Here is a 141,636-nt window from a genome sequence, read left to right on the forward strand (position 1 = left end):
TGTCTTACTGTTTTGTTTTACTGTTTTCTGGTCTTATTATTGTGTTTTTATGTCTTAATGTTTCTTTTTTTTTTTTTTTTTTACTATTTTCTGGTTTTATTTCAACTATTTTACTCTTGTGAAGCACTATTTGTGTTGATTGTAATGTTTAATGTATGTTTTTAAATGTGGACCCCAGGAAGACTAGCTGTGCTTTAGGGCAAAGCTAATGGGGATCCTAACAAATAAACAAATAAACAAATAACTTTGTGAGTTTGCGCTGTGAAAAGTGCTCTATAAATAAATAAACTTTACTCACTTACATCTTCTTTAGGCAAAGTAAATTAAACAAACATACTAATATGAAAGCATACAAAAATCTTTCATTAGTATAACAATACTGGAGATATTATTTGAGATTGAATGTCTTGGTGTAGCCTTAATATTCAGTCTGTTGATAGAAATAAAAGTAAATAAGGCATTCCTTGTGTTAAAGCCCAACACCAGAGGTGATTTGAGAGTTTTATGAGCAGAAATTATAAAATGCCTCCCGTAATTGAGAAAAGTCATGGGAAATTATGATTTCCAGGCATTCCACTTGTTAAATTTAAACTAATCATTAATTTCTCCACACATTTGCAACACGCGGCACATTCACACGCAACACGACCAAATAATTTGTCCAATCTGAATTAAGCCTCCATGGTGTTTTTCTGTCCTGTAGGATTATTCCTTCTCTGCTGCCGAAGTTCATCAGAGGTCCCAAAGGCCCGGAGTCCAAGATGGCAACCAGGATGAAAGTTGGTTCGTTACCTTTTATTGATGTTTAGATTGATCACAAATACCAGATGATTGTTTAATTAATGATAACTGCATTGTACCTGTAATATCTGAAGGGATCTATCTTGCCAATGACAAATAGTATTTTCCCCATGTAGAATTGGTATAAAATTGCCATATCTAAACGCTGCAGCTTAGTTGTATGTGTGATCTTGTGTAAATCAAAACCTATGGCGTATTTTCTCGTTCTTTATCTGCGTGTATCAGGACTAGTTTGGGGGCAGCGGGGAGAGCCGGGTCAGGAAGAATGATGCTCAACCAGCTGATCAGAACGATCAATCCCTTTAGATGTAGTAGCAGCATTCCTTCAGTGTTTCAAAATGTGCAGCGACTGAGTTGAAGTCCGTGCAAAAAAGCAGTGAGTCTGAATAAAGTGAATAAACCTCCAGAGACCAGCAACTCCATTTAGAACATTTAGTGAAAAACAAAATAACAAGATTCATCAATTGCCAATCATTTGTCTCGATCGAAAAACTGTGCTGCTCCATGGACTTTCTCACTCCAACTGAGTCTGATGACAGTGACGTCAAGGGTAAACATAAAGGAGCATTTCAACTAAATGGAATGTATTATACATAAGGAACAATAGGAAATCTCATGTTCGATAATAATCAACAAATGTGGCTATAGCACAAATTAACTATTCAATATCGCTAGTATTTCGATGAGCACTATTTTCATTATTTCAAATATACAAATCCATATTTCAAAACATTGAACTTAGAGGAGTAGTAAATTCAAGTACTCTGCTACACTACTTTTATTTTTGGATGTGCTACTTTTTCCTCTAAGTTCAGTGTTTTGGTTAAGCAAGTCTTCAATCAAGTCTATTTTGGTTGATGTGTACTTCTACCTCCACTCTTAATATCTCAAAACGCCCCCCCCCCCCCCCCCCCCCCCCCCATGCAGAGGATGTCCAGGAGCTGGCTCTCTTCAGGCACTTGTCAGTCAAACTTCAGCAGACCAATGGGGAGCGAGAGGAAGACACGGACCAGTGGTGGGTGGTGGAGGAGTGTCCCCCGGGTCCCGCCCTCCCCGACCGCAGCTGCCACAGTATAGAGATGGTGGTGTTCAACGATAAAGTCAGTCCCTCCAGCCTGGGGTTCCTGGCTGGACACGGGTGGGTCACATTTTGACTGTCAGGGAATTCTCCTGAATATAAACTTGGTTTCTCTGAGGCCGCTCTTTGTATTAAAATTTACTACCACCAGAGGTGGAAAGTAACTAAGTACATTTACTCGAATACTGTACTTAAGTACAATTTTGAGGTACTTGTACTTTACTTGAGTATTACCATTTTATGCTACTTTATACTTCTACTCCACTATATTTCAGAGGGAAATATTGCACTTTTTACTCCACTACCTTTATTTGATAACTTAAGTTAGTAGTTACTTTGCAGATTCAGATTATTAATACAAAATATAATCAACTAATAGTGGAATAATAGTGGAAATCAGCCCCACCTTTCCAGATGCAACATTAAAGTGATGCTTACACATTAATGCATCAATAATTATAGGTCAATAATATAATATATACTGTATTATTCTGAAATGGGCCATTCTGCATAATGAGTATTTTAGTTTTGTTGCTTTAAGTACATTTTGATGCTAATACTTTTGTACTTTTACTTAAGTAACATTTTGAATGCAGGACTTTTACTTGTAACAGAGTATTTTTATACTGTGGTATTTGTACTTTTACTTAAGTAAAAGATCTGAGTACTTCTTCCACCACTGACTACCACACATACCAGGTTCCTTTAATTGACTATTTAACAAATATGCTCACCGGCCACTTTATTAGGGACATCTGTTGCTATGGCCTTTATCATAAGAGACAACAACTTGTGTGTGGTGAGATGCCGTTCTGCACACCACTGTTGTAAAGAGTCTGCCCACTCTCCTCTGGCCTCTCTCATTAACAAGGTGTTTTCAGCCACAGAACGGCTGCTCACTGGATGTTTTTTGTTCATCGCACCTTTCTGTGTAAACTCTAGAGACTGTAGTGTGAGAAAACCCCAGGAGGGCAGCTGTTTCTGAGATGCTGAACAAAGACGCTTAGATCACACATCTTGCCCATTCTAATGTTTGGTCAAACAAAAACACTAAATCACTTCACCATGTCTGCATGCTTTATTGAGTTTGGAGGAGCGGGCTATTTGGGTTAACGAGTAGGTGTACCCCATAAAGTGGCCGGTGAGTGTATTGTCATGATGTAAGGTGATTTTTGGGAAAACCTTGCCATGATGTTTTAGGTAACAGTTTACAATAAGGGTCACTAAGTTAAGGGTTAGTTAATGCTTAATAAGTTAATCAACAGTTAACTAATGTGTAATTTACTAATGGTGTTCATGTTAACTAAGGTATTAATTTATACATTATTTAATAGTTTATAAAGATGACTCTTAGATAATGTATAAATTAATACCTTAGTTAACATGAACACCATTAGTAAATGATTACCAGACACATTAGTTAACTGTTAATTAAGGGTTAGTTAACTACACCTTAACTTAGTGACCCTTATTGTAAAGCGTTACCATGTTTTATCTGAAAGTTAATGTCTAACTGCATTCTCTTATTTACTTTCTGTGTTGTTTTTTTAATTTGTCCTTTAATGTACATTTCCTTGACTCTAAGAAAACACACACACACGCGTGTACCAGTGACCCTCCCCACCTATTCAGTGGTAGGGGAAACTAATTCTCTCTCTCTCTCTCTCTCTCTCTCTCTCTCTCTCTCTCTCTCTCACACACACACGTTTTAACCCCTCCGTGCTCCACCGCAGCATCGTGGGCCTGTACATGTCGGTGGTGCTGGTCATAGGGAAGTTCGTGCGGGAGTTCTTCAACGGGATCTCCAGGTCCATCATGTTCGAGGAGCTGCCGTGCGTCGACCGCGTCCTGAAGCTCTGCACCGACATCTTCGTCGTCCGGGAGACGGGAGAGATGGAGCTGGAGGAGACGCTGTTCGAGAAACTCATCTTCCTCTACCGCTCGCCGGAGACCATGATCAAGATGACCAGAGAGAAGAAGGACAGCTAGGGTCGGGCTGCGGACCGCATCTCTCCCAATGAGAACTGAACGATGAACTCAACATGGGAGTATTAAATCAAATAGAATTCACTGCAGTAGAGTCGGGGGCATCTTTTAAATCACTTCTTGAAAACATAATTTTGTCGAAAAGCTTACCTTTAATCCTGGTCTGATTTTAGCCCAGTTGCCTCATTCATTATAGAATTTTTAATTTTCTATAAGATTGTGATTTATTTATTGTCATTTATTATTATTATTGTTTGTCTTTTTGTCTCTTTACCTTCAGTTTTTAATTTTGCACTATGTTTTATTCCTTGGTTTTGAAAAGTGCTCTATAAATAAAGTTTATTATATTATTATTATTACAATAATTCACTTTTAGTTCCGTCATTTCAAATTGAAAACTGCAATTGAAACTTTAACTGCAGTTCTGAAAGGCAAATGGGGTAGCAGGTTGGTCTAGTGGTTTTTCATCTAGGTGGCGCTGTCTACACAGTAGCTGACCTCTGACCTCCCTGGACAGGGCAGGCAGAAAGAGAATATCCTTAAGGGGATCAATAAATCATCTCATTCATTCACATTTCTTTCAGTTTTCAATCTTAACTTGACAACGCTCATCTAAAGTTCATTTTACAGTTGATTTGCTCACTCTCCATGCTCTGTTTAATTTCTTACTAAAAACAAAATGAATGTCAGTTTCCTGCAAGGACTCTCCCTCATATTTGCTGAATATATGATGGACAGAGAAGAAGTATTTTACAATAATTAAGAACGCAATTAATCAATACCCACCAAAAAAATCTACAGACTGCAGTTTAAAGAATGAAGTGCCTGTAGTTCTCCTTCACTAAACATTATGCAATTTTCTCTTCACTGTACAACGCATGCATTTCTAATTATGGTTTTTGATTCAGGTTTTTACAAATGTATATTATACACAAAATACCCCTCTGTCTTATTTGGATTCTTGAAAGAAACCTCCCATTACATTTCTAGAAACCCTTGATATTACTCATGGATCCACACACATTTACCTCTGTAAATACCATTTTTCTGTACGTGTGTATGTAGCCTAGTGAACGGTTTAATTTATATCAAAATAAAAATCCTTAATGACCAACTAAGCTTTAAAGTGTCTTACTCTGCAATGCTGTAAATAAATAAAAATAAGGCAAGTATACCATCAAACACAATGTAGTTCCAATTTCCATATCTTTAATACAGTTTTAATTACAAATGAAAAGGGAAAAAACAGCAATTCATTTATAGGTCCCCAGTCTCTTAACAGATCTTCTTGATGTCATCCATTCTTCCTTTTCATCCAATCACAACACGGTGTGCCGGGCGGGACGGTGACAGGACCTCGTAACTCCGGGAAACAAACTATCTACACCATGGGTTCACATCCTGGAAGGAGAACAGAGGGGCAGAAAGTATTAATAGTATTCTCATTACCATGGATTTTACATGTTTGATTACACAACCATTGATCTTCCAATATGTGGTGTGCCATGGCGAGGTGATGTCATTTAATCCTGTGAATACAGAGCAACCTCACTGATCTGATCATTTTGACTTGCAATATGTTTGGGTGACAAATACAGACTTCATGCTGAATCTTAGGACATATGAGCAAATTATTATGAATAAAACAAAATCTAGATTTACTATGTAGAGTACTGTACTAATTCTATAAAAAGGGGAGGGCTTCCTGTAAGGGCGCCTGCATCACACAAAAATGTACTTAAAGTAGTTTTCTTTCCAACCAAACGCTACTCAGGCCAATTTCACCAATTAGTTCCTCCTATCTAGTTGAAGCTGTTAATCAATGATATCAGCTGCTGTAGTGTTTGGTTGGAATGGAAACCTGTAGACTGCTCCATGGCACAGGACTGGACAGCACAGGCTTAGAGGGAACATATTATTAACATCAGTAAATTCAGGTCTACTGTGGCTCCTTGCACCAGTTTGTCAGCAACTGTTCCTTGATCCCAGGTTAATGTTGCAGATGGCTGTAGTATGTTACAACTTTTAGTCTGCATGTGACAGCTCAAAGATATGATCTAACAACCGACTTGCTAAAATGCATGTTTTATCTTCACCAGCTAGGATTAACATTGCCCAAGTTCACCGACGAAGCGACCTTGTCCGGACAGACAAACTGTATGGATCCGTAATGATGTGAATAATGCGTTCATGACGACAGACCATGTTATTAACATTAACTAGATGGTAACTACGCTTCTCATTCATTTAACTTACATGCGGCTGGTTTGGGTTTGAGGACTTTGACGCTGCTCTCTGCGGCCCGCACTGCCTCGGCTTTGAACTGCGGCTTCATCGCAGCGCGCACCGCGCTGGCGCAGATAGCGGAGAAGCGGATGTAGCTGCGGAGAGGACAGACAAGAGCACCGAGTCGTTAGCGACATGCTAAAGGACAGAAACGAACTAACACAAAAAACACTGAAATCTGCTGTGAAAAACACCACTACTCCTTCGCTTACAAATGAAGGACACCCTATCCTTACAGCCTGTCACATTAAATGTCGGTTAGTTATTAGCGCCATACACGCATGGACTGGAAAGCTAACTAATGCTAGCATGCTTGGTGCAGAGCTTTCTGGAGGATTTAATGAATTGCATGACAGCAAAGCTCTTTAAAAGCCATTCAGTCCAAATGATAACTCGTTCAAATCAAAGATATTACGATCAATATAGACCACAAAGGTACTTATATAGATATTTTTTACCTTAGGCCTGCCTGTCTCCAGTATGCGACCATCTTGGCTGTGTTGTGGCTTCAAGGACAGGTCGGATATGTGCGCGATTACGTCATAAGAGCTACGCTCGGTAACGCTGGGGCTTTTTCCAGCCAGTAAGAATAGTTCTGGTTCATGATTGACAGTCAGTTGTCCTGCCTCTCTTCGTTGACAGCTCACACCCACCTTTCTACTTTTCATAATAGTCATCAGTTATTATCATAATTCGAGTGTGTGTATGTCCTGTACGTGCACAATGTCTGTCTTTTATTTTCGGGATTATTTTATAACTCAGAAAAAAACACAGATGCTTTTAGTCCCCGTCCTGATCTATACTGCACGCATTTCATATTTCTGCCACCAGGAGGAGTTTAGCTGTCGAGGCATCACTGAAAGCTTTTCTCCTTCACTCCCTCCTTCCTTCCAAGCCGCGGTCACGCTGTCATAAGTCGCCGGCTCCCAAGCCCTGACAGAAAGGCCTGTAAAACATGAAGATCTGGGCGTCAGAGCACATATTCAAGTGAGTGGTTTACAGTCTGTGGTGTAAGGAAATGTCTCATTCTTATGTATCTTTGACATAACTGAGAGCGTTTGTTTGGACCAGTTTTTGTTCTAAAACGGTTTGGCGTAGCTAACTAGCCTTCTTCCGTAGCTTACAGTTAGGTAACGGTACTGTTAGCACAAAGAGTTAGGTAACAATGTCACCTGACGCTTCATCGTTAACGTCAGACTAAATTTAGAAAATGTTAATTATAGTGCCAGTTATTTTTCTTGGACTTCTTTAATTTTTTTTTATTAAACGCACCCAACAGTCTCTTTATGTACAACGAGCATTGACAGTAAACTGTTTTAGTTAACGTTAGCTAACTTTAGCTTGCCGCTAGCCAAAGAAGGCTAACAGCGGCTATCAGAAGCTACAGTTGCTAACATTAGCCCAGTACTCAATTATTTTAATAAGTAATAAGATGTTTTTATCGTGTTACATGGCAACAGAAAGTAACGGAATTCACGTGAATTCACGTGTCCCGTGTCTGAATCACGGGAGGAACCTCCTTCATTGAATTTCACATTATATACCGTGATCATTACGTAACGGCCCGTCGGCTGTCAGGCACGGTCTGTGTAGGATTACAATGATCCCGCTTTACTTCTGTATTAGATATTTGTTTAACAGTAAATCATAAGTATTCAGCAGCACTGATAGTAACATGTAGCGTCCAGCCGCTGTGGTCACAGCTGTGTTTTTGGTGAAGTTAAGCTAGTAGATAAATCCCTGTTTACACTCAGCACTGTGCCGAAGGGGCGTCCAGTATAGAAAATAGACTGGATGGACATAAACACCCTGATGTCCAGAGCTTTCCATGTTACACAATGGTCAAAAGTTTAAACGATACATTTTGTCTTATTGGTAGGTTCAGAAAACCTGATACAATAATCTTACAAGGCATTGACACTAGAACATACCGTCAAGGTCAGGTTGAAGCACCTTCTGGTTTACTGAACTGGTGAGCCCAGCATAGGATCAGTTACTGAAGCAATTAATAATGTCCATGCTAATTGAACATAGCCTAAACATTAAAGACAGCGTATATGTCAGGTTATGGAAAGCAAAATCCAGAACCGTCTTTAAATTGGGCCATGTATTACACATTTGTGTACGAATAGCAATGCATCACCACTCACAGCAACTCATAGCCTACATGGGCCAAATTTGGCTAGTAAGCAGAGCGAGGGTTGTGCCTAAAGAGACTGTCCCGTGCCTGGAAGGTCATAGGTTTGTTTCTTGTGTCCATGTTGTGATCATCCATTTAAAATCTCAGTGTCCATGTTTCTTGATGATATTGTTGGTAAACAAGACTATTATTGTTGAAGACTAAGTGGGAAGATATGAGTGTATAATATGCTAATACAGGCATTTTTACACGCATCATTTATGGTTGTTGTCATTGTTGATGACGAAGACATTCATGTTCAATATACTGTACAGCTCCTACCAATGGTTTTATCAATAGCTAGACAAGACACCTGTTTTAGGTTACAGTTGATGTCTGATGTTACATGATCATAGGCCTGCTCCTCCTAACGCCAATATTGGTTTTAACAGCCATCCATGGGAGACGGTGACCAATGCGGCAATGCAGAAGTACCCCAACCCCATGAACCCCAGTGTGTTTGGCGTGGATGTGCTGAACAGAAGCGTGGACACGGCCGGACGGTTACACAGCACCAGACTGCTCAGCACAGAGTGGGGGCTGCCCTCCATGGCCAAGTCTGTAAGTTAGATGATGAAAGACGTTGCTGAACTGCAGGGAGGATATTTTTGTTGTTGTCGGTTTTTTTTGGACCAAACCTGAGTTCTCTCCTTTTCCCCACAGATCATTGGCGCAACAAGAACATGCACTTATGTCCAGGAACATTCAGTGGTCGACCCCAAAGAGAAGACCTTCGAGTTGAAATCTACAAATGTGAGTTGGACTGACTTTGATCATTGCTATTAAGCACAATATCTTTAAGGGCCATAACTGATTGATGCTGACATGAAGTGACATCCCTCTTCAGTCTTCAGTCTGAACAGCAGAGTCGTCCTCCTTCTAATTTTGTGTAGATACACTTTCAGCCCATGCCAAAGGGTCTAGTTGTAACAAAACAGGTGGAAATGCTGTGAGCTATTGTCAAAATTCAAACCAGTCAGATTTTGCTTGGGTGGAGCTCTGCACTGGTGCTCACTTGTTTACTTAGTAGGAACAACCAAGGAAGTGAACTCTGAATTTCAAAATTGCAACCTTCAGCTCCGCCCCTAAGATTTTTTCCAGACCTCTTAGTGTGAACCAGAGATGTGCCGAAGATTATTATCCATCTTCTGTCGTATGATGAAAACTCATCTCTTCAAGAAGTACTGCACATCTCCCTCTCTTCCCGAATCACATCCCCTTTCTCATATCTTCCTTGTCTACTTGATCTAATGTACTTTTATCTTGAAGTTACCTCCCTGCTTGGGTTTATTTCTTTTCCTAGTACTTGTTCTCTTACATGACCATCTAGGTTCACAGGATTATTGTCAGGGCAGAATGGCTCTGACCCTGCAGTCCTTACTAGTTGCTTGTAACATTGGTGATTTAGGAATTGAAGCTTATTTTTCCATTGCATTCATTGTAAATGCTAAATGCCTAAAATGTGATGTCAAAACACTAATTCATACCTTATTTTGTTCTTCCAGATCTCCTTCACTAACATGGTATCTGTAGACGAGAAGTTGACGTACAAGCCGCACCCGCAGGATCCTGAAAAGTAACTGATATACTTGATTTTTTTTTCTTCTTAAATACCAACGGTCATTCACAGTGTTGAATATCTATTTTCTTGAACTAGGGGTTTGCACATACTTTTTTATGAAACCATTCATCATTGCTCAAGTGTTCACTAGCTAATACAATAGATACCAAGACTTTTATAATGGTTTTGATTGTAAAAGGATATCATTGTGGGGGAACAAAGAGGGAAGAAAAGCTTGAAACTGAACAATAAAATGTGATAGACTATCAAACTTGTTAAAATATCTTTCTATCAAATAGCCATTGATGGTAATTGACTAGGGAGGGGATTAAAACTACAAAAAATGTTTCCCATAGGTCATATATTTCTAGTTATTTTCATAGGATTTGTTGACAGTAAGCAATGCATTAAAAAACACCAGCCTTATCCTTTAAGCATGGTCTTCTATTTTTCAACAAGTTCTCACAAGGATTTATGTTTAGTAGTGTCAAATTTATGCAAACTGATGATAGATTAGATTACATGATTAGTTGAAACTTTAATGATCCTCTCATTTAATCGTATGATGATAGGGTAACAATGTGAGATGCTACAATATAAAGTACTGGTTCTAGAACAACTCTAGCGTAGTTAGCTGTTAAGTGACTTTTATTTATGATGTGTGATTTTTGTTTGGTCAGGACGGTGCTGACCCAGGAGGCTTTGATCACTGTAAAAGGCATCAGTCTGAGCAGCTACCTCGAGGGCCTCATGGCCAAGACCATCTCTGTCAACGCCAGCAAGGTAACATGACCTTAAATTTACATTTCCTCTCCCCTGGCATCTGTCACTTGTCATCTTTTCGTTTTTGTTTTATGTTTTGTTTTTAACTCTGTAGCACTCGTGAGATTCACTGTGAATGAAAAGTGCAGTACAAATTATTATTATTATCATAGCATTACGCCTGTTACTCGTTCAGTGTGGAGTAATATTGTGTTATGCTACAAACAGGCATATAAGTAACACTGGACTCCTTCTCCTCCTCTGTCTGTCTCAGGGTCGCGAGGCGATGGAGTGGGTCATCAGAAGATTAAACACAGAAATCGAGGAGTTGGCGGCGACGGCTCGCGGCACCATGCGCGTTCCCATGGCAGCAGCTGTGGCAGACAAATGATCGCCCTCCCTCCTTCCTACTTCTACTTCCGCCATCTTGAAACGATGGATCTTTCAGACATTTTCCCCTCAAAGGGGAACCCATCTCATCCGCCAGCACAGCCTAATGCCACCCCCGTATTTTGGCCCTACTTATGTTTTTTTTTTTGTGTCACAAGAACTGGCTTTCCCCCTTCCTCAGCTGCCTGCCCCCTGGTGGCGACACTCAGCACCGGGTTACAGCGCTGGAGGCAGAGACAGGGAGTGTTGAGCTGATGACAGTTTAAAAAAAAAAAAATCTAACAGGGTTGAATTGGACTGCACTTGAAGCTCACGAGAATTAGTCTTGTGATGTTAACGCTCTTTTCTTTTTTTTAAAATCACACTGTGCCTCCACATAATGTCATCTAGTTTTTCTTTTTCCTTCTCTTACCCCTCCTCATCTGTGACTTATATTTCTGTAATGTTCTCTTTTCATCAGTTCCTAGTCTGCAGTGAGCTATTGAACAAGTGAAATATGAGACAGTGTTACATAGACCGCAGTCTAAAGGTGGAACAGTTGGGTCAAATCATCATCTGAAATCATGGATTCAGTTAATTTTTCTGGATTGGCTGATCTCACTTTACACAGTAGAACCGACCAGAATATCGTTAAAGTCCAAACCCCACCCACCTTTCACTCCAGACAAGCTGTAAGAAATGCAAATGAAAGTATATCTATGACTATTTGACCCAGATGTATTGCTCCACTATCTAGTAAGGCCAATTACCGAGCAACCTGTATTTGAAGGAACAGTTCCCTCATTGGGAAGATGGATGTTTTGTCTGTTCCCTTACACTTGTGATGCGGTGTATAGAATGTGCATACTTGAATGTTACTTTAACTCATTGTCAATACGCGTACTTACAATACACTTACGTGACAGAAAGGACTCCTCTTTGAATGGCGCAGAACTGCAAACCGCGAATACGAGCTCTGAGCGGCGTGTTGGCGTTCACCACAGTACGGATGTGTTGTGAATGTTCAACATCGTCATAGGAAGAGCTCCACAACCGGGGTTGTTCAGGATCTCAAAATGAAATGCCCGTTTCAAGATGGCCAGGAAGCAAGAATAGAAATAACAATTTATTACCCAAAGCACTTTTCAAACTTGTCCATTTGTGATCCTGAACATACCCTCCTTGTATGCTCTGCCCATTTTGTTTTTGTTTCATACTGTCAGTAGATGGTATTTATATGGTAGAACAGTTACAAAGGTTGTTAGTTCATCTTTACTCCTTTTTAAAAAGTTTTTAGCTTGTGACGTTTTACAAGCAGCAGTGCAGTTTTTATACTACATTTCCCTTGCTTATCCCATAGATGCCATCCAGGTACTACAGTTTTGACCTTGGTTCACTCCCCCTGTTGCCCACTTTCACAAAAATCATATTGAGCTGTAGGCTAGAGAATATACTGCAGTCTTTTTTTTCTTCCTTCCCTTCTCCGTCATAGAAGCTTTAATAAGGAGTTCAACAAAGTTCAACAAGTTTACAAGAAGGGGATTTCTGGTACAACAAAAGCCATTTTTCAGTGTTAGAAGACCCAGACTGGAGCTCGGCAACACAAAAGACTTGTAAGATACTGTACAGTTAGTGACTTGCTTGGCTGTCATGGATCTGCTGAAGTTCATTACTTTGCAAAGTCCTCATTAACATCTTGGCAGATGCCTGTATGTCCATGTCCGATAATCAGTCTTTTACAAACCTGCTTCCAATTCAACTAAGCTCCTTTTTTAAAGCTTGTTCATAAGTAACTGTTGTTCCAGCACATCATGCGTTGCCGGGGTTCGGCTGATGTTGTGGGACATATTCTGGTCTGCCACCCAGCCGCCCGCTCAGCCGGCCAGTAACCAAGCAGTCTCTTGTTTCATGAATGAAGTGTGGTGCTTTTCTATGCGGAACAATTTGAAAACAGTGGCTGTACATAGCTATATATTTATATTTTGGTGGCGTTACACACATTCCAAGAATGTCATAATGTAACGGAATAAAAAAAAAAAAGAGTGCACACACTGAAATGATTTCAAAATAAAGAGATGTCATTGTTTCATGAATCTGGTGTGTTGGAGTGTTGTGTGAAGAAGTTCTGCTGAGGTCGAAGCCCGAGTGACTTTTGCCATTTGGATGAAAGTCCAAATGCGGATGAGGAATGTCCATCTCATTCCATGTGTTCAGTGTCCAAACAGTGTTGTTTGTCTATGTTCACATAGACAAGTGTTAATATTTTAAAAAACATTTTCATTAGTTCAAGTTTCAAGTTCAAACTATACATTTGTTTTACAGTGTTTCCTAAATTTGGCATAGCCTCAGTCGTGTCATTAGACTTGACACATGATACATGTTCCTGAAACGGCTCATTCATCTCTTTCTCTGTGTTTGCAAGTCAATAGAAGTCGTGAACTTCAGTCCTCATGCGATATTACCTCCTACACAAGAGTAAAACTGAAACATACACATTTTCTTGTGCAACAAAATATAGGTTTATTTTCCATCAAAATGGAGTAGAAATTCAAGACATTTTTGTAAAGGCAGAAAATTCTGTTAACAGACTAATGAAGTTAATACAAGTATTCATTCATCATACAAGTATGCTCACTGAGGCTAATCATATTTCATCTTAAGGCTATTATGAGATTTTAATATATTATTTAATATATATATATTTTTTTTAAGTACTTTTACTTTCCTTGGTATCTTCACTTTGATATCCCAGGTTCTGTCAGTAAATCTTGATGATTTTGGGGTGTAGGGTGTGTTATTAGGGTAATATTACTATATATATAATAACCTATATATCACATCTTCACTTGTTAAGCAGCATGTAGTTGCAGTGCAGGTTTTACCACTCACTCTATTGATTCGATGTAAGGTAGTTGCTAGGTAAATTAGGTGTATATAGGTTTGATCAAACATGGTTAATAGCAACGGTTCTTAATCTTTTACAGCCCAGGACCCAAACTGGGTAGATTGAGCTTCATCTTCCAACCAAAACTCACAGAGACACACTAGTATGTTTGACAAATTGAAAAATGTTTGAGAAATTGCCACAAATTATAGCAAGGATAGGATATGTGATACAATATGTGGTAATTTCTTCCACATTTTGTCATGTGGGCTCCAAGCAGAAACATAATCCCTAATCCAGTTTGGTTTCCGGCCCAAAGTTTAAGAAACGCTGCTGCATAGGAATCTGAACTGGGCTGAATAGCAAGCATCCATGTTGAGTGATGAACCGGAGTGGGAGAGAAGAGTCCAGTGAGCCTGTCAGTTGAAGCCGCTCTCTGTCGGCCAAACCTCCGCGTCCGACCAGACAGCTACAAATCCCTGTTAGGAATAATGAAGACAGTGAGGCTGCAGAAAATTCCCTACCGTTAATTCAAATTTCCAAGGGTGGAAGTAACTAATTACATTTACTCACATTACTCTAATTGAGTAGATTTTCTGTGTACTTGTACTTTTTTTGAGTAAGGTCATAAGTCAGTAATTTTACTTTTACTTAAGTATTGTACTTCACTACTACTCTAATTAGGGCACTTTAGTTTGTAATTTCCAATTTTTCCAATTAAAAGAATCTAGTTTTAAGGCTGTCCTCTTTTCCTTGTAGAATTGCATGGGAAAGATCATATCTTTTCTAAAAAGTAACTCAGTAATTTTTACTCTGAGGGCATTTTAAATGAGCTACTTTTTACTTTCACTTAAGTAGATTTTTACACCAGTACTTAAGTAAAATATCAGCAAAGTAACAGTACTTCTACCTGAGTAGGACATCCTAGTACTCTTTCCACCACTGCAAATTTCCCCCCTAAAGCCTAACATTAGTGTGTGTTGTCTCTTGAGCACTCCATTCTTTCTGCTGAATGTACAGTTTTCTGTGTGTATTCAAAACAGAGCTGTTCTTGTTGTCTTTGAACAGGAGTAGATACAGTATGTGCACAGTTGTAAAATCAGAATTTCAAAATGGCCGTGCCTTCTTTCAGAGCTGTAGGCTTAGAAAAAACACGCACAATAAAATCACATATGTATGTAAGAGAGAGAGAGAGAGAGAGAGGGAGGGAGACTCAGAAAGAGAGATACAGACCTCCTCCACCTTCAGTACAGCGTTGACCAGCTGTGCGTAGTGCATTCTGGGTAAAACAAAGCCCTCGGCCAGTTTTTCTACAACAGACAAGTACAGGTCAGGTGAAGGACAGGGTACACAAAGCACAGAGACCATACACCCTGTTTATATATCCACAGTATGTTAGTTCAGTACAGTATATTACGCTTCGATTGTGAAGGAAATAATATTTTGTCTGCTGCTGGTTTGAACGATGAGGATACTGGGCAGGTTTGTATTTCGGTAAAACAGGAAACATTTTAAATTTCAGACATTCAGCTCTTATCCAGAGCAACTTCCGATGAGTGCAGCAGTAAAATAAACTAAAATTCCTACATCACCAATAGTAAGGAGTCCAAATATATATACTATAGAATGATCATGTAAGAGCAAAGTGCCAAGAAAACAAATGGAATAAGAGTGAAGGAGATAAAAGGGATTTATTTTAGAGCAATCAATAAATAGAGAGGTACTGATTGACGAGATGAGTTTTCAGCCTGTGACAGAAAGATGGTGAGAGACTCTGCTCTTCTGACTGAAGTATAGAAACCGGTTCATGTGAAGCGAAAACTTCACATGAACGAACCAGACAGACAACATGACTAAGACTCACCGTTCAGTTTTGACAAGACTCCCATCTTTATCCCCGTCTTCACAAGGTTTTCCAAAGCAGCGGTCTGAAACGTTCCCACTTCACTTGATGCCAGTGTCAAGGTGAAACTGTGTTTGAGGGAAAGCGGTACCATTACTTTGACTTTGACCTTTGACCTCGTGAACTCAAGCTTGGTTCATTTGAATTGGACCGAAAACCTGATAATGCTGGCTTAAGATATGCTGAGCTGAAATCCCCAATGATTGTAAGGTACTAAACCTTGGTGCAATATCAGAGGATGTGGTATTAAAATGTGACTGGTACCTTTGTAAGATTTTTTTTTAAAAAGCAATCAGGGGAAACTGATACAAAGCTGAAGCCTCTGGTCTTGAACAATGGATGGAGATTGTAGGGGAAATATTTGCTTTGGGAAAAATGTACATTTATCCTAAGGACGAAGGAGGATGTATTCCATATAAAATGGGACAAATGAACTATCTACATCGCAAACAAAGAGGACTCTCCAACTCTTGATATGAATTTAAAAAATGGTTGAAATGTAGAACAGTGCATTAGATATCTATGAAATTTATAGGCCTACCCCACGCTGTTCAGTGTTCATTGTTAACATTTGTACGATACAATTCCCAGTAAAAACATAAGTGACAAAACAGAAAACCTGATGATGCTCACTTGTCCATTGCCACGGAGCCCTTGAGTCGTCCACTGTCAACCAACACCTTCCCACTGAATGCAGAGTCCTGTAAGAGGGAAGAGAGAGGGACTTGCACTGTTTGATCCAGTCTGCTGTCCTCTCTGTATGATCACATGAACCATTACAGCAGAGCTACTCAGTGTTGTTGCACTGGCTGTACTGGGCAACTACATGGTGTGAATGTATTTATATACATTTATATAAATCTCCTTCCTCCTACAAATACTCTCAAACTCCAGCTGCTGTTGTGGACAACTTGCTTAGTTAAACAGAGTTTTAAAAACAACACAGGGTTGGGGGTCAATTCATGAATGAATATGAATTGGAATTGAATTGGAATTTCAGTAAGTTGAATTTAATTCAATGAAATTCTGTGAAATTCCATGTTTTTTTTGTTTTTTTCTTACCACATATCTGAGATTACACACAGTGTTATATATTATCAATACTGAATATCATAAAATGTTAAAGGTTCCTTTCAGGTGGTATTTGATGCATAACATGTAATCATAATACATACATTATGATTGAATGTATTTGGTTTGTTTATCTGTCTTTTATTTGATTCATAATGTTTGAATGTTTCCACTCTTAGAAGTGGAATTTCATGGAATTTCATGGAATTCAATTCTGTTTGCTTCCATTCCAATTCCATTCCAGTTCTGTTTCCTTACAGCTGGGTCACATTCACATTCACACCCCAGCTCCAGGAATTGAATTGGAATTTATCATGCATTCTCAGGTCAATTCATGAATGGCCCCAACCCTGCTTCACTGTGGGCTTTTACCCCGAAAACACAGGTACTCACAGCATTGAGTTTGAACAGTGGGGTCAGAGTAGCGTTGGGCTGGACGGCGAAGGCCTTGACGGTGGCCAGGAAGCCCAGTTTAACAGCACCAGGCTGGAAGGAGAACACCGGAGCCTCCCTGGCATAAACCTGCAGTTTCATCAGCAGATCTGGGAACAGCTTGGGAAGCTGCAGAGGAACATTTGAAAGTGAGATTTTGTCCATGTGATTTATGACATTCAGAGCATGTGTTTATAGACAGTATACAATGAAGAGGGATAGCAAAACTGGGGGCAAGAGAGAGGGGAAGACATCTAACAAAGGTTATAAGATGGCCTTACCCGACTAAACAGAAACAGTTGTTTCAGTAAATTCAGTAGTTTTAGTAAGCTGGTTGGTTCCCAAATTTGGAATAGCCTATTATGAGAACATCAATGTGAATACATATTGGTGTATTCATAGATTCTCAAATACTTCTAATAATGCAAAATTCCAATCCCATGTTTTGTAATCTGTTGAACAGCAGGTAGTTACTGGGTTTAAGTATACAGGTGCTTTGTGAATATATCATCATTTCTTAGCTAAGATAGTTTATAGCTTAATGAGCCTAATAGCGGCGCAGTGAGTAGACTGACTGCCCTTCAGCTGAAGATGAAGCATAAAGTTCATGTTCAAGCCTCGGTGACAGTGAACCTCTGCCCCGAATAAAATACTGAGTCCACACCAGGAAGACAGGCGAAAAGACACGTTTCAGTGGAACCAGTTAAGTAGCCTGTGTTAAATAGAAAGAACCGAGTTGCACGTTGGACTTAAACTACACGATGACAGATTGGCAGAGCCCCCCAATCCAGATTTTGGTACCTCCGAAGGTGGCCAAACATTAGTGGTACCAGAATGTTAATAGGGTCAATATGAAAACGTGAATATATGATAACCTCTCCAGCCTTGTAGTGTAATGACTTTTGTAAAGGAAAATTCAGTTCAATTAAATTAGTCCAGGGGCCAATACTGATATTTTCACAAATGCATTGATTTTCCAAGGCATGGGCAGTCTGGTAATTTGCATGATCGTACACATGAGCAGGATAGCAGGTCCAACACAGCCTCTGGTGCAGGTGTACCTCGCATCCACTCAATGGCCAGATCCCCATGAATCTTCCATCCATGATCCATTGGATGTGGTACACTGGGATTGTACTCCAAACGCCTCCGCCGAGTGATAACTATCATTAAGCTACAAGATAGGCAGGGTTATCATACCAAAATATAAACTAGAGACAAAAATACCAAAATTGTTCGGCCACCTTGGGTGGTACCAATTTGTGAAAATATCACTGTTGGCCCCTGGACTACAAGCAGCGACAGGTGAGTTTGATTTGTGTCCCGGCATGTACCTCCATGCACCCAAAGCCGGTCTTCAAAGCTGGCTCACGTAAAATAACTGGCCCGCTCTGACTACTAACTCGAATTTATCCCACACTCTGTGCAGGCAGATCTCTGTAGACAGGCTCACGATGGAGCGTGGATGGTGAGAGGCGACAGAAACACAGACAGAGCGCACAGGGTGAATTTTATGAATGGAAGTGTGAATGGAGGAGATGCCTTCCCCTGCAAAACTTATTTTATTGCAGTTAAACCCATAATACATAAATCACATTGGTATTCTGCTGCACTGAGAATTCTCTGGATTTATATATTCTTATTTTGCAGTTTTCATTTTTCTTTAATTTTGTAGAGTGATAAAAAAAAAGAAAAATACCTGCTGTGTTTGTGTGTGAAATGCAACAATCATGCCAAGACTGTGATACAGTTCAGAAGAGTCAGTTTTCCTTTGCCCTTTTCTCTCTGGGTTTCCAACTGCCCATTTTAGTTTGAAAAAAACATTTCCAAAGGATTGTATTATAAGTCGAAATGAAATCCAACAAGAGCTAGAGATAATAATTAACTATTTTGAATTTGGGACTTTTATAAGGGTTGAAAGGGATACTTTCACACCATGTGGTTGGGGTCTGGAGTGAGCAAGCCCAGCCCAGGTAATGTTTCACATTTCTGCTGTCTAGAGTGTCTGACACTGAGTGCAGCTGTAGAATAAGCATTTTTTATATGAATACATAACTAAAAGTTGTCATCGAGTTAACTGTTTAAAATCAACCAAAAACTAGATTTTAAATGCAGTTTTCCAAAATGTTTTTCCTGGGGAGAATATATGGACCCTAAGATTCAATCCTTTTTTTAGTTTGAGGAGCTGATGTAATGCATCTCATGTAATGAGTCAAATGTTTTCCAAGTCTGAACCTGAAAGATAGAGAAGGTCTTACCTGAGGAATGAAAGGTCCCATTGAGGTGGTGTTGAGGTGGACAGGAGAGCTGGGAGGTATCTGACATGGATGAAAACAAAATTACATTTCTTTTACACAGATACCTGCAGTGTGTTGGGAGAAATGGATTGATACCTAGACTGAAGGAATGGGTGGATGGATTTTTCTGATGAAAAGGCTGTCAAAGACCTTAATCAAACCACACTTGAATGTTCTTTTTTCTTGCTTTCTTTCTGTCTTTCTCTACCTCTGTCCTTTCAGCCACACTTACCATGCTGTCGTCGATGAGGGCCTGAAGCAGTCCAGCGGAGAAGTATGCGTAGGAGGCAGAGTTCGCTGTGAATTCAGACAGGCCCAGTGACAGCATGTAGCCTGGCTGCTCAGGCAGTGTGAAATTCTGGGCCTTAAAGGGAGGGTCCGCATGACTTTTGATACTGTAGAATTCTCCCTTTAATGGAACAGTTACAAATTAACAATCACAATCAAGTCTGAGTGCAATCAATCACAGAACCCCCAAACTTTTGTTTGTTGTTATTCCTATTTGCTGGTTCTGGCAGGACCCTTCATTCAAAATTTGTTTTACTGTCTGGTTTGGCAAACTAGGAATCACAATAGAATTTGGTTTTCTCATCAGCTATCCTTTCTGTACATATTCCCATGTATGTCACATGGATTGACAGAGTATGTTGCAGACAGATGATGCAAATATTTGTGTGCATTTCTGTTAATTTTATCCACAGAGATGGAAAGAAGTCTGAAATGGGCTCACGCCCTAGAGTCAAAGCAGCTCCAGAAATCTGTGTGAAGAAAATGCATTTTCACCTTAAGGCCCAGACTCAGACTTGAAGCAGCCACTAAAGGCAAGTTGGTGAGAGGGATGTCCACAGCCACAGCCTGATTCACCGGGAAAGAAACTGTAGAATATAACAGAATCAAGAATAGAAGAGAAATCTGTAGACTGAGTTTGTTTTATGTATATGGTCTATTTACTGCTGCAATACCGTTCATGGCCTGTAGCTGGTGCTCGAATTCTCCAATATACTGCTCTACAGCTGGGCAGATCTAGAGAGGAAACATACTGTGAACAGGCTGATATCAGGAAGTTGAACATACTGCATACTTTACACTGAGCATTTTCCATCTGAGAATAATCTGAAGGTCATAAAGGATAGATCTGAGACCAATGATATATGTGACAAACACAACGAGGAAAACTCACTTTGTCTTCTATTTGTCCTCTGATACGCCCCTTGAAATGGTCCACAAAAGGCTGGAAGATCCAACTAGTGACAAGAGAGAGTGCAGGGTCTGTATGTTGACATCAATGTGATTTCTATGGAAAGAAATTCTCTCTCTCTCTCTCTCTCTCTCTCTCTCTCTCCTACTGTACCTGGCCCCACCATGGAAGTCTATCCTAACGTCTCCAACTTCAGCAGTGCAGCTGGCGCTGGTGACGGACAGACGCCCATCAGCATCCTTCCCCAGCTCAACTGCAGAGGTCACATCCACATTAAATATCGCCAGGTTGAATGATCCCCCATCATGTCTGCAAATAGAAATACAAATCAACGCACATATCATTAGGCTGGTGAAATCTAATTTGGCAATATATGTGCAATATCTTCTGTAAGTAACACTAACACTGTATTTATAGTAGCCTACTACAGCAGTCAGGTAACATTAAATATAATTGGTGGCTTTATTTCCCTCTCCTTTACAGGTTTCTAAATATTTAGAAACCATGCATTTACATTCTCTACTTAGAAGCTGTATTACTATTATATCTAATGCTTAACAAATTCTAAATGCATTTCAATCACGTAAGTAGTAGGCTATTTTATCTTATCCCTAGATACACTTCCTTGTTTACATTCCTACGGTTGTCAAGGTAGTCAAGGTAGTTTCAATGTAATCTACTAACACTAGCTCATTCATTTGGCAGCTAATGGGGATCCTAATAAAACAAAACACAATAAATGCTGACTTAGCTAATCAGAGCCGAAGCATTAGCGAAAAAAATGTAAATATATAAAGTTAGATAGAAACTGAATGACCAGGGTAAATATAAACCTGAGTCCAGTGTTTGCTAATGTTAGCTAGCTAACTAACCTAATTGAAAGCAGTTGGTTCAGGAGGCTATATGGCAAGTTGCAGTTCACAGTTCATTTTACAGCAATTAAAATTAATTTAAATTTACTTAGGCCTAGCAGTTATATGATGTATGAGCTAATGTGATTTATCACTTGCAAAGTATAGATTAAAAACACAGTTCTGCCTTGTGAACTGTTGCCCAAATTAGAGTTTTAATGGGTGGTACCTTATAATACCGTTTCAGTGTAGACTAATAGTGTGCATATATCCAAAAATAACATATCACATGTGCAATATTATTAAATCAACAGCATGGCCAATGCTGAAATTCCATATAAGAGTATAGGCTACAGGTAGAGTTACAGCTATGTGGACACACGTCTAGGAACCATTTCCCTATCTAACAGACCCTAGATCAGCTGAGAACACAAATGCCCTTGTGGCCTCTGAATGTCACTTCCTCATAATGTAAAGAGTACCGTCTGCACCCTAGGCACTCCATTTACATACCTTTAATTTTCAACATTTCCAGCCAATGTGTGTATCTCTGTTAGGTCAAAGTCACCATCACATCACCATCATGTGCAGGCTTTAGGTCTATTCTAAGTACAGCCAATAAGTTCTAATATCATACAGTAGTAGCACAATGAATGCTAGATGCCATGAAGATTTGTCTTCAGCCAAAATGGAAAAAGCTGATTTGACACTGGTTTCAAGAACAAGGAGCTCAAATTTAGGGCAGAATTTCAGATAATTTTTTGAACTCACATAAACCCATAGTCTGTCCTCCACTTGCCAGTTAGTGCAATGCTAAGGCCTGAGACAGAAGTCTTGAATCCTGTGACGTCCGTATAGAACTGAACAGACGGCTCTGGGAGATCACACTGGACTATGGTGACGCTTGAAAGAAAAATTGGGGAGAGCAAAGACAGGTGCAGATACATGTAAGCACTCTAAATATATCAAAACACTGACACAGATAAAGTCTGAAAGAGCAGGAATCAATGAAACTATCAGGACCTGAGCTTGAAAGGTACTTTTACTTCTCCATATGACACCCAAGCAGTGTATAAAGGGCAGGTGAAACTTGAGCTTAAACTGGAATAGGAACTTAAAAAGTTTTAGTTTAGATGCTAAAATCAAACCTATAGATCTATGAGTGTCTCTCTAGTGATTAAGTGATTAGTGATTAGTGATTAGTGAGTAAGTGTAATCCTACCCAGTAAATGTGTAGTGTATGGTGCCGAAGATGCTGATGTGGATTCCACCGCTGATGTCAGGGAATGTTATATTCCCCAACTTGTCTTGAATCCATCCTGCACCTAAATGCTTCCCTGGGATTCACAGCACACGGAGAGAATGAATGATGTCTTTCTGGTTCGGCTCTGCATTCAGAATTTGTTATGTATGCTACAAAGAGACACACCTCTTTAACCCCTTGAACCCCCATTTCCCCCTTAAAGTAGCTTCAAACCATTTTACGACAATGTCACATACATTTTCTGTATCTGCTTGCTCCAACGCTTCATTGAAGCTATATCACATTTATATTGAGTGAAATATTAAAACCCAAGATGCCTTTTTAATGCCTGCACCATTAAATCAAATGGAAAAAATCTGGACCAAGAGGAGAATCTATGATTCTCGTCTGCCTTAGGCAATGAGATCTGATGTAAATATCAGATCAAGAGTAGAATCAGGAAGGACAGGGGATAAGATTCAAGAAAAACATATGGGTTCACTCACAATGTGCATCTAAAAGTGGTAATATTTGTTGTGTTCTTTTTATCTTTCTATTTCACTTGATTTGAACTGCACTAGTTTACTTTTTAAATCTTTTATCTTTTGTTTTTTTATTACTCTGTAAAGCACTTTGAATTGCCCCAGTGTATGAAATGTGCTATACAAATAAAGCTGCCTTGCCTTGCCATGCATTGACTTGCTTTGCCTTGCCTTGCCTTGACTTGCCTAGATGTCTTGTGCATAATTCTATACACATTTCCATATAATTAGGCATTACATATTTGGTAACTTTGGTTTTAATAGAAGTATTCTGCTCCAAACCAATCTAATATCCCACAAGGTAATTATTACTGGACTTACATTTGACCACACTTGCATCTTAGAGAATTTCATATTGCCTTACCGTACTGAAGTCCTTTGTTGGTCAGCATGACTTGTATTGCAGGGTTTTCTCCACAAGTAAAGGTGGTGAGGATGAGCACTATTACCAGGGATGGAAGCATTCTGCAGGGTTTCCTGTGGTAGAAGCAGCTGCTTTCACATCTGTTTCATATTCAGTACATTTCAGCATGAATACAGCCATAATCAGTGAACTAAACTTCTGTGGCTTTTTCATTTAGATTTTAGTATGAAAAAGTGATTTGATTTGTTTAATAAGCCTCTTCAGTAACATTATTTAATATATCTGAGATAGGATGAAGTCTATTTACCAAGTTGACAGTCAGGTCCTGTAGTTTGTTCGTTGTGAGTCCCTGGTGTGAGAGCAGGCTGCTCGTCTGGCAATGATTTATATGGGTTTGGCTTCCTGTGTCATTGAGAAGTGAAACTCACTAGCATCAAACACTAGTGCCTGAGAGATTGGTATGTTTCTGTGTGTGTGTGTGTGTGTTAAGAACAGGAAACAATGCTCTGCTTTGTCTGTTAAAAGTTGTTGTTGGCTCTTCTTCATGAGCGACTGAAGTGATTGACAATAACTGTCAAGATAAACCGGTCCTCCAGTAGGAAAGACTTTGATCAATGTGCTGTGTGGTGAGAGGTGAGTCTTGTGGAAAGCACCTTTGTAGTCGGTTGGCAACACCTGGAAGCACATTGTTCACTTAACTTACCCAGCGTTTGGCAACAAACTATCCACATGCCATTTCTTGTTTAACTAGCCTGGTAAGACCATCCTGATCACGTGACCTCACATTCTGTTTCACTTCACAGATCAGTCTCACTTCTAGCCGCCCACATCGATTTCAGTGGGCGGGAGTACTTGCCTTGACAGACAAACTCCTTCAGCCAATCAGCAGAACAAAACGTCTTTTCCACCGAGAAACGCTGCTAGTGCATACTCTTGTTCTTGTTTAATTGTTGTTATTGATTGTTGCTATTTCTGCAATAACTGCACTTATGGCTGTGTTTACTCTGCTAACATTAACGTTACCACTCGTTGCTTCGGGAGACGCCATTACTGTTTTGCCAGCGGCGGCCTGTATTTCACGTCATCAACTACGACGCAGTCCCTGATTGGCCCGGTTACATTGTAATTTCAGGAAATCGATGTGGGCGGCTAGAAGTCCAGACTGATCCGTGGAGCGAAACAGAATGTGAGGTCATGTGATCAGGATGGTCTTACCAGGCTAATGTTTAAGCGCCTTTATGTGTAAACAAAATCACATCATATTTTATATATAGATAAAAATCAATATGTTTGAGGCTCTTGTGCACCAAAGTGTCAAATAACCATACATTGTTGTAGGCTACTGAATGTAAGTACAGCCCTCTGCAGTGTTTTTGATGGTGAAGTTTCATCTTATTCATTTCCATCTTGAACACAAAGGCGTTATTTAAACAACATCCTCTTTCTAAGAAGCAAAACCTATCATGGCCAACCAGCCTGTGGAAGTGAAAATTATCTCAATTGCTGGGGTGTGTGTGTGAGTTTACAGAAAGTCTGTAATTTAAGTGTAATCTGCATCATGTTGTCTCTATGTTCACTGCTGAACTGGCATGGATATCAGATCAAGACAGAATTTGAAGGGGAAATGTTGCTGCATGACTTAACACATAGCGTCACAGTAGCAACTCACACAGTGTACAAAAGGTTAAGTAGAAGCTTCCCCATTCTAAAAACAATGTGAGTAAAAATGAAAGAGAAAGACAAATGAGCAAGACTTCTCACTCATCACACTTCATTGGGCAAAGACACATGAGAATCACCAGCCATAAAATATTTGATTTATTTACCTCTTAATTCAACAAATACTCTTTTTTCTCACACACCATGATTAGTTCCATTAAAGCACAATAAACAAGTTCAACAGGAATAGAATATTATCAGACAAACAGTTTTCATAGAACACATTTAGGACCCACTTGCTTGCACTTTGAATTCACTTCATCCAGAATGACACTTGAAACACCAAGAAAACAAATATGCCAACGAGGACTACTATAGGCATACAACTGAAAAAAATAAATAAATAAATAAAAACAAATTGAAATTTTCTGTTTAAACAACTACACATAAGTTATTCATGGTTTATAATCCATAGAGCACCATCTGATCTGATGAATGCCTTGGTCTTATATTTTCTCTGGAGTGGGATTAATGATATATCTAGCAGCTCAAAAACCAATAATGAAATATTCACTCCATTATTTTCCACATATTTCATTCCCCAGATATAAACACGTACACACTCACAGTTAGACCCATGGCGGACATTTTCACAGGAACTGTGATGACATTGCATGATGACTGAGACCTGGACCGGCCTGTTAATGCCCGCGTATTTAATGATTCCCCTCATGAGGAGGTTGTGTTCCGCTCATGTCCAATTAATAAAACATGTTTTCTGGAATGAGTAGACTACTGTACACTATGATTGTAGAGTTTATTATTGCACATTATCACGAAGGCATAATAAAAAGATATACATTTAACACAGGTAATCCTCCTCATGAGCTTGTATGTCAAGTGGTCAACATGATGTTTTGATATGCGCAGTGGTCTGCGTCATCACACCCCATGTGAGAGTGGCATTTCAGGACATCACCATTCAATACTAAGGTTATCTGTCAAGCTCTCAGTCGTGGATATTGTACCTGAATGCCTCTATGAGCCCTTCAATCGAGTGAATGAAGCCGGATATGGCGCATATGCCCCCAATAACGAAAATGGCGACGTCGAAGAACACATGGTGCCATAGGAGATTCCTCCACTGGAGCTTCAGGTGGAAGAGGCTTGGCAGGAGGAAGCACAGACCAGCGCCGGTAAGACTCCCAGTTAAGCCCATCAGGAGGGCGAAGTGGGGGACAAAGATGGCCATGAGCAAAGTGAAGACCACCAGGGCGACACGAAGGCCCAGACCCCACGATTTTAACCGTCCACCGGGGCCGTAGCAGTCAGGGAAGATGGCTCTCCCGCCATCCTGGAAGAATGATTTCTCCAGAACCTCAACGGCTGCGAAGAACGGCAGCGGGTAGGACAGCAGCGCCTTGGAGACCAGGAAGAGGTTCACCACAGCTCGGATGGTCGACGGCAGGTTATCCGTGATGACCTCTTTGGTGGCGTCTGCCCACGTGAGGTAGGCCACCAGGGCGAACAGGCCCTTCAGGACGCAGGCTGCAATGTGAGTCCAGTCCATCATGCAGTGGAACTCGCTGGGCTTCTGCATGTTCCCCTCCAGGGAGGGCAGGAAGATCTGGGAGGTGTAGCTGAACACGATGATGCCAATCGAAATGGGGAATTTCTTGACATCGATGTAGAACTTGACCTTCTCCCAGGCCCAGTCACGCGCCCTGGAGAGGCAGTAGGCTATCACGAGTATGTTGATGATGAAGTGCGCCAGCGTGCAGAGCAAGCTGAACTTGGACACGGCCTTGAGGTTCTTCAGGAACGCGCACGGCAGGAGCGCGGCCGTGGCCACCACCGACCAGGCCTTCTGGGAGACGGGAAACCCCGGGAAACTGTTGTACATCAGGTTGCCGCTGACCACCACGTAAAGAATACAGGTCATCACCAGCTCGATAATCTGAGCCACGTTCACAATGTGTCCGCCGAGCGACGGGAAGCGGGGCGCGCAGCAGGCGTTGGCGATGTCCACGTAGGAGTCCCTCACGCGCACCAGTATGCCGTCTTCGTTCTCCTCGTAAAGACACGCGATGAGAATTTTTCCGGTGTAGCAGCACACCACCGCGGCGAAGATGATGAGGAAGAGGCCGAGGTAGCCGCCGTGCAGGATGGCGTACGGCAAGCCAAGGACGAACATGCCCTGCGGACAGAGAGGCGCAGTTGAGTGGTAATGGACGAGGCCCACATCGCAGTGACAGGCCGAGCCAGCACAGGCATGCAAGGAGTGAATCACACAGCCGAAGTTGCATAATAACAGGCTAATGACAATAAAATCATTAGTTTTGCAGAATAAAATCATGCAAAAATGTAAGATTCATTACAGTTGTTTTCTTTTCCGACATCAGCATCACCGAAATAATTATTTTCCCCTAAGCCTCGCCCTTGCAAAGATTATTTTTCGTTTGCTTATAGGCTGAATCGAATTAAGGTATCAAAAAGACAAATTAAAACACGATTTTTGAATTTATTTGATAAAATCCCTGTTAAATTTGATGGTATGGTTGATAAGCACAAGCATGCCTTTCAGCCTCGGGGCTATCAAAGGCGTACAGGGCCTGCATGCGGAGAGGAGAGTGGGAACTGTTCTCCACTGATAAAAAGATTTGAATAAATAAATCTAAAGGCCTTTAAGCTGCAGTAAATTCACTATCAAGACGCGGATAAAAACGTTCAGCTGCAGCATGTATACAAATAAAACGTTTTGAATAAATTTATAGACACTAACATTTTATTCGTTCATTGTTCTTTATTCTAATCTAAAATTATGTGACATTAGACGCATTCGGCAGAGCTATACTCCTTTCTCCTTGCATATGAATTATCTTGACAATTAAATAAAATATTTCAAGGTGACTTATGTTCCATTTGTGTGCAGCCTATAGGCCTCAAATGCAGCATGGTGTAATTGTGTAATCGCACATGCAATATTAAAATATTTCCCCAAAAAATTCCAGTGTACCTGAATGGCATTGGTGACGTTCCAGCCTGCTTCCCAAGAGGTGATTTTTGGTTTATCCTCGTCCAGCGAGCCTCCCGCTTTGAGGGCGGGAGGCCTCGGCCCGGTGCCGTCTCTTTGGTAGTGGCTGTCCCCCTCCATCTCCCCCTCTCCCTCCATTTGTCCCCCATCCTCGTCTCCCTGAAGGACGTCCATTTGCATCCCTTGCCTGTAGTCATAATCCAAGTCATCGCACTCAGCAAAACCCAAACCCTCTTCGTCCGTCGCGGCCTGGAAGCCCAGACGGGCGAACACCCCGCTGACCTTGGCCTGAGATTTGTTGGACACCGTGTGGGCCGCGTTGGTCAGCTTGTTGGTCAGTTTGTGTCGGATTAGGTGAGCCATCTTTTTTTCCGAATTAAAAGAGGTTCTTCGACGGAGAAACGAGATTACCGAGTAAAGAGAAGAGTGACAGATGCATGCAGGGTGGTTTCTTTGATTTTTTCCTGCCGCTATAAAGTCATGCCTGTTGCCTCGACGTCGCGAATTTAGCTAACCTACCGACACAGCCCTCTAACGGCTGCCTAACCGTTTTATCCAAACCGTTAAAACCCCTCAGCTGCTCCTCTTGCCTCGATAATCCATATCACTCCCCAAAAAACTCCTTGGCATCCGACTGAACCAAGAACAAGCAAGAAAATATTTCCTCATCTGTCGTGAAAAAGAGAGTTTTTAGGATTTTTTTTTTTTTTTTTTTTTTTTAGATTTCTCCTACACCAAGCGGTTGACGGTTGGTGGTCCTGCTATGTCACTGTGCGGTGACAGGCGCAAACCGCGAGCGGTGGAATCTGCGCGTCACGGAGTTGGGGGACCGTGCACGTGTCCGCATAGACTGCCAGTGCAGCGGCTCTCGCGCAGAACCCTCACGGATGGCATGAGAGAGAGAGAGAGAGGGAGAGAGAGAGAGAAAGAGAGAGAGAGAGAGAGAGAGAGAGGGTTGACCCTCTTCAACTCTATTTTCACCGGTAGAGTGATCAAGGATAAAATGGTCAATTCAGAAAACGATAGCAGTATTTCCCCTGACATTATGAATGAATGAAGGGATCACACGTTTCATCTGAGGCTCGTGCTGCAGTCTGTCAGGCACTGCCATCAACACACACCTCTGCCCGCTGGTTACTGTTCAATCAATATCACATAGGCTTTTATTTTATTTTGTAAACATATTTTTAATTCATATTTGGATGAGATAGGCTATATAGCCTACTTTATCCTGAATACGACAAATTAGATGAACGCAGCATGAAGGCTGTTGAATAAACCTAAGTTTAGCCTATAGCCTATAGGTGAGATAAATATATTTTTTTTCGTTATGAAATATTTCAATTATTCCACCTGACCGCTTCGCCTTTATTGTAATGCGTGAAATCAATCCTAAATTTGTGAAATGAAGCACGCAGGCTATAACCTACTTTAAGACTGCACGCTCTCGTACTCACAGGCACGCGCTCATACACACTGTTCATATGTGTTTTTTTGTTTTTTTTCCTTTTTATCAAAATATAATGTAAAGACAATAGACGCATGCTCTATCCCCAGGTAATTTTATAAGAATTGCATAGGTTAATATTTTATATTTATACGCAATAATAGAAATAATATTACAATCTATCATCCAATGATATATTTGCCATAAAAAATTTTTTTAAATGGGTGTTCTCTCCCATTTTCATTAGGCAATAATAAAAAAAAACAATGGAATCTAAAAAAAAAAACATGTACAATTTCTGATAATTAATAATCATATTAAGCAGAAAATATTAATTTCTATATAATACGCTACTCCACACCCCACATACTGAAAAATATCCCAAATCTAAATTACCACTGACTGCCTCAATTTGAGCGATAGCCTATAGCCTGACTTTACATTTGGCATATGGCTGCAGATGTTGAGTTTCCTGTTCATTTAGCTGCTTAATTACAGATAAGCACGTGTTTATCTGGCTGTGGAGGAATGCAACTCGTTATTTATATGAGGAAGTTAAACGCTTTCCTGCAGCTGGCCTGCTGCAGAGCCAGCAGCACCATGGACAGCGCCTCAACTCCTGCTGTCTAGTTTCTCCACTCGTTAAATCTCTTCCTCAGCCACATGCAAAATGTGACGTGGTGGCGAGTTACACACCGTTTGCCACAGAAAAAAAAAACCATTCCCCACACTGTACACACCGTCACGTCATTTTATCAGTCCATTAACACCTAACATTCACACTGAGGCGCGGCAGAGCTGCACAGAGGGAATAAAAAAAATCTCGGGGGAAGAGTTTTTTTTTTTTTCCCTCCTCCATCTCAGCTAATCCTCGGGAAAACGAAGCACCTCGTCTTTGGCTTCATAATCTGCGGTGACAGCCTCGACACTGAGCAAAAACTGTCATCAATTTTTTTTGCAGCCTGCTTGCAGAAATGTACCGTGCAGAGGGGGGAGGGGGGAGGGGGGGGTTGGCAACCGGGGATCAAAGCATTTCTCACAAAATCACGATTATTGAGCTTTTTTTTTATTCTGTTAATTATTAATATAAATCAACGAAATATGAGGATATAACAACTGTAATTCCCCTTTGCTGAAGGCTAATTAGGCTACATTAAAATGATCAGGGTGCAGACAGAGTAAAGCATCAAGAAACTGCGTAGCAATATTTTAAGAGCTGCACAGGAAGACAAAAAAGAGACAAAAACGCGAAAGACGACGAGATCTAAATTTAGAAACAAGCCAGCGGACAGAGAAAGTTCCGCATATTTTCATGCTTGGCTTGGGCTGCTTTGCCAGCTGCCATTTGTGTTCAGGCACACACAGTGTGTGTTGGTGAGTGTCACCCATGTCTGGGGGTGGGCACGCACGTGTGTGTATGTGGGCGCATGTGTGTGTGTGTGTGTGTGTGTGTGTGTGTGTGTGTAGGACGGTGAGGGAGAGTCCTTGAGGCATCTCAGTGACTAAGCCTCTCCCTCCCCCATCATGTGCAAAACCCCGGGCTAACGCTGGGACGGAGGATCGGCTGCAAATGTCACACACACACACACACACACACACACACACACACACAAAATACACACACGCGCACGCACGCAGGCACACAATATACAAGCAGCCTCACCCCAAATCTGCAAAAACTGCTTTCTACTTTCATATTTTAGGGAGCAAATTATAATAGCCTTGCACACACAAACAATACTGAAAAAATATTAAATACAAATCTGAAATATTCCAAATTTAAAAATTATGCTATACTTGCAATACTTTTTCAATATATCTTCCAACATGGTAGCTGTATTTCTAAGCTACTTCTTCGTGCCAACATGGATTTTCAGGCTGCCTTTTTTATTCTTTATCTGAAATGGCTTTAAGATTGGTTGCTGGGGCGACCAATTTAGCTTCTAGGGCTACAAAGAGAAGGATTAATTCAGGCAAGATGTGTGTGTGTGTGCGTGAGAGAGAAAGAGAGACAGAGAGAGTGTATGTGTGTGTGTGTGTGTGTGTGTATGAGCGAGAGACAGCGAGAGAGACACTCAGAGAGAGAAAGAGTGTATGCTTGCAAGCCTGTGTGCAAACCCCATGGTTCAGTGTGTGTGTGTGTGTGTGTGTGTGTGGAGGGCTGAGATATGGAGGGGCTTATAGCCTCGTCTAACAGCCGTGCAGCGCTGACTGGGAGCAATAATCTCTGATAGTTGCCATGGCCACAGTAATTGGACGGTGTGTGTAGCTGAGATTTTGGAGGGAAGGAGGAGGATTTTTTTTTTTTTTTTTCGGCGCAGGTTTTCTTTTCTGTCTTATTTGAAAGCCTTGACTGCCTGGATGGAGGGAGAATTAAAGGCGTTTGAGCCAATATTTCTAACAATAGTGAGGGAGATTTGAGGGTGAGGAAAGAAAATATAAAGGCAAAAACACTGAGAAGCCATTGGTTTACAGTGAATTATTTCTTAAAGGGGAGAAAATGAGCGATGGAGGAGACAAGTTGTTTACAAAAATGTTACTGGATCAAAATTTTAGTCTAAAGACAGACAGACAGACAGATATTCTTATGCAAATCTTTCCTTCATCCACTAAACAAGGCCAAGCATACCACACGACAGCAAACACACATAAACACAAATAAATTTGAATACTTGGATATTCAGATACACCTCTCCGCCCACACACACACACACACACACACACACACACACACACACACACACACACTCACACACACGGGGATGCATGCATAGTGACAGGTGCACAAACACATTAATCACTCTATGGCCCAAAAAGATCTGCTAGGCTTACAGGGCCAGAGACTGAAGCGAGCGGTAGTGACAGTCTCTGTGTGTGGGGGCGAGTGTGTGTGTGTGTGTGTGTGAGAGAGAGAGAGAGAGAGGGAGAGAGAGAGAGAGAGAGAGACAGACAGAGAGAAAGAAAGAAAGGGGAAGAGAGAGAGACAAAGAGAAAGATAAAGAGGATATGTCTCTGAAAGAGAGAGAATGTGTGTGAGAGAGAGAAAGACAGTTTGTGTGTGTGTGTGTGTGTGTGTGTGTGTGTGTGTGTGTGCAGGCGTGACAGGGTGCGGAGCAGAGTTGGGGAGGTTGCGGGGGGTTTTGTCCGCTGCGTGGCTCTGATCCATCAGAAGCGGTCAGACTCAGAGGCGTTATGTAAACTGGACTCTCTTCCTGCCTGCCATTCCTTTCTGTCACACAGAGACGCAGCTTTTCCTTTTATTCTCCTTTTATTTTCCCCTTTTTTTTAACCAGTGCTGAATTTGGAAATGGACGTTTTACCTTCCTGTCTACTGATGTGAGCAGAGAGAGAGAGAGAGAGAGAGGAGAGAGACAGTGAAACAGCAAGAAAGAGGGAGAACGGAAAGAGAAAAACAGAGAGACAGAGAGAGAGGAAAAGGAGACAGAGAGAGAAAGGGAGAGAGAGGTGGATGATGTGAAGGATAATGTGTGTGTATGTGTGTGAGAGAGAGAGAGAGTGAGAGACAACAAGTGATAGAGACGGAAAGTGAGAGAGAGTGAAACAGGAAGAAAGAGAGAGGGGAAAGGAGAGAGAAAAAAGAGAGAGAAAAAAAAGAGAGAGATAGTAGAGAGATACTTGCAATTAATAACACAATTACAATTACAGTAACGGTCGTATTGTGACATCATATGATCAATTATTAGAATGTTATACACATTATGAGACACTTTCAGTCCTGCATTCACATATTTGGAAATGGATGTTTTACCCTTCTGTCTACTGATATGAGCAGAGAGAGAGAGAGAGAGAGAGAGAGAGAGAGAGAGAGAGACAGAGAGAGAGAGACAGAGACAGAGAGAGAGAGGGGGGGGGGGAAGGAGAGAGAGATGGTAGAAACATGATTGCAGATGTTCTAACATTAACTAAATATAATTAACCAATAATTAAATACACATTTAAAGAGACTCCACCACAAAGTAAATAACACTCACAATCATATTGTGACATCATAAGATCAAATATTAGAATGTTCTACACATAATGAGACACTTAATGCTGCACTATGACTGACAAAGGAAGATTTTTATTTTGCTGATTACAGTAGATCGTGACCTCTGATAAAGGAAGTGGCCTGTTATTATTCAGTATCAACAACAAAAAGGAAATGATTGCAGCACGTTGTGATTCATAATCATGAGACTTATCATGAGAGATTTTTTCCCCCCAATACTCGATTGCTGCATTCTCCAGTAGCAGCGTCTTGTCACCGGGAAAGAACAGTCTCCACAAAATGGCGTTTGCAGGGGAGGTGGCAGCCGAAAAATGTTTAAGAAGGGGGCCTGTGTGTGGAGGGTCGCTGGTTCTAATCCCTGGGCCATTGACTGACTCTCTCCCATCCTGCTATAATTACTACTGAGCTGCCCTTGAGCAAGGCACGTAACCCCCGACTGCTACGTGATAGGCAAGGCAAGGCAAGTTCATTTATATAGAACATTTCATACACAAAATTCAAACTGCTCTGCACAAGGTATGTAGGACATTAGATTAAGAAATACAGAATAAGATGAACAAGAAACACATAAAAAGCAAAATGCATAAAAAGAATAAAGGTCATAAAGAGATCCTCAACAAAAATCTTACTATGAACAAATAATATAATACAATATAAATACAGCAATGAATTATAACTTATAACAAAATAAATGATTTAATCAGTGTATTATCAGTCACGAATCCTAAATACATTCCTAAATAAATATAACCCTGAACATATTTTGCTGTAATACACATGTTCCCCTCCATCCCTCCCTGTCGGTGGGAACTGACAGTCTGTTCCTTCCTCCACAAAATGGAGGCTGGCTGGCGTCCTGCGTGGCCGTCAGTCCCACAGTGCTTGTAGCCTGTTAGTTCCCCCGCCGCCTGGATGACAAGCACAACAAGCAGAGAGCTCCCTGCGCACGGACACGCACAATGTCATGGCTTGCCTTCTGGGAGTGTGTGTGTGTGTGTGTGTGTGTGTGTGTGTGTGTGTTTGAGAGGAGAGAGAGAAAGTATGTGGGGGGGCGTATTTGGATGAGTTTGCGACCATGTGTGCTTGTGTGCATATGTGACTGTGTGTGGGTGGGTGTGTGAATAGTGAGGATGTGACTGTGTATGTGTGTGTGTGTGTGTGTGTGTGTGTTTCTTATCAGTGTGTGTGTGTGTGTGTGTGTGTTTGAGAGACAGAGTGAGCTGACCCAGATCTGCTTATTAGCATCAGGAGGAGGGGGACGGCAGTCACTTAGAGCTTTGTGCCTGAGCAGTGAACTGTGCTCGTGATTCACTGACACACCATCAAACCACATACAGTAGCCCCCTTCCTTCCTTCCTTCCTTCCTTCCCTCTCTCCCTCCTTCCTTCCTTCCTTCTTTCCTTCCTTCCTTCCCTCCTGCTATACCAAATATCTGGGCTATCCAGGAAATAAACCCACACCATCCAGAATCTCCACTTACTCTACTGCTTACCGTAAGTTATTCTGGATAAGAGAGCCTGCTGCCCCAAAGGTAAAATATTGACAATACTGAAGATACACAAATGAAGTCAGGAATAAATAAAACACATTGTTGAATCATAATAGCAGAAATGATCCTGTATCCAAGTGTATAGGACAGGAATGTTGCCATGTTTGCTGTCTAAATTTCTAAAACAAGGCAAGAACAAATTCTGTTTGGTATTTGATACATGGACATAAGTACACCGTAATAATTAAAATGGCTATAAACAAACTTGTAAAACATCATTTTGTAAGAATGAAATGAAATTCCTTTCTCCACATAAACATGCATTTACGTTTTAACATTTTAACAACAAAGTAGATTTTTTTGAATGAATAAAAAGAACAATAATATCTAGTTTCTCTCTTGCTTCATGATCCATGATGCATGAATGAATGTGAATGAATAAACAAATGAAAGAATTAACAAATGAATGAATGAATTAATGAACGAATGAACGAATGAAAGAATTAACAAATGAATGAACGAATGAATGAATGAATGAATGAATGGCTGTGTCATGGTGATGATGGCAATGATCATGAAAAGTTGAAAGCTCTCTGTATTGCTGATTCAGATATAGGGGCAGACAGAGTCATCCATCCATCCATCCATCCATCCATCCATCCATCCATCCATCCATCCATCCATTTTCATAGGTCTCCCTTTTATTGAAATAGAAGAATGCAGACTCTAGGATACACAGACAGCATTATGAAGCAATCTAGATGGGAAACAGTTGTTACCAGCAGTATTTCTTCATGGTATATTTGTTCTTTACAGCCCACTATGTCTCTCCCATTGACAGTGTCCCATTTGTCAATCCCTGTTCCTTTTAAGTCGTATTGCTTATGGGCATTGCCTTAAAATATTACCCTGCATCGTGGCCTATATGGGTGTCGGGACTGGGTTCAATTCACTTTCAATTCAAACAATTCAGGATGTGTGTGTTGAACATTTTCTGCACCGAAACAGAAATCACAGAGTAGAAAAGGAAACCACAGTGTTGTGTGTGAGCTCGCTCCACCAGGAACAGCTGAATTGAGTTTTTTTTTAGTTACATCAATTGAATTGATTGAATTGAAAATGACTGGGCTGTAGCCCTGATGGGCATGAGGCCGTCTTTGCTGCTGGTTGGAGGAGGTGGAGAGCTGAAGGTGTCCCGTGTCACCAGCTGAGGCCGGCGCTCGCTTCACCCAGTCAGCTGAGAATAACACGATGCCAGACAGGAGGGAATCAGAGATATTTCAATTCAGCTCAGACTGAGCCTGGGGGAAACGTCTCTTCACATGGTTTCACTGCAGGTTCAATGTGGACTCACATGTAGCAAATGAAGCAAGTAGATCCTAAATTTGTAAGGTAATGATGGACAATATGGAGATTTCCTTTCGTTTGAGATGGGTCTGGAAACTGCTCTATGGACAACACACACAGGCTATATGGAAATAAGTGTAATGAAAAAAAACATTGCCTGAAACCTACCCATACATCATAATCTGTATACATAATCTATCCATATTCTGAATAGTGTACATCATAAACTGTGACAGGTCTACTGAGCCAATAAATTGTCTTGATTGTGGCAATAAAGGACAGTAGCATTTTAAGTGAAATTTAACAAGTGACTTGTACTGTGTAAATATCAGTTGTGTTTTCTATGTTCCAGTTCCAGTTTAGAAATCTTAATTCCTAAAATGTGTTGTCAATAGGAGAAACACAGTTAATGATTTATTTTTAATAAAATAGATCTATTAAATAAAATTAGATCTATTTAATTGTTCCCCATAATCTTTCTCATCTGGACCACTAATCTAAAAAAAACCCAGCAAAGGCAAATGAATGAGTGATTTGGAGTGATAAGGATTTATGCAGAAATGCTCTATTGCTGCAGAGAGAGAGAGAGAGAGAGAGAGAGAGAGAGAGAGAGAGAGAGAGAGAGAGAGAGCGAGAGAGATCCCTGCGCCCTCTGTTGGTGAAAATAGATGTTCATTTACTGAAACTGCTAGTTGCTCTAATCCCATGCAGTTGTAGATGAGGATTAACGAAAAATATAGATCAGGATCGACATGGTGTCTATAAATTGTTAATAAACTGATTATAAATACACACATTTATATTAGTCAGACCACTGACTAATATGGAGAATTATGGTTTCATTATTTATATTTACTTGAGAAGCTATCACACCCAAGGTCCATTCTCTTACACCGTCTCTTTGCTACTGTTTAGAAAAGTTTTTTGTAGTTATTGTTATGTAGCCTGACATTGTCTAATCTCGTTTTACTGTCTATATAAACCCTGTTTGGGATTCTCACCTAACCTGCACACTTCAATTTCTTTTATATATATATTTTTTTCTTTTGAATATACTATTTTCAACGTGTACAAATAAAAAAACAGTAAAATAAAATCGATATGAGATTAAGAGTCCTATTAAAAAATTGTACGGTTTGTCTTTCATAACCTGCTTGAGAAATGTTTTTTCTTTATTATTTCTGCGAAACAATCATAAAAACCGAAGTGTCCCACCAAAAGTGTCCCCCTCTGTCTCCAGTCGGAACTGAAAATCGGCGACACCAGGCCTCCACTCGGTCGTATTTTGCAGCGACACTCATTCAAAATGGCTTCCAAGGCAGACGCGGTCTGTCAAATCTTCACGTTTCAGGACTGCAAAACGTCTCCCGACCCGATTTACGAGCTCCCCGCCCGGTGTCTGAGCTCTTCCCCGGTCCCGATAGTGATCGACAACGGCTCCTTCCAGACCCGGGCCGGCTGGGCGTGCGAGGCGGCGGAGTACCGGTCGCCGAAGCTGCTGTTCAAGTCCGTGGCGGCGCGGAGCAGAGGGGCCGCGCGCAGCGAGACCCAGATCGGTAACGACATCTCGAACCTGGAGCCGCTGCGGTGGCTGCTGAAGAGCCAGTTCGACAGAAACGTGGTGGTGAACTTCGAGATCCAGGAGCTGATCTTCGACTATGTGTTTACACACCTGGGCATGGCGTCAGAGGTGGGTGCTGCGGGGTCAGGTGGTCCTAAAGTGGGTTACAGGACAGGTGTTATGCCAAACTATGTATCCCCTATAACCATGGGCCAGTTGCATAAAGATAGACCTAGTTCCTACAACTTCTTGATTGTTGTAGATCTCTAATGTGTTGTTTCGGTCTCTAAAGACTCTCTCTCTCTTCTTCAGGTCTTTCCAAAAACAAGAGATTTGCCGTCTTTTATGAAACTGCTTCATTATTTAAACTCCCACTCTGACAGTTAGGCCGACTCGTTGCCATAACAACAAAGTTCTTAACTCAAGATTAGCCGGGGGGAAGGTGGCTATCTTTCCTACCTCAAAATAAGTCAGTTGTAATATTTATGTAACAGACCGTCTTAATTAGTCTAGTCCAACCTGAGAATGTAAGACCAGTCTAAGGCTTGGACTAGTCTTAAACTAGCTTTATGCAACTGGCCCCATGTGTCCCCCTGTCTTCTCCTTGATTTCACGCCAGAGGAGGATGTGTTTTTGTGCGCAATATCATACTCAAGTAGAAGTACTGTTACTTTGCTGATATGAAAATATCAGAAAATATGATGAATGAGCTACGATAAACCGTAGCTCATTTAAAATGTAGCCAGAGTAAAAGGTACTGAGTTACTTTTTTGAATTTTGTTACATGTGATGTTTGCAATTCTCATGTCATGCAATTATAAAAGGACAAGAGGAGTTCAAACTAGATTCTTTTAATTGAAAAATGTGGAAATGTGTTTACCCACCTTTTTATATGCAGAATAGAGATTACCCACCATTTTAGTCTGACATACATTTGTGCACCAATAACATGACACACACACACACTAGGGCTGCAACTAACGATTATTTTCATTGTTGATTAATCTGTTGATTATTTTCTCGATTAATCGATTAGTTGTTTGGTCTATAAAATGTCAGAAAATGGTGAAAAATGTGGATCAGTGTTTCCCAAAGCCCAAGATGACGTCCTCAAATGTCTTGTTTTGTCCACAACCCAAAGATATTCAGTTTACTGTCATAGACGAGTAAAGAAACCAGAAAATATTCACATTTAAGAAGCTGGAATCAGAGAATTTTGACTTATTTTTCATAAAAAATTACTCAAACCGATTAATCGATTATCAAAATAGTTGGCGATTAATTTAATAGTTGACAACTAATCGATTAATTGATTAATCGTTGCAGCTCTAACACGCACACACCTCTCCCTCCAGGGCAGTGTGGATCACCCCATGGTGCTGACCGAGGCGCCCTGCAACCCGCTGCACTGTCGTCAGATGATGTCAGAGTTGCTGTTCGAGTGTTACCGCGTCCCGCACGTCTCCTACGGCGTCGACGGCCTGTACAGCTTCTGCCACAACAACGCTCAGAGAAACGTCCCGCCGCCGCGCACCGGCATCGTCCTCTCCTCGGGATACCACTGCTCCCACATCCTGCCCGTCATCAACGGCAGGTGAGGCGTCCGCAGATTGCTTTTAACGTCGTATTCCTCCCATTGAGTATGGCAGTGATTCTCAAACTTTTTCCATATCAAATGTAGCACACATTAAGGCCACAGACCCCCATTTGATGAGATTTTGTCTCTCTGACCTAAATCTGAGAATATTTCTATTGTTATATGATTTTGTCCAGAATTCCATGAATATCTGTATTGTAGGTTGAGAGATAACAGTGAAACTATGATCAAAATAGTCATTCTTCCACATTCACTAAATTACAATTACAATTTCACATTTGGCAGACGCTTTTATCCAAAGCGACGTACACATGAGATTTTCATACAACACAAGCAAGGTTCTAGTTAGGAGAGAACAATGAGAGTAAGTGCTATAAAGCTGAGTTCTGGTCCAACAGGACATAGGTGCTACAAGGCAGTGCTATGAGGCAATGCATAGAGTGCATAGAGGCAATTTTTTTTTTTGGTTTGGTTTGGTTTGGTTACCTGGGCCATTAGGTGAGAAGGTATTCGCTAAAGAGCTGGGTCTTTGGCCTTTTCTTAAGGATTGAGAGGGACTCTGCGGATCGAATGGAGTTTGGTAACTCGTTCCACCACAGGAGAACCACAGAAGAGAAGAGTCTGGCTAGAGACTTAGGGCCTTGTTGTGGTGGCAGCATCAGGCGCTGCTCCTTGGCAGAGCGTAGTGAGCGGGAGGGAGCGTGTAAATGTGTTAACTTCTTGTAAATGAAATGATGGTGAAGTTTAACAATTCATCAATTTGCTGGGGACCCCCTGGAATCCCACCAAGGACCCCTGGTGGTCCCCGGACCCCACACTGAGAACCAATGATATGTTGGATAGGAAAAAAACATATTTCTGCTGTACAAATTTATTATCATGTCTATTTTTTCTGATTTTTATCTAATTTTTGCTTTTTTTTGTGAAATACTAACTAGTTTTCACCCTCTAGGCCTGATAATGAATCAAATGAAACGACCTGACAAGGGGGAAATCTTTCTTGTTTGAAATCTGCACACTTGTACCAGGGGTAGCAAGTAGACATTCCTTTGTTTTAAGGGGTCACGAGCCAAAAAAGGAGAACCACTGGATTATAGATTCTAATTTTCTTTAATGCGGTGTGTGTGTGTTTGTGTCCCCAGGTTGGATGCGGTGAACTGTAAGCGTGTGAACGTGGGCGGGAGCCAGGCGGCGTCCTACCTGCAGCGTCTCCTCCAGCTCAAATACCCCGGTCACCTCGCCGCCATCACACTCAGCCGCATGGAGGAGCTGCTGCACGAACACAGCTACACTGCTGCGGATTACCATGAAGGTCCGCATGTCTCCATACAGACAAACATACACACATATGCATACATTCATGGGCTCATTTCAAGCTGCATTAGGCAGGCGATAACTATCTGAATTTCTGAAAGTTTGAAGGACTTCATTACCCCAAAAAACATGACATCAATAAACTGCGCACTCCGCAGACCCAAATTTCTTCTATGTGGCTGAAGGATTGAAGGTGCTGGAAAAAATCAATTCGCAGCAGGTTCAGCAATTGTTGATGAGTCCAGTTTTCTCTTGATGGAGGATTCACCCGCTGCTGTTCAGGAGAAAGTTTTGTATTTTGCTCTTAAGTTTCGATTCGTCACTTCCTGTGTGCTGAGAAGATTTCCCGCCAGTGACCACACCTGACGCCTGAAATTAATTTGGGCAAATAGTTATGGGGAATTGAACACTCTTTTCTGCTGCAGCCACACTTTGTGATTTAGGCTGACAAGATGGGTATTTTTACATAAAATTCTTGCCTAGGGCAGCTTTAATAAAGATGGAATTAAAACTTTTACCACACCTGGGAGTTACATACAGTATGTGCACAATTTGCAGAATAAATGCACACAAACAAATACCCCACTATGACTGAAATGAAAATGAAAAGAAAAAATTCCAAGGCGCTCAAGATGTGAGGTATAAAGTTTAGGGCTGATTATTTTTTTTGTCGATTAATCTGTTGATTATTTTCTCGATTAATCGATTAGTTGTTTGGTCTATAAAATGTCAGAAAATAGTGAAAAATGTGGATCAGTGTTTCCCAAAGCCCAAGATGACATCCTCAAATGTCTTGTTTTGTCCACAACCCAAAGATATTCAGTTTACTGTCATAGAGGAGGAAAGAAACCAGAAAATATTCACATTTAAGAAGCTGGAATCAGAATTTTGACTTATTTTTCTTAAAAAATTACTCAAACCGATTAATTGATTATCAAAATAGTTGGTGATTAATTTAATAGTTGACAAATAATCGATTAATCGATTAATTGTTGCAGCTCTAATAAAGTTAAAAACCCTTATATTCTTGGATATATCATAATAGAAAAAAACAGGATACGAGGCCCGCTATCACTGTTGAATTAACAAGCTAGAAGGCTAAACCACAGAGGCCATGATGAATATATGCATATACTTCCATTTCCCACAGAGCTGGAGAAGTGGCGCAGCCCGGAGTTTTATGAGCGGGAGGTTCACCGCATGCAGCTTCCCTTCTCGGCCAAGGTGCTGGGCGGCTGTGTGAGCGTGGAGGAGCGGCAGGAGAGACGAGCGCAGCAGCTCCGCCGCCTGCAGGAGATCAACGCCCGCCGCCGGGAGGAGAAGCTGCAGCAGGACCAGGAGAGGCTGGACAAACTGCTGGCTGTGCAGGCAAGGAACTGTTTATCATAGATTGATTGATTGATTGATTGATTGATTGATTAATTTTATTAATGGATATAGAAGACAATGAATCCAAGGGATAACATGTAAAAGTGAGAACACTTATTTCCAACATGGTCCCTGATGTCAGAAAACAGGACAGACAGTAACACATAACATCCATAGAATCCTCTAAAACAACAAGCAACAAAAATCCAATGACAACCTTAATATAAAAACAACAGACATGAAACTTCAATCCCTGTCCTAGTATCTTTCCATCATATTGTTTGTTAGAATGCTCATTAGCTGTTACAAATGCTAATATACAGTACATGAAGCATAAGTCTTTTCATAAGACTACATTAAATATTACTACATAAAATCCATAGCATTGGTCATAAATGGGAAAAACGGTCTATATGCACTGTTTTTTGTATGTGTGTTTGCATGTCTGTCTTTGTTTTATTTGATTTAATCTTATTTAACCAGGTAGTGCCATTTAAAGTGAACATCTCTCTTTCAAGAAAGTCCTAGAGAAAGAAAGCAACTTCATGACAGACATAAAAATAACACAGAAGAATGTACACACAGTCTTACTTATGTCACTTTTGGGGTATTTACAAAGACTTACATTCATTCCCTGGAGACTTACCCTAACCATAACCATAACCACTACTTGCCTAAACCTAACCCTTAGGTTAGGTTAACCTTAACCACTGACCCAAAAATCAGCTTTTTACCAATTGGGGACACGGCTTTTGTCCCCAATTGCACAAGCCGTCCCCAATCAACTGGTCTTAAGTCTGGTGTGTGTCCCTGAAAGTGACTTAAGTCATACCCATGTCTTTCTGTGTGTGTGTGTGTGTGTGTGTGTGTGTGTGTCTCCTTGTCTGTATGTCTCCGCCTGTTTGTCTGTCTCCACCACAACAATAGAAAATACCATCTTAAAATCAGAATGAGAATAGGCAACAACGAAATTTCCATGTTAGTAGAAACCAGAGTTATTGGACAGAACATGTGCACTTAATTAGTTTGCGTGCACCTGCGTTGCTACTATGACAACCAATGTCATATTGTAATGACAGCAAATGATTACGCTGTCTAAACACACAAATCCGATCTGGTCATTTGTAAATTATAATGTGCACAGTCAGCCTCAAGGCCCATTCACATCTAGAACGATAACTGTAAAGATAATATTAACTATAAAAATGTTTAAATCGTAAGTAAATAGTATGTCTGTGTTTCCACTACAACGATAACTATAAAAACATCCAAAACGACAACTGTAACTATATTCCTGGTTCAAATTTTCAACCAATCAAATTAAAGTTCTAAGAAAGAAGGGGGCGGAGCATTTGCCAGCTCACTGCAGTGATAACTTGGTTTGCTGAGGAACTGATCACAGATACCGTTGCAGTGTAAATGCTTGAGCAACAAGGGTATCTTTATAGTTTATAGTTATCGTTCTAGATGTGAATGGGCCTTCAGGGATCAGATTTGAAAAACAAATTGGGGTTTTCTGTGAGCAGGAGCTGCTGGATGACGGCCTGCTGGATCAGTTTCATAAGAACCTGGTGGAGCTGAACATGGACTCAGCTGAGGAGCTTCAGTCCTACATCAACAAGCTGCACCTGGCTGTGGAGCAGGGCCGCCAGAAACTGCTGCACAGCGACGGGCCGGAGGGGAAGACTGAGGTGCGTCTTACTAAAACAAATTAGGGCAAAATAGCAAGAGAAATACTTAATTTATCTAATCTTTTAGCTGCTGGGTCCACATTTGAGGCTGTTTAAGTGTCGGGCAAAATAATCCAATAGTTCAAGAAAAGTCTAAAATGGCTGCGTGTTTAACATGAAACACAAATGTACAAATCAAGTCTGTTCTTTTTTGAGTAGTATATATTTAATAAAACAAAGCAAAAGTTGTATTACTGTGAACATGTAACTTAAGATATTAAATCTTCACACTTTAGCTTAATCTCCCATAATCTTTGATAATCATCTGAGTTGTGATGGCAAAACAAGATCGGAGAATTGACTTCTGGGTTCTTCAACTATTAGTTTGCATGAATTATTATTTTTATTTTATTTTATTTTTTTATATATTTTTTTAATTACAGGCAAATAATACACATAACACACACGACAATATGATGACATGACAATATATCCTCACAAAAAAGAAGAGAGAAAAAAATGCACTAATTATTGCGATACAGTGATATATATATATATATATATATATAATCCTTTTATGATTGCAATACAGAACATACTCTAGCATTTTATAATAAAGCGCATTGATGTATAAGTAGTAATTCTATGTATTTATATCATATACTTTAAGCTAAGTTTGCCAATGCTTCAGTTGCATTAACTAGCAAGCCGAGTAGGCAAAAGTTACTGTATTCTCCGTAGAAGAGATGAAGGCAGATATCAGATTCAGATAAAGTGATAATTAATCAGGTCTGTGTGTCGAGGCTGTGAACGCGCCGTGGGGCTCGACAGAATCTGTCCTGGTTTCCTGCAGTAAGTGTTGTGCGGCTGACATGTGGCCTGAGGCTTTCTGTCGCTCTGAGCCAGGTGTCGGAGCTCGAGACGCCGATGGACGAGGGAGACGGAGTGGCGCTGATGGAGCCTGACTTCCCCGAGGACACGCTGCCAGACAAACCCGCTAATGTGGTCCAGGTAACAGCATAGGAAGTCTATTTAATAACTAGAAAGTTGGCACTCAGTAGAGCGCAGTCCTCCGCCAACGCCAGCAGTTGTCAAGATATGCCATTTCCACATGTCAGATAGTTGACCAAATTAAACTTCTGTTAATTCTTTCTATGCTGTATATTTGGCAAAGAAAGTGCATTAAACTTCAACTTTTAAATTTGCCACATTTTCAAATGAGCAACAGTTCTAGAGTAAAATTATTTCTATATATTTTTGGCAAAGAAAGTGCATTAAACTTCAGCTTCATAATGTGCCACCTTTTCAAACGAGCAGCAGTTGTAGACCAGCAGTTTCAGATGGTGCACAAGGACTCAGGCAGCCGTTCACAACCAAACTTTCCATACATACCTTTTTATGAAAAGCCACGCCCCATTTGGCCAATCGGTGTGAAAAGTTAATCAGTTGTTCCTTGCCCCATGGCAAAAGTTTCCACAAAGTGTCATGCAAATCCGTTCATAACTTTTGGAGTTATCCTGCTAACAGACAAACAAGCAAACAGATGGAACGGGGCGAAAACATAACATAACATACATATGATATTTATATCCTCATTAAGGCTGTGTAGGTAATTATCTGGCAGTTTACGATGTGACAGAATATATGAGAAGAAAAAACAAAATCTGGGTTTGCACTTTGTAAGCATAAGTAGGATAGAAATAATAATCAGTTTGAGGGGTTTTACCCAAATGTTTCCGTATCTGAACTTAGGAACTGGAAGTGTTTGTGTGCCAAACCACAAGTGAAACCACATACATTTTCTTATGCATGAAAAAAGTTGAGGCAATATTTCACTGTTGTTCTGTAAAAACCTTGTAACTCCAATCTTGGTGATTTTTATGCTTTAACTCCAATTGAAGGATTCAATGCTCCTCTGTGGGTTGAGAGTTTTCTTAGTTCCTGACAAGTTCCTGACAAGTTCCTGACATTTGGGAGATAAACGGTTTTCACTGGACAGCGACGATTTGCAAGAGTGTAGTTTTACACTCTGGTGCACTTTCTAACATTTGCTGTCAGTGTTTGTCTTGTGTTCACCTTGGCGTAGTATAATTTTATCCCGTCTGCAGCCAGTGTTCAACATGGCGGAGTACCACCAGCTGTTTGTGGGGACGGAGCGCCTCAGGTGTCCAGAGATCCTGTTCCAGCCCTCGCTCACTGGAGAGGACCAGATGGGACTGATGGAGACGCTGCAGTACGTCTTGGCCAGGTAATAAACAGTTACAGTCAAGCTAGCACACACAAAAGAAAAATATACACATACACACACACGCATACGCACAGGGTTCCTACGCAGGTCTGGAAAGTCTGGAAAAGTATTAAAAATGAATTTGATCATTTCCAGGTCTTGAATAGTTTGGGAATTTGAAAAAATGTCTGGAAAAGTATGGAAAATGTTGTGGTTCAGATCCGATACACACATAATTCTAGCTTTTATGTTTTTGTAGACCAACTTTGAGTCCACAGTTTTTGTTGATGTGAAAAATAATGTTCAGATAGAGGGACGCTCTTATTACCCAGCCGCTGTCAGCATGCATTATATCAAATCCCGACCAAAATCAAATCCAGTCAAGAACATAGGGTCTGGGAAAAATATGGAATTTTTTAAATGGAAACTGTGTAGGAACCTGCCAATCATCTCACATATTCTGATATTTGTCGCTGTGAAGAACAATCTTCATCTATACAGTGATATGACCTAGTTAGCAGGGGCAAGATGTCTATCTGCGGAAATCATATTGAACACCAGACAAAATCTTCAAAACAAATCAAGGTCTGGAAAAAGTATGGAAAATGTGTAGGAACCCTGTACACATATGCACACACAACCACACACCCATGAAAATGTGAAGCAAACAGTATTTTCTATTATTAATTTCACTTTTTAAATTATTTCCTTGTTAGAAAGTGGCACGTAAAGAGTTACAACTGTGACGTTTTAACATTTTTCTTGCTTCTTCTGTACCGTGTGCAGGTACACTCCTGAGCAGCAGGAGGCGCTGGTGAGCAACGTGTTCCTGACCGGAGGGAACATGCAGTATCCAGGCATGAAGGAGAGGGTGGAGAGAGAGCTGCTGGCCATGAGGCCCTTCCAGTCTCACTTCCAGGTACAGCTTTTACCCTTTTTAAGCACATTGACATTTAAACCCAATTAATCCTTTATACCCTCATGACCAAAGTACAAAACCCTGTTCCTCTGAAGCAGATCCCTCCTTACTTTCCCTGAATGCAGACATTTCAGAATTTGATTATTAAAGAAAGAGGATTTTTGTTGGTGTCATGAGAAATGAAACCGTCAATTAATCATTTTTATTTGAGAAAAAAAGATTAATTTTCAGGTGATGGCGATATATATTTTAAGATTTGAATAAGTCATTAGGCCACAAAACTTGTTCTACTACTATTATAGTAAAATATCATAATTTATATTGTAGCTGTTACCTCAAACATTTTACTAAATACAGCAAAATTGAAAATGGGACGATTTTCCAAGGCAGAAATGACTTGAACAGTGAATTGATCACTATTTTGCATACATTAGAGCCTAATAATCCATTAATATGACTAAATCACTGATGTTCCCCATTGATTAACCCATTCAAACACAATCAGACTAGAGTTACCTAACTGGCCCTTGTCTAACTGAAACTTCAGAGATTGTTATTTTCTTGTGTATAACAGTTACTCCAATTTAGTTACTTTTCAGTCCGGTAGAGTAGATAATCCAGTGGTAAAGTGTCTCTAACTCTGTCCCATTCGTCCCCAGGTGAACATGGCGTCGCGTCCGGCCCTGGACGCCTGGTACGGGGCCAGATCCTGGGCCTTGGAGCATCTTCCTGCAGGAGGAGGAGGAGGAGGAGGGGAGGCGGAGGGCTGGATCAGCAGGCAGGAGTACGAGGAGAAGGGAGGAGAATACCTGAGCGAACACGGCTCCTCTAATGTCTTTGTTCCCTTGAAGATCGTCAAACCCGCCCCTGCTCGCCCCGCAGAACTCACCGTTCCCACTTCCACATCGTCGGCGGCGTCTCCAGCTGCCGGCGGCGTCTCATCCGTTCTGCCTGCTTCCTGTCCTGCTGCTGCAGCTGAGGTTCCCGTGGTTACGTGCTAGCTGGGCGTCTCGGAGAACTGGTGCTTTAAATACTTAAAGGAAAAATCCACCTAATCTTACTGTTAGATGTCATTATGTGATGTTTAGTGCATTCCGGGAGTTATTTTCTGATGAAGTTGTAATTTACTTTTTTGTTGTATCCACTTTCCTTCAACCTGCCTCGTCTACTTCTACTTCAATTAGTGATTTCCTACGTTTCCCAGAATGCCTTTCTACAACCCCCAAAGAATGGGTGTGAACTCTTTCAATCAGTGGTGGGTGTATGGACATATAAACAGCTTGAAAGTGTGATCACTCAGCGGTGGGTTATATGTGTCGATGATTGCGGCCGCACCCCTTACTCAGAACACAGCATGTCTTGTGGCTGCATTGCATTCTGGTCTATTGAGGCTACTGTGGGTGGAGAAATTGGTCTCTCTCCTCTTCTACGATGGATTTCTTCCTGTATGATTGTTGAACGTCTCTTGGTGCAAAATGGCAGCTCCAGAAAGAAGCCCTTGCTCTTTGATTCTGGGGGACTGACACCAAAACCTGACGCTGGAAATAACTTGACATGAGGAGGACTAAGAAAAACACACCACCAAACAAAAGAATGGGCTCAGAAAGTCAGCATATGTCGCCATTAGCTGGTTTAACAATGTTAGAGTGTGGATTTTTCCTTTAATTATACCGAGCAAATCACTATTCAAGACGGTTGATTTGAATGGGAATGCTCTTCCTGTCCTCTGTGGTGCTGCAGGGACCGGTCTTGTGTCTGTTCTGGGTCTCCTGAGACTTGTGTGACTTCCCGTCCAAGAAAGAAATGTTTTGGATTTTTTTTTTGACTATCTGTAAGACCAGATCTGTAAGACCAGATCACCAGAGGCCGTTCATATTGAATGGTCATTATTTGAGTGGTGTGAAAGGTATAGTGGGAACATTTTATATGTTATGTAAATAAACATTTTTTTTTACATATATATTTTCAAGACTGATTGAAAACTGTGTTTAGAACAGCTGCTTTTGAAAGAGCAACAGACTAACATTTCTGAGAAGTGCTTTAAACATTTGGAATAAAATAATGTTAAAATAATGTGTTTGGATGCTGTCTGGTGTCACTGTGATAAACTATACAGATGAATTGATATCAAGTATTACAATTTATTTAGTATAACAGCTGTTTCTGAGAGGTTATTCTTCTTCATTCTCTCCCAGCTGTATTTCCTTTCACTATTGTTCACTGTCAATTACAGAAAATTCGACATGTTTTAATGTTTAAAAAAAGGAGATTAGGTGATGATGAGGTGTTGCAGTTCAGTATCACACCACTTGATGTCGGAGGTCTACAACATAAAGTCAGATTCTCCTGTCTGCAGCTTCAACACAGCGCCTCCTCTGGGCAGCATGAGGTATTTTTTACCTTTTGTTACCAGCCTACTCTGAAAAGCAAATCCACAGTGTGCCATACTGCAGTCTCATGCTGCCGGATTACCTAACACATAATAGATACAGGTTTACTCAAGGCCAGTGGTTTTCAAACTGAGGAGACTCTATGTACAATATTTTTTGTATAATTCTCATACATGGCAAAATTGATTGTTAGATTTTGTGGCCTTCTTTGAAAGCAAGTTGAACGAAGTGTACTTTGATAAATTTTGTTTAATCTACAAACCCACAGTGTTAATGAGAAGCCTTTGACAGGTTCAGGCTTTCACAAAGCCTTAAGTCATGATTTGGTTTTACTGTTGATTTTATGTCCTCTTTTATATCTTTTCCTTATATTTTACTTTTTTATTATGTTTTCTGATCCTTCTTTGTGTTATTTTATTCTGTTTTACTGCTGGATTTTGTACTTGTTTTGTGAAGCACTTTGTAACACTGTTACTGAAAGGTGCTATACAGATAAAGTTTATTATTGTTACTATTTGCCTTTAGATGCTGGTTACTCCACAGTAATGCGAAACAGATTTTTAATCTTCAGTCTCAGATGACCCACCTATGGGTGCTGACCCACTTGAAACTGTGTTGCAAGTGTCTGTGTTGTCCACTTAGTGCTGTGCTGTTCCCTGTCAGTCCACATTATTAACCCAGCAGACCTCTGCGGTCTAATAGTATTATGTGGTGTTAAACGGAGCCACAGCTCAAGGTTCAAACCCTCGGCAGCTTGTTCTGCTTCACATCAAGCAGCAGCAGCAGTCTGGTTTCTGCAGCAGGGCAGAGCGGGGCTAATCAGAGCCAGAGCTCGGTGCTGACTGGTGGGTGATTTGTTCAGATTTAGCAAAAGAGAGAAAATGGGAAAGACAGGGGATTCTAGGCTGTTTCTAATTTGTAATTTCCCTACAATCTATGATCAGCTTGTTCTGTTACTGTGAATGCTACATCCTCTAAACTGATCAGTGGCACTATTGGTAACACAGCTGATGAATAATCTCTGAAGGCAATAAGATCAGGCAGACCGATTTAGATTTTTGAGTCATGAAATTACATTATTGATATTTATAGTATGCGTGAGTAAACTGTGGTTCGGTGTTGAGAGTGGAGTGGCTCCTACTGTTGGGTTTTCTGCAGGTGTCATTAAAATTCAGTCATGGAAATTTGAAAAGGGGTCGTGGAGAAGTCATGGAAAAGTTTTTGGAATTTCATCAGTGACAAGCTGTGGGAAACCTGCAACTCCACTGACACACCAGCTGTCTTACCTCTACCATCCAAACTAGGTTTCTACATAAATTACATAAAACAGCACAAGGGATAGTTACAGCAAATCCTGTCTATTGTTAACCAAGCCTGCACTGTTTTAGACTCCATTTGGCCCTGTAGTGGAAACGTGGCTTTAGTGTTGGCCAGTGTCCAATTAGGTGATTTAACTGTGAGCTACAGTGCTGCAGGTCAGCAGGAACACCAGGCAGAGCTAAACTGAGAAACACAGTCTGCTGTTGGGTTGCTTCATAACATATAGATGAAAGAAAAGACGGAGTGAACATTTTCATTATAGGAGCCAGACTTGGGACTATAAAAGACTGGAGAATCTTATTTTATTGTTACTGGGTAAAACACATCTGTCATACAAAAATGTCCCAAATTCTGACCAAATTCTGGTTGTAATGACGATTTCTTGTCCTTTTCTTCTTTTTCCCTGTATGGAGAGGTCTGGGACGGTGACGGCGTTGAAAATAGCCTGCAGTTGGTGTGTCCCGTTGGCTTGGTTGGGTAAGGTGTGTACCATGTACCCACAACGTCCCAGGTTCAAGTCGCAGGACCTTTGACGCATGCCTTTCTTCTTGTCTCTCTTCACTGTGACTGTCCAATGGTGCAGAAATGCCATAAAAATACTCTTTAAAAAACAGCCTGAGTTCCCCACTTGACAATCCCTCTGCTGTTACATTGCACAAACAGTCTTTCTTTTCTAGAATTTAGCAAAACAACCTTTTTTCTGTGTTTCTGAAGTGATGCAGTGGGCTCTGAATGGATTTCATAGACCCGTGGATTATGAAACATACCAAGCACATAAAGGATCTCATAAACCTTCAATAAAAGCAAAAAGATGACAACTATTATATCTGGTGTTGCAAGGCCATCGCATCCTTAGCAGAGAATTTTTGGCTGCTGTCCAACCAGAGGGACTTAGCTCTTAGTAGTTGGAGGCTCAGATCAACAGGAACCGCAACAACACTAAGCTGAACGACCTAAACGGCCTCGCATTCCCTGAGTGGATATAGGACCTGTGTTGGTTATTGTGAAAAAATTTACTTCTTCTATGGATCATCATTTACCATTAATAGACCTTTTTCACAAACATGGCTGACGTACTTCTGCAGGGTAAAGATCAGTTCTGTTCTATCAGTTCTATAGCCTGTATGGCAGGTTAATGGAAGACAGATTCCAGTTAAAGGTTTGGCTCTGAATGTGTCCCTGTTATTGTTATTATCAGTCCAATCAGTAGTCTAGCCAGCTACAGGCTCTTGAATGAGGCACTTGACTCCATACACACACACACATACACACACACACACACACACACACACACACACACACACTATGGTCTAAGCAGCTCAGCTCAGTCCTTTCTTCTAAACTAAACGCTTTTTGGCTCCTTTCATTTTTCTTTGTAAAGCAAATTAGAGCAAAACACTCCAGAATTTTCACCTATTCACTTTATTATTAAAGCAATCAGCTGGCCATTATGAAATAATACTGGACTCTTATGCAAGGAACAGACACACACACATACGCACACAGGCACACACCCACACACACACACACACACACACACACACACACACACACACACACAAATACATGCACTCTCACTGCCTCTCTCTCTCTCCCTCTCTTTCTCTATCTCTCTCCACATTAATAGGCACTGTTCAGATTTATCCGAACCTTGGAGGTCTGTAATAATAATGCTGGGCTATTGAGCAAGGAAGACACACACACACACACACACCCACGCACACACACCCACACACACATACTGTACACACACACACACACACACACACACACACACACATCTCTCCACATTAATGGGCACTGTTCAGGCTTATTCAAATCTTTGAGGTCTGTAATAATAGTGTGCTGGACTCTTGAGAAAGGAGCACACACACACACACACACATAATACACGCGCACACACACGCACACACACACACACACACACACACAATGTCTCTGCACTTAAGTAGGCCCCGGTCAGATTTATCCAGATCTTTGAGGTTTGTACAGACGTGGTGTGGGCTGATTTGGGACTAACAAGACACTTCCAGGAGCTCATTTGCAAAGAATCTGACTGCCACACACACACACACACACACACACACACATTCATGTATGCACTCTCTGCTTTGACAGGTTGGGAGAACTATGGCCCTTTCTCACACAGGGATTTATTACTGTCTGCAGACGCCCCGTCTGAGGCTGATGAAGTCTGCATAATAAATCGCTGCTGTTACGGAAAAACCTTGTAGCTCCAGAGTTTGGGAAATGATCATGTTTTCCCTTGAATTGAAGGCTCACAAGTTAAGTTCAAGTTTGAGTAAGTTTCAAGACCATTAGGGTGCATGAAACCCATTTCAAACCTAGACCGGAATGTCGAAAATCCATAGGTGTCAATCTGGACGGAGGGCTGTTTTTCTAAAATCCTGAGAAGTTGACTTTGTGAAGATACAAGGTTTTTGTCCGACATCCGGTGAAATAGTGTTCTGCACAAGACAACCATCACGGGCCTTAATGTGCTGCTTTATTGTCTGAGGACAGAGATCTATGGAGTCAGGAGGTAATGAAACCTCTGTGGGTTTCAAAGTGAATGGGGTCGTAGTTGTTTTAACTTCTAATTAAAGTCGGGCATAATGAATTGGAGAGGCGGCTCCATAAAATAGATTGTGTAGGCTTTATTTGATAAGCAATACACTGTGTCTGTGTGTGTGTGTGTGTGTGGTATGACTTTCAGAGACACAAACCAGACGTAAGACCAGTTGATTGGGGACGGCTTGTGCAATTGGGGACAAAAGCCGTGTCCCCAATTGGTAAAAAGCTGATTTTTGGGTCAGTGGTTAAGGTTAGGGTTAGGTTTAGGTTTAGGCAAGTAGTGGTTATGGTTATGGTTAGGGTAAGTCTCCAGGAAATGAATGTAAGTCTATGTAAATACCCCAAAAGTGACAAAGTTTCAGATGTCTCTACATAAGAATTATTTAATAAGTATACACAATAATTTTACACTCTCCATGTGTTCTTATGGACTCAGGACAATGCCAGCTGTTAAAAACGAGTTACCCTCCTCTATAAAACACCTAAACAACACAAAGGAAATGCATATAAAGCAGCAGCTTATTGAGAAACTCACACAGCTAACATACTGTTTTATTGACAATCCTTATTCTGCCTGTGCAGGCTTTATATGCATGTTTTCATTTGGTTTTCAGCCTTTTTCCATCAGATTTCATCCCATAAAGGACTGTGTTGGCTTGTGTGTGGTCAGTTGCCAGGTTATACTGAGTCATTTTTTGGTGAAGAGAGCCTTTCATAACCAGAGTTTAACCAGGTTGTTCTTGCAGCAATTGCCAAACTCTGTCAGTTTATGGCTCATGGCACCAGCTTTCTGCTCTTCACTGTGTTGATTGACCATTTGATGGGTCTTTAAAGGTACAAACAAGGTGACTGTGGTCTATAATTGTATTATGTGTATCATGGAGCTCCAACAAGGAGGTTTGCTATTTGCTAGAGGAAAAAGGGTCACTTTCTGTCAGTGTTTTTGGAGAAGAGGCTCCATGGATGCATCATGAAACAACAAGGTCGTGTTTTTTTTCAAAGTGCATCTTGAGCATTCTGCAACTTTTTTCACCATTTCATTATTTTCTCCACTGTTTTTTTCAACTAATCTTAAACATGTAGCTACTGCTCATGCTGTGAGCTTGGCTCTGAAAAGTCTAACAGCTCCCAAATGTTCCCATGAAAAGATTATGAACGTGACATTTTTATTAATTTTACTGTTGCAGTTCTTGTCATTGAAGAAGTCCACATGCACAGATGTCCCCCAACTCCCAGTGTCAAACAAATGTCCGTCCCTATGATGGCCTTTAAAAGGACACAGTGTTTGTATGCTTTTCCATTTCCTCCAGTCATCTCCCTGAGGACTGAAAACTCTTCAGGCTGACTGAAGGAAATGAGAGAAATGAGCCTGTGAATTTCTGCAGGAGTTTACACAACTTCTTGTGATTGAACACTCTGATATGAAGCGAAAATGATTCTGGCAGGGATAATCCCATGAAATTTACAAGCAAGAAAAAAATTATTATATGAATTGTGACCAACAAGCCTGCTACCAGTGGTGGAAAGAGCACTAGAATGTCCTACTCAAGTATTAGTATTGTTACTTTGCTGATATTCTACTTAAGTAGAAATAAAGTAGGTACTGGTGTAAAAATCTACTGTAAAAGTAAAAAGTAGCTCATTTAAAATGTACTCAGTAAAAGTTAGAGTGAGCGTCACTTTTGAGAAAAGAGAACATTGTTATCTGTGAGATTTCCCATGCAACTCAAGAGGACAGAGTTCAAACGATTATTTTAATTGGAAAATTTGGAAATTCCAAAATAAAGTGCTTAAACAAAGTAAAGACAAATTACTTTTCTGTGACCTTTCACTGCAAATGGCTTCACAATTGGCCAATTCATGTTGGTCCAGTTTCTGATGCTTACAGAGAGCTACAAAAACTGTACTTTGTAATGGATGTGATTTAAAATATAGCTAAGTACAATACTTAATTAAAAATGTAGTTAAGTAAAAGTAAAATTATTGACTTAAAAAAAAAAAAAAAACTTCCACCCTTGCCTATTACAGTGTCCAGTACAGTAATAATAACCCCAAGGGACCAGAAGGAGCAGCAAGGATCAGATGTAAATGACCCCCCCTCCCCCCCCTCCCCTCCTCCTCCTCCTCCTCCTCCTCCTCCTCCTCCTCCCTTCCTCTCCTCCCTCCTCCCTCCTCCCTCCACAGAGAAAGCAACAGGTCTAAATCCTCTGCCTGCTTCAACGTTTTGACTGTTGATAAAACAGTCCTGAAAAACTTGTTGCTAAAATTAAGCAATTTCCATTCATGCATTGTTTATAAAGTTATAGAAATTGGAGCAATGATATTTCGGACAGCAGTAGAGCATGCTAAGAAGCATCCCGGCGTAAGTAATCAATATTTCTGCTGATTATCTTCCTACTTTCCTTTCTTTCACATCTTTGACAAAGTGGCAACAACCTGTTTTTCTGATTGGAAAATGTTTTATATGTCGCTTAAGTTTGAATAGAAACGGCAAAAGAACAATTTAGACTGATCTTTGAGTGTGAGTACCGTAACCGTCAAGAATTAATTGAACTGATTGAGTTCTCCGGTTCACTTTTTTGAATTTTGCGATGAAAATAATGACATAATGGCTTTAAATCACTGATCATCAGCAACTTTAATGTTGTAACATTTGGAAGGGCGGCCCGTGGCAGAATCAGCATTTGGACAGCTCCAGTGTGCTGTATAGCAACCTAAAGGAAAAATACTAGAATATTCCTATTCCTAAAGGGATTTAAAGTGAGTTTGCGGTATTCTATAGTGAGTTTACAGTAACCTCAGTTTATCCCTTATGCTATCACTATAATATTACTAGGGACTAAAAGTATCTGAGGTATTCTATAGTGAATTTATGGTATTTCTATCTCTTATGGTAATATAAACAAAAATCCTATAGGGACTAAAAGTAAGTATTCTGTAGTGAGTTTATAGTAACCTCACTTTATGGTATTTCTATATATCCTATATCACTATAGTATTTCTATAGGAACTTATACTGCCTTACAAACAGCAGTAACCACTTTTTTAAATTTTCAAACTGTTTTAAACTGCATATACCTTTTAAAGGTCATATCTAATGGTCAGATTTCATATCAGCATAAATTAAACCCAGAAATACTATTAAATGATGCACAGTTCACCTCTGTAACAGCAATACTTTTGTCAGGACAGAAGATGAACTTTTAAGTAATTTCTCTCAGTTTGGTGGTATTTCTATTTCTTATAATACTCCAATAGGGACTGACATTGCTGTGATTTTTGTGTAGTATTCTAAAATATTATAGGTTTATTGTAGTTATTTTTCCTTGGTTGGGAACATAATGAATGTAGTACCATATGTTGAAATATGACTCTTAATTCATAATATAACAGACAAACTTGATGACTGAGTATTGATGAATGAATTGGTCCCAGTTGGCGAGCTGATAGGAAGTCTAATTTAGTCTCATCTAATCTTCTTTTCCCTCTAATTCAGTTAGTTAGTTTGCTCCAGTAACTCATTTGAAATAAAGCCAAACTAACGTGTCAGAGTCTTAAGACTGTAAAAAAAAAACCCTCATGACCTTTACACCCTCCGAATCTAAAACGACAAAATCTAAGCATTTAAGAAACAAGTGCCTGGATTGGAATTTATTTAAAAAAAATGTGAGTTTAAGGGATTATTTCTGTGTTTTCAACAAGCTTGCCTGACAGGGAGTCGAGCTGAGTGACAGAGTTTCCCCTCCTTGTCATCAGCCTCCCAGGAGAGAGAGAGAGAGAGAGAGAGAGAGAGAGAGAGAGAGAGAGTGAGAGAGAGAGAGTGAGAGAGAAAGAGAGCGAGAGAGAGAGTGAGAGAGAGAGCTGCAGGAGGGAATCCCTATGAGACTCTACCAGCCGCCTTGATCTGGTCTATCATCCTGACAGTCAGACAGACAGAGAGAGAGACAGACAGGCAGTGAGGCAGGCAGGCAGGCAGGCAGGCAGGCAGAGAGAGAGACAGAGAGAGAGAGAGAGAGAGAGAGAGAGAGAGAGAGAGAGAGAATCCTTATGATTCCCTGCCTGCTTGATCTAGTGCTGACAGAGAGAGAGAGACTTTCTGTTTGAGAGAGAGGCAGACAGGCAGAGAGAGAGAGAGAGAGAGAGAGAGAGAGAGAGACAGATAGATAGAGAATCAGTCAGACAGGCAGGTAATCAGCCAGCCAGACAGATAGACATGCAGAGAGACAGATAGAGAATCAGTCAGACAGGCAGAGAGAGACAGGGTGACAGAGTCAGACAGGCGGCTAGAGAGTCAGGCAGATAGACAGACAGATAGATAGAGAATCAGTCAGACAGTCAGACAGACAGAGTCAGACTGACAGATAGAGAATCAGACAGACATGCAGATAGTCAGTCAGAGAGTTAGACATGCAGATAGACAGTCAGAGAGTTAGACATGCAGATAGTCAGAGAGTTAGACATGCAGATAGACAGTCAGAGAGTTAGACATGCAGATAGTCAGAGAGTTAGACATGCAGATAGACAGTCAGAGAGTTAGACATGCAGATAGACAGTCAGAGAGACAGACAGAGAGAGAACAGATGATTGTTCCGTCATGCTGCTCTAAATCTTCAACTGTAATTTCACCTGACAGAACAGACTGTTCTGCTAATTGACATTTACACCCGTCTATTACAGATCAATGGCCTATTCTATCTCTCTCACACAACACACACACACACACACACACAAACACCGAAAGACACACACAAACACACACACACATGCACACACACATGCACACAACGTGTCTATGTGTCAGCAGGTTCATTGGGATGACGGAGGATGACGCAGCAGAACCAGGCCAGTGGCTAATCCCCAGACTGCCCTGTTACAGTAATCTGTACAGTACAGTAGAGTACAGTACAGTCCACTACAGTCCACTACAGTACAGTACAGTACAGTACAGTACAGTAATCCAGGAAGAATCAAACAGTTGGGTTGTAGTTGGCTTATAATACAATACAACAGAATACAACTTTATTTACCCAACATGGAGCAGTTTAAAAGACAACAATAATGAAAAATAAACATTACATGACAAAAAAAGAGATGAATGGTTAACAGTCAGACTAACTGCCTCATACAGCACAGTCTTTGTTGGCTTTTCTTTATTATGCTGTCTGTGTTTCCTGTGAGCTTGTCATCAAAGACTGTGACATGGTATTAATAAATATGGATAATGTCTGCCGAAAGATAAACTTGGGAGCATCTTGGCGTATTGAGTCCAGTTTATTTATGGTGTTTTGTAATAAAACTCACTGGCTTTACTTGAATTAGCATGTGGGTGGATATAGACAAGGATGAAACACAGGGTTGGGCTTGTGTGGTTGGTCAAAAGTAATACACAGACACATTAATTTGACATCACATTAACATTAATTATTAGATTAAACATGTTTCATAATGGACCTCGATTAAATAGTAGTTTCAAATAACTCCTTGCTGTTTGTAGTGCAAGATGTTTGGGGTTTGTCAAATTGGACAAAACATGAGTGTCACAAAGTTTAGATCAACAAAGGAGTCAGTTTAGTGTATTTATCTGTAACTGACTTCTTACTTGAAATTTACCAACATTGTCTTGATGCAGTAAACTATGGAAGTCCATTCCCGCCACTCAATAAAATAAAAAACAAACTAAATTGTGACTTTTTATCTCACAATTCTGACTTTTTTTTTCTCACAATTCTGACTTTATTTCTCACAATTCTGACTTTATTTCTCACAATTCTGACTATCTTGGAATTCTGACTTCATTTCTTCCACTTCTGATTTTATTTCTCACAATTCTGACTTTATATCTCAGAATTCTGAAGTCAGAATTGTGAGATATAAAGTCAGAATTGTGAGATATAAAATCAGAATTCCGAGATATAAAGTCAGAATTGTGAGATATAAAGTCAGAATTGTGAGATATAAAATCAGAATTGTGAGATATAAAGTCAGAATTGTGAGATATAAAATCAGAATTGTGAGATATAAAGTCAGAATTGTGAGATATAACATCAGAATTGTGAGATATAAAATCAGAATTGGGAGATATAAAGTCAGAATTGTTAGATATAAAATCAGAGTTGTGAGATATAAAGTCAGAATTCCGAGATATAAAGTCAGAATTGTGAGATATAAAGTCAGAATTGTGAGATATAAAATCAGAATTCCAAGATATAAAGTCAGAATTGTGAGATATAAAGTCAGAATTGTGAGATATAAAGTCAGAATTGTGAGATATAAAATCAGAATTGTGAAATATAAAGTCAGAATTGTGAGATATAACGTCAGAATTGTGAGATATAAAATCAGAATTGTGAAATATAAAGTCAGAATTGTGAGATATAACGTCAGAATTGTGAGATATAAAATCAGAATTGTAAGATATAAAGTCAGAATTGTGAGATATAACGTCAGAATTGTGATATATAAAGTCAGAATTGGGAGATATAAAGTCAGAATTGTTAGATATAAAATCAGAGTTGTGAGATATAAAGTCAGAATTGTGAGATATAAAGTCAGAATTGTGAGATATAAAGTCAGAATTGTGAGATATAAAATCAGAATTCCAAGATATAAAGTCAGAATTGTGAGATATAAAGTCAGAATTGTGAGATATAAAATCAGAATTCCAAGATATAAAGTCAGAATTGTGAGATATAAAATCAGAATTCCAAGATATAACGTCAGAATTGTGAGATATAAAATCAGAATTGGGAGATATAAAGTCAGAATTGTTAGATATAAAATCAGAGTTGTGAGATATAAAGTCAGAATTGTGAGATATAAAGTCAGAATTGTGAGATATAAAATCAGAATTCCGAGATATAAAATCAGAATTCCGAGATATAAAGTCAGAATTGTGAGATATAAAGTCAGAATTGTGAGATATAAAGTCAGAATTGTGAGATATAAAATCAGAATTCCGAGATATAACGTCAGAATTGTGAGATATAAAATCAGAATTGTGAGATATAAAGTCAGAATTGTGAGATATAAAATCAGAATTCCGAGATATAACGTCAGAATTGTGAGATATAAAATCAGAATTGGGAGATATAAAGTCAGAATTGTGAGATATAAAGTCAGAATTGTGAGATATAAAATCAGAATTCCGAGATATAAAATCAGAATTGTGAGATATAAAATCAGAATTCCGAGATATAACGTCAGAATTGTGAGATATAAAATCAGAATTCCGAGATATAACGTCAGAATTGTTAGATATAAAATCAGAGTTGTGAGATATAAAGTCAGAATTGTGAGATATAAAGTCAGAATTGTGAGATATAAAGTCAGAATTGTGAGATATAAAGTCAGAATTGTGAGATATAAAGTCAGAATTGAGTCGTTTTTTATTTTATTGAGTGACAAACAAATGTCACAAACAAATGCTCCTTGCTGTGGTGTTTCTGCACTGCACCTGTCAATCAAACAGTGTGGGCGGGACTGTGATGTCTTTTTTCCTTGGATTTTCTGTTGATTCAGTTTGAGTTTCTGTAGGTGGCGCTCTCTTCTTTGTCTGTTCTGCCATGGTGGCTATCGATGCTCATGCTAACTACCCAGTTCTTCTTATTCCAAACAAACGGATGTTTCTGCTGCTGGGAACATGAAACGCATCACTTCCTGTGTGACGGAGGATCTTTCCCAGCACCACCCAACACCGGGAGTTTAGAACCGCAAATGAAGAAGAAAAGCTTTCATGAATTGGCTATAGGTTGAATCAATATTGTGTTATATCAACCAGGGAGCCGCAAAATGGACCTTTATATGAAAATGTCACCGATTATTACTTAATTTCATAGGACTTCATGACGTTTTTGTCATTTTATCCCCTTCGATTTAACCACATTGTTGATAGTTTCCAGAGGGGAAGCAGGTTTACCAATAAGCAGGTGTTGTGTGTCAGAGTTGAAGAAGTTGGTTGAATTCTCTCCTCAGTCAGAAATACTGTGCTTGCTGTTGTTTAATTCAAGAGTGTGCTTTGGCATTAGCATATTCAGTGAGGCAGTCAGCTATCATAATGTCAGGCACAGGACTCACAGGGTTTAAACTGACTGAGGCTCCTGCCAAGAGGAGTATGACTGCAGGAGAGGAGCCGGTGACAAACGCACCCTCAGTTTGTAAAATGAACCCTCACCTATCAGAATATCGGCCCAGCAGGAATGTAGTTTCACTCCGAGGCAGACGAAGCTCCTTTTTTACATCCAGTAGACCATGATTTGCTCAGTTTTAACAAGTGGGCATGTGGGGCCGTTTTCCCCTCATCTTTTTATTAAAGTTATTCCCACAGGTTGGATGCATTTAATGTTTTCCTTGATATTGTTCTGCAGCAGGTCCTGCCTGCTTCACCATAGCACTAAATAAGTTTATCTTTGCAGTGTGTTTCAGGGTGTTTCCATGTTTATCCCTCTCTCTTCGAAAACCTGGAACAATTCTCGTTATGTTTTTAAACAATAGAGCGTCTCATGTCCAGCCATGCTGGAGGATGTGGCTGTAGCCGTAGCTGTCAGTCATAGCTGTGAGCCGGTCTATTTCTGCTGCTCCTTAATCAGTCAAGCAAGTGTCACATGAGGAGATGTGTTGCTTCTGACAGCTGTTACTTATCCATGAACAATGTCTGCATATATATTCACTTGTGTGCTGGAAAATACAATGCCTATAGCTTCAAATCAAATTTAATGAGTATATTTATGTCTTTGTATGGTCACATCAAGTTGGGTTTCAATCAGCCATGTCAGTCACACTCACAAGGAGAAGTGTTGCCTCAGAGCCATATAGGCAATACTGTCATTTAAATGTTAAATGTTAAAAGAACCAATGTGAAATACAGTGTTACCAATACAAATACATTGTTAAATACCAAATTAAAAATCATTGAATTAGATAATATGCACATTTGGGTAACAACCAAATAAGACATAAAGAGCAATAGATTTGTGTCTTAATTAACTGACTCTCTCTCTCTCTCTCTCTCTCTCTCTCTCTCTCTCTCTCTCTCCTGCAGCTCATCCCCCAGTTCTTCTTCATCTGTTTGGGGATGGGCGGGGCGAGTCTGTACCTGATCCGGCTGGCTAGAGGACCGCACGTCACGTAAGGCTGCACACTCTTCTATCCCCCCCAGGCTGCTATCTCAATGTGACACCTGATCCAATAATACACAATCACCTGATGCTGCCATTGAATAACCTGACTGACATGGAAGTAAAAGTCAAGTAAAACTCACTGTTGAATAGTTTTGAAATGGCCATGGCCATCTAGAGCTCTTTACTGACAAAATAGCAACATTGTAGAGGATGTAATCTATCCTCTACAATGAAAAATCTATTATTTTCTAAATATTGAGCAGTGAGCGTCAGGTAACATGAATATATAGTATTTTGGAATGAAGTGCTTCACTTGGCACAAGGAATGGGCAAATCAGCTAGTTAGTTAAGACGTGTTTTATACACTGCACAAAATGACAAGTTATCCGGTGATTTTAACTTGTTTCCAGACCTATCAAGCTTATTTCATGATATTTTTAGTCAAATTATCTCACTGCACTGGCTGATAATTTCACTTGATACATGCCAATATGACTTCTTTCAAGAAATCATCATAAAACAATGAAGAAAATCCTGAAACAAGAAACTTTTTCCAAGACAATTTCACCTTTACCGAGTAAATGTCCTGAAACAAGTTACATTATCCTGAAAAAAAGTCAAATTTGTTGAAACCGGTAAATTTATCTGCCAGCGCAGTAAGAAGATTTCACTAAAAAACTCCTAAAATAAGCTTGATAAGTCTGGATACAAGATAAAATAACTACACAACTCTGTCAGGTTTTGCTGTGTATCTGTTTTCACATTGTTTTTTGAGGGACAATTAGACCGCAACTGACAATGCTACCAGTGGAGGATGGATGCCACCCTGCAGGATAGATGCAGGATGGATCATTACTTGGATTTGGATTGTATAAAACCGTTGCGGCTCTTTCATAGCCCACTGTTAGCAAGGTCAAAGACAACAAGGAAACGCTGGATTTTAGACTAATTAAACTCATCCTTCCTCTCATCCTAATAGGCAGTGATTTCACTCTGAAATGCAAATTTGCTCAAAAAATTAATAAGGTGTGTGGTGGCCAGATGAATTGTTTTTTTTCACTATAGTTAACAAGAGGGATATTTTTCATGATTTGTACTAACAACAGGGATGCCATTCCCCTTCATCTCCATCTCAAACCGCCTCTGGCTTGGATTTCCTCCCCCTGCTGCTACACAAACTGTTGACTTGCACTAATGATCCACTAATAACGGCAGTCGCTTTTAACAAGAACTCACAGGATGTTGTATTTTCTGGTAAAAGTACTTCATCATTTGATTGCAACAACAACTGTTTACATGCTTGCTGAAACTATTAGAGAGGGAGTCCTGGTGGAGGCACAGCGGGCCGAAGGCACGTACTGTGTGCTGAGTTTGAATCCGACTCAACTTTTGTTTGCCTTTGCTTGAGACTTGACTTAATTGATGCATGAAGAGAAGACTTAAGACTTGACTTGGGTTCTGCTGACTTGCGACTTGACTTTGATGACTTGAAAAGGTTTCTAAAGTCTTGACAAAAGATCTTGTGTTTGTATAAATGACTTAGATTGAAAGTGATGAGATTTGTTCCACCAGACGACTGAATTTAAATTCTGTTTTCTGAATTTGTATGGAATGATTGAATTTATTGAAGTTGAAAGTGATTATAGAAATCAAACTTTTGATGCTCTTACCAAGTTTTTATCCTTTTAAAACCATATTGCATTGAAAAGTCCTTGATATTTTGTTAAATTGATACTGGACTCTTGATTTGTTCTGACTTGACTTGCTGTTTTACATTTAGACTTGGGACTTGACTAGAGACTTGTGCCTCAAGACTTGAGACTGACTTGGGCCTCGAGCAAATTTGTCATTTGTCTTTTTTATTGAAGCTTACCTAGCGAGTTTCAGGAGCAGGACCACACCTCAACCGCGCCTCTTCCGGCATCCCTTAAATACCACCCTAACCCTCTCTTCCCCTTTCGCTCTCGTATTCTGCGCCCCTCCCCCCCGCCCTATTCTTTCTTCCTGTTCTCCCTCTCCTTCCTCCCCCTTGGGGGTCCGTCGTGGCCCGGATGCCGCGGCGGATTCCCTACGAAGCCTCCCCACAACGCATTCAGCTACCAGAAACCATGCTCATCAATCTTCCTTCAATAAATCATTTAAACACATCTTGTTGATGGTGTGGTCCTTGCTAGTGAATTGTACATTATCTGACAAAGCAGGAAAGATCACTTTTGACTAGTGGCACTACAGTGACTGTTTGGAAATTAGGGCTTGGGTTGTGTCATTTAGATCTCCAAAGGGACTAATGCTATGCCCACTTATCCCATTTGTGTGTGTGTGTGTGTGTGTGTGTGTGTGTGTGTGTGTGTGTGTGTGTGTGTTTAGCTGGAACAAGACCAACAACCCGGAGCCCTGGAATAACCTTGACCCCACCTACCAGTACAAGGTACTGTAACACACACACACACACACACACACACATGCACTACACACATGCTAATAGTACAAGGTAAAGTAAAGCAGTACAGTAAATACTCTTAACGATAGCCGTACATATACCGTTCAGTCAGAAAGCTGCAAAAAATATTCACATCGCAAGATATCAGTATTGATTCATACAAGAAGCTAACTGCAAATTCTAACTTCAATTTGATATCTGATATGTAAATCTGTATTCTGTATTTACATGTGGAATTGGATGCAAAGATGATTTAATTAACCTATTATCATTACTTGATTGACTTAACAATCATTATCATTTCTTTTTAAAGACTATTATCTTTACCCACAATTACTTTTCTACTTTTCTACTTTTCTTCTCCCCAGTTTGTGGCGATCACCACAGACTACAAAAACCTGAAGAAGGAAGGTCCAGACTTCTGAACGTCCTGCTGCCACCGCTCACACACCACAGTGGAATTATCCATAAGTGCTGGTCTAGGGTCAGATTTGCCTTTCTACTGGGGAAAGGCAAAATGCATTCCTAGATCAGCGACTTGAATGATGTGAATGTATGTAAAGCTGTAGCCTGTAGTGTTCCTGTGCCTCAAAGCAGCTGGTGACAGGTCAATGTGAATGGGATTGGAGATGATTGCATATGCATATTGAAAAAGTTAAATATGTATTTCTAAATGTCACACTTTTTGGCTGCTGTACTGTTGCTCCTGCATCAAGAGGAGTTGTTTGGATCATACTTACTACATACTTATTACATACATGTGCAGGACAGATGCAGGATGGGACCTAAACTTTCCTTGCCTATCTCATTCATATATTATGGATAGAGAAGTCAGTAAAATAATTTGATGACATTTTACTTGCTGTTTGTTAAGGTTTCGTCTCAATGTCTCAAAATGATATTTAGGTTAAAAATATGATTGAAATGCTCATAATTTCTTCTTCTGCAGTCGAAAGCTTGTCGTTTCTTGTGTTTTGTGCATGTTTGAAGTGTTAACCATACCGACTTTTGAATTCTGTCAAATCGGCACACTGCACAGCATTGATGGTCAATGAATGATAATGAGCATGCATGTTTTTCTTCATAACTAACACATAACTGTAAGTTTAGCAGCCACTAAATTCAACAATGATTGTGTGAGTTATGAAAAAGGCGGAGATGCATAAACTTGGCCAAATCTCTTTTTCGAACTAATAAACTGTCTGCTTCATGTACATGGATGAGAGTGGTTTCTACCAAGCTACTCCTCACACACACACACACACACCCACCCTCTAACACCTGTGTGGACGTGTGTCAGATACAGATCTTTTTCCACAGCCAGTGAAAAAAAACTATCCGATCATTATTCCCCACTATGGCTGAATGGATCCATCTGTCACCAATACAGCTGTCACTTTGTAGCATGGGTGGTGTTTCTAGGACCAGATACAGTCGAAATGTGTTTGTGTGTATGTGTGTCTGCATGTGTGTGTGTGTTCACATTTCTGTGTGTGTGTGTGTGTGTGTGCATACGTGTTTGTGTGCATGCAGCCATCTGTCTTTGATCATTGAGGACAGGTCCTGCCTGGATGCCAAACAGTCATGGCGTTGACGCATGACAGCAGAGCACACTGTGTACCACCAGAGTACACACACACACACACACACACACACACACACACACACAGACACACACACACACACACACACACACACACAGCATCAGTCCACATCTCTCAACCATTCAGACACATATGTATTGTTGAGGAATAAATGGAAAAGTACCAATACGAAACATGTATTTTGGTGCTCATAAACATGTTAACAGCTACTTAAGCTACTTAATCTTATAATGATGATAATGGTGAAGCAGACTTAGTATACCTGAGTTTATTTAGTTAGTTTTAAGGTGTTTATACACAAAATATCAGGTGAATCCGGGTCAAAACGATGATTTCTTATTGATTTCACGTATCAAATCCATGTCTGTCACTAAAGGGAGATGCAGATGAAGAGGGTAACAGGTTAAAGATCTTTGTTTTTTTAAGCCTGGAGACTGTTGAGACATGGTGTGAACAAAGCTGGGTGCAATATTAGCAAAGCATCATTTAGTGCAGTTTGTATTCAGGGGATGAAGCGGGACGGATCCGCCTCTTTTTAGCCTCACTAAAAGAGTCTAGGCAAAGTTAGTGGAAAGACAAACTGAGCTCCAGTGACAGCCAGCATCAGAAGACAGAGGCAGCTTGTGCAATGCTGCCGAACTTAGTTGAACTTGTATTTGTTGTTCTGTGTGCATGATGTAAACAGTTCAGTGCAGCTTGGTCCCTTTTTTTTTATTCCACCCTTATTTCTGCATATTTATTAATGCTTTCCCCTTTCTCTAAGTGTACATTTCAAGGGACTTGTGAGGGAAATAATAGCTTTTCCAGCTACCATGCCTCTTGTTAAAAACAAACTCCCACTGTTCACATCACACAGTAAAGTGTGTGTGAAGACACCACACTGTGTATTTCACTGACATCTGACAGGAAAGCACAAACTGTGCAGTGCAAACACCTACTGGTCCAAACAGGAAAAAAAATACCCACTGTCAGGTTTGGCAGACAGATGCAGATACCTTCATGCTCACACACTTTACTATTACTGTATACTGTATTACTGTGTATTACTATATAATACATGTTTACTATATACTGCACTCATGCACCTGCTTAATTTATGTGCCATGGTTTTGCATTAGACCTTTATTACTTGTTACTTACTTACTTTCTTACTTACATATTTACTTACTTTCTTTGTTGCATACCTACTTAGTTACTCTTTTTTTACTCATTCTTAGATCAGATACTTAGTACTATATTTTTCTTTCTTTCTTTCTTTCTGTCTTTCTTTCTTTCTTTCTTTCTTTCTTTCTTTCTTTCTTTCTTTCTTTCTTTCATACTTAACTCATTTCCTTTGCTTACACTCTTTTGTCTTTCTTTCTTTCTTTCTTTCTTTCTTTGTTTTGTGTGAGGTTTTAACTCTGTCTTTGAATTAGATGTTTCATTAAACATCAAAAGGCTTTCTTTCTTTCTTTCTTTCTTTCTTTCTTTCATACTTAACTTATTTTCTTTGCTTACATTCTTTTGTCTTTCTTTCTTTCTTTCTTTCTTTTGTGTGAGGTCTTTGAATTAGATGTTTCATTAAACATATCAAAAGTCTTTCTTTCTTTCTTTCTTTCTTTCTTTCTTTCTTTCTTTCTCTCTCTCTTTCTTTCATATTAGCTTTTTTCTTTGCTTCCTTACTCTTCCTTACTTATCTTTACAGGATCTCTGTGGCTGTGTAATACAATGCGCTGTGAGCCGACATTCATCTCAGTGTCTCATTGTATTTTCCTCCCTGGCAAAACAGAGAGGGAGTGAAGAAAGAAGAAAGAATAGCAGAGATCAAAAAATTATTGTGCTTTTGAACACAACAGGGATTGTTGTGGGAAACCGCAAAAAAGAGAGGGTTAGTGACCGAGAATGATAGAGCATGAGGGATCAAATGATTTCCCAGAAGGATTTTTAAAGGCCCCAAAATTCACACACACACACACACATACACACATACACACACACACACACACACAAACACACACACAAACACACACACACACACTGCGTCAAAGGAGTTGTCAGGTCGTGAGAAACAGACTCAGAGATGCAACCGAGGAGAAGTTATTTGTTTTTCTGATGCAGTGAGTGTATATGTGTCCGTGTATGTGTGGGTGTGTGTGTGTATGTGTGTGTGTGTGTGTGTGTGTGTGTGTATGTGTGTGTGTGTGTGTGTGTGCTTTCTGACGACAGAGTTGATAGCTTTCCTGACCTTTGAACTCAGCTGGCCAGTCTTTATGGAAGGAACACATTTCTCAAACAGAAAGACAGAAACATACAGTCAAACGTAACATACACATGTACATAGAACAAGAATAACACACACACACACACACACACACACACACACACACACATTTTACACAGACAAAGTAAGCACTTAAGGGTCTCTAAATGAAACAAAGGTCCATTCAGTTCTTCAATTAAATTCTAAGCACTGTAATCGGCAGCAGCAGCTTTTCATGTTGCAAAGCTCTTTCAACGCTGCTTCATAAAGGAGTTTTTTGGCCTCAGAGGAGCTTTTTTTTACTGTTAGACTTAGAAATAAATAAATCTAAATAAAACAGCAACAGAATTTAAAGCAGGCCAAATCTGGTTGGGAGTCAGACCTGAGTGCAGCAACTTGAGAAACAGAGGGAGAGGAACTCTCAAACAAAATAAATACATAGAAATGCAAGTTCTGAAGGTTTTGTGGGGACAGTGAAGGACTTCTTCACTGTTACTCTAGTTCTATAATGTTCCCATATGCTCATGTATACAATGAACTGCCCATGATTATCAGCATTATGTAACATAGCAGAAAGAGGCCATGAATAGAGCATCACAAAAAATACAAAACGAAAAATATGAGTGACAGCGCTCTCACTCACCTCATCCTCCTGATTATCTGTGTTTCGTGTTTGTTTACAACTGAGAAATCTCTAATCTCCCAAGGACAAGGACAGTCATTTTTTTTTAGCTAACATTAGGCTTTGCTCAAAGAAAAGAAAATCCAACCCCTTAGCAGAAAACCTGGCTCGGACCCAAGGCCACGCAACATTTTGTTCACATGGGAGAGAACGCCAGCTGTCCATTACTATTGAAAACAAGAAGCTGGAGATATAAGGTTTCTGCAGGACACTGAAATTATATTAAAGTGTTCACTACTTTATAATGGCTATGGTTTCCCTAGAGAAGCTCTGGATCTGCAGCATCTTCCTTTCAGATTGCTGTGATTGTCTGCAGATCAGCTGGACTGTTTTCTTTTTCTGGACAGATTCCCTGAAGTTCACAGTGAGCGGAAATTACTAGAGGAAATGCCAGCAGCTTAACACTGCTTAATGTTTATGAACTCAGATCAGTCCCTTCCCTCCTTCTACTGTACTGTAAACATCATCATCTGCCTCTGTGTGACGTGCACATGCTGTACCCAAACAGGTATTTATTTATAGGACAGTGAGACCAATGCAAGTTACAATAAATGGCTTAAAAGAGTATATTAGATTATAAAACATACAAAACATACAGACAAACTTATAAACAGTGACAATCAATTTTTTTTATTTATTGTGATGATCTATTTACAACATACAATCTTCACAAATGTCGGATGATAACATCAAATCATAACACAAATCAAAGTGTCGAGGATAACAATTCATTTTGCAAGAAAAAGCTTTTTAAAAAAAAACCTTTTGGTTAATGGTTTAGTGAGTGTAACTGAATGTGTGTTTGAGTTTCCACTGTAAGTTTCCCAGAGCCTGCCGGGGACAAAGCCTGACATCAAGGGCCCTGCAGACGACTGAGGGATTAAAAAAAAAAAAAGCCACATAACTGAAACACTTTGGGTCCTTCTTGGCCTTGGGGCATGAGACAACTGTCCTGTTAGGAAAGTGAAAATGTAGAAGACTCAGTGTAGCAACTGGTGATGTAATAACTGCTGGATAATGTAGTCAGCTTACTTGTCAGAATGTCATAAAAAGTCCCTCTGAATGGGTTGAAAACCTGGTAATGGAATAAATTGCAGGATGGTGTAATAAAATCACATTATTACATTAACCGGTGATTATTACTTCATAAGGAGTGTGACATATTTTTAACTGATGATTGTATGATAATACTGACTAATAATGTAATCTCTTGTAAGAGTAAGAGCAATGAAATAGCTCAAGTTATTATATTGTTAATCAAAATGATTACACCATCAGTTAAAAATATGTTACAGACCTTAAAAAGTGATTGTCTGTTAATGTAATGATGTGATGTTACTATATTATGTTGCATTACACAGATATAGTTTTAATCCATTTAGAGCAACATCTATATTACAATTTGACAAGTTTTTACATTGTCCTGCAGTTATTACTCATCAGTTGCTACATGTTGTTCACAGATTCTCCATCTGTGTTGAAGTCAGTCAGTCAGGAAACAAGGGAGGGAGGGAGCGGTTTAACAGAATAGGACGTGGCCACAGAACTGGAATAGATAGAACAGGCTTTCCTGCTGCATCAAATCAACATTCAGGAATGATGGGAGTGGTTAATTTAAAATGGATGTTTGGTCATTTATGTTTGGTAAGGTTGCTGTGGAAATGATCACTGCTGCTGTACAGAGCGCTCAGGTTTCACTGAATGCTCCAGCAGCAACTGACATGAACTTGACAACATTCTGAAACAATGCTCGTTTCCATGGCAACATTATAAAAATTCTATGGCGGCCATTTCAGGCGTTCCAAAGGATGTTACCACGATACACTTCAGGAAATTCCCATTCTATCTGGCCTAATTCTGTAATAAACGTGGCGGTGTCAGTGGTCGGTGAAGCCGGGCATGGGGAAGGGCCTGGCGAACAGCTCCACCCGCTGGCGCAGGTCTGCGATGCGAGACGCTGTCTCTGAGTCCTGCAGCAGGAAGGACTTGAAGCTGGCCAGGTTGCCTGCAGGAAACAGAGGGAGCACAGCAGCATGGTTAGGGGTTTGATTTCTAAATCTGCCTTGGTAAGGCATCCTTCCATGCTGTTAAAATCTGGCTTTCATACTGTGAATCTCTCCTGAGGGGGGCTGTTGCATATACTCAACTCTGTTTAGCTACTAAGTAAAATAATGAATGCATTATCATGTTTGCAAAAAGAACAATGACATTTAGCAAAAACACTATGACTTTTTAATTGTTACAAATATATAACAGATTCGTACAACAGATGTCAATTTCAGTGAATGTAAATGATGTTTGGGAATAAAAGGTTCCAGATCCAAGATCTTAGTCACTCCTTTTTATACTGTAATTTCCAAACATTTCATGTTTCATTTCAAGTTTGTACCTGTAAAAGCATGAGCTTCTAAAGAACTGACAAAAATGAATGATTTTGCCTATTTTTATAATTTTACAATACATTATCAATGGTTCATCTTGGTCATAAAACATTTTCTACATTTGTGGCACTGAGTAAGACAGTGAATCCTAACCTCCCTACTTATTCTATAAGTCACACTGGATAAGAGTGTCAGCTATAGCAAAGCTGGATGTTTCCACAAAACACAAAAAAACACAAAAATATGTCTCTTTTCTCACCAGTCTTCTTCTTCACATCCAGTGCGATGTGGATCCCTTCATCAATAAACTCCACAACCTTCTCAAAGTGGGCCTCCTTGAACTGTCTGGAAGTCAGAGCTGGAGCTCCTGTAAGCAGATGGAAACACAGAAGAAAGAAAGATGAGAACATTTTTTTTTTTTAAAAGTGACGAAATGAGGCCAATCAATGTCATTAAACATAAGAAAGAGGCTGAGATTGTTATGAAATAGAGCTTTGTGTGCATAGTGAGACTCAGGCAGGGTGAGTGACGGGCGGACTGACACAGACAGACAAATATACAGACAGACAGAGGAAAGGGAGCAACATCATAGACACTGACAGAGAGAGAGAGAGAGGGAGAGAGGGAGAGAGAGAGAGAGAGTGAGAGAGAGAGAGAGAGAGAGTGAGAGAGAGAGAGAAGAAAGGCACCAGTATCATGCAGACAGGCAGTCAGGCAGATTGACTGGCTGACAGATTTCACCCGTGCTTCCTTCCTTCCTTCCTTCCTTCCTTCTTGAAGTTCCTGACTAAAAATCATCCATTTACCAACACACAGGATCTGTAAATTCACTAAGCTGAATACCGAGCCTGAGTCCTCCGGGCGTCAGGGCGCTCTTGTCCCCGGGACAGGTGTTCTTGTTGGCGGTGATGGACACCAGCTCCAGCACCCGCTCGGCCCGAGCCCCGTCCATCCCGCGGGGTCGAAGGTCAACCAGGACCAGGTGGTTGTCTGTTCCGCCTGGGAGGAGAGAGAGGGATTTGGTGTTTGTGTTGCGTTGGCAATTCAGTTCAGTTCAGTTCAGTTCAGTTCAGTTCAGTTCAGTTCAGTTCAGTTCAGTTCAATTCAGCCCAGCCCAGCCCAATTCAATTGAATTCAATTCATTTAATTTCAACTCAGTTCAATTAAATTCAGCTCAACTCAACTCAACTCAACTCAACTCAACTCAACTCAACTCAACTCAACCCAACCCAACTCAACTCAACTCAACTCAACTCAACCCAACCCAACCCAACCCAACTCAACTCAACTCAACTCAACTCAACTCAACTCAGCTCAGTTCAGCTCAGTTAAATTCAATTCAACTCAACTCAACTCAACTCAACTCAACTCAACTCAACTCAACTCAACTCAGCTCAGTTCAGCTCAGTTAAATTCAATTCAACTCAACTCAACCCAACCCAACCCAACTCAACTCAACTCAACTCAACTCAACTCAGCTCAGTTCAGCTCAGTTAAATTCAATTCAACTCAACTCAACCCAACCCAACCCAACTCAACTCAACCCAACTCAACTCAACTCAACTCAACTCAACTCAACTCAGCTCAGTTCAGCTCAGTTAAATTCAATTCAACTCAACTCAACTCAACTCAACTCAACTCAACTCAACTCAACTCAACTCAACTCAACTCAACTCAACTCAACTCAACTCAACTCAGTTCAGTTCAGTTCAGTTCAGTTCAGTTCAGTTCAGTTAAATTCAATTCTGTTCTAGTTGTTGGTGAAAGCAGTGGGGAATTTGTTGCTGTTAACAAGGGATAAGTGGGGGATAAATTGCTATTCCCCTTCACTTTCCATTATACTCTTGAGGAAACAACATTGTGCTATGATTTACGTTAACAAAAGTAACGTCAGCATCACACTTTCATTCCTCTTCACATTGTCCCCTGAGTGGAGTGAGTGGAAGACATATTTACATTTACAGAGTTTTCTGTTGCTTGTGGATTTGTTGTGTCTTTTGCTTTATATTTTGCATTTTGTTCCATAAATGTAGGATGGCAAATGTTGACAGTTCAGTAGATAAAATACTGCTGGGTGTTGGTTCCACTTGTGTCATATGTCAGTTTAGACAGGACTGCTACACCCGAGACACTCACAGACTACAGCAGGGATGGGATCAAGAATACAAAAAGCACAAAAAAAGAGAAGGAAAATTGTAATTTCACATTAGAAATGAGTTACAGCTGTGTGTCTGATGAGTTAGGATTTAGCAGAAGCCTAAACAAAAGCATGTCCTTGTTACACAAAACACTCTAACTCTGCAATTCATTTTGTACCTGACACCAGGGTGTAGCCTTTTTTCAGCAGGGCATCAGCCATGGCCTTAGCATTCAGCAGCACTTGAGCAATGTACTGTTTGAACATGGGGGTGGAAGCCTGCAGAGACAGAAACAGAGAGAGAGAGAGAGAGTGAGGGAGAGAGAGAGAGAGAGAGAGAGAGAGAGAGAGAGAGAGAGAGAGAGAGAGAGAGAGAGAGAACCAAATCAAGGACAGGGAAGGAGGGAGAGAGATGTCAATACCAGAGATCAGAGCTTGAGTTTTTTTCACATTCCCAAGGCATTTTCTCCAATGTCCTGTTTTCAGGCTCTGCTGTATAGATAATAGTAATAAATACAATAAATGAAATAGATATGAGAACCTGTTTGAGGGCTACAGCCACCCCAGCAATGGCGTGGTTGTGAGGTCCTCCCTGCAGCGACGGGAACACGGCGAAGTTGACCCTGTCCTGGAGGTCATAGGTCACCTCCCGACCTTTCTTGTCCACAGATCGCACCCCCTTCCGGTAGAAGATCAGACCGGCCCTGCAACACAGGTGACAGGTGTGTTAGAAAGTCATATAGACTCAGACTGTAAGGCGGCTTTTTAGAATTTCACAATGGGCAGTAAACTGTATTTTATCGCATGGTGTCATAGTTTAACACACCATACCATACCATACCATACCATACCATGCCATACCATACAATTCAATATCATGCCATTCCATACCATTTTGTTTTCTATCTTATCACATCAGCTCAAGTCAGGTCAGGTCACGTCACGTCACGCATCACATCGCATCGTATCTTGTATTTGCATGTTAGACTTGTGTATACCTGTATACCTAATATGACAAGTTTGACTTTTATATAATGTGACACAGTGGTTCTCAACGTGGGGTCTGGGGACCACCAGGGGTCCTTTCAGGGGGTTCCAGGGGGTCCACAGCAAATGGATGAATTGTTAAACTTCAGCATTATTTCATTTAACACAATTAGAGAATGTAGAAGAATGACTGTATTGATCATAGTTTCTCTGTTATCTCTCTATTGTATACGATACAGATAGTCATGGAATTCTGGACAAAATCATATCTGACAATAAAAAATATTCTCAGATTTGGGTCAGAGAGACAAAATCTCATCAAATGGGGGTCTGTGGCTCTAATGTGGACTAAATTAGGGTCCTTGATATGAAAAAGGTTGAGAATCACTGATGTAACACATAGAACCAAATCAACGCTTAATCAGATTTGATGTTGAAAGCGTATTCTTGATCAATTTTTAGCATACACTGGACACAAAAATACAAATCCCCCAGAGCTGTCCACCATCATTATGGGTCTATAACAAAAAAGAAAATCTCACAAAACATTCAGTCACCTCACCTGGCTCCACGCAAAGACTTGTGTGTGGTGGAGGTGACCAGGTCGGCATGTTGGAACGGAGAGGGAACGGCTCCTGCTGCCACCAGGCCGCTGATATGAGCCATGTCTGCCAGCAGGTAGGCATTCAGCTCCACACACAGCTGAAACACAGACAGTTGAACATAATAAACATCTCTACCCCCAAAATAAACACCAGAATAGAATAATGTTTTAAATCACTTCTTAAAACACACTTTTATAGACTGGCTTTTATGTAATGCTATGTTTTTTTTTGTATCTTTCCCACTTTTAATCTTCTGTTCTTTCTTAGGTTTTTTTTTAATCTCATTTCATTTTACATATTTATTTATTCTTCTTTTAACCTATTTTCTCTTGTTTGTGTTTCCTATTTTTCATCTCCCCTATGTATTTTGCTATTCTTGCTTTTATGCCTGTCCTGTGAAACACTTTGTAAACTCTGCTTTTAGATAAGTGCTATATAAATAAAGTTTGTATACTGTATAATAGACTTAATTCACCCCATAAGCAGTACCTTCTTCATGCGAGGGTAGTCGAGGAGGCGGGCGTAGGCGCTGGTTCCAGCTATGATGAGTTTGGGTCTGAAGAGACGGGCCGTTTTCTCCAGCTGCTCATAATCTATCAGACCCGTCTGTGGCTGTGAGACGATCCAGGGGGACAGAGATGGAGGGAAGATTCACACAAACAGTGACAGTCAAAACCCCCCAAAAAACGAAAGGCCCAGAAACTAAAATGGAAATCATAGGATTCATTAAAAAAATCAGTCTGATGAAGGTTTGGGCTGCAGGAAGAATGAAGTTAATGTCTGAGCCCTAATGGAATAAAAGCTTTTTAACTTTACACTCCACTTGAGTGCTTTGGACTTCATGATTTTTTTAATACTCCCTTTCCTTTCCTTTCCTTTCCTTTCCTTGATTTTTTGAATAGACCCTTTAATTTCCTTTTCTTTCCTTTCCTTGATTTTTTGAATAACCCCTTCCCTTCCCTTCCCTTTCCTTTCCTTTCCTTCCCTTCCCTTCCCTTTCCTTCCCTTCCCAGAGAGCACCAGTGGAGGTAACACAAAATAACCAAGAACCACAGGCTTCCTTTGACCAATGACAAGCTTAGTTTGAACCTTTATCTTTATTTCCCGAACACTCCCCGAATCACTCACATTCAGTTTGTAGGGCATCGATTCAAAGTAGATGGAGGTGGCCGAGATTCTCTTGGTATCCGTCATGTAGCCGTGGGTTAGACTGAAATGTAGAGGAGTAAAAAAATAAATAAATATATGTATATAACTTATATATATATATATAACTTATTATAATAGAGTCAGGAAGCTCAGCAGGCTCAGCACATTCTATGTACTTGCAACACTGTGAGTTTATTTCCACTCGTTCTTTCTCATCCATCTCACTTGAAGAATCATAATCAGGTAAGCAGTCAAAAAGCAATTAAAAATAAGTTGAAAAGTGAAAAAGCAGTCATAATTATATTTATTCCCTTCAATTGATGGCTTTTTGGTCTTCTCTTAGCCACATTTTTAATACATTTTGACAAGTTATGACATTATCCAGCAGTTATTACATCACCAGTTGCTACAACACCACAACAAACACGATCTGGAGTTCAGTGTCTTTAGTTTAAAGAGATAATGAAACATCCACTCACTGTCCTCCATCGGGCAGATCCAGGCCCATGATGCGGTCGTGAGGCTTCAGGACAGAGGTGTAGGCTGCGAAGTTAGCGGGGGAGCCGGAGTACGGCTGGACGTTGACGCCCCACAGGTCCGGGTTCAGACCGAAGGCAGCGAGCGCTCGCTTCTGACACAGCAGCTCGATCTGGTCCACGACCTCCGCACCGCCGTAATACCTGGGAAGGAACAAGACAAGAGACACCTGTGAACTTCTACTGGGAATTATCTGAAATGTCACAAAGGAACTGATGTATCACTATCAGGTGAAACCATGTTTTAACTTAAATTTAAAGAGTAACCAAACCCCAAACCCAAATCTGTGTAAAGCCTGACATCTAATGGTGAAAAGCAGGGTACTGAACTGGCCATCTGCTATTGGCTGGTCTTTGGTGCCATCTTTGGTGCACCATCACCTGGCACCAAAGATCAGCCAATGGCAGATGGCCAGGCTTCACACAGATTTGGGTTGGGGTTTAGTCACTCTTTAAGGATTAAATGGTTCCCTGTGTTTTTTAACCTTTACTTATCCAAGGAAAGTTGACTGAACACGTTTGCTTTTTTCAGGCTATGCCATGCTACACATTCACACAGTTTAACATTTCCACCTTGGAGCTTCCACAGTGGTTATGTACCTTGCGCAACGGCAGATCAGCAGTGGTTGTAAAGGAAGAGGAGAATGTTACTCATTTACTTCCCCGACCCACCCATATTGTCCCAGCCGGTCTGGGGATTCAAACTGGTGACCTTCCAGTCACAAGCCCACTTCTCTAAACTTTTTAAGAGATTTTATTAGATTTTATGACCCTTGGGCTTGTGAAAACCTTTCAACAGTTTTGTAATCATTGCCTCAATCATTTATCAGGCATTGTAAATTTACAAAAGTGTGTAAATATCAGTCTAAGAAATAAGGCTGGCTTTCATAATTCCTGATAAGTCGTCATTTGGAGTTTTGTGGTTTTTTGTCAGAAAAAAACATGTTAGCTCTTACTGGAGTTGTAGTTGATCATAATTAATTATAAGAAGAGACATTCAGTAGCTACAATTTATCCTCTGAAATGGCCTTGGTCTCTTGATCCTGTGGATTTCACAATTATACTGAGATCACTAAATGTTCTCTAATTTTGCAGCCTCTGCTGGCTCCTTTTTCAGTATCAGCTATTCCAAAATGTTAATTTGTGGTTAATAAGATGTTCAATTAGCATTCTTAGATCATAGGCATAGCATACAGGACATAATGCACATATGTGTATTTTTTTTTGTATTTATGTTTGTTTTATTTGACAACACTTTACAACTTTATACTGAGAAAAGTTCTACACACATAGTTTCTTTTGCTAACTTTGTATTGTGCATCAGTCTAGCACATTAACATCATCACATTAAATGCTGCTGGTATCTTTTGGGCACCCCCCCAGCCATAACCTTAGCACCTACACAACCACTAATGCACATTATCCAAAAAGACAGTGACAGTTTCCCCTACAGTCTCACTGGTTCTGGACAGCGTCTCATCATTAGCCGTCTGGGTTACCTTTGTCCTGGGTATCCTTCAGAGTACTTGTTGTTCAGACAGGAGCCCTGGGCCTCCAGAGCCGCACGGCTGCAGAAGTTCTGACACGACAAACAAGCACAGTGTCAAGATCCAGAGCCATATGCATTTTTTATAATGTTATATATTCAGAACGCTGTCACCATCCAAATATAACCTGTTTTCACCCAGAGAAGGTTGAACACACCTGCTCTTTTTCAGCAAGGCCCGGCTAAGGCCACAGTCTAAACCTGAGTGATATTAAATCGCAGGATCTAGCAGTTTAATTACAAGCTTTTCTTTCACAAAACACTATCACAAAAACAATTAGAGCCACTTAAGCTGCCTAATGTCCCAACATAATCACCATGATATATTAAACATAACCAGTTTGGCTAATTAGGTCATTAATAAAGCTAATTAATGCATTAATTAGTAAATATTTCTGTCAACACACTTTCAAGAAAATATTTTTTCCTCATTACAGCAATATGCAAATTTATGCAGCAAGGTGCTCCAAAATCTAATCAGATCACCTGCTGTATAGGGGGAACCTGTGGTGTAAGTATGAAGTTTCTATTGTGAATTGTTCTTGTGTTAGACAGACAGGCAGGCAGGCAGACAGACAGACAGACAGACAAAATTCATTGAAGGTAATTGGTCAAATCTATTAAAATTTAAAACTCTTACATAAATCATGATGAAAACAATCTCCCAAAAAGCTTGTCACAACCTTTCCTGGAGAGATAGTTCAAAACTTTAACATTACATTCAATAGAAAAAAAGAGTTATACTATAAAGCTATTAGAAGAACTATAGTCAAAATAAGGGGTGAACGTAGAGGAATCTCTGATACTGAACCCCATGGGATTCAACACAGTGTCAAGTCTCCCAAACACACTGGAGAGTCAGAGGGGGAGACGAAACTGCAGAGAGGGAAATGAATGTAAATGAACCCTTCTCTCTCTCTCTCTCTGTCTGTCTTTTTATCCCACTATTACTTCTGCTTATCTTCCTCCTCCCCTCTCTCTCTCAACTCTCTCTCTCTCTGTCATTCCTTTCCCTTGTCTATTGTTTTTTTCCCCTCACTCCCCCACTTATCTCTGCCTCTCTCTCTCCCTCCCTGTCTCTCTCTCTCTCTCTCTCTCTCACACTCTCTCTCACTCTCTCTGTCCTCTTCAACCTCCCCCTCTGTCTTGTGTTATTATCCTAAACCTGCCAGCATTCAGGAATCCCTCAATCATTCCAGTGGGATTTAAACTGTTCCCCCATGTGGCACAAAAAACTCTCTCTCTCTCTCTCTTTCTCTGTCTCTCTCTCTCTCTCTCTCTCTCTCTCTCTCAGTATTTCAAAACATTATACCCTCTACTCCCGCCCCCTACAATTGCCCCTCCTCCTCCTGCTGCACTGTCTCAACTTAAAAAGAAGAGATCAATGGCGGAAATCAATGAGGGAATCTAATGGGATCATTTTGACTGTGTTTCCTGAAGAAAAAAAAGAAGGGAGGGTGGCTGGTGGGGTGTGTGTGTGTGTGTGTGTGTGTGTGTGTGTGTGTGTGTGTGTCTCCGTCGGGAGCCGGCCTGCAGCAGCAACTGACTGACAGCACATGCACAAGTAGGTGAAAATCTTTCAGATGTTATCATGACTGATAGTGCTGTGGGTTTGTAATTGTCGGAGAATAAAAGAATGAAAGCGCCCCTTCATCTCCCACAGCTTCCACTTAAATGAAATCAGTGACTTGTGAGGGAAGATGCAGCAGAAATCTCGGGGAATTCTCTGAAGAAAACTGTTAAATCCGAGAAACCGAGACGCTCTGGTGATTCGCTGCTGTTTTGACGAAGCGGTTTAGTTTGTGTTTTCCTGCTTGCTGTCTCAACATCATCCTTCTCTCTTTACACGGTGAGTTCAAGCACAAAGTGACTGAATGCTGAACGTTTATTGGGAGAGTGATTTGTTTAGACCGCTGACTGTCACATATCTTGCAGTGACCTTTTGGTTGAAATGGTTTTCTGGCACAACTTCGCCCCATTTACAAAGAGCTTACTGCCTTTCAAGGTGCTCATATTTGAGGTATAAAGGCGCCGGTACAGATAAGAAATAGTGAAAAATTACAAAGTTCAGGAAATTTATTTGAGGTCTGCATACAAACACAAATCTTCCTCTGTGCCACATTTTATAGACGTTGAACACCTCCCACTATTTAAATTGCCTTCTGAGTTTCACTTTAAAAGTTTTCCCAGAAGTAATCCTCTAATTCTTTACAAGTTCAGAATTTTTAGGTAAGGTAACAGAATACAGTTACATTTTTTCTGTACTTAGACAATGTAATGTTGTTACAAGTATTATTTTACTACCGAACCCTTACTGTGTTACTATCTGAGATTACACATATTGTTATATATGATCAATACTGAATATCATAAAATGCTAAAGGTTCCTTTCAGGTGGTATTTGATGTGTAACATGTCATCGTAATACAGATACATTATGATTGAATGTATTTGATTTGTTTAACTGTCTTTTATTTGATTCATAATGTTTGATTTATAATGTTTAGCGAGTCGAGACAAACTCTCTTAGAAGTGGAATTTCTGCCTGTTTCCTTACAGCTGGGTGACATTCAAATTCCAACTCCAGGAATTTAATTGGAATTTATCATGCATTTTCAGTTCAATTCATGAATGGCCTCAACCCTGATCAATATATCTCTGTGTCAAAACCACAAAAGATATACTTGATGAATAAAGTGATTTCGATTCTGATTCTGGTTCTCTCTCCCTGTCACTCTCACTCAATCACATGCTCGCTCTCTCTCTCTCTCTCTCTCTCTCTCTCTCTCTCTCTCTCTCTCTCTCTCTCCCTCTCCTCACCTCTGATGCGATGAGCTCCAGCCCCCGGCACTGCCTGTCCTTCTCCTGCTGCAGGAGGCTCCACATCTCCGGGTCGTCCTGGGCCAGGCTGTCCTGTCCCGTCCAGCCCCCGGCGCTGCTGAGGCCTCTCCTGGACACCTCCGCCGTGATCTGCCCCTCTCGGCCCACACATCCCGGAGCCCTGAGGAGGAGGGGCTGAAGAGGGGAGGAACAGTAGAAATATGACAATTTCCAAAAAAAGTAAACTCTCCAAACAAGAGTCATTTAATTTGATGGATTATCTACTTCTTAAATGCTGGTTATAAAACAGTTTTAAAAAGACTTCTGATTTGACAAGCTTAGGAATATTGCATCCCTTATTGCAGTTGCTTGCTGTGTCACTTACTGTTGCTAAAATTTAAGCCGTATTTGGACAGACAGAGAGATGAAACGTTGTGTTGTGCTTCTCTAAAACTGCTCTGTTTAACTGCTCTATGTTTATAAAAACCTCATGAGGAGACATATGGCAATTCACAGGATCTGATGTAGCTAACTCTCCATTGTGCTATAAACTGCCTGTGCACAAAAAAAAAAAGAAGAAAAAAAAAGAGAAAGTTTTTTGAGGAGTTTTTGTTGTTGTTGTCCAAGATTGCTCCTTTGGTGTCTTTTGAAAACCTCATGAAGAGTTTGCCTGTGCGAAAACACTTTCATCACTCAAAATTATAATACTTTGCACCGGGGGTTTTGGAGACAAGGGAGTTAGAATAATGTGTCTTTTGAAGTTCTAAACAATCCATTAAATGAAAGGCAGTGAAAAACCAAACGTGTTATTCAGCAGAGCAGTTATGGAAAACCTTGGACATGAAAAACGTATAAATGTAGGCTGGCCAGACAGGGAGCTGTCTGGCCAGCTATTAGCTATCAGGGTCGTGTTTGCTGAAGCCAGGTTGAAGCTGCATGACAGTTACGTAACTATGTGTTACTTTGGCCTAATAGAGAGATTACTGTTCAACCATAGATTGGTGTTTAAACAAGTCTCTGTTAATTACGTCTTTTGAGCCTTGAGTACATGACGTCTTGCGTAAACCAGAGACTGTACTGTCGACTTTCCTTGAACAACAGAAAAACATTCTGGGACAAACAGTTGTATTCTTTTCTGTTTTAACGAGCTTGTTTGTGTAAACTTGCTCTCAGATGAATAAGATGTACACAGAGATTATTATCATAGGTATCTGGAAAAACACTTATGCAATTGGATTGATAAATTGGAAAATCCTTTACAAAAAAATAACACAACGCACATCTTTTGATCAGACAACTCAATCAAGGTTACCTGGGGTGACAAGCTGACCTAGTTTGCAGTAATAAGCCCTTTAGTTACAACTGTTCTTTGGAGCTGGGAGGAAAAATCTTTCAACATTGATATGTGCGACCTGTATGTATAATTCAACAGAAAAACAACTAATAATTATCTCAGGCAAGCAGGAAATTGACAGTTCATCTACTGTAACTGCTGCTGTTGTGTAAAGCAGGCCTCATATACAGCTACAACTACAACTTGAGGTTTTGTGCAAATGACTGAAGGAATGAAAAGGAATTACATCAAAGCCGCTTCACTTACAAAGCTGTAAAAAAGTTAAATAAGCAAAGTAATATACTCACCCGTAATGTTTGCCGTAGTGACAGAGAAAACATGTCTAGGATAGCTGATGGCTGCAAAGGGAGAAAACTTTTCAAGGTGCAAAGGGTGAAAGTGAAATCGATACTGGGTGGGAGCCAAGGACATGCGCACCACGTTTCACTGATAAAACCGACTATTATTAGCTGTAGTAAATCATTTGTTTCATCTCACACTTTTCAACGTTCTTATCAGTCCTTTGGAAAGGCAATCATATCTGATCAATCATAGCTCCTCATTTAGAAGAGCTAGGAAGCTTCCTTTGTGCCAATGTGGGCCACTGTACAGTGAATGTGGAATGAATTAAAAAATAATACAAATCCAACTATATAAATCATGGTCTGGTGATCTATGGATACAGTTTTTGTCACCCATCACTGCACATATAATTTACAAACAAATTTAGTATATTATACAACTATATTCAGTATATTCTATTAAAGCTTTGTTCCCAAATCTTGAACAGAACAATTTGAATGGTTTCATCCCAAAATGCTGTGTATCCATTTAGGGCAAAAAATGGCTACTACTACAAATCAAAAATACAGGTGATTGTATCCTTAAAGACATATCTGTTTTGTAAGAAAACATCTTCAGATGACTCATAGCTTTGTTAATAATGCATAATGTGCTTTAGAGTATAGATAGTGGATATCTCATTTTGGAATGAAAGTCTTCAGTTCAATCGATGCATAATCAGAAAACAGAATTCATAAAACACTATACACTACACTTATGGGTGTGTTAATATACAATGTTAATATGTACAAGATCAAGTCATTGCATTCTTTAAAAACAATGTGTTACTTTCAGTAGATGTGTGAGCGTAGTTTGGGACAAACACACATCTTGTCAGACTTTTTTGTGCTGCTGTTAACACATTACCACATTTTGTCCCAAACTACACTCACTGACATGTTGAAAAACTGGTTATTAACAGTGTACAATAACTTTTATATCTCAATCTCAGATGTATGTTGAAAATGAGCACATGATTTTGAAGGGTGTGTGTATGACAACTTGATTTCTGACGTCTCAATTTCAGAGTCACTGCCCAGAGTCCGTCATCCAAAGTGCTGCTGGTGCTGGTCCGTCTGAAAGTTATGGTCTGGACAAACTTTCTGCACCAGCCTATAGTCAGTGCCGGTGAACGCGATGAAGATGCATATAACTTTGAAGGGTTTGGCGCAGATCCAGGCCGCCTGGGACTGGGTGTTCTCGGAGTAGCAGGTCTGCCCCGGGTCGTACATGCAGGGCTTTGTCTTCTTGGACCGGTTGGTTCTCTGGTACTCGACCCGGCAGTTGAGTTCTGTCACCATCATCATCTCCTGCTGCTGCTGCTGCTTCTGCTGGTCGGGGGAGGCGGAGCTGGTGGACTGAGGCGGGTTCTGGAACTGGAACTCCGGAACCGGAACCGGAACCGGGTTCTCAGCGTGAGCGCTCTGAGGCTCCAGCACCTCCCACCCCACGGCTTTGGAGGGCGGGACGATGCTGACGGATATGTTCCCCAGGCGGGACGAGTTGTGGCGGAAATAGACGCTGAACGTCCCGTTGATGTGGTCGACGATCTTCCCCGTCACCAGGAGGCTGAACTTCACCGTCTTCACGTTGAAGTAGAAGTCGCCCCAGCCGAGGATCTTCTTGGCCTTCGAGGGCGTTTTCGCGGGAGGTTTGGGTTTGGGAGGAGGAGCGGAGCGGTACATGTACTGATCCAGGGCTTGGGAGAAGTTCTGGGGCCGGCCGTACGGGCCGAGGGAGCCGTAGGCGGGAGATTTGGGTTTGGTGGAGATGATCTGTAAGTCTTTGGAGAGGTGTTTGACCTTCAGCGCGGCTCCGGTAGCTTCTTCTCCTCTTCCTCCTTCCTCCGTCGCTACTTCATAGGGAGGAGAGCGAGGGACTGGGTTGAAGGGAGGGAGGTCCTGGTAGTCCAAGGGCTTGGCTGTTTCTTGGACCTGCAGAGAGCATGACATGAATGAAGGACAGATTACATTTTTTGTAGCCTATTATTTTATGTACATTTTATATTTGTCTTATTTGAAGTGTGGACAAGAAGGGAGAGGTATTATGTTTAAGTGAAATAGTGCCTCTTTTTTGTCAAAGTCCATCTTAGTTTGGATGTCTAGTACATGTTGTATATCTGTATTACTTATCTTTTAAGATTTTGTCTTTTTTGTGATACAATAGTTTATTTTTTCTCTGTTCGGTTTCATGCGAACAGTGTCTTATAAGCATGGCATTTCTGACAGACTTCATTCAAATAGTAGTCAACAATAATTCTTAAATGGTAAGAATTTTGCAGGGAGTACCAAATTTGTGTAGGTTTGCCATATCAGGGTAATTCAGATAGTGTCGGGTAAGGTTTCAGTGACACAAAAGTAAACAAAATTTACTTTCAAATAACATCCCTAGCACCTTGTTCCATGTAGCAAACCCCATTCACCATAAAGGTTACTTGGAAATACTACACGGCAAAATCGTAAGTGTTAATTTAACTCTGAGAGCATAATATAAATCCACATCCATCAGAGTTAATTTAATACTTTTAGACAGTTTTGAACACCACATTAACACAATATATCAGCTCATTGAACTGACGAACAACTCTCCAATCAACACCTGTCAACTCCAAATAAATATCATAGGAAAATTAGCTGTGTACAGTATTCAGCAGAAAGTGACAGGAAAGATGAAAGCGAGAAAGTTCCCCAGGACCACCAGGACGACCGCACATGAAGGACAGTTTTACTGTAGCAACGTGACAAGATAACAGTCAATCGATTAAAATAATTATGTCTCGGTGTTTCTGGTCCTTGGAATGAGAAGGACTTGGAATTGACTGTGATCAATAGGTCAGCTGCTTCAGGCAAGGACTAAGGATGAACACACACACTTACTGTGGGACTAATGAGGAATACGCACACACACACACACACACACACACACACACACACACACATACACACGCACACACACCCACACACACACCCACACACACACACACACACGCACAATCACATTCATATTCCTGCTTTTTTTCCCCATCTCATAATGTTGAACTCTGAACAAATTGCCTACTAAATATAACTAAGTGTCAAATATGTGCGTAAGTGTGTCTCAAAAGGAAATGTGGAGAAACAAATTACTAATTAGACTGTAGCAAATATAGTGAATATGGCGAGTGGGTGCTCTATAAAAATAGACATTAGTCGGAGTAGTAGTAGTAGTAGCAGTAGTAGTAACAGTAGTAGTATTAGTACTTGCAGTACTTTGCAGAATACATCAGAAAGATACAATTACAATTTGTCTTGACTGTTCTCCTTGGTTAAGAAAATAGCACAGCATAAAATAAATTCAGGAAAGGAGTTCGAGTGTGAGACTGAAGTGTGTATTTGGAGGGATGAAGCAGCTTATTATAAGCCAGACAGCCACCTGCTGCTGTCGCCATTAAAGGCACCAATCCTAATAAGTCCAGTCATTAGTGAAGGCGTTTAAGTGACTCTTCTATCAATCTGATATTTCTGAAAGTCACAGCGCAGTCGGTGTCAGGGCAGTAACGTGTTCAAATACAACAACGCACACACACACACACACACACACACACCTAAGTAATCAACAAATACTGATTGCACAAAATATTTGGGTCTCCTGACTGAGCAGGTGAATCCAGGTGAAAGCTTTTACTTTTTCCTATTAAAACCACGTCACTTTTAAAATGGATTTGTAGGTATAGGGTGGGACAGATGTTTTTTTGGTTATTTTTACGTTTTTATTAGATAGTACAATGTAGAAAGAGACAGGAAAGACTGGGAGAGAGAGGGGGATGCCATGCGACAAAGGTCCCAGGCTGGATTTGAACCCTGAATGTTGCTTTTACAGACCACTGAGCCACCCGGACGACTCCAAGTTTTTAAGCCTTTAGAGAATTAAAACATTTGTTATGCAAAGATGATGTTTTGCAGATTCATTGTTTAGGACTCGATTTCTAGCTCTATTACTGTAATGCGGCGGAGGGAGAGAGAGAGAGGTGTTGGGTAAATCTCCTCCAGATTTTTGGGTAAACATCTCTGAGGAAATCATTATTTCTTGCCAACAAGTGGGATCATATCACCCACCCCACCTACTCCGCCCACCCCCTGCACCCCCTTCCTCTCCACCCCCCCTCCATGCCACTCTCTGCCTCCTGTAACCAGCAAGGTGAGCTCCAGCTGTGCCTATTGTTATGAGCCTAAATCTCCAGCGCTGTGCTGTTCTCACCTGCTCTAATTGGAGCCCACTGTGTGACAGCCGTGTCAGTGGCTCCGTGTCAAGATGCCAGCACACTGACTGCAACTGAGCAACAGCGGTGGAGCGAATGCAAGCACACCACCTGTGCAAAACCACCTGCAGAGAAAAAACTGAGAACCGTAATTGTGTTTTTAAGGACACAGAGTACATCGCCGCCGTTGGGTGAAAAGACTCTACCTCAAAAATGTCATTTTATCCCCCAAGACTTAACAAAGAAACAGCCTTTTTTGGACTGAGGACTATGCCTCTCTTTGAAATGAATTCTGAAAGGGTTTCCAAAGTCTCAGGGTCATAAAACTTTCTGAAACCAAAAAGGGCTGTGTAATATTTCAGTTCAAGTAATAAAAATCTTCATAACAGGAGCTATGAGGTTTTCATATTAAGTTGGAGCTCTTGTAGTGTGCGGCTCTTGCAGCACGCGGTCAAAATGAATAAAGTTAAATTAAAGACAGAAGATTAAAGCAGATTAAATAATGGCTACAATAATGGCTGAAAGAGAGATTAGAGCGAATGAAACATCATTTCTAGAATGCTTTATATCCATTTTGGGGGAAAAAATCATTGCTTGAAGTTCACCATCCAATACTACGATCCAGTCTGTTAAGACATTATACCATCTCAAGTTTAAATATCCTTTAAAAAGTACCATAATTTGTATTAATTTTGAGCTATAAATCATTTGTAATGTGTCACTTTGTTCAAGTGGTAGATAGATATCTCATTTTGGAACAAAACCTCAAATGGTTTAAAATAGATTGTTGGTAATAATCCCCTTTTAGGTGATAACAGTTGAATTGGGTGAGGAACCAGTAACCTTTGGGTAACTCGTCCCCAAAGCCATGATTCTGCGCTATCAGCTTCATCTTCATCATCAAACCTCCTCAGTTTAAACACAGAAGGAGTATTATCAGTGATCTGCACCTGTAGCCTGTGGCAAGAATTAAGATGATTGTTTCAGATTATGTGTGGGAGTGTATGGAGTTTATACATCATGTTTTTTTTTTTTCTTCTTCTCAGTTTGCAGAGTGGTTTAGAGCAACAAATCAACACATGGACCAGGTTTAGATCGATCTCTCTCTCTCTCTCTCTCTCTCTCACCACCAAACGCATTTAAGAGAGACACCAAACATTTGAGACTGAAAAAAACATCACTGCTTTCTGTGATTATGCAACAAACCTGCAATATGATGAACAGTGACAGACCTTGGGGCGGCATTTGAGGGGGGAATTCATTGACATAAATTAAAATTATGTCATGTTATCCCTCTACTTAACTGTACAACGTAAGTAAAGCTGGAGGACGACAACACTCCGCCTCGCCGCAATGCTACCCCCTTTTGTTAATTACGAGCAAAAACAAGCGCAGGGATCTAAGCAGAGATCTTACCGTTGTCGGCAGCAGCCACAGACAGGTGATGGCAAAGTTCAAACACAGCGCCCTCATCTTGCAGCAGCAGCGATTCTCCATCCAGAGTGACAAATTGTCTTTTTTTTAATATATATATAGGCTGTGTGCCCGTTTAAAGTGGGATTTACTGAGACAAAGCCGAGTCAGAAAACAACCCACTTCAAAAGTAGGAAACACATTCCGCGCAGTGAAAGACACGACTCAAAAAAACAGAAAGCCCCAAAAGATCTGGTGGGAATATCGAGAGAGTGGATCCTCAACTCAGTGCTGCTTCTTTCTCTCTCTCTCTCTCTCTCTCTCTCTCTCTCTCTCTCTCTCTCTCTCTCTATACAGCCCCCTCTCCACACAACATTCACTCACTCTCTCTCTCACACACACACACACACACACACACACACACTGGCTTGCCTTTGAAATATCATGGTAACACGAAAAAAAAGAAAGAAAAGAAAACAGAAACAGCCCCGGGAAAATCTTGCTCAGTACGAATTAATCAAGGGAAAATAATTCGAATAATTTGTGGTAATTGGTAACGTTTGGACGTTTGGAATAGACAAGACAGGGCGCGCGTTGCACACACGCACACACACCCATACGCACACACACACACACACGCACACACACACACACGCACGCACCATTCTGAGGGATAAAGAAGCCCATGATATGCCTGCTGGTAATACACTGTGCTCTGCCTCCCTGCTCATTTTCACCACCTGGCCGGCCCTTATTATGACTCGTCAACCCGGAAAAAGGCGCTCTCAGGCGGGCACAGTTTGACAGCCCTCCCCGCTGTCCCCATACTTTAGCCACAGGGATGCTGACAAAATGACAAGCGCTCTCCCCGGGAAATGTAAAAATCACTGACAAGCCTGGTGGATTTTCCGCCGCCTTCTTAGCCTATCAGGGAAATTTCCAGCTGACAAATCACACTCTTGCTAATCAACCGGACAAGTTGTCTTGTGCAAACTATTAGAAAGGAGCATTATCATAAGAGCCGGAGATGTGCACACAGACCTTATGAGCTACAGGTTTTGATAGAACAGGCTGGAGAAACACACATACAGGCAAACCTAAGCAGTTTTACCGATCCTGGGTTTTTTATTTTTATCATGTATTTGTTCCCTGTGCCTCTCTGTTTTATGCTTATTGTCTACAGTGACATTATCTAATAACAATACGAAAAAGAACTATATCTTATAAGACATTTTAGATGGGTATTCTACTATACAAATATTGCATAGTAAATATTGTATTGTATAGGAATTCTATAGCAACATTAAAGTGATAACATATGAGATTAACACATAATATTAAGTACAACTTGCTACTGAGCACCACAGACAGTAGAAGTAGGCCTACCTATAAATATATTATATGAATGTTGCTTTTAAATGTTGGCCATGTGGGCTACCAAGCCATGCAGGGACCTCATGACAAACCACTGTGGAAAATGTTTTTTTCAGCAGCTGTGCACGTGAATTGCACCAGCCTAATTAACCAATGGGACGCCTGCAGTTTCTAGAGGAGTTCAGTGCCATCTATCGGAAGTTTATAGCAGCCTTAGGGGATTTTTTTTCTCTTTGAAACACATCTCGCACGGTTAAAAGTTCAAGTGTTACAATTTCTGAGCGGATGTAGGCGATGGCTGCAAGATGCATCATGATTTTAAACTGTAGCCTATATTTACATCGGGGTAGTTGTGTCTGCAGTTTTGTTGAGAGTCCATCGACTCCAATTAAGACATGAATCCCTAATAGCCACAGAAAGTTGGTGTGCTGGACTTGGAATGGACACTGCCATACATGAAGTAAGTTTCTGTTTTTTTTTTTTTTTCAGCAGCTATAGCCTTAATACTAGATGTGTCATGAATGAGATTGAGTCTGAGGCTACCTGTTGCCTTCAGAACTGCTTCCGTCCCCAGAGGAAATGTGCCATACAAGTCCTGAACTGTGTGCAGTGGGATACTGGTCCTTTCTTCAATTAGGAAAGCCTCCAGTTCTTGGAGGAGGGATGAAGGAGGAGGAAATCTATATACTCTGCACTCCAGTACTTTCCATAAAGGTCCAGTGATTTCATTTGATCTGGTGATTGTGAAGGCCATGTTCAATAAACCACTTCTGAATTAGTATGTACTGAGATATGGGAACATCATGCGGGAACAGTGTTTGCACCATACACCCTGTCAAATGGACCAATCATCAGACCCTAATGACTCACACAAGATCTAGATCCACCACCATGTTTAACAGTTGACAACATGGGTTGAAGGCGTCCTTTGGCTTCTTTCAACCCCTTCTCATGCAGGAAAAAATATGAAGCATGACTCAGTAGATTATATTACTTTTTCCCATTGCTCAGAGGTCCAGGTTTTGTATGCATTATGGTGCGTTGGCCTCAGATGTGCCATAAAAAAACAGATAGTTGTTAAGTTCATGACTTGGCCTACACGTTTGAGGCTGCCGTTTCGTCCGTCTAGACTGTGAGCTTCAACTTGAGCCCAGTGTTTTTCTTTGCTGATGCAGTTTGTATTTGGCATATAGCCTACTGTCATGTTTTTTAAGGTTATTCACTTTGCCACATTAAATGATTTTGCAGTTTTGTGATATAGTGAACCGTCCGTTCAGGCACAGACTGTGTGTGTGTGTGTGTGTGTGTGTGTGTGTGTGTGTGTGTGCGCGCGTTTGAAAGCACAGCTAAAAGTTGTGATTATCAGACCTCCCTTTTAAAGCTGACACTTACTGCTAATTAGCATTTAACTTAATATGTCTCGACTGTGGCTCCCTTTGTAGTTGGGATTCAGTTATTTCAAAGTCCCTTTTCATGTTTCCATTTCCTTATTTGTTTTTTTCTTTGACAACGTATGAATTTATAATTCTGTGTTTGTGTGTTGAGGGGACTGTATCCTGTTTTACCCTCCACTTTCAGGCTGCATGTCGTTGTTTACACCCAGTTTCTTGCCTCCGCCCCCTCTCTCTTTTCTTACTTGAGTTAAGCTTTGGCAACTTGGCCCGGAGGCTGCAGCGTTTTGTAAAAATGAGGCTGCTTACAATGTGAGCCTGATCCGAAGATTAATCTACATGCTAAATAGATTTTCGCTGCACGGATTTCCATGGCATAATATAACGTCGGGCTCATCTCAATCTCATGCATTCAGGTTTGTATTGAGAGCAGAGAGCCTGCAAAGATCAGAAATTGAACCAAAGATATTATAAACCAGTGGTTCAAGAGCACTATTCCAGCCTCTAGAAACACGTCCACTAGTACGGAAGATCTCACTCTACACAAAATATTTGGCAAAAAAGTCTGGGTTGTTTTAGATAGTAAGGTTATGGATCATAGGCCAACTGTCATAAAGTCACGAGTATAATTACAAGTTTATTAGTTAAACGAATCGCTAGTTAGCCAGTAAGTAGCTTCCGATATTCATATCATACTGCGCAAGTGCGAAACGGCAACGGCCACATAAACGGTGTTTTTACCAACTTCAATACACTTTTAACGCGCGGTACGTAGTCAGTAGTTTACCAAGAAACTGCATATTTCGGTAGGATATAGAAATATAATGTTCACAACGCTCAATTACAGATGTTAGACGAAATATTTTGACATCCTAAGGTGGAACGGAGCGCGATTGTACTCTTGATTGTATTTTATTCTCTGTCTAAAAGAAAGGGGGTAGTAGTGCGCATGCGTACAGCCCTGTATGAAACGAAAAAGTTGCATTTCACTGAATTTTGGTGTAAACATCCCACTTTCACCTGTATCCGTTTGTTCAAGCGCTACCTAAACAATTACATTAGCTTCAGCGAAAGGAAACGGGGAGTATTTTATAGGAAAAACGTTTCATTTAAAAAAGCAAAGGCGTGGTCGCCATATTCCCATAATGCAAAGCGCATATGTAGCAGTTAGCTTTAGTTTAAAATTATCCTTTTCCTAAATCATTTCGATGACTTTCACTTAGACATGAACTTCTATTACATATCCCAAGAAGAAATTAGTTATTTTGTGCTACTTTTAAAAGTTAGGCTAACTGATAAACCGTCACCGAGGCTGGTAAGACGGAGAATGGGGTCGGATCCTTACACTACGTTTCTTCAGTACACTCTTGTTTCTCTTCAGATCGTATAAATCTTTCGCCTTTTACTAAAGATTTCCGTGGAGAGGAACATTATGAGTTTCAACTAATTTTTTGATGCCCTGCCTAACGGCGGGGCTTCCTTCCCTGTCAAATAAAATACATTTAGTATATCAATAACGGCATGTATAGTGTCGTTATGCCAACAGTGAGGATTACGTCATACTGTAGACTGAGAACTAGTAATTTATTGGTATGTAATAAATGCATGTTATGTTAGGATCCACTCTTCTACAATAGGGTTCTTTGTATCCCGTTTGCTAATTGTTCTGTTTTGGGAGAAATAAATATATGGGAGAAATAAAGAGACATTTTAATAGATTCCTGGCATACTTTAAGAACTATTGTCATGATTTAGTAAACGTTTAAAGGAAAAACTAAAAAGACTAAATATTTAGTCTCTTTACAACCTATTAAACTATATGCCCTTTCCCATGTTTTTTTCCCCCCCCTTTTCCCCTCCTCCTTTTATCCATTTTCATCTTTGTACCCCAAAGTGAACTATGGAAGGAACATTTTAAATAAAGGTGTTTTCTCGCGTTACAAAGCCGCGAGAGCGCGCTTCTGCTCCTGTAGTCTTCCCGGTGCATCACGGCAGCTAGGCTTCCACTCAAAATTGTTTTCATAACATCAACTGCTTGTACATGTTATTGTAAATAGTTTATATACGTATTTGTTGTTTGTTGATACTGTTCTTAAAAATGTCCCATTGCGTTCTCGTTAGCTAGCTAGCGTTAGCTTGTTTTCATGTATCCGCACCACGGTGTGCTGCTTCGCCCCGGGATGCAGCCGTCGGAGCGGCCGTACGTGGCTGCTCCTTACCGGTTCCCTGTCGACGGTGTGAAGAGGAGACGGTGGGCCCGGTTGATAAGGTAACATAACAACAGTGTTGTCACGTGTGCATCACGTTAGCCACGTCAATAATGTCACGTTATCCAGTACTACACGGGAAAGTAGGAAACAGTAACACGTATAGTCTGCCACGAAAGTAAAATCTTGTTTTACCGAGTTTCTATGGGCATGAAAACATAGCAGGACATTAACTAGGGCTTCTGTAAACAGCTGGCACTCGGGATCTGTCTCACTCCAATATCAACGAGCTGCATCGTGTTGGTGTCTTAGGGATTTAACTATAAATGATTCAGATTTGCAGTGCAATGATGAGTTCACTGATTTGTTGATTCAGCAAATGATTCCAAACATTTGAGTAACTAATGGATGCAATACTCAAAATCATGAAATAAAAAGGGTGACAGTCACTGACAACTTTAAAGTATCATTTTAGGTAACACTTTATAATAACCATCATTAATAAATGGTAAATTGATAGTTAATTAAACTTAAGTTAATAGTTATTTTACTGTTAACAAACAATGAAATGATCATTAATAATGTTTACTAATTATTAGTAATGCTATAATTTGTTATTTTATCATTTGTTTGTGTAATATAAAATCATTTGTTTATAAATTATATATTGTATCATAGCTGATAAGAGACGGTAAAAAGGGTAAAAAGCTATGATACAATATATAATTTATAAACAAATGATTTTATATTATTATTACAAACGAATGATAAAATAACATAAATTATAGCATTACTAATAATTAGTAAACATTATTAATGATCATTTCATTGTTTGTTAACAGTAAAATAACTATTAACTAAAGTTTAATTAACTATCAATTTACCATTTATTAATGATGGTTATTATAAAGTGTTACCTCATTTTATTCAAAGTACATAGTAGTACTGAGCAAAGACAGATTGATCATTAAACAAGAGATGTGTGAACCTGACAGTTAAGTGTGCTGTGGCATAATGTTCATTATGGTTCTCGTTCTTTACAGGCGGGTCGGTCGAGAACCACTCCACTCCTCACGGATCTGCAGCTGTCATTTCCCAAGTGGGAAGGACAAAGGCCCAGCGCTTTTTCCAAAGAAGAGTGAGAGCCCATGTGTCGACGAAGAGAAGCCCAACGTCTGTCTCTGATCAATATGAAACAGGAGGAGGATCTGGATGAAGAGGAGGCTCGTCAGTTGCTGATGTTAAAGGAATAGTTCACCCAGAAATGAAGATTCTGTCATCATCTCCTCCCCCTCATGCCAGTGGAAACACAGGTGAAGTTTGTCCATATAACACACAGGGAGGTTGCCAGGACAACTCCATAGCAGCCTTCTCCAAAACAACTGAAGTCAGTGGGGACCAGTTCTTCAGAGTTCCAAAAAGACCTACAGTATATTTACACCATCATTTAGTGCAAATCTTAACTACAGCTGATTGATTTGCAACAAATAATGGTGTATAGGTCTTTCTATTCACAGTGTGATTGTTTGTCTGTTTTTGTTTTGGAGCTCTAAAGAACAGGTCCCCATTGACTTCAGTTGTTTTGGAGAAGGCTGCTACCGAGTTGTGCCGGCAGCCATCAGCAACGTGATCGCCACTTTCACCGCCGTTCTCCGTCGACTGCCGTTCAAAGACACGATGGCGACGGTTCCCAGCCGCTTGAAGAACCAGGCGAGTGTTCATCAGTCCATAAACTCACCAACTGTGGGATGATGTTGGATTATACAGACACTGAGATTGCAGCCCCAAGTCAAACGAACATGCAGAGGGAAACTTACTCAACATACAGAGGTATGTTATAATATAATGAGGAAACAGTATATCTATATTATATTTATTTATAACTTTTTATATCTATATTATTTTACACTGATTTTCTCTATTTTTGTAATTTGTTCTGTTTCTTAACGCAGTAATATATTCTTTATTGTTGTATCGACAGCACCTTCAATTTGTAGTTTTGTATTGTTAAATAAAATAAAAGTAAAAATCAAGTCTTTTCACCAGTGATTGTTTCATCCTTTACCCTTTCTGTAAACACTCCTGTCTTCCCCTTTGTCAGATTTTCAGATACTATGTGTTGGATAGTAGCTGTTGTTTGACAACAGATTAAAAGCATAGACAGATAAACTCTCCTATAGTTTAAGCTAATAAAAAATAAAATTCTTAGTTTGTTTCCTTTATGCAATATTTTCTTTTGCCACAAGGTGGCACTCAATAATACAATCTGTCCAGGAGCCCCCCTTCCTGTCTGATTTGGACTAGATAGTGAAGTACTATATAGAATCTGAGCAGAAGAACAAGATAATTCCAACATATAAATACTTTAGCTCATGCTTAATGCACCTAACCTCTAGAAAATATTGCTCTTATGGTATCAAAGCCTACAAAAAGAATCCTCAGAAACAAAGAAATCAGCAATTGAGAAATCCCAATAGAAATTTTTTTTTTATTCCAGTTGAAAACGAAGTCTATAAAATGTTACATGTTGAATAAATGTTGTTAAATGTTGAATTTGCACAGTATGAATAGACTTGCGGGGTAATGGGAGACTTGCACGACACTTTTATATTTATGAACCCCAATCTTGTGAATTCAGACCGTGTTCATTGAAGAAAAGTACGTTTTTGCAAAATAGAACTCCCACAGTAAGAAAAAACACGAGGGGGCAAAGCAAAGGCAATGCTTTTTGTGAAACATTAATAAGACATTACTCTAAACATGCTGTTCTGAAATGGCATGAATTAAGAAGCCACATGCAAAAATGAAATGACGGCATGTATTTGATTGCCAAAAAGCTCATAGTTCAACTCATAGCAATTCATTACGTTACTTAGTCTTTGCTGTTGCACAGTAATCTAAGTAATAAGCACTTTTTGCCTATAAATTAATATAAGAATGCTTCCTCCAGAGTGGTGTGTAGTTAAAATTCATGAAAAAATAATCAAATGAACGTTAGCAGTGAGCACAGTGACTGATTTCTGCCTTTAACATTTCTTCCTTTAAGGGTTTTTTAATGGGCTTCCTGGCCTCCAAGATACAGTGTACACACACACACTCACACACACACTCACACACACACACACACACACACACACACACACACAGTCATGTAACATCCAGCTCAGGTTCCATGGCCATCTGACCTAGCTCAGGTTCAACGGGGGTTCTCTGTATGTGTGTGTGTATGTGAGTGTACGTACATTCTCATGCATAGGGGTGTGTGTGTGTGTGTCCATGTGTGCACTAGTTGAGGAGGAGGGGTTTGGGGGGGGGGGGGGGGGGGTAAAACTTCTGTATTGAATTTCACTTACCTCCCTACTCTCCTCTGTCTAACTTCCCCCACTCTCTCAAACTGCAGTGCTGGCCTGAAATCTCCCTAAACAAAGTCCCTTAAAATTTGCATGTCATTGATTAATAATTTATCAAAGTTTTCAATGTTCAAGCAATCATTTTCCAGCTGACTAATTTTAATCACTATCATGGCTCTGGGTATTTTTAGTTCCTTTTTAATTCCTGGATATGTGGTGCATTAATGATTGTCCTGGACCTATCTTTATTGATCAGTCCTTGTTTTGATACTATTTCAATATTTAAAGTTCTGCCTATCTAACGTTATGAGTAGATGTGTAGATATTCTATTTTCTTTAGTATATTCTTTCTGGACAAGTCAGTTGTTGCCCAGTACATTCATTAACTTGCAGAAAAGGCACAGGTCCAGATCTGGATCAAAATGGAGATTTGTAATGGGAAGGGAATCAATGATTTATTCAAGCAAACAGTCAGATAAATAAAAATGGTTACAAACCCATTATTAAATATGGTAATCTTTATTTATGTGACTGCTTGAATAATTAGTTGAGTTTTTGCATGAAGAGTGGTTCCTTTCCCCTTATGTTTTCTATAGTTTTGCCTTCCAATTAAGGAACTTATTTCCTTCTCCACACCCTCCATGGTTGGAAAAAATGAAGATCTGAAAGTAGTTTTAATTGCCTGATAAAAATCTGTTGATTTATTTGACAAGCAAATGCTAAGTGCACTTTGGGTTTAGTAAATTAAACATTTCTATTCTAAGCATTCAGCTAGTATTCATCTTGTCAGCAGCTTACAAAGTGCAAACATTTGAAAACATTTTAAATTGGCAACTATTCCTGTCTTGACCCCGCTTTTTGCATGCAGTTTTTGTTCAGTTTGTCACATATGTGAAATTATTTACAGGCCCCATCTAGACAGCTGTCTTTGCAGCTTCAGCTAGCTTTGTTTACTCAAAGCTTTGTTCATGTCAAAACTGTAGTGTGGCTTTGATGTCTTGAAGCCTTTATCTGTACAGTCATAATCAGTAGGGAGTAATCTGGGTAGTATAAAAACATTTGACCATTTGTGGTACTATACTATTCACAGCAAAGCCAATACATCACCTGCATATTTCTAAATGTCATCAGTGTAGACATTAATGACAGTTTTGCTAACCATCAAACCTTTAAACCCTGATTCCTCACGCTTCCTTCTTTGTCAAAGCTACAGATAAAGAGAAAACAATATCTGTTTTGGCGATCACAATGGAGAGCAATTTTGACAGGTGGCGTGTTTAGAAAGTTGCTGATACAACATGAGGATCTCTCCAGATGTCTCCAGTTTGTGCTTGTGTTCACCAAAGTCGCGGTTCCTACGACACGATCTCCAGCAGCAGGTCGGCGGGGAAGAAGCCCAGCTTGCGTCCGGTGCTGACCTTCAGGTAGCCGCCCTTCTCATCTCCTTTCTTCACCACGATCTGAAACACGGAGGCACAGCGCTGCAGCTCAACTCCTCAGCATGAAGATCGTCTCCCTATGCCCTGACATAAACTGATGCACCAGTTTATTCTGCCAATAATACTTTGTATCTGACCCTGACCTCTGACCTCCCTGTGGAGGGAGGGAAGTGAAAAACACATTTCCCTACAGGGATCCATCCGTTGTCACATGATCATCATTATTATTGTACATGATTATCATTATTGATGTTCTGGCAGAATAATTTATGATTAGTTTTGTATTTACATTGTATTTACGTTGGAAAAATAGCAATTCCACCTGAAAACATAATGTAAATGTGTTTCTGAATGCTCCTTGGGTCTTGTGAGAGCCATGAATATGATTATTTATTATTAGTCATGATTATTATAATTGTTAAATTACAGTTCATTTTAGTGGTCAGTATGACTTCTCCCAATTACTCATTCATAGTCAAAATTGGAGGATTGTTTTCCAAGAAGATGCCTATATTTTAGATAATCTCTAAAAACGAAAAAACGACTATTGGCAGATATATTTGATATTTTTTTGACTGTTTTACCCAATCATAAATGTCAGCATCGAACCCAAAACTCCTGTATCAGTTTGGCACTAATTCTTATAAAGGAGCAACTCTGATCTTGGCACTAACATGTGAAAAAAACGTACAAGTGTACAAGTTACTATCACATATTTCATGTTCTTTAACTGCACACACACACACACACATACACACACACACACACACACACACAGTGCAGCTACCTGATCTTTCTTCAGTGTGATTTGTCCCATCTCTCTGTTCCCAACAAAGGAGCGTGTCACCTTGAAAACCCTTTCTGCTGCGCGCACTTTTATGAGGTAGTTGGTGGGGAAGTAGCCCGACTTCTCCCCCATCTTTCCCTGAAAACACACACGCACGCACGCACACACACACACACACAAAGACAATGAACAGGCTTAGCTCATCCTCACCCGGACTCATTCAAAAATAGAATAGAACAGAATACATCCGTGTCTTGCACATTAAAAGGTTCGGCTGTAGCCTAAATTGAAGAACCACATCATGAATGCATGAATGTGTAGTAATGGTGTTCAAAGAATACAAAAAAAAAGCTAATTTTAAACTCACCCTCCACCACTCTTCATTGGAGTCATCCAGGACTATGATCCGATCACCAGGACTGACACACACACACACACACACACACAGTTAATGCCTTTTTTCACTGCTCTTTACGACCTTTTTGTTTTATAGGTGCATCTAAAACCCTTGATTGAAGTACTGTTCGCTTTATGAAAATTAATGTAGCTTTTTAATGAATTAATAAATGAATGAAGGGGTGGAGAAAAGGGGAAGTGACTTTTTGAACCTACTGGAAGTCGAGGTCGTCTTTCTCGATGGCCTTGAAGCGGTACAGAGCCAGGTAGTAGTGGGACTGGGAGAACGTTTTAGCCTGTTGACAAAACATCAGATATTACTGTATGTGATAAAGGAACGTTTTTTAGGAACATTGAAAACAAAAACCTGTGCATGCAGTATTATAACTGGTAGCACGTGGCATTACTTGCTCTCGGTAGAACATAATCGAATTGTATTATTGGCAGTCTGATTTCTCTTACCTTATCATCTGCCTTGTCTCCTCCTTTCTCCTTCTTATCCTCAGGCTTCCCTATATGGACAGCAGACAACAAAGACAAAAAAAGAAAACAGTTGCTTTCTCATAAATGGATTAAACCCAATACTTTACAGTGGAGAAGGGCTCATTTCACATCATATGCAGTATTTAAGCTGCAATTCATAGTCTTGATTGTAGAGCAATTTCCATGTTGAATATGTGTGAGTTATATATGAGTTTTTTAGTTTGTGTTCATTTCTGAATTTTGAAGAAAATGCATCTCCTGAAATTATTAGAAATTTAATTGACTCCATCCATGCCTATGGAAAATGCACAAATTCTCATTCTTGTAATAATATATACCACTAATTACTCCTAATAATGTAATACTGCCTATTTTGTTTCTTCTCCATACCTTCTCCTCCCTCCTCATTCTCTTTAGGCTGTTGGTTCTCCTCTTCCTCCTCCTCCATCATCATCATCATCTGGGGGGAAAAGCATTGTCAAAGTCAGTAGTGTACGTGAATCATCATATTTTATATACGTCACTAATGTATTACGTCAAACCCTTTAAAAATATTTTCAATATTTGCTTGCGCCTGTCTGGATTCATTCCTGAACAGATGATTACTTCTATTCTAGGTGTAAGGCAAGTTCAATGAATTGCAGAAAGATGTGTAGAAGTTGTTCGTTTTTCTGAGGATGTTTTATTTTATGGTCTGATTAAAACTATATTTAACACTCACATTCTTCTTGTCATTGTCATTCTTCTTGCGCTCCTTGTTAGCCATGATGACGCCGACCCGCAGGGTGTCGAACACCGGGTCGTTCCGGTTTGGGTTGGCTGAGGAGGATTGATGATTAAATCACACAGTTTAACAAATGTAATATATATTTCAATGGTAATACATTAGCAGTTGCCACATTAAAGTAATAATCTCCAACAGTCTCAGTAAATTTCAGTAAACTTTCTGCTCTATCACTAATTGATATAACAGAATAGTGATTCATTTTTGACAAAGATGTCACCAACATAAAAATAAAAAACAACAGATCTCACAGATTACCACTTTAACTGAATATGTCCTGAGGCATGAGTTTCTTTCTTCGAACAATAAAATTGTCTAAGTTAAATCAAGGGAAGCTGAAATTAGTTTTACTTCCTGATAGAATAAGCTAATGTTGCCTGCCAAAAAAGTAATTCAAGCAAGTAAAGGCAAATACGTCCCTACAATATAGAACTAGGTCTTTTAAATTGCAGTTTGGGACCCAAATTTTCTCTTCATCCTGTTGTTTTCTCATTTTGGTCCCAAGCTGAAAAAAGGTTAAGAGACCTAGATACACATTATAAATATTCCCATATTGCTAACAGCGGTCTCACTTGGGTCTGGTTGGTCACTGCTGTACAGCGGGGAGCTGTAGGCTCTTCTGAAGCCAGGAGGCTGAAGAGAAGAGAGACACAGGAGGAAAAACATGTTTCAACGTGTCAGGACAGTTTTAGTCATGAATGTCTGTTTTCACAAAGGTTAATGTAATGAGAGTCCCTGTGATATATTCTCATGGCCTAGGTAATGTTATGTTTTGGAATATTAAGCAAGAAATTTCATTAGCAAAGCACTTCAACAGAAGGAAAATGTCTCACAATTTTGCCGAAGCACTTCTGGTACTCGACGTAGGACTGGCATGAATGGTGGATGTTGGTCTTGCAGTTTTTGCACCTCAGAGCAAATTTGTTGTTCACTGAAAGGTGAGCAAAGGGAGAGCAATGAGGCCAGAAATCATTATTCAAGTGCATTTGTAGCACACAAAACACCATTCTAAGTTTGTAGTGTTGGTTCTTTACGTTCTGCACCACCTTTTATATATTTTAAGTTGAAATGGAGGGAGAACTCATTACAGATTTATGCAAAAGCGCAATCTAGGCTCTATTTGTTTAAGAGACTAAAGTCTTTTCAGATGGTTTTGTTTTTCTATCATAGTGTTCTTGGTAATGTCCTAATGCTGGAAAGGAAACCAATCAAAAGAGGAAGACAACAGACTGAAAGATCACCAAGAAAGCTGGCTCAACTACTTGATGTAATCTTGAACTGCTAAATGTACTATACAGCAGGAGAGCCATGTTTAAATTTCAGATTATTTCAAATAGAGAGGCTCAAACAGTCATTTGTTCTGAGTGTGATGAAATGATCAGAACGGATTAGGATGGTTTTGCATGTTAGTGCAGTTTGTTTTGTGTCTGGTCCTGCGTCTTGCATTGCTTGATGTTTCTTTGAGCAAGAAATTCTCCCAAGTAGGATTAATCAAGTACTTCTACCATTACTAATACTAGTACTACTATTACTACTACTACTATTCAAATCATTAGCCCTTCTCTAACCACCAGCCGTCCTTTGCTGACACCTTATGGTCTGCTAGAGTTCTTGATTCTACATTTTTCAGTTATTTTTATGATACATCACACACATGGAAGTATGAGTCACACATTCTGTAAGTATGATCACACATTCTGTATAATCACAGCCATAGTCTGACATTTTCTTCTACAATATTTTGTGGTCTTGCACCTGCTTGGTGTGATGCAGTGTTTCCCTCAGAAGTGTTTTCTTGGCAGTGGTGAAACACCTCGAAGACCACGTTTATCTAAAAGTCTAACTTGAAACTAAAAGTAATGACAAACCAGCTGGTCTGGTCAGGTTGGTCCATGCCACACGCATGTGCCGTGATGTGTTTTAATTTCCCGTATTAACCGGCACAAGGCGTTACGTACGGACTATCATGCGAGCGCAGACATCGCAGAACTTGGGCTTCTTGCAGTAGTGGTCCTTGAACTTGTGTGGTTTGTCATTGACCATGTGAATAGGCTCTGAAGGAGGTTCTGGCTCCTTTTCCTCCACCTCCACCTCCTCGTCATATATGAAATAGACCTGGAGACACAAAGGACGTAAACGCAGTCAGGTTAAGGCCGTAATCCATGGGCAACTCTTTGATGCAACGAAGTCAGTGTAGAGCAGTTATTCTCAACCTTTTTCATATCAAGGACCCTTAATTTAGTACCCATGAGAGCCACGGACCCCGGATTTTGTCTCTCGGTCCCAAATCTGAGAATATTTATATTGTTAGATATGATTTTATCCAGAATTCCATGACTATCTGTATTGTATGTAGAGAGATAACAGAGAAACTATGATCAAAACAGTCATTCTTCCACATTCTCTAAATGTGTTAACTTCTTGTAAATTAAATAATGGTGAAGTTTAACATTTCATTAATTTGCTGGGGACCCCCTGGAACCCCCTCAAGGACCCCTGGTGGTCCCCGGACCCCATGTTGAGAACCACTGGTGTAGAGCTCATGGTGGACTATGAAGAACAAAAGTGTCATGAAAATAATTAGAATTTTGAAATATGACCCTAAATTGCCTTAAAATAATACCTGCATATTATAGCCTGTAGATTGGACAGGGATGATATGTCTAAATATTCTTAAATAGATTAGATTATTTTGTTCTGTTATGCAAGATCATAGTGTAAATTCTGCATTGTGTAGAGGTTTCTTTCTATAAAATGTGTTACTGTTGCTGGAAACCTATGTAGCCTAGGAGAACAAATTACCTTCCCATCTCTTTTAACTCTTCCATTAAATTGCTCAACTCTGGTTAATGTATTTTTTACAGGATAGCCAGAAATCCATTGTTAATGCTGTTTATTTTAATGCTGACTGCAAGGGGAATTTGCCCTCGGGGTCAATAAAGTTGAACTGAATTGAATTTAATCATTATCGACATGACAATCAAATTCACGGAGCTCACGGAATCTGTTTATGTACTGTTCAGCTTCACCTGCTCCATTTTTTTTAGCCTGTAAAGAGCGAGTACAGCCAGCATACGGCCACATTTCTTATTAAACCTACACAGCAAGCTTCCCACACACACCCAGCCGGCAGCGTCACTCTGTCCCACCGGGATAAAAGAAGGAAACACTTAAGTCAGGGCTCATATTATTCTAATTGACGCTGTACTGTATTGCGATAGTCCCAGTTGGTGGCTATTTTAAACCGCTTGGGAAGGAACTGTGTTGCTAATGGTGAAGAGCTGACATGGTGCTGTCACTCACGGTGTCTCCTTCCTCCCTCACTACATTGTCAGGAGCCGGAGGGTTGTCATGGATATCCACAGAGTTCTTGTCTTCCTCCCTGACACACACACACACACACACACACACACACACACACACACACACACAGAAAAATAGACAAAAACACCAGTAAGATCAAATCATACAGCTGCAAATGTGACATGATTTTATAACTTTGCAACAGGGAATATTATGTTTGATAGACATGCATTATGCCAGTATCAAATTCAAAATAGTTGAGTGTTGATGATTTATTATGTGAAGATTCCTTTTATGCATTTTCTCACAAGAACAGGGAACTGTTGTTTTGTGACTGTTGTATCTGAATATAGAAAATCAGGAATGAAAAATCGCCCATAGTTAGTGTTTTTCAGGCTGGGCTGGTGCAAAATGTATCTCATTAGGATTTGAATGGGGGCTAACGGAGATGGTAAGGAGGTGGCAGTCAGGTTAAAGCCAACAGTTTTAAAGTTGTACTAAAGTGGTAAATTTATTGATTTCAGGGACTGTACTCACTGGTCCATGGTGTGCTGTGGACAATCTTAGTCTTGCCCCACCTAGACAAATAAAATCATATTCAGTATTTTCTGGAACTCTTGCCAGATTCTCAGAAAAGCATGAAGGTACACCGCTAGATTGTGATGAGATTCGCAACAATTAGTCTGTTCCATGCAAATTCATAAGACCAAGTTGGAAATTGAATCGATGTTATCGGATACACCGTACAAATTACCTTTCACCAACTGCTATGTCTTGTCTCTCTTAGATTTCAAACAAATTATAAATATCAAATAAAATTAATAAAAAATCATCAATGAGCATCACAAGCCATATCTTCCTAAATCACAATGAAAACACAACGAAATGAATTTAGCTGCAAATTAGATGCTACTTAGCATATATATTTGGCATGCGTGGTTGCTGCACTTTATTTGCCATCCATTTAAAATATATTTAATATGTTTTGGCTCAGTATTTTAACATCTATACAGAAATATGAATTAATAAAGCTTATTGTTACAAGACAGAATGACACTACGGCATCTTGATCTCTACTGTAGAAACTAGATTACTAAAAACAAGGTAGTTTATGGCACACACACACACACACACATCAAATGCACAGAATCTTAGGTGTATTCTTGTGCTTGTGTGCACAAATATACTTTTATGCACAAATAAAGGCACATATGTAACTATACACTTGTGCGCGCACACATACACACACGTACACACACGCATATGAGTGCACTAAACTATTCTGGGGTTGTGAAATTCAATCTCATCACAGCTAAATTTGGGTTCCTCTGCCAGTAAGGGGAAGAACTGAGAAATTCTGGAAAATATGACAACAATGTTGACATAAAAATCAATCTTTGTGACAGTAATCACCTCAATAAGATGATTATTAAACTAGTATCCTAAAGAATTATTAAAGCGCACCACTTAAGTAAAAAAAGAGGAATAATCTTACTGACTCTTATCGGTCTCCTGTCTTGCAAACACATTCTGCAGCAAAATTACCAGAACTACAAACTTTTAGTGGAACATACCTGTTGTCAAAGTTCACACAGTTCAGAGGAGAAACTACAAATCCGGTGTGTTGGTGAACTTCTCTGCAAATGAGTCCTTCACCTGTTGGCGACGGCTGGAGCGCTTCAGTGGATCTGAGAGTCCAACAAAACCTGGAAACAAACCTGTTTCCTTCTTTGAGGCCTTTAGGCTTCTGCTTGAAGTCTCTGAGTCTGGGTCCTTTTCTTTATTCCCTCTGTATTCCCTGTAAGTGATTTCCAAAGGGCTTTTCAGGCTCTGTGTTTGAGCGTATGTGTGTATCTGTGTGTTTGTCTGTGATTGTGTGCGTGTGTGTGTGTGTTTGTGTGTGTGTGTGTGTGTGTGTGTGTGTGTGGCTGGGCACTCAGGCGTCAAAGTGACTGTTTGAGACAGCTGGGGACATCAGACTGAGCACCGATGACGAGGGGAAATCAGATACTTTCTCACTCTGTCCTTATTACACGCGCACACACACACACACACACACACACACCTCTCTTTCCCCTTGTCCCACTCCTGTACACACAACAAAAACACACACACACAGACATAGATATTCACACTGCTCACTGTCCTTGCCCCTTAATGCCCTAAAGACTTCTCACAAAAGCAGAAACCAAAGATAAACATGTGTACAAACATGCAGTGTCACCTGCTTACTGGACATTGCTTTCTGAAAATTCCCCTCTGTGTCAATGTTGGTTTAAAATAAATATTTGCGTGAGTGTGTGTATGTGTGTATCTGCATATGTGTCTGTGCAGTATGCAATGTTGTACTGTGCACTTACATGAAGCCATGATCTACTGCATTTCTATTGTCTAGGCCTATGCTACTCATAGCTGAAGATATGTGAAATGTAATTTTCTGTATCGGTTTTGTCCTTGGATAGCTGTCTCTTAGAGGAAAGAGTAGCAACTAAAAGAGTATTTCAATAGCTACAGAAAAATAGACACTTTAAAGATTCAGTTTTTCCTTTTCACATTATCTAACCATGATTTTATATAACATGAGACTATTTGGGGAAAGCAATGCATGAAAAGGAACGCTAAGCAGAGCAGTGTGGAATGAGATATGTATAGATACATTTTAGTATAAATAAATATAAATATAAGATATATATCTGTGTCTGTGTCTTATACATTTTATTTCCATATCTTGCCAAAAAATGCATTGTAGACACTTCTGTCTAGTTCTTATCTTCACTAACATGCACTGTTGACAGGTGCCGTTTGAACACATGAATCCATTATACTATTATAGACAGACATCTGTCCCAGGCCTATTATTATTCTTTCATTATCATGTCCTCTATCAAGGAGCTCGACACTGATGTCTGGAACACTACAAAGGTCCCGTTGCATGTCGGGTACAATACTCTCTCCCCACTCATTGCGCATGCCCGACAGAAAACTCCATTATTTTTGCACGGAATCTGCAAGAAAAAAAAAACAGTGGGCAACTGTGAATTTGGGATTAATGGATCGTTATGGTAGTTGGAAATACATCTGAATGCACGACGGTTTAATAGAACAGAGACCAAAGCAACGGTTGGATAATTGTGCAACGGGAGCGGGACATCCTTGAGTCTTGTTGGGACACTCCAGAATCAAGTAAATTTCAGTCAATGCTAGCTCTTTAGCATAGCTAGCTTGCTAACGTTAGCCCGAGATCAGAGGCGCAGTAAAATGAAGCGTTATTGCCCTTTGTTTTTAAATCGGACGGGCAGACGTTGCATGGACACAGACAGTTGATTGATTGCGCAAATACCCGATCTGAATAACGGTGTGATTTATTTGATGGTGAAATATAGGTAACAATCGTATTCAAAACATTCTGAAGCTAGTCGGTTAGCTAGCCAGCTAACTCTTGATTCTCCCGCGAGCCAGAAAAGCGAAGACTCCAAAACTTCGCAAACACAGAGCTTGACGCAGAGAATGGTTGATAGGCTCCGCTAACATTAGTTAGCGTAAGTGCAACCCAGTGATCCAATTACAGTTTTTTGCGAAGCAGTATTGTGCATTGCTCGTTTCTTTTTATCCTAACACGCAAGAGTTTTGTATAAGAGTGTTTTGTGCGCCTGACAGCTGTCACGACAACATTGCACAAAGTAGAGTAGCCAGCTAGCTTAGCTGTTAGCTTAGCGGCTAGCCTGCCATGTAATAAGCCAATGCTTATGAGATTTTTCCCTGTCTAGCTGGCTGTACTGCAGCGATGTCGATTTTAACTTAACTCCGAGTTCCAGGAAGATCAAATTCCTGTTTCTTTGCTATTGCTAGCTCGTTAACTTGTAACTTAGTTGTAAAAAGGGCTCCTGGCTTGTATTGCAACTAAACATTAGCTGGATGCAATGGACCACAGGCCTATCTAAACACACCCTCCCACTTCAAAGTAGCCTCAGCTTGTTCTTAAGTTGTATTCCTTCTGTGAGAGCAGTGTAGCTTATGTAATCATTTCAAGGGAGTTTTGAGCAGTTTTTTTTGCAGGAAATGGTTAATTAGGAGAGTAATTTCCCCAAGCTGCCCTTGTCAGATTGTGTAATGCATCTCTGTCTCTCTCCACAGCCCCTGTTCTGATATGAACTGAACACATTTGCAGGAGTCATCTTCTGAGTTGGGAATAAGCCTCACAGTTGGGGATCTTCCAGGTGTCGGCATCCAGTCAGGTGTTTCTGGCAGTCCGTGAGCTTCTAACCCAGCAGCATGTACGTTGGACAGTGGATACCCTAGCCAAAACAGATCCTGGCTTCCCAAAGATGACAAGGTATACAGACATTTGCCCCATTTCCTTAGTTTGAGAGTAGGTTAAGTGTTTTATATTATTATATTATTATATTACTCATTATCTGACTCTGGCCACACCCACTAGTGATACGGCTACATCCCTTTTTAGGTCCCAACTATAAGTTTAAGAAAACATGCTTTAGAGGCTTGAATTCTCAGGACCACAGCTATGTGGAAAGCCCGATGTTATGCAACTTGTCATTCCTTGGTATGCAGAACACAGATGGAAAGATATCAGTAGTCATCAGTATTGGATCAATGCAAATCAGCTAATTAGCACCCGTGATTCTATGCACCCTTATGATCCTGTTACACCTCAGCATGGTACTAAGCCTAAATTATGACTCCTGCCATTGTACAAGCAGTGCATTTGTTGTTGACGTTTGATGTTACGTAATCAGATAAAAGTGGCTGGCACATTTTGGCATGCTGTTACTTTAATTAGCACATTGATGTCCTCACGACTGACTACTGAGACATTCATTCATCCATTTATGTATGTGTGTATTTATTTATTTATTGCACAACAATCTACACCCACACATGCAACAAACTGCACTTGCATGCATAGTTACATTCACAAAATAATTGGCATTTTAACTCTTCTCAATATTGTGTGTCCTTTGTTTTACAGATTTGCATTCTAATCATTTAAAATTTTAAACTTAACTGTTTTGTTTTATTGTAAAACACCTCATGATGCTAATTTTTCTGTAAAGAACTTGTTTTTTATAAGCAGAGATTCATTCCAAAATGAGATATCCAAAATGTGAAAAAACGTGATGCCTACTATGATCAAATTAATCCTGGTATGAACGTAAAAGTTGGATATCATTAAAATTATTAGCAATCCTGAGCCCATTACTTACAAAATAATAACCATTTAGACAGTGTAATTGTCTTTTTCAGATATTAAGCAGTGACCATCAAGTAACATTTTTCTCAAAAGGAATATATAACATTTTGAAATGAAAACCCTTGGCTTCATAAATAAATTGACTTAATTTGATTGGATTTTAGATTGGATGTATTTACACTTTGTTGCCTCTTGTTATTTTTCCAAGGTGCTGGAAGGCTGCAGCTACAAAATGATGGGAGGCAGTGAGACTGTCAGTGGGGACAAGGATGGGGTCCACACCACGGCAATACATGTCCCCATCGGCTGGCAGAGGAGGGTGCAGGACGGGCAGGTGGTCTACGTCAGGTACGTTGGTTCACTTGAATGGATAGCACACCCAAATTTTTGTTGATTCATGTGTTGTGTATATCTGCAAATATGGAAGATGTGGAAAAAGGAGCTGTCATGTATGTGTGTGTATGTGTGTGTGTGTGCTGGCTAACACAATTCACACTGGTGAATTGAGAGTCCAAAGTGCTGCTTTTGCCAACATATTTTGTGGATATTACCAGGAAAGATGACTGTGGATTCTGTGGCTTTGCTTTTAGAATTTTTCTCAGGGATGTAGTTTTTTCTCTTGAAAGATTTGCCTTTGTGTGGGCAGCACAGGGCAGAAGGGGTGACTGGCTTTAGATATTTCCTTTAGATGTACTCACTTCCTGGAACGATGGCTTTGGTTTGTGTGGTCTGGGTGAGGGAGAAAGGATGACTTGTTTCACTGAGCAGGGAATGAAACACTTTTTTGTTTGTTTTTGTTTTTTAAAGCTTATTAAGTATTATTCAGTCTCAATGCATTTTCATAGGAAATGCATAAGATTAAATAAAAAGGGGAAAACACAGTTCCTTCCGAACTCTGAAAAGCATATAATTGGAATTTGATAATTTATATCAAATTCAATATTTGGGAGTTCAATGAAAAGCTGCAAAAGTATAGAAAATATAGTTTGTTTCTAGTTTGACCACACATTTTATGTTATTGTTGGCCCTCATGGTCATCTCACATGCTGTGATATTTGTTGTTGTGAAGAATAATCTTCAGATATAGAATAATAGGGCCTAGATGCAAATCCAATCCAAGAATTAAAGTGTGGGAAAATCTGGAATTGTGATGATGAAAATGTTCAGGGCCTCTGGGTAAGAGGAAGAGCCTTTTTACCACGGTGTGGTCGCCACAGCGTCATGGTCTTTAAGAGGCAAATTCAGGACAGAGTGAGATACTTCACTCCTCTGTACCCGGGTGCAAGGAAACTTTGTCTTGGTGTGTTAAAAAATAATATTTAACTTGAACTCTGAAGTCTTTACATCTTAGCTGCGATAATGATGACATCACACAACAGGAGAATGTACTTCTGAACTTCATCTATTAATTTCCATGTACTGCTGCCATACAATCATGCATTGAAAAATATGAAAAATCATTTTATGATTCCATGCATACTGTGGAATTTTAGTATCCAGCACACTGTCATACAAGCAGGAATTGTATGTATGTAAATCATATTCTATAAACTAGGTTTGCTAATGGTTCAGTTACTAATGTGAACTAGCCAAGTAGCCAAACGTCACTGTGTTCTCCATAGGAGAGATAAACACAGCTGATCTACGAGGGAGTCAGAGAGCTGAGATCACATTAAAATAAATTGATAATTAATTAGGTCTATATGTCATCGCCACAAATGTGCTGTGGGCTGTACAGAATCTGTACTTGTTACTTGACTTCAGTGGTTCGTTAAAGTTTAAGAGACATTGGATCTGCTCTTAGGTGTGTTGAAAGATCAGGACCGTTTGAAGCAGTCAAGCAGAACATAACATCCTTCAGTTTTTGGGTATGGTCTTGTAGATGGCTTTAAGGAAAAAGGTTGTTATTGTCATGGGATGTCAAAGCTCCGTAGTTCATTACTATAATGAAGACATAGTGGAAAGCTTTGATTGAGATTGGCCAGATTGTTTAATATTCTCACTGCAGATGTAGTTCTCTCAGCTCTGGGCTTTGAGAGAAGCTGATACAATTTCCATAATAATAATTATGTAACACGATACCTCTTTGATCTCTGTAGGAAAATTGTCTATTCTAAGGAATTCATTGTTCTCATTGCAAGAAGTATGTATTATAAAGAATCAGCATATTATTACCCCCTTATAAAACAAGCTGATACCATTTAAAATGGCTCCTTAAATCTCAATGTGAGATTTAAAATATGAACTTCTACGGAACTGTATGTTTTTTGATTTGCCTTGGACTCACTGTTACCTTTCCTCCCCGTCTTCTTCCTTCAGTCCCAATGGCACTGCCCTATCCTCTCTGGACGAGGTCAAAACCTATCTGTTGACTGATGGCACCTGCAAATGTGGTCTGGAGTGTCCACTCGTCATCCATAAGGTAAAGCAAGCCTACAAGCTTAAGATGTCTGTATGTGTGTGGACACATGGGTAACTTTTCCTACATAATAATGTGTGTCTGTAGTGTTTAAGCGTTGATCCATGTGTGAGTATGTATATGTCTGTTTGAGAAATACCAAAGTGTAAAACATCCCAGTTGATGCCTTTACCAACTTGCTGTCTTGAACCTGATTTAAAGATTTTGCAATGTGTTCTCTTTTAACTCTTTCTACACCTCTTTTATCTGGTCTCCTGCAGGTTTTCAACTTCGCTGTGGGTGTGAAGGTGGAGCAGCACAGCCAGCCGCTAGGCAAAGCAGAGCAGGACATGACCAAACTCTGTAACCACCGCAGGAAAGTGGTAGCAATGGCTGCACTGTGTCGCAGTATGCAGGCCTCACAGCTGCCCTTCACCACCCTTCATCATCCAGGTATATGATGAAGCACTGGTCATATCTCCTCATAGCAGGTCACTCAGTAAGAGATGACACTTCACTCCTCTGTACTCAAACAGCAATTGAGAAAGTCAGTTTTCTACAAACCTGTCCTTTATTGAGCAGTATCTACTTGATTAAAGGAAGTAAAAGTTGTATTATAGGGAAAAAATTATGTTCATGAATCTTCACACCTAAGTTGCAAACTTTCAGCTCCCACAATTGTTTTTGCTTATTTAGAAAGAACTTTATGTTATCTGCATGAATACATACGAAACAGAAACATACAAACCAACCAACCAGTGAATTCACAAGAGCTTGGGTCTTTCTGAGGTGATGATGGTGAAGTCTTGTTTCTCAATAATTTGTTTATAAACTGGATATAAGAACTTTTCCAGTTCACTTCCTAAATAGATTTTTGTTTGAGTTTTGTCGTTAACCACAATGCTCTTGTTTTTTATGTCCACTTTCAGAGGTGAACAGTGGAGTAGTGGACAGCCGCGATCCAAAGAGGATACTTGTGGACCGGGAGGAAGAGGACCGTGGCACTTACCAACCCAAACCCCATCTAGTCCCCACTCGACCCCACAACAACCTCCACCCCACCCCCTGCGCCAGCCCCAAATCCTCCCCCCAGCTCATGTACCCTTACAATGGCTCCTCCCCTCTCCTGCACACAGGCACAAACTCCCATCATCCCCTAGATGCTTTGAGAAGGCTTCACCATCCTCCTGTCCCCGCCTCCTCCTCCAACACCTCTTCTAGCTCCCCATTCCCAGCTTACAGCGCCGCCCAGAGGTCACCCCGCACCCCCACACCTCAGAACGTCAGTCAAGGTCAAAGGTCAACACCCAAAACCCCAGAGACTCCTGGTTCTCCTCGGTTGGGCCCCCTCTCCCCGCCTCCCCCGTCTTCTCCCATGACCCTTGGTGGTGGAGGAGGAAGAGGAGCGCAGACTCACGCTCATCATCCTCACGGTGTTATTGTAGGAGGGTCTCCCCTCTCTCCCTCTCCCTCCCTCTCTCCTTCTGTCGGTAACATGAACTGTGTGTCTCCTCACCAGAGGTCCCGCCACCCGTCGACCTCTTCCTCCTCTCTGTCCGAGCAGGGAGGAGGCTCAGCAGCAGCAGAGGGAGGAGGACTGATGGGAAGTAACTTGCCCCAGAGGAGGAAATCCACCTCTTCCTCTCCGCACTCCCCTCTTGCTGGTGGCTCCCCTAACCCCAGCCTCCACTTCCCCAAGTACAAGCTGGAGGACTTCTTGGAGCAGTTTAAGAACTCAGGCAACAGCAGCACTAATAACCACCACCTCCTTCTCCCCACCAACCCCTCCCTACTGACCAACCAAAGCAGCAGCAACCCTCACGTTCTCTCCCTAGCTCTTGATAAAGTTGGGAACTTGAAGCCCTCAAAGGCTTCCATGGGTCCGGCGCCCAATGCAGGACCGCCAGGATTTGGGCTGAACACTGCAGGGCCCTCCGGTTTACCTCTGGGCCCGTTTTTGAACCACCACCACCACCACCACAGCCACCAGGGAAGGCCGCCACACCCGGCTTCCTTCCCCGCTAGTAGCCTCCTCTCTGCGGCTGCCAAGGCCCAGCTGGCTACCCAGATGTCCCAGAGCCAGAGTTCAAATTTGGGCAGCAACCCGGTGAGCTTGGCTTCTCCTCTGGAGGTCTTGAAAGAAACGCAACAACAACAGCAGTCATCGAAGGTAACAAACAGCACTTTACATAACAACCACCCTCCCTCCTCCATCGCTACTACTAGGCCTCCTCCTTCCCATCCCTCCCTCGCAGTGGCCTCCTCCCTCCTCTTCCCTCCATCCCACCCTTTGGCCCAGTCCCTGGCCACCTCCTCGCACCACCTCCCCCCCACAGCAGAGCGCAATGCCTCGCACAGGAAGAGGCAACGGCGATCTCCCACGGTGCTCAGCATGCTGAGAGAGACCCAGCAGCTGGCTAATGGGCCAAGGAAGACCCCACCAGGAGACGCCATTTCTGCTGCCGTCATCAACCTTTCCTCCTCTTCCTCCTCCTTTCCTTCGTCCTCGCACTCCTCCTCTACCTCAGCTGCGCAGAACCATAACACTGCCATCTTAGAAAACCACCACCATCTCCTCCCTGGGCAGATACCCAGGCTCTCTGCTCCCCGGCAGACAACGCCCCTCGCCGGGCCTCCTAGACAAAGCGAGGCCCTGGATTTCACTACAGGCCTGACATCTGCCGCAGGGCCTCCTCTTGGCTTGGATCCTCCAACCCAGCCCCTGTCTGCTCTGTTACACCTTCTCAGTGTGCAGAACGCCCAGGCTACAGCCTCAGCATCCAACTCTGCTTCAGTTCAGCCAGGATCTGTGTCTGTAGGAGGAGGTGGAGGCAGGAACAAACAGAGCCCCAGACTGTCGCCCTCTTCTCCTGCCCCTCATCGCAACATCATGCCCCTCCAGACTCAGTCTCCGTGCCGAACCAATAACACTACTCCTCTACCACAGCCCCTCTCTCCTCCTCCCTCCTCCCCTCAGTCCAGATCAGTGCAGTCCCCATCACAGCCTCGGTCTACTAAATCAAGCCCTATACAGAGACTTTCCCCTTCTAAAGCGCTACCCAGCTCTCATTTAGCTTCACACAACAGCTCTCCTCAGCCTACTTCTCCGACTCCCTCAAACAAGCACCACCCAACTGAGAATCACATTCCTACAATAGACTCTGTTTCCCAGGCACCCTTGCAAGAAGCCTCGCCCCGGGTCACCGTGGCAACAGAGATTGGCAGTAGTAGCATGTCAACAACAGTGGACCTGAGTCATTCTCAAGGCGGTGTTGCTATGGCGATGTCCACCTCCCCAAAGCCTCTTGATCTTAGCAACCATGTTCTGGCCCTGCTTGCGGCATCATCCACTGTCCCCCAAGGGGAGGGGAGCTCGTCGGACCGTACCACTGGTGCTGTGACGTCTCCACCGGGAAATTACACTACAGGTGCGGATGATATTTGTTTTATCAATTTTGAAGATTCAGCCCAAACGTTTGAAAGCTGTTCCTGTGATTTTGTTCATGTTTCAGTCATAGATTGTTAATTTGTTTAAGTGTGAATGTCTCTTGTAGAGAATTGAATTTGCTGTGTTATTCATATATCTCTCTTTCCGCAGGGCGAGAAGAGTCTGTGGGTATGGACCATCAGGTCTCTACAGTGACCAAATCTCCAGAGGCCATCAGCCCTGGGCCCACCAACTCCTCTCGTCTGGGGGACAACCCCAGTCCCACCGCCTCTTCTAATGTGGGCGACTCATCTGCTCCCTTACCTCTGGCAGAGGCCTTCCCCTTTATGAACCAAGAGCAGCTGCTCCAGTTGTTGTCAACCACAGGAGGTCTACCCTCCCTCCTGGACCCTACAGTCCTGGCTTCATTGCCCCTTGGGGGGCTGTGGTTGGGTGGGCAACAGGGACATATACCCCCTGCCCACTCTACGCCACAAGCTCCACAGCATCTTGCAGAGCAACAGCAATCGGAACAGCAGCAACAGTTACTGATACAGCAGCAAGAGACACAGCAGCAAAACCAGGATCAACAACAGAAACAACAACAGATAAACAACAACCCTCTGTTTCCCTTGTTGCCCTCGTTGATTGGTGCCCAAGGGGATCTGCCTCTGAACCTTTTGGGCCTGCTGAACCCACTACCGCCCCCTACGGCCTCAACCCATACACCAGGACAGGAAACTGACCTGGGGCTAGCAGAAAAACCTGGCCTCCAGGCTCTGCTCATGGCCTCCTTGCTACTCGGGCACCATCAGGCCCCTATGTTACCTCTGTCGGGGCTGGGTCAGCTGAGCCAGGTCAGCTTGGAAGTCCCTCTCCAGCAGCCGCAGCAGATCCCAACCACACTGGAGGGCCTCCCCCTGGACAAGACCTCCGGCCTCCTGGATCCATCAGCCCTCCCTGGCCCTGGCCTCTTGGAGGTCCTCCAGGGCCTCCTCCCCCCTCCTCCGTCAGCTGAGGGCTCTCTCCAAGCCCTGCAGTCCCTGCTCCTTCCCCCTCCTCACCCCACAGCCTTCCTCCCCCTCAGCCCTGCCCTGCTAACCGCTGCCCTGGGCTCTGCCGAGCTCCACCCGCCTCCCCCCACCCAGCTAGCTCCCGCACAGCAAACCCAACATACCCAACCTCAGGTAGGCTCCCCCATCTCCTATAGCTCTTTTCCTCTGAGTTCCTCTTAGTTTCCCTAGAAAAACCTATTAGCCTAACTCATTTCCTAAACTGCTCCATTGTTTTCCCTTCCTTTAGTTACTTCGTTTCCTGAAAAACCCAGCAACCCTTTTCCTAAACTGTTAAAATGTTTTTTTCCCAAAACAATTTTTAAAAGAGGCCCACCTCGTGTACCACTTGATCTGTATGGGTTGGTTACAGCCTGTCTATCTGAATGTATTTGAGTTGTGAATGCATACATGTTTATTGGAGACATTTCTAATTTTGCATGCAAAGAAATGTGGAATGTTCTCACATCCAATTAGTCTGGCTCTATCTCACTTTACGCTCTAATTCTGTTTGTCTTTCTTGTTCTCTGTTTCTCTTCCTCTGTCTCTTGTACTTTCTCTTTTTCTGTCTCACTTTCTTGTACTTTGTTTCTCTGCGTCACGCTCTGTATCTTTGCTCTCCTCTCCAGGTGACCTCTGACCCTGGTGTTGACACCCTGATCCCCCTATCTCTCCAAGGCAAGGACAACTCCATCCTCCAACAGTTGCTGCCCACCTTGCTCAACCCTACCGTATTAGGTGAGTTGATGACTACCCTCTAAATACTCTCTAGATGGATACCGAGTCACATATAGTCCCATTGCTACGGGTCAGTAATTATTAGCTGTTGATATTCAATCAAAAGTATAAGGTGTACGAAAATGAGGTAAAGACAGCTGTTGACTTGCATTCAATCTGTTAATTGCACATTAAAAGGTGAATAGGGGTGGGAGATGTTTGAAAGAAATTACACTGTCTCAGTACTTACACTTTTAGCTAAATAGCTTTAGGTCTCATAGGAGTACTGTTTCCTGTTTATAATGATTATGCAGATTCTGCCTGCAAAACTAGATAGCTGTCCTCTTTTGTACACACTGTTATAGATTTGTTGTTATTGTTTTTTTCTCTTACAATTTTATTATTGTTTATTTACATACATACTGCAGCAGTAAGCCGCTATATCAGTGTGTCTATGAAATGTGTCTTTGCAGGAGATCTCTCTGGCATCGCAGGCCTCCATAACATGGTGGGGCTAGGAGCTGGTTCCATCCTCCTGCCCTCAGTCCAGGCCTCTGCTTTGGGCATGCCTCTGCTCCAGGGCCCTGATGGAGCCATCAACTTGCTCAACAACATACAGGTAGGTGTCCGAAACTCTATGTGGAAGTTGTTTGGGATCTAGCCACAGAACTTGAATAGATATAAAGGACGCTTCCTAGTGTATCATGGTAATTTCTTTTGGTACATTCTTTGGCTTCCATAGAGTTTTGATAATGTTGTCATGTATATGAACATTGTTTAATGTGTGGACAGGACATGAGACTCAGAAAGTTAGAGTGTTCATCACAACTGCCACTGAAATGTTCATCCAAGTGATCTCGTTGCCGTGGTAACACATCAGCCTTCTGAGTCTCATGCACCAAATCAACACCGATTTGGTGCATGACTACATTATCAAACATTCTATGGCAGCAACTAGAAGTATACCAAACAAATGACCATTCAAGAAATTTGATTGGGAATGACATTTCTATCCATTTCTATCCATTTCTATCCATTTCTATCCATTTCTATGGCTCTAGCTTAGTAGACAGAGAATGTCTCTAGCATTGTCAAGGTTACAGGCTGGAGGGGCTAGCTGTACTAAAAATGAAGTGCTGTTTGTTCCTTAACATCTGCAATGTTATCTTTAACTGTTGTTGGTTGCCTTTTTCATCATCCAGCTGAACATTGCACCACCCTCAGAAGGAGACAAGCCAATCCCGTTGCAAGAAACACAAAGCCCCGCCCCACAGGAAGACATTCCAGCCAGTCAGCTATCTCCGGAGGTGGTCCGCAGCCCTGTTCCTGCCCCCGCCCCTCCCCCTGTCCCAGACCGCACCCCGCCCCCACAGCGAGGATCCGAGGGCGGGCCTGTTAGCAGTGGGGGGGTTATCGATCCCTACACCTCTTTCATGGACACGATTTATACCTCCTTCCTCCAAGTCAGCGCTAAAGAGCAGGAAGACGGGGCCCAGTCAGGGCCAACGGACCCCACCTCACCCTTCTGTGCCTTACCCCCGGTTTCTTTCCCAGGGGAGCACCCCGCCCCGTCCACCCCTGTCCCCACTCTCCCCCAGGCAAGTGCCCCGGTCTCCCTCAGCCCACGTCGGGCCTGCTCCCTCCGCAACCCAGACTTATCCCGACTCAGCCTGGAAGCAGCAGCCCACTCCCCGGCCCAGGGGACCCCCAAACCCCCCGAGGACGGGTCTACATCACCTTTACAAAGGAAACCGGTCATGGTAGAAGGACATACCCACCCAGTGCCCCCTCTGCCACCCATATACCTAGAGGAGGCTAAGACGGACTGTGCTGGGCCCGCCACAGCTGTGTGCCCCTATGTGGAGGCGGGGGTGGAGAGGCAGGGGGATCTGCCCCAGGCGGGGGGGTACCTCAGTCCCAGGGATGGATGCAGTGGGAGGCCCAAGGAGGAGACAGCTGGGACACTACTGCACACCGAACAGGGAAGGGTGAGTGTCTGGGTGTTGTAGATTTTATTTTTCCTTTTCCTGTTCCCTTCAAGCTGCACTAGGCAAGATTTTTATGTAAAAATACATAATCTTATCAGCCTAAATCACAAAGTGGGACTGCAATAGAGAAGAACATCCCATCCCACCAACTGAAATGCCATACATTTTCCCTATTTGCCCAAATTAAATTCTGGTATTGGGTATGAACTGAAACCTAAGAGTGAAATGCAAATTGCCTCCTAAACAGCAGTGAGCAGCGCTCCGTCCAGAGAAGGCTGGACTCACCAACGTTAGATCTTTTCTCTCTCGCCTTTGGTGTAAAGTGACTATAGAGTGGAGGAGGTAAATGTGTGTTGTGTGCAGTTTACTGACTTCACCTTGATTTGTGCGTATTGAAGTTCAGATTTTTAGGCAGTGGTTACCTCTAATATTCTAATATTAGATAAGGTATTCTAATATTACCAAAAACTCTGTGTTGTCAATTCAAACTAGCCTCAGTGATTCATTTTAATCCCAATTTTGAAGTTCTTTGATTCTCCATCTGGGGGTAGACAATAGACTAATAAGTTAAGCATCAAAAGCAGTGGAGGGGTGTGATAATATGGCAGAAGGAAGCGACAGGTATTATCAACTGGCCAACAGTAGAAGATAGTAGTGGTGAATATGAATAACTGTATGTATGTGAAGCAGGACATGCATGCTCTCCCTTGGATAAAAAAGGTACACCATAGATGCCTATAGTGCCTACAATATAATTCTGTATTATATAGGTTCAAGTGGAAGTGGTAATATCAATCTGTATTGTTCCCAGTAGGGAATGTGAGTCTCCAGTGCATTGTCTCATCATCTGGTCTATAAAACCAGCACAACATACAGTAAGAATTACAGAACATGGTTATTAAGTGTTTTAATACCCAAAGGGTGTTGTAAAATGCATTGTCTCATCATCTGGTCTATAAAACCAACACAACATAAGAAATACAGGAGATGGTTATTAAGTGTTTTAATACTCAAAATAGGATGCACCCACTGTGTAAAATGCATCGTCTCATTTTGTTAATAAAAACGGCACCATAAAAGGAATACAGGAGATGGTGATTTGTAAGGGTTTTTTTCCCCCCAAGAAATGTATATAATATTTTTTTTTGTTTTAGTATGGTGTTTTTATAATGTTATTTCTGATTTTACCTCCCCAGGATCAAGCAGGAACTACAGGGGGAGCCAGAAGAGGAAGGAAAAGGAAACAAACGTAAGTTGTCTTGTCATGGTTCATTTCTCAGACTTGTGAAATGTAGCTGGAGAATCGCCCGGGTAAATCTCTTTCCAATAAAAATCAGAGTGGCTAGATGCAAAAGGAGATTTGCACTAGACACGCATTTAGCTTTACTGATTTTTCATAATGGCTGTCCTAAGGTGTTTTATTAGGCTAAATGATGCTGTATTAAATGAGAATGGTTTACTGATGTGCTTCTTGCATTGTGTGTGTGTCAGGCTACAGAATGTGCTAGAAGACTTCAGAGACATGGATGCTACAGCCCTAGAGGAAACTAAGCCTTCGGTAAGATCCAGCCCTCCTCAGTGACACGGCGATGTATCGGTTAAATTCTCAGCATCACTGGTTGTTTATTACATCTCAGTTGCATCATCGAACAATGTGAGCGAGGCTGAATGTACGAGGCACCAGGCTGTACAGCTGTGGTTCTCAACCCCAGAGTCTGCAGGTTTTCATTCCAGCCAAACACTGCAGCAGCTGCTTTCAGTTGATTAGTTCCCTCTCTCTCTGGGTGAAGGTGTGTTAATCAGGGAGATCAGCTGCTGTGGTGTTTGGTTGGAATGAAAACCTGCAGACTTTCGGGCCTCCATGGCACACAGCTGAGATCCGCTGCTTTTCCCGTTTACTGGCTTGCTTTTCCCGTTGTTTTCAGTGGTTGTGCTGCTGCTCCTTTCCAACAACACTGAGAGCTTAGCATGTTTTTACCACCCAGAGTGCCAAGCGCTAGGAGGTAAAATAATTGGCTGTGACATTTTGGTTTGTTTGGAATAAATAGAAGAAGACCTGGGTAGTTAGCATGAGCAGTGATAGCCACCATGGCTGAACAGACAGAGAAAAGAGCGCCACCTGCACAAACTCAAACCTCACCAACAGAAAATCCAAGGAAAACAACGTCACAGTCCCGCCCACACTGTTTGATTGACAGGTGATCTCTGGGAAGTGCAGTGCAGAAACACCACAGCAATAACCGCTTGGTTGTAAAGATTACAACAAAATGAAAAAAACAAGAATCTTGTGGACTAAAACTTTAAAATATTACGTAGCAAAAAGCAGTATGTCTCAAACAGGTTCTCCACAGTTGCTTAGCAACAGCAAGAGCCTCTGCCCTGCTGAAGTGTCCTTGAGCAAGACACGGGATCCCTACCAGCTTGAGGGACACTCTGGTGTAGTTTTACAGGGGGGGAAGTGAATGGTTTTTTGAAGAGATGAGTTTTCGTTTTATGTAGGAAAGCAGAGAGTGACTCTGCCTCCCTGATTGGGGTGGCGAGGTCACTCCACTGCTGGAGAGCCAGGATGACGAGGCTGATTAAAACCTGCAGGCTTTTGTGTGATACATCTCTCTCTCTCTCTCTCTCTCTCTCTCTCTCTCTCTCTCTCTCTCTCTCTCTCTCTCTCTCTCTCTCTCTCTCTCTCTCTCTCTCTCTCTCTCTCTCTCTCTCTCTCTCTCTCTCTCTCTCTCTCTCTCTCTCTCTCTCTCTCTCTCTCTCTCTCTCTCTCTCTCTGTCTCTCTCTAACACTCTCTTGCTCTCTTGCTCTCTCTCTCTCTCGTTTCAGACGGCGCTGCTGAAGCCGGAGAGGTCGGTCCGCGGCAGGAGGCGACGAGGCGCCAGGTCTCAGAGGCAGTGATTGGTGGAGGGAGCTGTCAGTCCACGCTGTCCACCAATCCAGGTGGACAGAGGCCCCTCCTCCCCCTCCCCCCCCCAACCCCTCCATCTCTCCTCCATCATCACCACTGCTCTCCACTGTCTAGATCTTCTTTTTTTTTTTCTTCTTCAACTGCACTAATATTATACCGTTGTCATGTCAACCGTTGTTATGGCAACCACTATGAAAAAAACATAGGAGAGATCTAGTCTGAAAAATACATTTATAAAAACTTAAAAAAAACAAAAAACAATAAAGACAAATTCCATGGATGCTTTTTCACTTAGGTCTTCTCTTAGGTCTAGTTCACAAAATAATGGTTGCTTGACTTTGTGGTCAGAGATCCGTTAATTAATGGTTGGTGTTAGAATTATATCAATGAAAACACAAAAAATAACAAAACAACTGTACTGTTTCTTCTCATCAGTGTGTTACTGTGAGTCAGGATAAAGCCCATCTACTTGAATGATGCTATGGTTGCTCTCTGTCGAAAGTGTGAGTGTGTGTGTGTGTGTGTGTGTCTTTTTACGTGTTGTGTGTCTGAGAGTGTGTTGGACAACAGTGCTATTGCTGAGCCCCCTCACTGTCCGACCGTGGTTTAGTTGAATTCATTATAATTTAGTGAAACGAGACCCTGGCCTTTTTAAGGTGAAGTCTTCTTTGCCGAGACACACCGTGGTTGAATTTCAAAAGACTTTTCCTTGGCTTTTCAAACGGTGCAGGAGGAGCATGTAAAGAAGGAAACAACCTTGAGTTTTTTTCTCATTTTGAATTAACCTTTATTTGGGACAAGCTAAGGAAATGGATTTTGAGAGCGAACCTCCAGTGAACCAGAGCAGGTTTCTTCAGGTCCTGCAGCTCTTAAGTCAGTTTATGTCAACTGAAAATTACTTTTCATCATGATTTGCCACATCCTGTCTATGTCAGCTCTTCCTTAATGGTTATTACATCTGTCACTTAAGTTATTGGATGAATTGGGATCTCAGACCGTAGATACAATACCAGTCAAAAGTTTGGACACATCATTGGACACATTTTTCTTTATTGTTACTATTTTCCACATTTTAGAATAATAGTAAAGACATCAGAACTATGAAATAACATAAATGGAATTATGCAGCGACCAAAAAAGTGTCAAACAAATCAAAACTATCTTATATTTTCGATTCTTTAAAGTAGCCACCCTTTGCCTTGATGGAAAGGCAAAGGCTTTGGAAAGAAATTCATAAATAGGATTAACTTCACTATTTATATTTGTCTAAAAAACAAATTTCAAGCATTTAAGTATAAGTCTTTAGATCCAAATGGCTTTGAGATAATGAAAACCATAGTACATTCAATCAGGTGTGTCCATACTTTTGACTTGGAGTGTAATACTATATGAACTGAGAAAACATAAACACGAAATTCAGTTGTATGACTCTTAATCATGTCATGTCAGCAGACTCCAGGGTTTCTAGGCAGATCAGGAAAGGTATAGAAAATGAATTTGACAATGTCCAATGTCAAGATCCACAACAAGTCTGGAATAGTATCTATTATTCAGCTCCAATATGCATTTATTTCACTTTTTGGAGACCCACACTACCATTTCAAGTACTGTGTTATTTGTTGTTGTGAAGAATTCTGTTTAGCTTTAGTGTGATAGAGCTTATTTAATAATCATATCAACGTATTGGACCGACCGCCGACCCAAATCTTCATCCCCAGCCATGAAATTAAAAGTCCGGGAAGAGTTTTGAAATGGAACCCCAAGAAACGCTGTTCAGCTATAGACAGTGCGTCCTTTCATTGGTCGAGTGAATGGCTGAAAAACTTGTATGCTGAGAGAGAGATGATGATGATGATGATGATGATGATCTGTGGGTCTGTTGAGTCGATGTGTTGCTGTGGATTTGGAGTAATCCTTTCTCTCTGTCTCCTCATATCACTGTTTGAGCTCTCCTCCACACACTGCCCCGCCCTAAGAGTATTGGCATCTCTAGCTGTATTTAAAAAATAAAATAAAATAAAAAAGAAAAGTGAAAAAGAAAGCAGATTATGCAATTTCTACACTTGGAGATTTGTACATATGTACAGTTAATGTGTTTTATTTTGATTTTATATTGTTAGAGAAAGAGAGACAAGAGAGAAAACAATGAATTGTGAATTTTTCTGGGAATTGTAATTAAGTATTTTTCTCATTCTACCCCTTGCTTTCAATACTTATGTTTAAAAAGACGATTAAATTGTGGACTGTAGCTTTCTTTTTATATGGGAGTCTTTTTTTTATTTAATATTAAACTATTTACAGAAAATGTACCTCTTGTGTTGATTTCTGCACTTAAAGTGATGTACATGAGCAACTTCTTGATGCAGTGAAGATCAGACATACACTGTGGATTATATTGGGATGATATTGATGATGTGGGTAACAGTGGGCTGTAAAGAAAAAAATGTAATGAGAAAACTTATTACTGTCATAGAGAAATTGACTCAAGTTGTTCCCTGTTTGCCTTGGCACAAAAATGATCGATCAGTTTTACTTAGTGATTTATTGAAGATCTATTTTTTCACTCTAAGATGTATGGTCTGACCTATTGATACAGGGATCGAGGGTAACACTGATATATTTAGCGGATATTGGACTTGTAATAAATATCAGATATTGTCCAGACTCCTCTGATATCATGGAGGTTCCTCCCTTGACCACAGCTACATAAAAACTGTCAACCTGCAGTGGATATTTATTTCTGTTGTACATTTCATTTATGCATTTAATCATTCAGTTATGTTTTTTAAAGTCTTTGTGTGAAGGCCTAATATATCTCAGCGTTTCCCCTGTAGGTACGATGGAGAGTTTTAGTATCACCTGATGGTCGAAATGCGGTTTCAGAGGCTTTTCCACCGTGACAAGAATAAAATTCTGTGGGAAACTGAATCCTTGTAAGGTTTTGGCCTGAAAATTGTCAAATCTAAAGATTTTGCAAAGCGGCACATCCCAATACCCGGTATCGGCCTTCCAAACCCATATTGGTTGAATCCTACTTTATTTAAATTTATAATGTTGGCAAACGTTATAGTAAAACAGACCAGTATTGTGAGTCATGATGACTGAGGAAACTATTAAAAAAAACTGCTCGTTAAGGGTTTTTTTTCCCAGTCAGATTATTCTGCTGCATCATCCTTGCCTCATCACGCTTTAATGCACCTTCAGGTTGAGGCCTAAACTCATCCTTTAATCAATACCTTCAGTGTCTTCCCAGAATGGTTGGCCATTCCTTCCAAGAAATATAATAAAGTAAGGGAAGGGCCGAAGCATGGCTGAGAGAAGTCACTGCACCTTTGAATACTGTATCAGCAGGCCTGTTGGCTGCATTAGAGCCTCAGCATACGGTCTTTTAGAAAAACAACTAAATCATGAGTATGAAGTGATGAAGTTATTCTACGTGGCCTTGTTATTTCTTCTATTCGGATGTGACGCTGCAGCATCCCGCCCCTCCGCCCGCCCGCCTGTGTGGATGGATGGATGGGTGGGTGGATGCTGAGGCGGTGGGTACCACTTTAAAGAGACGGGATGCAGACCACGCCCTTCTCCGGTCCGCTGACAGGGGGCGCTGTGACAACCAAACAGGCCGATCAGCAGCAGCTTTACCTCACTGCCCTTCCAGCAGCATCTCACCTTCAACCGGGCCAGACCACACCGCCGCATCCGAGGAGAAAAAAAACACAAGGGAGGCAGCGTTAAATAAAGCAATACTGAGCAACGGGGAACATCCGAGGGACAATCGAGCAACATCCGAATCGGTTATTTTAATGATGTAGGGGATCCCATCGCGGTTTTATCTCAGATTTGACATCTAATTTAGCCTGTCCGCCTCTCTGCGACAAGGAATACCGCTCAGCTGCGTCTTTCTCAGCTTGTCAGGGTGAAACATCCGCCTAACCTCGACCGTCCTCCCGCAAGTACCGAAATCCTCAGAATAAGAAGAAGACGGAGTCCGGCAGTAGAGCATCCATCCTCCGCATCCCTCACCACTTATTTTGACGGTCAGGCCAGGCCCCAGCGCACGCGTCTGATCCTCCAGCTCCTTCCGTTTTTTTTTTCTCTCTCCTCCTCCCAGTCAAAAGCCAAACATCCTTCCTCCTCCCTGAATCTGCGCCATGGCCGATGCTACAGCGGAGTGCAACATAAAAGTGCTGTGTCGCTTTCGCCCTCTGAACCAGTCGGAGATTGTGCGCGGGGATCTGTTTCTCCCCAAATTCCAAGCGGATGACACTGTCGTCGTCGGGGTAAGGGGCGCTTTTGTTGTTCATGCAGGCCCTCATCAATAAATTATCAACTCCCATCTGTTTTTTTTAATGTGTCATGGCTTTCTAGTAAGAAAAAAATCGGTGCAACAGTCAGCGAATATATGTCCTTCCCTAAATGTGTCTTCGCCTGCCATGATAAAGCTGAATGCATGTAATGTTGTTGAAATGCGCACATTGGGCCCTTGCATCAGCTGACCGGAGTCTGGCCTGTGTCGCCTATGAATGATACATGGCCTTGTCCTATAAGTTCCTGTATGTTTATTAATGTCACGGCTTATTCTGGCCCAATATATGACTCCAAATGACCAATAAAACAGATATAGGCCTGATATAACATCTAGAGAAAAATCGAAAAGAAGATTAAATGTGTTCCAGGCTCATGTTGATGGATCCATTTGTTCTGTTGTTTCAGGTAATTAGCCTCTCAGCTGTAATGAAGGAGACAAGCCTATTCTATTCTATTCTATTCTATTCTATTCTATTCTATTCTATTCTATTCCAGTAGTCAAGTGATGCTTTGCCTTGAATCTTCACAACAGAATGTACCTGAGCTTGATGTTTGTAAGCAATAGAGGATCCCACTGGGTTTATTATACAGCTGATGTTAGCAGTACAGTCAGATGTGTTCATATGGTGCTGAGGTGGGTTTATTAATGAGGTTTGGTGAGGTGAGGTTTGGTGATGATATTGCAGTAGAAATGGGGGTTCAGACAGACAGTGACTGGTGAAACTGGGAAACAGGGTGTTGCCAAATCTGGTGATGCTGCATGTCCCACTTAGTTGAAGGAGTGATGAATTACTCAGATTCCCATTGGTGGATACAGCAATATCACACACAGAGCACATTATTCTGTTTTTGTAAAGGGTGAATGTTATGAGATAAGAGTATAGATGGAGAAAATGTATACAAAGCTACTGACTATGTTATGTTGTTTTAATTAACTTTCAATTCAATCAATTCTTCAAGTGGATTTTTGTCCAGACTGAATAACTGGACATATTTTGCCATATAATGATTCTTATATCCAATAAATAAGAAGTTAGTGAGGATGAGGGCTCCATCATTCAATTGTAGTTTCTCTTTACATTTGAAATTAAGAGAATTTAAACTGAATTCAACCCTGGTTGCCAAATTCTTTCCAGCTACCTGCAGTGTAAGTCAGGCCAAATAAAATGCTATAGGCTTGTAGATAAATTTCATTCAGGCATTCTGCACAACAGCCTGTGAAAAAAGTGTTGCTCCCCTAACTATCACACTGACGATGTTGCCGTTTGAGTGCTGATCTAGTTTATTTTGTGTGTTATTGGCTACTTTTTTGCTAATGTACCTTGGCGGATGTTGTTTACTTGAAGTGTTTTTATTTGTCATGATGCTTTGTTCCAGGCAAAGTCTAATTTTAGAAAACGAGGTGCTTAATTCTACTGAGAAATACTTGTCTAAGGAATAAAAAACAGAATACGAGGACAATAAGGAGAGGGTACAGTTAACGTTGGTTCTCCTCTGACTGACAGATACAGTGTGTAGAAGGAGGAGTTATGATGCGTCGTCCTCCAGCGATAATGGGAACACCGTCCTGACCTTCTCTTCCTCCTTCCAGCAGGACACTCCACAGTAGAGTCAGAAACTGATCTCTCTAATTGCCTACAGAGGGAGGGATCAATAATAATCCAGCAGCCTCGTGCATCACTGACTGACCTGCTTTCTCTCGCTTTCTCTCGCGTGTCTCTCTCTTTCTCTCGCTTTCTCTCTCTCTCTCTCACTTTCTGGATTTTTCACCATGTCACTCTCTTCCTCCTCCATTTTCATGTCTTTTCTCTTCACCTCTCTCTCTCTCTCACTCTCACTTTCTGGATTTCTCTCCATTTTTTTGTCTCTTGGCCTCTGTTTCCGTCTCTCATTTTCTTTCCTTCTCTCTCTCCCTCCCTAGATTTTTTGTTGCTGCCTATCTCACCCCATCTCTCTCACGCTCTTTCTTCTCCATTTCTATGTCTTTTCTCTCTCTCTATCTTCTCTCTCTCTCTCTGTCTCTCTCTCCTCCATCCCTCTGAATGTCTCTCTCCAGTAAATTACTCTGTCATGGCGGCAGTCTGCAGATGAGTCAATTTGTTAATGACATTTAATACGGCTCAGAATCTGGCAGCGCTCGTTATTGTGTTGCATTCTGGCCTCCATCTCAGATGGGATGGTGACATTCAGGGTTTTAATAGCCTGGTTTCTGTGGCGGGGGGAAGCATGGCTTGTCAAGGCTTACTCACCCTTCACCGTGTCACACAGTTTCCGCCGAAAACAATATTCATGGGTGGTTTTGCATTTGGTGCAGAGCGGATTTTTTTTTTTGTCATTTAGTGGGCTATAATTTGAAATAACCTTCTCGTCTAGTCAATCTTTTGACGAGATTCATTCCAAAATTAGATGACAACCCATTAGAAAATGTAATGCCTGCTCTTACAAAATGACTGCTCACATCAAAGTAAGAATCATTAAAAAAAAACGTTCAAGACATTAGTTAGTGTTTCCTTGTAAATATACTTTCAAAGATGGAATCATCTGTATATCAATATGTTTTAAATATTGAGTACTAAAGAAATGTAGAGCTCTCACACAGTTTCTACTGAGTTTTGCAATTCAGTACAAGGACGTTCATCAAATTATCAAAAGATAACTTAATGAATGTCCTAGTACCGAAACCTTGTGCTCAGTAAAGTTGCTTTAATTGCAAATGCAGTAGACAGTGTGCAGGAGTTTGGTCTTTCATTAATAGTCAGTTACAGTCTTCTCATACGCACCTGTCACCTTGCACTCACATGCAAGAGCATCAAAAGTCAGACAACATTTTGTTTTTTTAGAAATGATAAAACAGCATGTTGAAATGAAATGCTTTATTTTGAACTGACCCTGGCATTGCCAAGCCCCACCTGGCAGTGCTGCAGAACAGAGGCGAACAGCCTACATTTTCTTTTCTGTGACTCTGGTCCCTTGTTGGATACAATACTAGTAATGGACAAAGAGCATCTTTTCACCACCTACACCCTTGATCTCACATTGCCAACTCCTGTGTGCCACAGTGGATGAAATATGGCTCTGACCAGCTAGGCAGAAGGAGGAGTACTGCAGAGTGGGCTTTCTCCAAAGCTCAGTGCTGATATCATCTTCTTTTGTTCTTTAGTAAGGGAGTTCGGTGGCTCAGTCCGCTGTGAGGCAGATAGAGTAAGGAGCTTTGTATAAACCAGCCACAAAAATGGCACAGTACAGTAGATATACCGAGGCATTTTCACAGCTGTATGTCTAGTGTGGGATGAGACACACGTTGGTTACTTTCCAATGTGTCACTGTTGTTGTGTGAAAATCTTTCATGTTTTCACCTGAAGGACTGCCTGCTCCTCTATGGTTGATTGATTTTCTTGTAGGAATGACATAAGGTCCATATGGTAACACAATACAAAATGACAAGACAAATATAGAAAAGGTAAAACAACACGTAAGAGGACAAGACAATACAATAGAGACAAAACCCCTTCAAAGCCACTTGGATAATGTGAAAAATGCTTTGTCATCAAGCTGAAACCAAGGCTGTTTTTCTTAGTTCCTGAAAAGTGGACATTTGGAGATACAAGGTTTTCCAGCAGTGAGGATATGTAAATAACAGCATACCTTGTGTCAATATGTGACGTTAACATATGCTGTGTTGAAAAGTAATAAATGTGTGTTTTCCCAAACTAGATGATGTAAAAAGGTTGAAAATGACACACCCATTTTGTATAAGAGAGTATATTCTTATGCTTCATGTTTTGGCACGTGCAAATGGAGGATGAGTCAGTCGGTCGGTCAGTGCATTAGATATTTCAGTCACTGATAGCCTCACAGCACTGACATCATTTCCCATTGCTTGGATTGATGACTGGCTGTTGGAAAAGGGATTGAAGTATAGGCGGGCTGGTGGGTGGCGTTCAAGGGCGTTTACTGAGTGTCTTTCTTATTATTGTTTCCTTGTCTGCTTAATCCCAACCAGCTATTGACATTGCGCATACAATCAAGAACACATACAATAGCTTAGAGCTGAAACGATTAGTAAATTAATCGATTAGTCGATCGACAGAAAATTAATCGATTATACTTCTTTAATTTATCAAGTAGTAAGGAAGTAGTAAGAAACAGAGTGTGGGCTATCTTTGTTTTTTTGTAATTTATCAAGTAAAAATACCAAACTTACAGCTTCACAAATGCTAAAATATGCTTGTTTTTTCTGTTTCATATCATCATAAAATGAATATTTTTTTGGCTGCTGTTCAGACTAAGAAAGCAATTTTAAGAATCACTTTGGGCTCTGGTAACTTGTGATGGACATTTGTCATTGTTTTTGAGATTTTATAGACTAAGTGATTAATCAAAAAAATAATCACTAGATTAAACGATAATGGAAATAATCTTTAGTTGCAGCCCTGCTTTGTTTGAGTTATATAAATAAACAGAGAAGTTAGATCACAATTTGGACATAAATATCCTTCATTATGGTTTTTTTTATCTCCATCTTGGAGCTTAATGTTTATGCTCTGGCTTCAGCTGCTGTATCAGTTGTAGTTTCATTAACTCTGTGCTTCTGTTCTTGCTCAACAGGGGAAATCCTTTGTGTTTGATCGAGTGTTTCCAACCAACACCACCCAGGAGCAAGTGTACAACACCTGTGCCAAGCAGATTGTCAAGGGTAGGCGTCATTAACAACAGCAAAACGTGTGAAATATTTGATATATATCAGTGTGTAAATGTGTGTAAATGAATGTTAAGCAGAGAAAAACCTTCCCTGGATATATAAAGGTTAAAACAGTCAGATGAGGGACTGTAGTTTATGTTTCAGGTCTCGGTTTTGAATATCAAGCCTTTGAGGACACTTTGCTTTCCAATACCCATCGATGTGATTACATTACATGCCTCTCTATAAATGTAGCTGATGTGTACTGTCGCCTAATTTCTTGTACTGTTTTTCCCCTTAGATGTGCTGGGCGGATACAATGGCACTATCTTTGCATATGGACAAACTTCCTCCGGGAAGACCCACACCATGGAGGTACGAGTTCACAGCCATGAAATTCAAATTATTCAAAATATTATGAATTACATACAGCCGGTCAAGTCTATGTAGCTGTATACCACAAAGATTTGACTCAAATAAATTACATAAATGGAATAACTGTTGATATAACCAGCATAGAAAGTTAACTTTTGTTTCGGAGATCAGTTTTCTGTCCCCTTGATCTGATTTTTAGTGACATTGTGATCCTTTTTTTGGGGCAATTTTATTGAACTAAAAAATAATACATTTGAATTGCCTATTGCCAAAAAAATACTTTTACAATTTGTATCACTTAGATTAGTTTTAACTTCTTTCCTACTGTTGGAAACCAGAAGAGGATGGTGCCACTTTTCCCTCTCTGTCCCCAACCAGTCCATCTTCCAGCCCTTGATTATTTTTCATATTTGTTGTTCTATGTTTGTGTGGGTCGGTATTTTCTGATACTGCCAACGGTTTCTCCTGCTTCAGGCTGTGCGTTCGGTTCTTTCCTGATCAAAAAAACACTCAATTTTTCTTGCCTAGAACTTATTAGAAAGAAACCCAACGAATCATCTACGGTGGCCCACAGGGGACAGTAGTTGCAATCAATGTGAATATTTGACAACTCAAGAAAGAAATGTGAACAGGGTGAAATTTAAAAAAGGGTACCACAAAAAGGACATTTTTTTGCCTTCTTGTTTTTAATTTCACTGGCATTTTATGAACTTTCAATCGCTTTTTTGCCCTGTTAATTTCTGACCCATTATAGATACATCTAACCATCTCACATTTAGAGCTTCTTACATGTGTGACCTCTGGTTGCAGGGAAAGCTGCACGACCCGCACCAGATGGGCATCATCCCTCGTATCGCTGAGGACATTTTCAACCACATCTTCGCCATGGACGAGAACCTGGAGTTCCACATCAAGGTGTCTGCTGCGTTTCCTCAGACAATGCTTGTTTGTGTTTGTGCTTGAGCATTGTTGTGTTTTTGGTTTCTTTTATTCTTATTTGCTCTATTCTATTCAATTTCTATTCTATTCTATTCTGCACTGTTCTGTTCTCTTCTCTCGTCTTCTTTTCTCTCCTCTTCTCTTCTCTTCTCTGCTCTTCTGCAAAGACTTAGGTCTGCTTCAATAAAACAATGATTTGACTTGTATGCTGTTGTACTTATAGCAAATGTTTCACAACATTATTGAGTTGAACCACAGGAATTGATATAAAGCTATAAAGGGATAATTTTGGTTCCCTTGTTTTTCTTTCTTCTCCAACAGGTTTCATACTTTGAAATCTACATGGATAAAATCCGTGATCTTCTGGATGGTTTGTATTAATGGCTTTGAATCCCCTGCAAACAGTATATAATATGTCAGACTGAAATATAAACCACTAACCAAAAGCTACTTAAGGGATTGGGAACAGTTAAATATAAAATAATATTCTCCTCAACAGTAAGAAACTCTTTATTTTCATTTCTCTCTATTTTCCAGTGACAAAGACCAACCTGGCTGTCCATGAGGATAAGAACAGGGTTCCATATGTCAAGGTTTGTGAAAACAGTGATTCATTTTGTAGCTCTTAGACCTAAATCTTTCAGAATAGGCTATATCAGATCCATGATGAGTCTTAATTTCCTCATATTCTTTGCTCCTCTCCTCTCCTCTCTCTCTCTCTCTCTCTCTCTCTCTCTCTCTCTCTCTCTCTCTAGGGATGCACTGAGCGTTTTGTCTCCAGCCCTGATGAGGTCATGGATGTGATCGACGAGGGCAAATCCAACCGCCATGTCGCTGTGACCAGTAAGTACAATGAAACGAAAAATGAAAAATGAAATACTGGATAAAAATCTGTAATTTTGGGCCAAAAGACAAATGCCAACAGTGAAGTGAAATCATCCTTTTTTAGCTCCACAGCCTCTTGAAAATAAACTAAACTCACTATTAGTCCAGTCCAGCATCTCCCTCTACTTCCATATCAGAGAATGGGATCCACTGTAGTTTTCTCTCTGCTGCCAAGAGCAGCATACAGGAGCAGTTAATGATGCGTGAAGCGACAGTAGAGTTCATGTAGCCTGTTATAGTGCCTTGTTATGTAATCTTCGTGGTACAGGGCACTATAATTTTCAAGCATCATGCATTCTCGTGAAAGAAATAAGAACTCGTCAGGCGGAGGTCAGTTTAATTCATCTGGGCAGTTACTGTGGATTTGAAAAAAAAAAAAGAAAAGTACCACAACATTTCTGCTTGAAGCCATTATCTAAATAAAGTCATTCCTAGTAGGGCTGGGTGATGATTCAATATTATCGTTTGTTATCCTTCAGTGGAATCATGTTGTGATGATGTGGTGATTTTGGGATATCATGACACACAATTCTGCTGTCTAAACTGATGATGACAAGCACATTTTATTTTAAAACTAAAAAAAATGAAGTATGGTAGGAATGTTATTTGGAAATTTCAGTTTTATTTGACATCCCACCTAACATTACCATTTAGTTCAATGGGATGAACATTAATTTGATTATTTAAAATATGATTTCGAATACGTGGGTCATATTGTGATGTATATTGATATTGAAAATAGTTCTTATGATTATTAGCGTGATATTGATTTCAACCATATCGCCCAGCCCTAATTTCTAGTAACAAACGTGAACAGCCCATCCTCTCTGCTCATAGATTAAGACAATTTCAGCCAGTATAGCAATCAGTAAACTGCCATAAAGAGAGAAGGGGATGTTAACAGTTAATTTATGTTATATAAAACCTGAAAAACAGCAGAAAGAGAAGTTCTCTAAGCTGTTATTCCTGCATCCTCTTTTGGCATCTGTATTCGAAAAAGCTCCACCTTGCTCCATGTCTGCAGGTCAGTGCTGACTCATTCCTCTCTGGTCCAGCAATAATATTTGACTAATGGCTTGTACTGCAGGTTTACAGGTCAGACTGAGGCCTGGGCTTCACAACAGTGTATATAAAAGATTTTACTTGATAATCAATGTGTCAAAGTTTCAGAAGATTGCATTCACACAAATGCTGCAATTTTATAAGCAAAGGTCTGAAGTCATCGCCTTCAGCAGGATTGCTCTAATTTGCTTTCATGTTAGTAATAATCTTGTCTGGGTGCCACATTTTTCAAAAGGCGGGCCTCTTACTTACAAATGAAACTCCTCAGAGTGCAGCACAGCCTCTAAGCAACAAGCCAATATATTCTTCTGTTGTGGATGGCATCTTTAAGTCTGATGCTGACTCACAGCTTTGAAGTCTAGTGCGGCATGAAGTGAAAGGAGCGAGCTCAGATGTGCCTCGGGATTCACTCAGAAATATCATTACCTTTTTAATAAAAGTCAACCTGAGAAGCGTGTGACAGTACCTCTTCCCTCTGAGTTGATTCATTTTGTGTCTTATCTGGCTGCTCAGAGTGTTTACTCGTCCTCACATCAGACTTTCTATGACATTTCCAACAAATCAGTCATTTGATTTTTCCTTTTTTCCTTTTGAGGGATTCGTTTGGCATTTCATGTAACGTTGTGCTTTGCCAAAGTATTCTTTAGGACGAAATAGGTTGAGAACGGCTGGCATTTCGAGTTTTAATTGATGCTTTTTTAATCCCGAAATCATAGTTAGCAGCACGACATACTAAGATCTAACATACACTTAAAGTTTAAAATGTAGAACAGAAACAGCTTCCAGGACCACATAGCTCAGTACAGACAGACCTGTACAGAATATAAAGCTGTGTAGTACATAATGTTTAGCACAAAGACAAGGGGAGCAAGAGGAAGACTTAAAATCTAAGTGCATCATTTATCTCTATAATGAGTTTAGAGTCTGGGCTGTGCACATATTCAACCAACAAGATGCTTTTTAATGACACTGCATCAATGTTACAGGTACATTGGAGATAAATTGAATGACGTAGCATACATTACAATGCTATCAACAGTAATCCAGCACACTTTGATTAATCATAACAGTATTAGTTAAATACATTTCCATTTCGTCACCTATTTGTGTGACTTGTACGTCTCACAGCCTAATAGGTTAATACAAGTTTATAACATGAACCTTAATAATAATAGTAATAAACTTTATTTGTATAGCACCTTTCATACAAGAAATGCAGCTCAAAGTGCTTTACAACAAAGAAAATACATGCATGAAAATAGACATAGAATGAGCACAACATAAGATGGAAAATAAAACCCACTGAATAATAATAAAAATAAAGTTAAGAAATAGAGTACATAGAATGCATAAAATCAAGTAAAATACAACATTTTAAGTGCAGCAGTGCATAAGTGTGAAAGTTACGTAACTTAAGTTATGCAGTTAAACATAACGATGAGCTGCGTCTCCAGAATATTCGGTGGTTATTACAGCAACATTCCCAGTTCTCTGTCTGGCTCCGAAACATAATCACTGTACTCCAGTTCCCTGATAATAGCAGACTAATGGTCTCAGCATGCAGGTACTGAGCCAATGAGATGCCTTACAGAGCAGACTGGTGCCTGCATTGAAAATAAGCTGAGTAACGACTCCATGCACCACTGGCAAGTCTATAATAATGATAATACTAATACTTATACTCACACTCCTACTAATACTTATACTCATACTCATACTCATACTCCTACTCCTACTCATACTCATACTAATAACAACAACAACAACAGCAATAATAACAATCATAATAATAATAACAATAATAATTGTATTTATTTTTCCACTTTTCCAAGTTTACAAAGTGCTTCACATTAAAACAAGGGAGGATAAAATAATATAATCAGTGCAACAGAAAAATCTATGGCTAGTCCAAGAATTAATCATCTTTCAGTGGGAAAACTCCATATAACATTTTTAACTACAATAATAAAAGCTATATGCGTGTAGCACTGTTTTTAACAAAAGTGCAATCTGCTCTGAGCAAAATAAACATTTTAACAATCAAATATATAATCAAATAAGACCCTAACAAGACAGAATATAGGCTTGAAAGTCCACTCAATTTAAGTAGCAGTCCAGAAAATGTGCTGAAAGGACTGCGTTCCCAAGCGGCGTACTCTGTGTTTCCAGTCCTGGACGCTGTCTGGTGTCTGTGGTCCGCCTGCCTGCTGACTCACTGCTGCAGAACAGACTAATGGGCTCAGCGCTGCAGGTATTGAACTGCTGCCCTCAGATATCATCTGCAGAGTAACCTGAACTTTCTGTCTGAGGAGGTCGAATACAGAGAGGGGATAGTGCTGCTTATTCGCTCTGCTTATCTCTGCTGCTCTTGGTGAAATTAAGTCTTACTGTTGCCAGAATGGTTTGTTCTGGTTGACCAAAAAAAAAAAAAGACACAGAGGATTTCAAATGCACAGATAAAGTTGTTACTTTAAATTAATCAGTATTCAGTAGTTCCAGTTTATAAAGATGGCTCCATCCTCAAAACTCTAGTATTGGATAGGAAAGGGTCTTGAGTTTTACATTCATGTCAGCAACCATTTTGTAAATGATGGAATTATTATTTTTGAGTGAAAATCGCTATGGTAGCAGAAGCCTCTCTCTCTCTCTCTCTCTCTCTCTGATTTCTTTTGTGATTTCTCTTGTTTCATTTGTGAATCTTCATCCCTCCAGAAAGCAATTTGGCCCAAAGCTGTTGTTTCAAAATGATGCCTCTGTATCATCATCTTCAGGTTTTAACACTTATTTAACATTGTAGCCATATCTAAAGGTCTAATATTTTCCTCATTCCCTTCGTAGGCTTCAACTTCAATCCCACTCCTCTTCCCTAGCATGTAGGAAAGCCTGTTCACCTGTTGCCTCCCCTGACTGTTTTATCGCCCCTCTCTCTCTCTGTGCAGACATGAACGAGCACAGCTCCCGCAGCCACAGCATCTTCCTGATCAACATCAAGCAGGAGCATGTGGAGACGGAGCAGAAGCTGTGTGGGAAACTCTACCTGGTGGATCTGGCTGGCAGTGAGAAGGTAGAAAACTGTCTAAATACAGGCTGAAAGATGATTTTTTTTTTTTTTTTTTTTACACCTGGGATCCATCCAATGAAAAAACACTCTCTGGGGGTGGGAGGTGTCACTCATTTTTTAGTCATTCACTGGAGAAAGCATTACTAGAGCACTGCACTAGAGTGATAAGAAATGTCTCCATAAATGGGCATGGCATTACAAAGAGTGAGGTGTAGGATGATGTATATTTTGCAGTATAATATTTTTTGTAATCTATTTTTTTTTAGTAAACATTCATGTCTAGAAGTTTTTTTGGGGTATAAGTTAGTCCATTTAACTTTATCAGTGTTTCTCTGCTTCTCTTCAGCCGTTCATATCTCATATTTCCCTATTCCCTCCCTCTCTCTCTCTCTTTATTCCAGGTCAGTAAGACCGGAGCTGCAGGAGCCGTCCTGGATGAGGCTAAAAACATCAACAAGTCTCTTTCTGCTCTGGGAAACGTCATCTCTGCCTTGGCTGAGGGAACGGTGAGCCACTTTTCCGCTGTAATCTAAAGATATTTCTATAGACGAAAGAGTAAGAACTGGGACAGTGAGCTTAAGTTAAATACTAAGCTACAGCCTTTTTTTTCTGTTAAATCCTAAAAAAGGGTGAGTTGGGTGTCTCCGGCTTGCTTTCTCATAGCAAATAACCTTCACACAGCAAATTCCTCTCTCCTGTTTCAAACACCTCTGTATCTGTCTGTCCCTCCTGTCGACTCGTTAATGAAATCCGTCCTGTGCAGTAAACCCCCGATACCAGCCCCACTTTCCATTCTGCCAACTCAACAGGTTCGCCCGTCAAATGCCAAAACTCTCCTTGCCACACTTTGCCAATTACAAGATTAGTTGGATGCGGCACATTCAATCTGTCACTTTTGAGAGCAGATTCTGGGTTTGTAGGGATTCAGAAGAGAGAGAGAGAGAGAGAGAGAGAGAGAGAGAGGGAGAGAGCGAGAGGGAGAAAGGAGTTGAGAGGAAGGGGAGCGAGGACGTTTAGTGTGTGCTCAGTTTTTTGCTGCATAAAATCCCAGAGCAAATAATTACAGAATTGCAAAGTCGGCAAGCAAGATGAGCCAAATCAAACACGCCTCAAGCATTGCTTTTATTTTTTCTGTCTCTCCCTCTCTCTCTCTCTCAATCTGTCTGTCTCTTTCTTTTTCTCTCTCTTTTTTTGTCTGTCTTTCTCTTTCTCTGGTCATCTTTCCCTCTCTGCTGCACCTTCCTCCCTTTTTCTGCCTGTCTTTTTCTCTCTCTGCCTCTCCTTTCTCTTCTTCCCTCTCTCTCTCTCTGCCGCTTTCCTTCATCATCTTCCTCTCTCTCTCTCTCTCTCTCTCTCTCTCTCTCTCTCTCTCCTGCAGAAAACCCATGTGCCGTACCGTGACAGCAAGATGACCCGCATCCTGCAGGACTCTCTGGGTGGAAACTGCCGCACCACCATGTTTATCTGCTGCTCTCCCTCCAGCTACAATGACGCAGAGACCAAGTCCACCCTGATGTTTGGACAACGGTAGTTACAACTTTGGATACAGTCGATGCATCTTCTCATCATCTATACCTAAACAGAGATTAACTGTCAAAGAGACAAAGAGAGCAGTGAAACCACATAAACTGATTTTTGTTTTTTTACAGCTTTCTTACACATGCTGCAACATTTGCTGTCTTCTAGATCTGACCCAAAGACGACCTTTTTGATACCAAACATTAATCAAATTCTTTCATCTCAAGAGATTAACATCCACATTTTCAAACTGAGTAACTTTACACCTCAAAAGCAGGGAGGTAACCTATTTTGGGCCCCGACCAACCTAGAAAAACTGACCTAGCAAAAACAAAACATGGCAGAGAGAGATGCTTACTGACCTTGTCTAGTCATCTGCATCAACTGAACTGTAGATTAATCAAAAGTACATCTTAGCCTGTTTATGTCAAGGAAATAAGTTCAACAGGGAGGAATGAATCTGTTTTGGAGTCAGAAAGCCTTTCTCATGATCTGTTGAAAACTTGTATTACACAATAAAAGATTCAGATTCATATTCAGAGAAAGCTTTATTGGCATGAATCAGGTAGTACTGAGTGTTAGAAAGCATATTATAATAGTACAGGATAAAGTAAGGTACAATACAGATGAATATGGCACAATAAAGAATAGGCAAATTCAGTAATTATAGGAACCCTTTTTTTTGTTCATATTATAAATATGATTATATGCAGTGCTATAAACAATACATAGATTCACATGCAATGCATCCTAAACAGTTTAGTCACTAAGTATCATCTCTGAGATTATAAAACAATGAAACATATCTGCCAGCTAGTTACATTGTTTTCTCCTCTTCCCTAAGAACCACTGGGAGTTTGAATGAATTTGGGAGGGAATAGAAATTAAGAATTGCACTTTCAAATTTTGGAGAGTATATTTTTTTGTATACTTTAGTATTTTGGACATTCTAATAGAAAGTGCAATTCTGTTTCTACTTCTTGCAGTTCACAATAAAAGATTCAGGTTTAATAAGCGTGTGTTGGAATCTTCTTTCTTTAATAGTTTCCTTTCACACTTAAATGGTCATATATCAAGAATACAAAAGGCTAAATTACAGGAAAATCATCCAATAGAATGACTCATTAAATTGCACTACAATCACCACAGGTCAGCTGTTTAAGTGTGGATCATCACTCTGTTCCTTAATCACTTAAAAACTTGTTTCACATCATTTCTCTCTCTCTCTCTCTCCCCTTGTCGTCCTCCCTCCCAGAGCCAAGACCATCAGGAACACCGCCTCCATCAACCTGGAGCTGACAGCGGAGCAGTGGAAGAAGAAGTACGAAAAGGAGAAGGAGAAGAACAAGAGCCTGAAGGAAACCATCCAGAAGCTGGAGACCGAGCTCAACCGCTGGAGAAACGGTGAGAGACGCGTTAAAATCATCCTGCTCTCCTCTAGCTGCCACTAACTGGCTTCCAGTAAAGTGAGAAAAGATAACCTGTTTCACTGCAACCAAAACGCTGAACTCTGCAGCTCTTCTCTATTCTACAGAAGCCCATCGAGGACATATATTCATACATTTTTTCGTAAAAATTTTTTTGTTTTCTCAAGATATCAAGTTATTTATGTCATTATCTCAAGATAACACATTTTGTTTTCATTCCAGATCATGAGATAATTTTTGAATTATCTCGAGAATATTATTTCAACCAAACAATTATTGTTTTCCCGATATAATGCTGTGCTTAGAACTAACATCCTGAAGGAAACCATATTATTCAAAACCCAAATGTTGCAGTAGGCCTACCTGTTAGGGTTGTGGGCATCTTCAGTCAGTCAGCATATCAACATGTCAAGTGTGATTGGAAATCTCAAGGAACAACATCAATGAATTTATTATCTCAGGGAAGCAAAATTTTGTTTTCTCAAGATAATGAGATAATTATGTCGTTATCTCGGGAAAACAAACTGTGTTATCTCCAGATAATGACATAAATCTTGACATCTCAAGAAAACAATCACAGGAAAACGTGAATAAAATGTATGAACATATGTCCTCAATGGACTTCCGTACTTTTCCTATGGTGCCATTGCAAATAATACTGCATTATTCTCATGGAATTTTCTCCCTGTCCTCTTTCTGCCTTCCTTCATTTTTCTTCCTCCCTGTCTCTCTCTCTCTCACACACTCTCTCTCTCTCTCTTACACTCTCTCTCACTTTCCCCCTCCTTTCCTCCCCCTGTCCCGTCAGGAGAGGACGTGCCTGAGACGGAGCAGACCACAGCAGAGGTTGTGACCCGTCTGGAG

General features: G+C 40.7%; 12 protein-coding genes and 1 non-coding gene across 17 annotated transcripts in view; 7 read left to right on the forward strand and 6 right to left on the reverse strand.

The window, feature by feature from the left end:
- Positions 1-703: 703 nt before the first annotated feature.
- LOC139653163 (piezo-type mechanosensitive ion channel component 1) lies at positions 704-3,868 on the forward strand (the record flags this gene model as incomplete). The annotated part of the gene is made up of 3 exons (XM_071530129.1): positions 704-783; positions 1,729-1,939; positions 3,613-3,868. Coding segments are annotated over 3 exons (547 nt in total), but the record flags the coding sequence as incomplete, so codon positions are not given.
- A 1,184-nt stretch (positions 3,869-5,052) lies between these two features.
- Positions 5,053-6,678, reverse strand: atp5f1e (ATP synthase F1 subunit epsilon). Its single transcript, XM_071530145.1, has 3 exons — positions 6,610-6,678; positions 6,122-6,246; positions 5,053-5,266 (listed from the first exon to the last, which is right to left on the reverse strand). Coding segments are annotated over exons 1-3 (159 nt in total). The 5' UTR covers positions 6,642-6,678; the 3' UTR covers positions 5,053-5,264.
- Positions 6,679-7,042: 364 nt separating this feature from the next.
- LOC139653168 (PRELI domain containing protein 3B-like) lies at positions 7,043-13,096 on the forward strand. Of its 2 annotated transcripts, XM_071530133.1 has the most exons (6): positions 7,043-7,138; positions 8,723-8,891; positions 8,994-9,083; positions 9,836-9,906; positions 10,572-10,674; positions 10,928-13,096. In XM_071530133.1, the coding sequence occupies exons 1-6, from the start codon at positions 7,107-7,109 to the stop codon at positions 11,042-11,044; spliced, it is 582 nt and encodes a 193-aa protein (XP_071386234.1). In that variant the 5' UTR covers positions 7,043-7,106; the 3' UTR covers positions 11,045-13,096. The 2 variants fall into 2 exon arrangements, with proteins under 2 accessions (XP_071386234.1, XP_071386235.1); XM_071530134.1 differs by lacking the exon at positions 8,994-9,083.
- A 434-nt stretch (positions 13,097-13,530) lies between these two features.
- Positions 13,531-24,240, reverse strand: bpifcl (BPI fold containing family C, like). 2 transcript variants are annotated; one of them, XM_071530136.1, is made up of 15 exons: positions 24,115-24,240; positions 23,808-23,920; positions 22,881-22,995; positions 22,430-22,561; positions 20,961-21,116; positions 20,790-20,853; positions 20,572-20,632; positions 20,393-20,484; positions 19,842-20,018; positions 19,571-19,630; positions 17,274-17,441; positions 16,443-16,510; positions 15,771-15,877; positions 15,140-15,216; positions 13,531-14,385 (listed from the first exon to the last, which is right to left on the reverse strand). In XM_071530136.1, the coding sequence occupies exons 2-15, from the start codon at positions 23,905-23,907 to the stop codon at positions 14,326-14,328; spliced, it is 1,437 nt and encodes a 478-aa protein (XP_071386237.1). In that variant the 5' UTR covers positions 23,908-23,920; positions 24,115-24,240; the 3' UTR covers positions 13,531-14,325. The 2 variants fall into 2 exon arrangements, with proteins under 2 accessions (XP_071386237.1, XP_071386238.1); XM_071530137.1 differs by having other exon boundaries at positions 23,808-23,947; positions 24,115-24,227.
- Positions 24,241-26,475: 2,235 nt separating this feature from the next.
- On the reverse strand, positions 26,476-28,863 carry LOC139653178 (vesicular inhibitory amino acid transporter-like). Its single transcript, XM_071530146.1, has 2 exons — positions 28,483-28,863; positions 26,476-27,663 (listed from the first exon to the last, which is right to left on the reverse strand). The coding sequence occupies exons 1-2, from the start codon at positions 28,861-28,863 to the stop codon at positions 26,476-26,478; spliced, it is 1,569 nt and encodes a 522-aa protein (XP_071386247.1).
- Positions 28,864-38,101: 9,238 nt separating this feature from the next.
- Positions 38,102-50,118, forward strand: actr5 (actin related protein 5). Of its 2 annotated transcripts, none has more exons than XM_071530139.1 (9): positions 38,102-38,485; positions 39,712-39,950; positions 41,096-41,265; positions 42,418-42,635; positions 44,162-44,326; positions 45,212-45,316; positions 46,414-46,553; positions 47,319-47,451; positions 48,111-50,118. In XM_071530139.1, exons 1-9 carry the CDS (start codon positions 38,102-38,104, stop codon positions 48,450-48,452), a joined length of 1,896 nt encoding a protein of 631 aa, XP_071386240.1. In that variant the 3' UTR covers positions 48,453-50,118. The 2 variants fall into 2 exon arrangements, with proteins under 2 accessions (XP_071386240.1, XP_071386241.1); XM_071530140.1 differs by having other exon boundaries at positions 44,162-44,295; positions 45,208-45,316.
- Positions 50,119-55,923: 5,805 nt separating this feature from the next.
- On the forward strand, positions 55,924-66,502 carry ndufa4l2a (NDUFA4 mitochondrial complex associated like 2a). Its single transcript, XM_071530138.1, has 4 exons — positions 55,924-56,097; positions 62,773-62,858; positions 65,219-65,279; positions 65,660-66,502. The coding sequence occupies exons 1-4, from the start codon at positions 56,053-56,055 to the stop codon at positions 65,714-65,716; spliced, it is 249 nt and encodes an 82-aa protein (XP_071386239.1). The 5' UTR covers positions 55,924-56,052; the 3' UTR covers positions 65,717-66,502.
- A 5,191-nt stretch (positions 66,503-71,693) lies between these two features.
- On the reverse strand, positions 71,694-84,524 carry LOC139653165 (serine hydroxymethyltransferase, mitochondrial-like). The gene is made up of 13 exons (XM_071530131.1): positions 84,520-84,524; positions 83,619-83,721; positions 81,978-82,172; positions 79,111-79,190; positions 77,555-77,755; positions 77,055-77,136; positions 76,416-76,538; positions 75,884-76,023; positions 74,876-75,038; positions 74,514-74,613; positions 73,041-73,196; positions 72,457-72,564; positions 71,694-71,821 (listed from the first exon to the last, which is right to left on the reverse strand). The coding sequence occupies exons 1-13, from the start codon at positions 84,522-84,524 to the stop codon at positions 71,694-71,696; spliced, it is 1,584 nt and encodes a 527-aa protein (XP_071386232.1).
- A 174-nt stretch (positions 84,525-84,698) lies between these two features.
- On the reverse strand, positions 84,699-89,386 carry LOC139653173 (neurexophilin-2-like). The gene is made up of 2 exons (XM_071530141.1): positions 89,306-89,386; positions 84,699-85,586 (listed from the first exon to the last, which is right to left on the reverse strand). Exons 1-2 carry the CDS (start codon positions 89,384-89,386, stop codon positions 84,699-84,701), a joined length of 969 nt encoding a protein of 322 aa, XP_071386242.1.
- Positions 89,387-93,428: 4,042 nt separating this feature from the next.
- Positions 93,429-93,544, forward strand: LOC139653179 (U5 spliceosomal RNA). The gene has a single exon (XR_011695987.1). It is a non-coding gene; the product is annotated as a U5 spliceosomal RNA (small nuclear RNA).
- A 4,664-nt stretch (positions 93,545-98,208) lies between these two features.
- On the reverse strand, positions 98,209-112,909 carry stac3 (SH3 and cysteine rich domain 3). 2 transcript variants are annotated; one of them, XM_071530143.1, is made up of 13 exons: positions 106,391-106,675; positions 105,354-105,394; positions 104,817-104,895; positions 103,472-103,628; positions 102,347-102,444; positions 102,086-102,146; positions 101,451-101,548; positions 101,120-101,189; positions 100,709-100,758; positions 100,463-100,542; positions 100,218-100,269; positions 99,851-99,988; positions 98,209-99,084 (listed from the first exon to the last, which is right to left on the reverse strand). In XM_071530143.1, exons 2-13 carry the CDS (start codon positions 105,359-105,361, stop codon positions 98,980-98,982), a joined length of 996 nt encoding a protein of 331 aa, XP_071386244.1. In that variant the 5' UTR covers positions 105,362-105,394; positions 106,391-106,675; the 3' UTR covers positions 98,209-98,979. The 2 variants fall into 2 exon arrangements, with proteins under 2 accessions (XP_071386244.1, XP_071386245.1); XM_071530144.1 differs by lacking the exons at positions 105,354-105,394; positions 106,391-106,675 and adding an exon at positions 112,893-112,909.
- mbd6 (methyl-CpG binding domain protein 6) lies at positions 107,820-124,765 on the forward strand. Its single transcript, XM_071530142.1, has 13 exons — positions 107,820-107,999; positions 108,951-109,149; positions 110,234-110,373; positions 112,345-112,447; positions 112,705-112,876; positions 113,353-115,851; positions 116,022-117,037; positions 117,532-117,640; positions 118,093-118,238; positions 118,822-119,607; positions 120,804-120,856; positions 121,099-121,165; positions 122,435-124,765. The coding sequence occupies exons 3-13, from the start codon at positions 110,258-110,260 to the stop codon at positions 122,504-122,506; spliced, it is 5,139 nt and encodes a 1,712-aa protein (XP_071386243.1). The 5' UTR covers positions 107,820-107,999; positions 108,951-109,149; positions 110,234-110,257; the 3' UTR covers positions 122,507-124,765.
- Positions 124,766-126,667: 1,902 nt separating this feature from the next.
- kif5aa (kinesin family member 5A, a) overlaps positions 126,668-141,636 on the forward strand; it is a 26,302-nt gene continuing 11,333 nt past the window's right edge. The window contains exons 1-12 of the mRNA XM_071530130.1: positions 126,668-126,796; positions 131,433-131,520; positions 131,807-131,880; positions 132,691-132,795; positions 133,141-133,189; positions 133,357-133,412; positions 133,575-133,662; positions 137,706-137,830; positions 138,229-138,333; positions 139,206-139,354; positions 140,601-140,749; positions 141,581-141,636. The exon at positions 141,581-141,636 is cut by the window's right edge and continues 123 nt beyond it. Coding sequence (XP_071386231.1) covers positions 126,668-126,796; positions 131,433-131,520; positions 131,807-131,880; positions 132,691-132,795; positions 133,141-133,189; positions 133,357-133,412; positions 133,575-133,662; positions 137,706-137,830; positions 138,229-138,333; positions 139,206-139,354; positions 140,601-140,749; positions 141,581-141,636 — 1,173 coding nt within the window. The remainder of the gene's footprint in view (positions 126,797-131,432; positions 131,521-131,806; positions 131,881-132,690; positions 132,796-133,140; positions 133,190-133,356; positions 133,413-133,574; positions 133,663-137,705; positions 137,831-138,228; positions 138,334-139,205; positions 139,355-140,600; positions 140,750-141,580) is intronic.

Source organism: Centroberyx affinis, unplaced genomic scaffold (genome assembly GCF_046629955.1).
Source record: "Centroberyx affinis isolate AG114_WGS23_722 - 3 ecotype Tasmania unplaced genomic scaffold, CSIRO-AGI_Caff_v1 ptg001883l_1, whole genome shotgun sequence".
In the NCBI taxonomy this organism is placed as follows: Eukaryota; Metazoa; Chordata; class Actinopteri; order Beryciformes; family Berycidae; genus Centroberyx; species Centroberyx affinis.

Excerpts from the sequence above, each read along its gene's own strand:
- atp5f1e (XM_071530145.1), bottom strand. The coding sequence starts at position 6,641 with ATGGTCGCATACTGGAGACAGGCAGGCCTAAG. Across the intron at positions 6,247-6,609 it reads TGGAGACAGGCAGGCCTAAG|CTACATCCGCTTCTCCGCTA; the intron begins GTAAAAAATATC and ends TCCTCTCCGCAG.
- LOC139653168 (XM_071530133.1), top strand. The coding sequence starts at position 7,107 with ATGAAGATCTGGGCGTCAGAGCACATATTCAA. Across the intron at positions 9,907-10,571 it reads CACCCGCAGGATCCTGAAAA|GACGGTGCTGACCCAGGAGG; the intron begins GTAACTGATATA and ends TTGTTTGGTCAG. Across the intron at positions 10,675-10,927 it reads TCTCTGTCAACGCCAGCAAG|GGTCGCGAGGCGATGGAGTG; the intron begins GTAACATGACCT and ends TGTCTGTCTCAG.
- bpifcl (XM_071530136.1), bottom strand. The coding sequence starts at position 23,907 with ATGCTTCCATCCCTGGTAATAGTGCTCATCCTCACCACCTTTACTTGT. Across the intron at positions 20,019-20,392 it reads GTCTGAGTCTGGGCCTTAAG|GGAGAATTCTACAGTATCAA; the intron begins GTGAAAATGCAT and ends GTTCCATTAAAG. Across the intron at positions 19,631-19,841 it reads CCCTCATCGACGACAGCATG|ATACCTCCCAGCTCTCCTGT; the intron begins GTAAGTGTGGCT and ends CATCCATGTCAG.
- LOC139653178 (XM_071530146.1), bottom strand. The coding sequence starts at position 28,863 with ATGGCTCACCTAATCCGACACAAACTGACCAACAAGCTGACCAACGCG. Across the intron at positions 27,664-28,482 it reads ACGTCACCAATGCCATTCAG|GGCATGTTCGTCCTTGGCTT; the intron begins GTACACTGGAAT and ends CTCTGTCCGCAG.
- actr5 (XM_071530139.1), top strand. The coding sequence starts at position 38,102 with ATGGCTTCCAAGGCAGACGCGGTCTGTCAAATCTTCACGTTTCAGGAC. Across the intron at positions 39,951-41,095 it reads CTGCCCGTCATCAACGGCAG|GTTGGATGCGGTGAACTGTA; the intron begins GTGAGGCGTCCG and ends TTGTGTCCCCAG. Across the intron at positions 44,327-45,211 it reads GGCCGGAGGGGAAGACTGAG|GTGTCGGAGCTCGAGACGCC; the intron begins GTGCGTCTTACT and ends GCTCTGAGCCAG.
- ndufa4l2a (XM_071530138.1), top strand. The coding sequence starts at position 56,053 with ATGATATTTCGGACAGCAGTAGAGCATGCTAAGAAGCATCCCGGC. Across the intron at positions 56,098-62,772 it reads ATGCTAAGAAGCATCCCGGC|CTCATCCCCCAGTTCTTCTT; the intron begins GTAAGTAATCAA and ends TCTCTCCTGCAG. Across the intron at positions 65,280-65,659 it reads ACCCCACCTACCAGTACAAG|TTTGTGGCGATCACCACAGA; the intron begins GTACTGTAACAC and ends TCTTCTCCCCAG.
- LOC139653165 (XM_071530131.1), bottom strand. Across the intron at positions 76,539-77,054 it reads CGATGCCCTACAAACTGAAT|CCACAGACGGGTCTGATAGA; the intron begins GTGAGTGATTCG and ends ATCGTCTCACAG. Across the intron at positions 71,822-72,456 it reads GGATGTGAAGAAGAAGACTG|GCAACCTGGCCAGCTTCAAG; the intron begins GTGAGAAAAGAG and ends TGTTTCCTGCAG.
- LOC139653173 (XM_071530141.1), bottom strand. The coding sequence starts at position 89,386 with ATGGAGAATCGCTGCTGCTGCAAGATGAGGGCGCTGTGTTTGAACTTT. Across the intron at positions 85,587-89,305 it reads TGTGGCTGCTGCCGACAACG|GTCCAAGAAACAGCCAAGCC; the intron begins GTAAGATCTCTG and ends TGCTCTCTGCAG.
- mbd6 (XM_071530142.1), top strand. The coding sequence starts at position 110,258 with ATGATGGGAGGCAGTGAGACTGTCAGTGGGGACAAGGATGGGGTCCAC. Across the intron at positions 110,374-112,344 it reads GGGCAGGTGGTCTACGTCAG|TCCCAATGGCACTGCCCTAT; the intron begins GTACGTTGGTTC and ends TTCTTCCTTCAG. Across the intron at positions 112,448-112,704 it reads GTCCACTCGTCATCCATAAG|GTTTTCAACTTCGCTGTGGG; the intron begins GTAAAGCAAGCC and ends GGTCTCCTGCAG.
- stac3 (XM_071530144.1), bottom strand. Across the intron at positions 102,445-103,471 it reads CTGCGCTCGCATGATAGTCC|TGAACAACAAATTTGCTCTG; the intron begins GTACGTAACGCC and ends CTCACCTTTCAG. Across the intron at positions 100,759-101,119 it reads GAATGAGGAGGGAGGAGAAG|GGAAGCCTGAGGATAAGAAG; the intron begins GTATGGAGAAGA and ends CTGTCCATATAG.